The sequence below is a fragment of the Onychomys torridus genome, chromosome 15 (genome assembly GCF_903995425.1).
Source record: "Onychomys torridus chromosome 15, mOncTor1.1, whole genome shotgun sequence".
Taxonomy (NCBI): domain Eukaryota; kingdom Metazoa; phylum Chordata; class Mammalia; order Rodentia; family Cricetidae; genus Onychomys; species Onychomys torridus.
Window position 1 is genome coordinate 51,315,444 of NC_050457.1, and position 127,047 is coordinate 51,442,490.

At 45.6% G+C, this 127,047-nt stretch overlaps 1 protein-coding gene and 1 pseudogene across 3 annotated transcripts; both read left to right on the forward strand.

The window, feature by feature from the left end:
• The first annotated feature begins 23,049 nt into the window (after positions 1–23,049).
• Mtmr12 (myotubularin related protein 12) lies at positions 23,050–98,104 on the forward strand. 3 transcript variants are annotated; one of them, XM_036207077.1, is made up of 16 exons: positions 23,050–23,098; positions 52,061–52,121; positions 54,143–54,288; positions 55,190–55,262; positions 57,913–58,043; positions 59,420–59,510; positions 67,604–67,733; positions 75,774–75,849; positions 82,227–82,333; positions 83,088–83,212; positions 84,583–84,661; positions 85,857–85,927; positions 88,386–88,558; positions 91,200–91,367; positions 92,274–92,435; positions 95,364–98,104. In XM_036207077.1, the coding sequence occupies exons 3-16, from the start codon at positions 54,175–54,177 to the stop codon at positions 95,928–95,930; spliced, it is 2,067 nt and encodes a 688-aa protein (XP_036062970.1). In that variant the 5' UTR covers positions 23,050–23,098; positions 52,061–52,121; positions 54,143–54,174; the 3' UTR covers positions 95,931–98,104. The 3 variants fall into 3 exon arrangements, with proteins under 3 accessions (XP_036062970.1, XP_036062968.1, XP_036062969.1); XM_036207075.1 differs by lacking the exon at positions 23,050–23,098 and adding an exon at positions 23,118–23,378; XM_036207076.1 differs by lacking the exon at positions 23,050–23,098 and adding an exon at positions 23,594–23,610.
• Positions 98,105–102,340: 4,236 nt separating this feature from the next.
• On the forward strand, positions 102,341–113,375 carry LOC118596186 (annotated as a pseudogene).
• The last annotated feature ends 13,672 nt before the right edge of the window (positions 113,376–127,047 follow it).

The following is a 127,047-nucleotide window of genomic DNA, read 5'->3' on the forward strand; positions in this document are numbered from 1 at the left end:
TTTTGCCTTCACCACACTCTTAACATAGTTTTACTGTAATTCATAGTTCTTTGATGAACTATGTATTTACATCTTTTTTTCTGAGCAGTAACCATGCCAGAGCCCATATGTTACCCTGTCCTAAAATTTCTCCAAACATCTTTTTTTTTTTTTTGGCCGGGGCTGAGGTCCGAACCCAGGGCCTTGCGCTTGCTAGGCAAGCACTCTACCACTAGCTAAATCCCCAACCCCAACAAACAACTTTTATCAGCTACTTGTATTCAGCATTTTACTCAAGACATTAACCCAAACAGCCACAGTCCTTAGACTAATTCTTAAAGAAGTCTTTCCTCTGACACTTTGGAAGCCCAGTCTCCACTACCAATGTTTCCTATCTAGCCTGTTAATGTCTACTTCATTCTAGGGTTTAGGGTTTATCTAGCCCTCAGCTCCAAATTCTTAAACAATCCTCCCAACAACTAGTTGTAAAGGCCCATGAACTCCAAGGCTGGTTTAATCACAGCACTCACTGAATCCACTTCTTGGGCCATTTTCTGTGTTCTCATCACTAGGACAAAGTACCTTGTTGCTTAGATTCCAAGGGCTTCCTCAGCGAGGGGGTGAGAAGGTGCAGAGTCAACAGCACAGACACCTCAAGTTCGTTGAAGGCAAATAACGAACTCGTTTATTCAATAACAGGGAAGGCATTATATACCCTCCTCCCAGCGCCCAGATTGTGTGGTTGTCCCTCATTGGCTGGGCACAATCAGGAACTCTGACAGTTCCTATTGCTAGACCCTCAGGCAGACTCCAGGTTGGCTCATAAGGAGTACGTTGTGTGTGTGCCTTGGCAACTAGTCTGAGCCAATTTCCTCCACCCTATGGGCCTGTCCTACTATAGTACCTGACAGAAGCAGCTTATTTCAATGCTTAATAGGGGGTCAGGGCGTGGGCATGGGAGCTGAGGAAGCACAGCCTGGTGCAGGAGGTGTGGGAGTGGAGTTGTTTATTATGTATGTGTGCACTTGCACCAATGGACACCTTGAGGGAGTCAGTTCTCTGCTTCCAAGATAATCGCTAGTCATGTTTGGCAGCAAAAGCACCTTTACCCTCTAAGCCATTTTGCAAACCTCAAGAGGAATGTTTAGTTTTAGTTTTACTGTTGAGTTTTGGGTTTTTCAAACAAGGCCTCATGCAGTCCAGACTGACCTCTTATTATGGAGCCCCCTGAGTTCCTGAGCTGCCCTACTTTTACCTCCCAAATGCTGAATATGCCGCCACACCTTCGAGAATTCATAGTGAGAAAGTGGTTATACTTGTGTTTTGTCTTGAATCCCCAATCCAGTGGAATTGTTTTGAACCTTGTAATGTAGTAGGAATCATAGAGCAAATGGAAACAAAAGATCATGTTAGAGAGAGGAAAGATGAAGTGGGTGTTAGAGTTGGGGTGTGTACCATGGTGTACATGTAGAGATCACAGAACAACCTAAGCAGGTACCAGGGATCAAACTCACGTTGTCAGATATCACAGCAAGTATCTTTACCCACTGACCCATCTTGCCAGCCCTAGTTTTTGTTTTGGTTTGGTTTGGTTTGGTTTTTCAAGACAGAGTTTCTCCATGTAACAGTCCTGGCTGTCCTTGTAGACTAGGCTGGCCTTGAACTCACAGAGATCCGCCTGGCTCTGCCTCCCAAATGCTGAGATTAAAGGCATGCGCCACCACCACCCGGCCTAGAATTCTTAATTGTATGAATTTTAAGAGATCTCAAAGGACTTGAAGGAGGGCTTAGTATAAGATATGATAAAGAGGAAAGAGCTAAAACTGAAATCTTCAAATTCTGCTTCCTAGGAGAAGAAGTGAGCACTTCTTCTTGCCCATCATCACCACTGAATGCAGCTATAAGACCTGGGTGAAACACACTTCAGTGATGGCACACGCCTTTAATCCCCACACTAGGGAGGCAGGTGGAACTGTGAGTTCAAGTCCAGTCTGCTCTACAGAGTGAGTTCCAGGATAGTCAGGGCTACACAGAGAAACCCTGTCTCAAAGAACAAAAGCAAACAGAAATCCTGGATGAAATGCATAGGAACAAATCAAGGACTTCAAAATGGCATTAGTAGCCAGTGAATTAGAGAACCATAATTAAAGTATCACCATCCTACAGCTCACAAAAGTGTATTCACCTTCAGTCTTCCACTGCCTTAGCCTTAGACACAACCATTGGTGTAGAAATGTGTGGCAACTAAAACAGGTTTCTAGGCAGAGACCTGAAAAAGGGGGGGTGGGGGGTGGGGAGGACTGGAACAGACTGTGGAGGGGAAAAGATTCGTCCAAATGACCCCATTACGTTAAAAATCCCACGACTCGACTCGTTTTGTAGGCTAGCATTACCTTGCTACCAAAACCATTAAGAACAATTCAGGCCACGTGGTGATATTTTATCTGTGTACCCCAATAAAGTTTATCTGAGGATCAGAGGGAAAAGCCAGCCACTATAGTAAGCATAGAGGTCAGGCAATGGTAGCACACACCTTTAATCCCAGCACTTGGGAGGCAAAAGTAGATACATCTCTTAGTTCTGTGAGTTCAAAGCCACCCTGGGCTGCATAATTACACACACCCCCCCATGTCTCAAAAAATAGTAAAACAATAAATAATTCAGAGCTGGGCCTAGTGGTCCAGTCCTGTAATATTAGCTGTTCAAAAGGCTGAGACAGAGGATCACAAGATAGAGCCAGTTCTGGACAAATTAAAACCTATCTGTGATGGTTACTGCCAATTTGACAGGACTTAGAACCACCTTAGAGACAAACTTCTGGGGAATCTTTATTCGTGAGGGGATTTCCAGGTTAGGTTAATTTTGATGAGTAGACCCACTACAGATGCGGGTAGCAGCTTTCCCAGTGAAGGGGTCCTGTACTGCATGAGAAGAAAGAGAGGCTACCATTTCATCTCTCTGCAATAGGACCAGCTGCCTCAGGCTCCTTCCTGCCAGCAGATCTTCCCCACCATGCTTGACTGTACCCTTACAGTGTGAGCCAGAATAAACCCACCTTTAGTTCCTGTCGAGGATCTTATCACAGCCACAAGATCAGCAACTATTGCATTATTTCAAAATAAAAATTGGGCCAAGCGGAGGTGGTGCACATCTTTAATCCCAGCACTCGGGAGGCAGAGCCAGGCGAAGTCTGTGAGTTCGAGACCAGCCTGGTCTACAGAGCGAGATCCAGGACAGGCACCAAAACTACACAGAGAAACCATGTCTCAAAAGAGAGAGAGAGAGAGAGAGAGAGAGAGAGAGAGAGAGAGAGAGGGAGAGAGAGAGAAAGAAAAAAAATAAAGAAAGAAAAGAAAAGAAAAAATTGGAAGGAGGAGCTGGAGAGATGGCTCAGAGGTTAAGAGCACTGGCTGCTCTTCCAGAGGTCCTGAGTTCAAGTCCCAGCAGCCACATGGTGGCTCACAACCACCTATAATGAGATATGGTGCCCTCTTCTGGCTTGCATGTATACATGCAGGTAGAACACTGTAAACATAACAAATAAATCCTTTGAAAAAATAGAAAGGAGGGCTGGAGAGATGGCTCAGAGGTTAAAAGCAATGGCTGCTCTTCCAGAGGTCCTGAGTTCAATTCCCAGCAACCACATGGTAGCTCACAACCATCTGTAATGAGATCTGGCACCCTCTTCTGTATACATAATAAATAAATAAAATCTTTAAAAAAAATAGAAAGGAAATTTAAAAAAGCAAAACAAACAAACAAACAAGAAAGCCCAACAACTGGAGATAAAGATGAGTGCCAGAGTACTTGTCTAGCCTGGGTAAGACCCTGTGTTCAACCAACAGTTTAAAAAAGGAAATAACAGCAACAATAACAACATGTCTAAGCAGTCAGCTTTTATGTAGATACCTGTAAGGCCTCTTGTTTTTTCTGCTGGCACAGTGGCTGCACCTGAATCTACTGCTGTTTCAGCCAGTTATTGCAGCTCTGCAGTTACTACCCACTTCTCAGGCAGCTTCCCAATGGGACTTCTACATGCAGCTGTATCTGCTCCTGCCTTTGCCACCAAATGTAATTTTTAACTAAATCTCTATCATTATATTTATCAATAAGACTCAGGTGTCAGAGGCTGGGGTGAAAACCTGCTAGTTCAGAGAGGTTGATGAACAACTAGTTGAGCAACTTGGCTGGAGTCTCAGAAAAAGAGTGTCCTTCCACTCCGCCAACCAAAAAGGACCACCACACTCAAAGTCCCTCCCTACTACTTCCTGTGCTTTTCTCTATCCATCTTCCAGACTCCCTCTGACTCTCTATGATTATTTTCTGTCAACTAGTTGATGGCTCCACCTCCTGACCCAAGGTTGATTTTATTTAATTAATGCAAATGTAAACTTGGGGTTCATGATGTGTTCAAATACCCCACAACATTTTCCCTTCTTTGTCTAAATAAAAAGGAAAGGTTTTTTTTTGTTTGTTTGTTTGTTTTTTTTGTTGTTGTTTCTTTTGGAGCTGAGGATCAAACCCAGGGCCTTGTGCTTGCTAGGCAAGCACTCTGCCACTGCGCTAAATCCCCAACCCCAGGAAAGGTTTTAACTCTAAAACAGTAAAATTATATGCAATAAGAACTATTATCAGGTAAGAATTACATTCACAGCTGGGTGGTGGTGGTACACACCTTTAATCCCAGCACTCGGGAGGCAGAGCCAGACAGATCTCTTGTGAGTTCGAGGCCAGCCTGGTCTACAGAGTGAGATCCAGGACAGGCACCAAAACAACACGGACAAACTCAAAGTTTTTATACCTTAACCACTTTCTATCATAACTTGTATTACGAACCTAAAAATATCCTTTTAGATCTTAACACATTTTCTTAGATAAACAACAAGTTTTTATGTCTCTCAACCTGATAAGCTTTATACATCTCTTTTGTGAGTTTTTTCTGAATTTGGTAACAGGAAAACTATAAAACTGTAACTGTCTAGTCTTCAACCCCATCAGAGACCTGAGAAGGATATAGTATTACCTGAGTAAACATGAAGTGCAGAGCAAGCAACTTCCAAAACTATAGCAATGACAGAGACAGCTAGATGCCTGGACAGTCACCCAAGGTTTCTCTGCAATGTTGGGGCATCCATCTTTGGCCTACAGGCATAGAATATCTGACAGAGTTTTCTGTGAAGCAGGAATTTTAAAAGACTGTCCTACCTTTTCTTGGCCAAGTTCAGCAGTCGATTTCCTTTGTGTACTGCTTGTCCAATTTGGACAGCATATTGTCAGCACTCAAGGCAAGGGCAGTTTCTTGCCCAGTGGCTAGCTTTACCACATAAAGCAACTCCATGTGGAGATTCTTCAATGCCCATCATCTTCTCTGAAGTAGATTGGTGCTGCCAGGAGCAGATGTACCTCACTGTCATGAAAAGACTTATATTATCAAAACATTTTAAATGCCATATTCTGTAGATCTCTGAAGCGTTTAAAGACCACCTATCTATCTAAAATATATATCTCTGTTTAACCTTGAAAACATACCTAATGTGAGTATAAGTTTGATTATTATAGATGACTAACTACTAACCTGCATTTCTTAATTATCCTAAACAGTTTGTAATAATAGTTTTCAAGGACTAGAACTTTATGTTATGTTTTCAAATGAGCTGCATAGGTACAGTACCTTCAACAAGAATAGAAACATATATTCAGTATATTATGATAAAATAACCTTGAATTTGTAACAGTACACAAAAATCAATACCAATGTAAAATATTTGAGACTAGCAGTTGCTTTTTAGTTTAAAAGTAGATTCAATAATTTATCCTTTTATTCTATTATTCCTAAATCCTCCCCTTTTTTCACTAGATAGGAGAGAAAGAAGGATAGAAGAAAGAAAAGGAAAGAGGAAGAAGGAAAGGAAGAAAGAAAGAAAGAAACCTCTTAATCCAACCTCCTTTGTTTAGTTTCATCTCTGACTATGACCAATAACAACTTGAAACTAACCACCCCCCAAACAATCACAAACATCCATAATCCAGTGAATGACCAAAAATCTCTCACCCTCTTGGGAACGTGAGCATTGTGTTCCTAAAGTTACTTCCTGTTGTCTGGGGGTGATGACATCTTTAGGGGACCCTAAGAAAATTGGGACAATGGTCAAGTCCTGGGAGAGTTAGCAATATTATTTGTTGTAGTATCCTTGTGATGGAAACGTTCAGGGCTTAACTGAAGGCCTGGCTAGAGTAGTCCATGAGGTTGGACCCTCTCAGCTAGTAGCTTTGAAGTTGTCCTGAGCAGTTTGTAGTCCGAAACTAATACTTGGTTGGTGTTTGCCAGCTTAATGGCACTACTACAGTGTAGGGCCCCATCATCTTTTTGGAAACCTCAAAGGTCACTGTTAGAAATAGTCATGGTTTACTGCAGAAAACTTAAACATTTTAAATGCCATAAACTGATGATCTCTGAAAGGTTAGAGGATCACAGACTATTAAGTACATCTGGGGTACTCAAACTTAGTTCCTAATTACCTGCTTCAGATTCAAATCCTAAAACACATACAGGAAGCTAGATGGAGTTTATTTCTAAAATTAGTACTCTGTATGACTACTAATAACCCAACATAAAGTTTACATATACATAATAGTCTCATAATTATAATATATGTAATATAATGTACATATTCATTTATATGTGCTTATTATATATGATTATATAATTGTATTATATTATAATAATGTTATAATCTAATAATTTTTCATGGACCATCTCCCTTGATCTATTTTTTTTTACTCAGGTTAGTGTGTGTGTGTGTGTGTGTGTGTGTGTGTGTGTGTATGCATGTGTGCATTTGTGCATGCATTCTGGAGGATGTACATGAACCATAGCATGTATGCAGTGGTCAGAGGTAGAGACACTTTTCTCCTTCCACTTCACTTGGATTCTGGGAATTGAACTCAGGTTGATGGGCCTGTGGGGCAGGTGCCTTCTCCTACTGAGCCATCTTGATGACCCTCCTTTTAGTCTTCAAAGTTTCATTCACAGACCCTTGCCTCTTACTCTTCCTCACTCTGTTTCCATGTGAGCAGCCTCTTCACATGGGCCAGAGGCAGTGGAGCCAAGGACTATGTGCTGAAAACATTACTCAAAACAAGTAACTCCTTCCTTTAAATAGTTTTTCTCACATCTTTGTTCCAGAAATAAAACATTAATACAGATCCTGTCTCAAAAAAGTGGGGATGGTAATATGTTTATGTGTCCAGATGAATCTCAAAAGAAATATAAATGGTTTATAGGAAGATGAAGCCAGTGTTGGAGAGATGGCTCGGTAGTTAAGAGCACTGACTGTTCTCCTGGAAGACCTGGGTTCAATTCCCAGTACCCACATGGCAGCTCACAACTATCTGTAACTCCAAAACACCAAATGCACATAAAATAAAAATTAAAAAAAAAAAAAAAAAAAAAGCTGGGCAACATTGGTGCACGCCTTTAATTTTTGCACTCTGGAGGCAGAGCCAGGAGGATCTGTGTAAATTCAAGGTCAGCCTGGCCTACAGAGCGAGATCCAGGACAGGCACCAAAACTACACGGAGAAGCCAAAATTTTAACCTTACTAGTAATCAAATAAGTGCACAAAATTTTAAAGGTAACAGAATGTTTATCAATCAGACTGACAAAATACATAAAGATTGAAAATATTAAGGTTCCAATAGGCATACTCCAGGACTTGGGAGGCAGAGGCACAAGGACTCTGTGAGTTCAAGGCCACTCTGATCTACATAGTGAGTTCCAGGACAGCCAGAGCTACATGGTGAGACCCTGTCTCGAAAAACAAAAACAAAACAAAAGAAGAAAATAATAAGGTCTGAGCTATCATTACCAAGATCTTAAAGTTGCAGAATACCAGTTCAATCTGCCTTATTATTATCAGCATTATTGTGGTTCCTACTGCTAGGTCTTTGGACAGTCTTGCTCTCCAGTGCATAATGGCCTGGAACTTGTTTTGTAACCAGCTGTGGCCTCAACCCATGATTTTCATTCCTCAGCCTTCCGAGTGCTGGCATTACTGGCATGCACTGCTATATCTAGCCTCAGTTAGCATCTTAATGTTTTTTTTTTAATTTGTTTATTTATTATGTATACAGTGCACCTATCCCTGCAGGCCAGAAAAGGGCACCAGATCTCATTACAGATGGTTGTGAGCCACCATATGCTTGCAGGGAATTGAACTCAGGACCTTTGGAAGAGCAAGCAGTGCTCTTAACCTCTGAGCCATCTCTCCAGTCCCCTTAATGTTTTTCTGTTTTATTAAACACATACATATAGAGAGCATTTGACTCAGCAATTGCACATCAAAGGTGTTGTCCTAAAGAATTAAATATACTCAATAAGTATACAAAACTATCGATTCCTCGCATTTTTTTATTGTATTATTGTATGTGTGTGCCCCCACCTGGGCCTGTGGAAATCAGAAGACAGCTTTGTGGAGTTAGATGTAAGGGGGTCAGTAGAGACCAACCCTTGTCTCCAACTGGGTCCTTCCTGGTCTTGCCCTCTCCAAGAATGAGGTGAGCAGACAATGACGCATGTAACTTGGTACTAATAACTTTAAAATGGGATAAAATAGCTTAAAACAGGTCGTCACGCTGAGGATTTAAATAAAAGAGGCCCAAACTCTCAGTAGCGGTGGGATGCTCTCTAGAGTCATTACAGGTCTGTAAAATGTTGCAGCTCTAGGGAGCGTTAGAATTCACAAGCTCTCCCCAGGGCTGAGAGATTCCAGATGCCAGTCAAGAGTAGCCCCCTTATGGAGAGAGTCTACAGGTCTGAGCGCGGTTACAACTCTCCCAGGCTTCCTTATATGATCTTCGAAGGCTTGTAGATGTGTCTATAATTAGTCCTTCTATCCGTGTCCCTGGAACGCTGTGCATTCTAACACTAGTGTAACCTCCGGAGCCAAGTCCTTGTCTTCATCTGTCTGCACATTTGCTCTTTCCCTCAGCTGGGTCTCTAGGCCTTTGTCTAGGTCTCTAGGTCCTTTCTTTGAAGTGGGAAAAGCAGAATGGTACTTCCTTATTGATATGAGAGCAGGAGAAAGCAGAGCAGAGAGCCGTCCTTTTTTGTTTGTTTGGTTGGTTGTTGTTGTTTGTTTTTGTTTTTCAAGACAGGGTTTCTCTGTGTAGTTTTGCGCCTTTCCTGGAACTCTCTTTGGAGACTAGGCTGGCCTCGAACTCACAGAGATCTGCCTGGCTCTGCCTCCCGAGTGCTGGGATTAAAGGCCTGTGCCACCACTGCCCAGCCTTTTTTTTTTTTTTTTTTTTTTGCCGGAGCTGAGGAAAGTGCTCTACCACTGAGCTAAATCCCCAACCCCCAGTGCCAACTTTTTACAAGCGAATGGATTACTTCTCTCATGTGATTTCAAAGTGTTTCTCTGGATATTTCCTTTGCAGCTGATTCCTCACAGGTAGTGGAAAATCCCCCCGCCCCAGCCCTTCTGAGTCCCCGGCTCAGCTGGGCCATACTATTCCTGTTCTGATTTCCAAAGCCTGTGAGAGTTATTTGCAGAGTCTGGTATTGCCTGCTTTCCTTGGCTGCCCTGAGAACATGTTCCTGAGCCCAGGTGGATGAATGGTGAATAGAGGCCAGTGTTCTGGAGGAAGGGAAGGAGCCAGGAAATGGCTGATCGTTAACAGGCCTCCAGCAGAAAAGCTACGGTGTTAAAAACACGGAGTAGTTGCATCCCAGCTCTGTGACTCCCAGTGTTCCCTGCCCGGTAAAACAGACTTACCTCCAACTGCCCCAAACTGCATTTTAAACCTTGGGATAGATGACTGTTTCTTACATGAAATGGGGGTACAAGGGTGTTCCCAACCTCTGGATTCTTCTACAGCAGCCTGAACAAGAAGTCTACCAAGTTGTCAGAAGTGGGATGGTGAGCCAAGCTCAAAACAGGCCCGACTGCATGTTGAGCAAAGATCAAATCCCCAGGAGTCAAGGAGACATGTGACATTTTATCTGAGAAGGTTCTCTTGACCCTACAGCTGCCAATGCTTTCTACTAAGATCTTTAAACTCCAAGCCCCAGCGGCCCTCCCACTGTTCTCAGACAAATTTGGGGAGAAAGGCAGGGCAGTAGTGGTGAAGCTTACAGCCAGGCAGGAAATCCAAGCAGAGGTACAGAGAGAAGAAGGGCCAGGTCAGAAGAGATGAGAGCCACTGCTGAAGGGGCAACAAGATGCCAGCAGATTGATGACGTCATGGGCACGTGGCAACATATAGATGAATAGGAATGGGTTAATTCAAGGTGAAAGAACTAGCTAGCAAGAAGCTGGGGCCATAAGCCATATAGTTTGTAATTAATATAAGCCTTTGGGTAATTATTTTATAAGTGGCTGTGGGACCGTAGGGAGGAGAGATTTGTACCGACTGCTGGGCAAGGCAGGACCAGTCAAATTTCTGACTACAATTTATTTTTATCTTGCGCTATACAGCATTCATATAATTGGATGACATATAAAAGCATTAAATTGTGTGACATTTCATCATTTGAGACATCAATAAGCCCCCTCCTTCTTCCTGGAGATCATCTCTGGAATAGATGCAGGGTCTTGAGTTCTATTATCCTAGGAGTCAAGAGATATTTTTTTCCCCTTCAAGACAGGGTTTCTCCGTGTAGTTTTGGTGCCTGTCCTGCACCTCACTCTGTAGACCAGGCTGGTCTCAAACGCGCAGAGATCCTTCTGTTTGTGCCTCCCAAGTGCTGGCATTACAGGTGTGTGCCACCAGCCCCGGCTGGGTGTCCTTTTCTAAGGATCTCTGCCTGTTCCTTTTTGGTGGAGAAAACCCAGGGCCAAGTTTCCTCAGCTAAGTTGGAAGCCAGCCAGTCCCAGTGATCCTCCTGTCTCCACCACCCTGGCCCCGTATGTAGGTGCCAGGACACTTAGCCAGTTCTCACGATCTCTTGGCAAGTGTTCTCAACCTCTGAGCCTTTGTTTTTGAGACAAGGTCTCATGTATGGCCTCGGACCTCGAGCTGACCAAGCTTGCACCGTCATGCCTGGTTTATGTGGTGCTGGGAGTCACACTCAGGACTTTGTGCCTACTAATCGACGCCGCCAGCCTTTGTGATACCCTTCTCTGAAAGCTGGGACAGAGAGTGCTCAGTTCTGTAACTCCTGCGATGTCCTGACCTAGGCTGAGTATGTACTCCAAGTTTCAGATGTGTTTCAGAGGAGGTACCGTGGGACGGAGGGAGTAGGGGTGGGCAACCAACAGGACCTGATCCAGTCTACCAGATTTAGCAGACCACTTTTTTTTGGGGGGGGGGGTTCAAGATCACTTTTATTTGCAGAGCCTGCAACAGTTGGTTAACAGTGCCAACTAAGCTGGTACAACCCAAAAGCCATTCTCCTCCAATGCATTCAACTAACAGAATCTCTACAAACCAGACCAGAGACCAATTGGGACATATTTGAACATTGGGGAAGGGGCCGCTCATTTCCTTGTTCTCCACATATTTTTCCAATAAGATTTGTTTTATAGCCAAATGCAACTCAAACCCATAACAAAGCAATCAGCCACTTTCAATGCCACTGATTCCCTCCCCACCCCCAGATGAAAGCAGAGGCAAGAGGGAGACTTCCTAGGAGAACCTGGCTAGACCCCAGTGGAGCAAACAGGAGCAGGAGATGGGTGCCCGAGGGTATCGATGAACAGGCACTAAAACAGGCCGCACAGAATTAGAGCAGCCCAGCTCCTCAGATGGGAGTGCTCCCTGGAGAGCCTCACTCCCACGGGGTCAGACTAACTGGTGTGATTCATCACTCCCTGTCCCTCAAATTAAAGCATGAAAAACCCACAACATTTTACTTCAACATTTACCACTCCCTCCTGAGAAATCCTACAGTCATTTGTAGACCAGGACCCCCTCCTTCCACCTAATGGCCTGGACTTCTGGACCCCTCTCACCCTTGGGTACCCACCTAACACTGATTTGATATCCCTCAACTCATAAAACGACTTTTTTTTTTTCTTAAAGGACATTCAGTGGGCATGCTCCTCCCTCACCCCATGGACTCCACTCATTCCTTCCCACTCTCACCTTGGGGTACCTACACTACAGCATTCCAACCCTGGCCTGGGGGTGGCCAGATGGAAGCTGCCTGAAGTGCTTTCCTGTGACTCTTATGCCAGCCACCATCATGGGGTCCTGGGGCGAGGATGGAGACAAAACTTTCCCAAGGACATCACAAAGGACAGAGGTAGGTCTGGGAAGGTTAGCTTATGTCGTCCTATGGCCAAGCCTGGGGCAGACCACTTTTTAAACAGTCCTGTAGAGGGCGGCGTTTCCTCATCCCGAAGCATCCATAGGTCATTGTTTTAAAGGCATCCCACGGACTATTCAAAACACTGAGGAATGGATGGATCCTGAAAGCCAGCAGGGCTGCATGCAGGAAGCTGAAGCCTGAGGATGGTCTGCAAGTTTGAGGCTAGCCAGCCTAAGTGGTGCATTCCAGGCGGTCCAGGGCTACATAGCAAGACTCTGTTGAAGAAATGGAGGGTCAGGGAGAGGAAGAAGCGGGAGGAGAAAGAAAACAGGAGTACCGAGGTCCTAGAGGAGCTCCTAGGCCACCTCAGGAGGATGAAAGGACTTATTCTAAATAGTAAGACAAACGTAAGTGGATAGGACGAGGCGCTGGCTGCACAGCTGAGGTGCTTAGAACTACAGGAGGAGCCGGGCGGTGGGGCGCACGCCTTTAATCCCAGCACTCGGGAGGCAGAGCCAGGCAGATCTCTGTGAGTTCAAGGCCAGCCTGGGCTACAGAGTGAGATCCAGGAAAGGCGCAAAGCTACACAGAGAAACCCTGTCTCTAAAACAAAACAGAACAAAACAAAAAAAGAAAAAGAAAAGAAAAGAAAACGAAAAGAATTACGGGAGTCTATCTCTGCAGCATCTCTAAGGAAGCTGTCCCAAGTCCTGTTGATGCTGGGATCGGATTTGTTGGGTAGGATTTGGGGAGCTAGGTCAAGACAAGCAGAGGCAGAAAGCAGTGAGGCTTTCTTCTGTCTTTGTTGTTGATTTGGCTGGTTGGTTGGTTCTGAGGGGATGCTGTTTCAGGTAGTGGACTACCTTTGGCTGGAACTCACAATGCAGCCAAGAGACCTTCAACTCCCGATTTTCCTCCTGATCTCCTGTGTTAATGTGTACCAGTAAAAGTGTCTACACTAAGGCACTTGTTTTTTATGTAAGTCCAAATTATTTGAATTACTCACTATAAAATGGCTAATGTTATGCGACTGTCACCCTTTTATCTCTTATTGAAAATAGATACTTTTCACACAATATATTTTGGTTGTTTCCCCTCCAGCAACTCCTCCCAGATCCCCCCACCTCCTCACTCTCCCAAAATCACACTCTTTTTTCTCTACCCCACTAGAAAACAAACAGGCATCTAAAAAAAGAAGAAAGAAAAGGAAAAGGGGAAAAAGAAGATAAAATAAAAACCAACAAACTGCTGGGTGGTGGTGACACACGCCTTTAATCCCAGCGCTCGGGAGGCAGAGCCAGGTGGATCTCTGTGAGTTCGAGGCCAGCTTGGGCTACAGAGTGAGCTCCAGGACAGGCGCAAAGCCACACAGAGAAACCCTGTCTCAGGGGGGAAAAAGCAAACAAACTAGAATAGGACAGAACAGATAAAAGAACAGAAAAGAAAAGAGCCAAAAAAAAAAAAAAAAGCCAATAGACAATACATATAGATTCGAAAACACACACATTTGTGCACACAGAAATTCCATAGAAATAAAAAATTGGAAACTATAACAGATAAGCAAAGGACCTATCGAGAAAAAGCCCCCAGACAAAGCATTATGAGGCAAATGAAACATTTTTTTAAAAAAGCCCACCAAAAATGCCAGTGAATTTGTTTTGTGTTGGCCATCTATTACTGAGCATGGGGCCTGCTCTTAAGTGTGGTTTGAGGGGGTCAGGGATTTAGCTCAGTGGTAGAGTGCTTGCCTAGCAAGCACAAGGCCCTGGATTCGGTCCTCAGCTCTGGCAAAAAAAAAATTTTAAAAAAATGTGGTTTGAGCCAGGTGGTAGTGGCACATGCCTTTAATCCCAGCACTTGGGAGGCAGAGCCAGAAGGCTCTCTGTGAATTTGAGGCCAGCTCCAGGAAAGGTGCCAAAGCTACACAGAGAAACCCTATCTTGAGAAACAAAATAAACAAACAAACAAAAGTGTGGTTTGTATACCCACTGAGACTGTCACCCTTTAAAAAAGGTATGTTGAAATAGTACAACAGCTTCTTAATTTACCTATTTTTTTAATGATTTATTTATTTATTATGTATACAGCATGTATGACTGCAGGCCAGAAGAGAGCACCAGATCTCATTATAGATGGTTGTGAGCCACCATGTAGTAGTTGCTGGGAATTGAACTCAGGACCTCTGGAAGAGCAGTCAGTGCTCTTAACCTCTGAGCCATCTCTCCAGCCCTAATTTACCTATTGTTAAGGCTAGCTGATAACCCTCATGGTTCAGAATTTAAAGCGAGAAAGAGGAATGTACAGAAAACTCTTAAAAATGCTTCTCTAAATGCCCAGTTTCCCTTTATACGAACAACCAGTGCCACAGTTCCCCTTGTATCTATCCAAAAAGAGTTCCATTCATATGACTGGACTCTTCAGTGATCCCAGAGCTGAAGAGGTGAGGCATGAGGATTCCAAGTTCAAGGCCAGACTGAACTACAATAGTAAGTTCATAATCAGCCTGAACTACACAAGGAGACACGATCGTAGAGAAATGATTGCACACGTAGGCAGAATTTGAAGGCAGGTTGTCTGGCTCCTTTAACCACCAAACTGCACAGCAGCTACCTAAAATGTTTCCTCATTCTTTTTTATGGCTGTATCGTGTCCAATTACATGGATACCCTATAATTTACTTGACTCACCCCTATTAGTGAACATTGACGATATTTCTAACCCAGTGTTTTACACACACACACACACACACACACACACACACACACACGTGCAGTTAGTAGCTGGGTGTGGTGGTAATCCCAGCATTTGGTAAGTGGAAGCAGAAGACCAGCCCTCGGACTATGAAGTTGGCTTGAGTTATTTGAGACCCTGTCTCAAACCAAAACACAACATAACAAAACCTCAGACAGAAAAAAAATGTGGTTAGTAAACATGCTTATATGTCATTTCAAACATGATTGTCTGTGGGATACATTTATTAATTATCATTTAAGACAAACTTTTAGAATAGAAATTCTTGAGACAATTTTTAAAATATTTATTATTTGTGTGTGTGTGTGTGTGTGTGTGTGTGTGTGTCTGTGTGTGCAGGTATTCATGGAGGCCAGAAGAGAGTGTTGGAGTCCCCAGAGCTGGAGTTGTAGGCTACTGTAAGCCGCCCAACAAGGGCATTGGGAACCAAACACTGGTCCTCCACAAGAGCAGCAACGCTCTTTTAACTGCTGAGCCATCTCCCCCAGCTCCTCAGTGTAAGCCTATCAAGCCACACGAGGGGCCAGACCCTTTCCCCGAAGACCTCCAACTACCAGGTTCCACCCACAGAACTCTGCCATAACTGCTGGGCCCTGCCCCCACCCTACAGAGTAAAAACTCTGATCTGTGGCCTTGAAATCCCACCAATCTCCACCCTGGAAGCTTCACCCTGAAAAGTGTGTCATCCCCCCATAACCCCCACCCCAAGAAACTCTATATAAGCCTGCCTTCTGCTCAGTTCTCTGCTGTTTCTCACCCAAGCAGAAGCAGCCCCCTTCTAGGTTTTTCCCTTCCAATAAATCTCTTGTGTGAGTTTGTTGTGCCCTGTGTGTAAGTGTTGAAGCTCTGAAGGAAAAGGTATCCTGGCAGTTGGAAGCCAAGGAATACCTACAGCTCTGAAGGGAAAGTTGTCCCAACAGAAGTGTTACAGCTCTGTTCAGGTGGGGGACAGTTTCCCCTGCAAAGTGTTACAGTCCTTGATCTGGGAGGTTTCCCTAATGCAAGTGTAACTCCAGCAGGGGAGGGTTTCCCCATTAAGGTTGTTACAGATTTGCTCAGAAGTGTTACAGCTCTGCTCTGCTCCAGCAAAAGTCTTTGCAGCTCTGCCCTGCTACAGTGAAAGAAAGTCATTACAACAAAGCTCACTCAAGACATTTTTTGGGAGGGAGGGAATCCAAGAGAGTGGCTGCCTCTGCCAGGGTGGAAAAAGGGAGCCCCAAGCTGACCAGGTGCAGGGCTTTATATAGGGTTTCTTATGGGCAGGGCTTTCTAGGGTGAGCATTGGTAGGATCTCAATTCCTGAGCTTGGGACAAGTTCAGAGATTGGTTGGCTTTTGTGCTCAGGGACTGGTTGGTTTTCATGCTCAGGAACTGGTTAGATTTCAAGTCCTGAGTTGGTTAGGAGCAGGGTGTGTTTCCTTAGCTCTGGTCTCAGGGCCAGGGTGTTCTTTTCATTGGCCCTACAGTGTGACTTTGTGGTATGCCTTGACTCCTGACTGCCAGGATACTTTTCCATCTGAGCTGAGCTGTAATGCTTACACTCAAGACAATTTTTAATAAGGATTGTAGAATTGCCATCCCCCTGCCTCTTCAATTTATCCTCACATCCACAGCCAGTGAGAACCCCCGTGCCTCTGAATCTTGCTGTGGATTTGTGTAGCACTCAGTGATTAGTGTTGTTGGTCTTGTTGGGAAGGAGACGAAGAGCATACTGTTCTTAAGAATCTTCTGGACTAGACAGGCTGGAGTGAGTCACAATGGACCACTGGTCAATCTTTAATAAGTAAAACAAATAAGCCATTGACTTAAAAAAAAGGTAGTATACAATAAAGGCTCACTAAGTTTCTAACAATATGACCAGCTTAGATCGTGTGTGTGTGTGTGTGTGTGTGTGTGTGTGTGTGTGTGTGTGTGTATATACATACACATTTCTTTTTTAATTTTTATTTTATGTGCATTGGTGTTTTGTCTGTGTGAAGGTCTTGGGTCCTGTAGCAGGAATCTTAAATGGTCTTATTAATAAAATCAAACCTGAGGCCAGTTATTGTGGTGAATGCTGGAAGATCAGAGAAGCAGAGCAAGCCACAGCTTCCTCACCTCACCAGTTCCTCAGCTGGTCTTGTTTCCTCAGACTGGAAGCTTCTGTGTCCTCATCCGAATGGGTCTCAGCTGAACTGTGCTGCTCCAAAGCCTAAAAGCTTAACCAGCCAAATGCTTCTAGTTTCTGGTCTTCACGCCTTATATACCTTTCTGCTTTCTACCATCACTCCCTGGGATTAAAGGCAAAAGTCACCACGCTTGGCTGTATCCTTGAACAGATGGATTTCTACCTCTGGAATGTTAGGATTAAAGGTGTGTGCCACCACTGCCTAACCTCTATGTTTAATATTGTGGCTGTTCTGTCTCTGACCTCAGATAAGTTTATTAGGGTGCACAATAGTTCGGGGAACACAATACCACCACAGGGTCTCCTGCAACTGGAGTTGCAGACAGTTGTGAGCTGCCACATAGGTGCTGAGAATTGAACCTGGGTCCTTTGAAAGAGCAGTCAGTACTCTTAACCATTGAGCCATCTATCCAGCCCCTAGATTGCATATTTTGTGAGCGTAAAACTAAATAAATAGTAAGTGGATAAATAAACTGAATGTGATGGTCCCTTATTGTAGTCTAAGCTACTGCAGAAGTTGGTGGCTGAGGATTGCTTAAGCTGAGCCAAGGAGTTTGAGGCCAGCCTAAACAATAGGACAGAAGACATTTTAAAAAATTAAAAATTTCCATCAGGCTGTCCTGTATTGATACCTGTCATGAGCATGAAGGTAGATACAAGTAGTTAGTATAACAAGTTATATTTTATCATGCTAAGGGTCATCACACTAGGTTCACACATTAAATTCCTAACTCCTAAAAGCCTATCTCCTGAGGCTGCTCACCTGTGAGACATATCTTAGCTGAAGGTCAGGTCCAGTCTTTCCCAGAAGTCTCTCATTCTAGGGGCAGAATCCTGGGGGAGATTCTCCAGCCACAAGGCAGATGAAGATGGTGCAGATGGGCAGTGCAAAGCATTACTCTTGGTCTCTGCTTGTGTAGTATCCAGTGGGCATCATGGCATACTAGGACTGTGTCTGGTTATCTTGAGTGAGCAGTGTCACTGGGCTCTGGTTATCTGCAGCCTAGGGTGTAGTGGGGCCCCTGGCTAAGCTATTTTTACTTGACTAAAAGGCATTTTTTAAAAGATTTATTTATTGTGTATTATGTATACAGTGTTCTGCCTACATGCCAGATCTCATTACAGATGGTTGTGAGCCACCATGTGGTTGCTGGGAATTGAACTCAAGACCTCTGGAAGAGCAGCCAGTGCTCTTAACTGCTGAGCCATCTCTCCAGCCTGCATTTTTTTTTTTTTTTTTACTATGTTCATTACAATACCTCAAGATGAAAAAGCCAATTGCTGCTGCTTCTTCTTCCTCTTCTTCTCCCCAACCCTCCCCTGACATGGTTTCACTATGTAGCCCTGGCTGTCCTGGAACTCACTTTGTAGCCCAGGCTGGCCTCAAACTTACAGAGATCTGCCTGCCTCAGCATTCCAAGTGCTGGGATTAAAGGTGTGTGCCACCACTGCCCAACTGCCAAATGCTTCTTAGGCTAGGTCTGTTCCTCATCATATCAGAGGAGAGTAGAAAGACTCTTGGTTGTAGCAAGAGGCTAAGGACCTCCCCGCTCCCGCTGTGTGTGTGTGTGTGTGTGTGTGTGTGTGTGTGTGTGTGTGTATTGGTGAAATTATTAAGGCCACTCCACGTAGTTAAAAGGGAGGTTTATTTTGTGGGGTAACTTACAAATGAAGGGATAGGTTGCAAGGTCTGGGAAAGGTATGGCGCAGTCCGGCGGTGTTCTCTGGAGAATTCTACTCAGTCTACCTCCAGCGTCCAGGGTCCCGGAACCAAGAGAGGCCTCTCCTCTCGATCCTGGGTCTTCAGCATCCTCTCTCAGCCCTGCCTTGTGGGCATGACCATTACCGAAGCCTCAATGGTGGTTGGAACTTCCAGGCCAAGGCTGGGATGGCTACCTACTGTGTGTGTGTGTGTGTGTGTGTGTGTGTTTGTGTGTGTGTGTGTGTGCGCTTCTGTCTGTCTATGTAACACAGCTGGCTTCAAATTCATGATCCTCCTGCCTCCACCTCCAGGATAAAGAAAGAAGTCTGAAGACACCAGACTACTTAGTGAAGTTGAAATATGGATAGTGGCCACTAAGTAATACAGGCATAAGGCTGGTATGTTGGTTCAGTTGGAGAAATTACTGTTAGGAGCACATGTTTAAAAAAAAAAAAGCAAAACCAAAAACAATAACAACAAACAAAGCCAGGCACTTGTGATCCCAGCGCTGAAGAGGTGGGGACAGGTAGAACGCTAGGACTCGTTGGCTGGCCAGCCAGCCTAGCCTACTTGTCAAGCACCAGGCCGGTGATAGACGCCATCTTGCAAAACAAGGTGGGTGGTGCCCAACAAAAAACACCCAAGATGACTCCTGACCTCTACATACATGTATATACAGAAATCTCTCTCACACACGCTTTAGTTCTTGAAACGTTTGTATATGTTATTTCCTTGCTTACTCATCTCTGTTGTTCACACAAAGCTACTTCACCCACTCAAGTGCAAATATTTATTGAATTCCTACTGTGTGTGAAGCACCTGTTAAGTCAAGATGAGTGAGAGGTACAGACTGCATCAAGTAACCCCAGAGAGGAAGAAATGTCAATGGCTAAGCATCATAGAGCTGTGTGCTACAGTCAAGGTTGTCTCATGTGGGAGGGACATGTGTCGAGTGTCCATTGCTAGGCAAGCTATGATTTATTCCTGTGTAGAATTCACTGAGGAATTAGGACAACATGAGGAGAAAGGGTTAAGCCTCTAACTCTTATATGTAAACAGAAACATTTCAAAGTCTCCAAGCTACCATCTGTGTGTTCTTTTAAAAAATTAATTTTTATTGTCTACGAATGTTTTACCTCTGTGTGTAAAACATTTTCATGGAAAGCACACGTGTGCTTGTGCCCTATATGGCCAGAAAATGCAAATGGATCCCCTGGAACTGGAGTTACAGATGGTTGGGAGATGCCATGTAAGTGCTGGTCCTCTGGAAGAGCAGCAAGTGCTCTTAACTGCTGAGCCATCTCTTCTGGCCCAGATGTTTACCAATAGATAGAGAATAGTTCGCCCTCAGTAGGATGGGCTTTTCGGTCAGTGGGAATGACTCTTCTCATGAGATTTGACCCTCACCCTAAAGATTAAACCTAGGCCAATAGCTGGGAAACCGTAAGGGCAAGATAAAAACTGCTTTTTGTTTCTTTCCTCTCTCATTTCCTTTCTTACTGTTCCTTAATTAAAGGAAGTACGTGTGCTAGGTAAGGCTAGATGAGCAGAACCGATAGGACTAGAAAGGGGATCTAGTATACTATAAAGAGAATTTACCAGGAAGGCTTGTAGCTGGAAGTTTCTCTGGTCCCACCCAGCCCCACAGTCCCGCAGCTGTTTATAAAATAATCACTCAGGCTTTTATTAATTACAAATTGTATGGCTAATGGTTTAAGTTTCTTGCTAGCTAGCCCTATCATCTTAAAGTAACCCATTTCTATTAATCTATGGTTTGCCACATGGCTGTGGCGTTACCAGTCTGCTGGCATGTTGCTCCTTGGGCAGCAGGCTGGCGTCTCTCTCATTCTGCCTTTCTATTTCCCATCTCTCCCCTTGTTTCCCACCTGCCTTTAAGCTGCCTTGTCATAGGCCAAAGCAGCTTATTTATTAAATATGGGAACAACATATATTCACAGTGTACAGAAAGACATCCCCCAGCAAAAGTTTACAGCCAATATGGGCTGTGTGCGAAGACCTGAGAGATTCCTGGGGAGCCACAGGTCCAGGCTGGAGTCTGATGTCAGTGCATGATGACAACAGTCACAGAAGTGAAGGCAGGCACACCCTCCAGTCGGAATCAAGACAGGCAGGGAGCTGCACTGATGTTCTCAGGATGCTTCTATTGGGGCCACCTGCTAGGAGGTCAGCCTATTCTTGAGCAATGACTTCTCTCTCTCAAGCCTCCCTGGAAATACCCTCAAAGACCTGCCCATAGGTGTGTCTGTAGTTCATTCCAGATTCCACTGACTTGCCAATCAAGGTGATCCATCAGCGCTGGAGAGATGGCTAAGGCATTAGGAGCATTTGCTCTTGACCTGAATCTGGTTCCTAGCGCCAACATTGGGTATCTTAATAACTATCTGTAACTCCAGGCACCGGGAATACACACACACACACACACACACACACACACACACACACACACACACACAACTTAAAACCCAGTGTTTATTAGTGAGTGAAAACTGACTCTAGAAGCATGTATGAGTCTAAGCCTGCTGCTGTAACAGAATACCTTACAGTTGGTAATTTATAGATATAGAATATTGCTTCTATATTCTTGTTCTGGAGGCTAGGGAAGTCCAGGACAAGGCATCAGTAGATTCTGAGTTAGGAAGGGTGGCCCTGGTCAACAACGATACATTCTTGCTGAGCCCTCAAGGGGGAAGGCTAGCCAGAGCCCTTTGATCTCTCTTACAAGGGCATTCCCTCAAGATGTAATCACCCTCTCCAAGCACCATTTCTGAACAGTATCACATGGTATTACACTCTAACATATGAAGTGGTGAGGGGGAGGCAAAAGGCAGGGGCACATTCAGAAAATGGCAAACCAGCTGGCTTTTTGGTATTTAAAAACTCTGATTTGTTGGCTTTAATCCCCGGGAAGTGTGTAGATCCAGAGACAGTGTCAAGTTTCCAGAATCATATTACCACTGGGCTTGACCATCAGCAGATACTAAAGATCAGGGTAATAAAGTAATATCTAACGCATGTTGGCCTGAAGGGAGGGACATTCGCTTGGTAAATTTCCATCAAAAGTCAGCGTTTCTGTTCACGGATTGGGCCAGGTGTTGAAAATAAAAGCAACAGAACTTGTCTGGCAACTGAAGCGGAGGCCCCTAGACTTCTTCCTGGGAACCAGCCTGGAGGATCTCAGTTAATCTTTTGCTAGTTTTTGAGATGGTTTTATTTGAAGCCTGGGTTGACCTGAAACTTCCTTCAGGTCCCAATTCACGATCTTCTTGTCTGGCCTCCCGGGTGCTGCGATGAGGTGTGCACTTATATTTTGTATCAAAGAGCTTTGGGAAGGAGTAGTACTCAGTTGGGATTAAAACAAACAAACAAACAAACAAACAAACAAACAAAACAAAACAAGCTGCTAACGCACAGCAAGGTGCCTGGTGCTTGAAAACTTATCTGCAAATATTTATTGGCTTGTCCCAGTATATAGAACTTCTAGCGAGCTGCATCCAGTCTTATTCTTCTGCCTAAGGCAATACTTCAGAAGTAGAATTCACTTTGGTCTTGCTCACGGGAGGCAAGTGTCCCGAAGGTGGAATTTAAATGAATTGTGTGTGTGTGTGTGTGTGCGCGCGCTCTATATGCAGTCTTGGCGTAAAATGAGAGGTTGGTCGATAACATGAGAGACTAGGTAAGTCTTGAGGGCTTTTGTTCTTACCAGTTAGAAACAAAGCAACGAACAAAAGTTTGAAGTTGATAAAACATTTTATGGTCACTTCAGTCTACTACGTAGTTCCTGTCTGCTCTGTGTCTCTCTTTCGTCTAAAGTTAAAAGTCTGAACGTCGTCGATGTGGACTTGAAGCTCTAGGAAGGGGTTCTGTTCCGCAAGCTTTCGGCTGCTTAATTTCAAAGCTGCAGGCAAATAAATAGTGCAAAGGGGTTTGCAACAACTTAGTGACCGCAGGATCATTGGACAAACGGCGACATTCTCGCTATCCAATCGTGGGGAAGTCCGGAGAGAACGCTCTCACGATTGGCTAGAGCAAATATCTCTTCAGGTAGTGCCCCGAGCCAATCAGAGGACGCCCGGGGGCGGGCTCTGCCTCCGACAGCCGACCGGAGCCCGCCAGGAGTCCGGCTCAGACGCTGGGGCTTACAAGACAGTGGGCGTGGCCTGCCCCGGGGCTGTGGGCGGGATCTCGCAGCCTGCGAAGCGAGGGAGCGGCAGTGGGCGTGTCCCAGGTCGGTAGGCGGGGCGCGCGGCCTGGGCGGGGCGAACGGTGTCAGCGGCGGAGCCGGATGCGGGCGGTACCGCGGCCGCCGCGGCCCTAGGGATGGGCGGAGCCCCGGCCGCTGGTGCTGGTGGCCGCCGCCGCTGCCGGAGCCCGAGCCTGAGCCGCCGCCTCTGCTGCCGCACGTCGCTGCTTCGCAAGGCGGGGGAATGCTGGGGAAAGGGGGAGTCGGCGGTGGCGGCGGCACCAAGGCGCCCAAGCCTTCCTTCGTATCGTACGTGCGCCCCGAGGTGAGAGAGCGCCGGGCGAGCGTGGTGGCGGGTGGAGCGGCCGGGGTAGGGGCGCTTCCTGCCCGGGTGCCGGGCGGGGCGGAGCGGCAGGACGCCCTGGGGCCTCCGGGCGGGCCGCGGCCCGGACCCTCGCGGCTGGCCGTGCAGGTGCTGGGGCAGGGCCCTGGATCTCGTTTCCGCGCCTATGGGCGGGAGCCGGAGTCCGGGAGGTCCTGCGGCCGGGGCGCCCCAGGTATCCGGAGGGGAGGGGAGCAGACGGGCTGCGGATCGGGACCCCTGAAGGGTTCCTTCAGCAGCCCGCAGCCTGGTGGGTATGCTCTTGCCCTGGACTTTCTCGGTGAATTTTGAGAGCTCCTCTGTCGCCGACCCTGCTGCCTTCAGTGCCATTTGATGCCGCTGGCGGGACGTGGTGCATGCACTGCCTCCCGCCCGCGCTGCTGTAGGGAATGTGGGTCGGCCCTGGCCTCTTTCCGTCTCTCCCCAGAGAATCCTTCTCCCGCTTCTTCCCGTTTCATCTCACCCCTTCCAATCTGTGCAGTTTTAGTCAAGAAGTGCATTTATTCGGGAAATACTTTGCGAGCGCCTACTGTGTGCCAGGTACGATCCTGAACGCTCGTGATGAGTATCAGTGAACAGAACAAAGATCGTGTTCCCCGGGAGCTTACGTAAAAAGAGAAACAGAGTAAACGGTATACATAAGTTAATTGTATGGTATTTAGAAGATAATGGGCGCGGGGGGGGGGGGGGAGGCATCCTTTCACTCTTGCAAAGGTGATATTTCAGTCAAGACTGGGAAGATGTTAGGTACCTGGGAAGAGTGGTCTAGGTAAGGCGTCTTGGACCGCCCAGGGAAGGCTGCCCTTTGACAGTGTTTCCGGATGAGAAGACACAGGGAGGGGGGTTGGAGAGATCAGAACTCCTAGCCATGTTGAAGACTTCTGGGGCTTCTTTATCTTTGAATAGACACCTTCTCACTTTGGATTTGTGATGGTTGTGTGTTTTTTTGTTGTTGTTGTTTTGTTTTGTTTTTTTGTTTTCCTGCTTCTGCAATTTTGTTTGTTTATTGGAGACAAGGTCTCTCTATTACTTAGGCTTGGCTGCCCTGGAACTCAATTATGTAGACCAGGCTGACCTCGAAATCACATCAACCTGCCTGCCTCTGCCTCCTGAGTGCTGGGACTAAAGGCAGTACAATCGTGCCCAACTTCTGCAATTAGATCAGCAGCAGTATGCGGGTAGATGCTTTGCCAAATTCAGTGCCTCCTAGTGTCTTCCTACTTTTCACTCCTGTTAAGGTGGAAAACAGGTGGGCAGGGATGTAAAGTCAGAGACCTGAGGCCTTGCAGCCTTTGCATGTGTCTTGAAATCAAGACATCCAGTGGAGAGTATTAAAATGGGTCCTATTTTTAGTCTTAATTTTCAAATAAAAACCACTTCCTCTGTCAGAACTTGATAGCGAGGCAGGGTCATCTTACATTTTCACCAGCCTCTCCCTAGAGGCAATGTGGTCAGTTGCTCATTGTCTTCTCTTTGATAGCACCCTAGTTGAAAGGTAACCGATTTGAACCTTTCTTGTTTTGTGAGAGTTAACGGCAAGCGGGGAAGTCTTCTGAAGTGTGGCCAGAGTTCAGGGATGCTCAAATCCTTCATCTGAAAGTGCGCTCTTTGCCCACAGGCTCCACTATGTTTCTTCTGAGGGGTGGTCGGAAAGGTGGTGAGTGGTTCAGCTCACTGTGGTCACAGTTTGAGTCTTTTTAGAAGGCACTTTGTGTTTTTGCATTTAAAACAGTGCTGTGAGGATGCTGTGAGCCTTTGGTGTAGTTGGTGGTGCTGATGATGTTTTCAACTCTACTGGGCATGGTTTATTAAAAGATAATGGTAGGAGGAGGTGAGAAAGCAGTCTATTTAGAAGTAGATAGCTTAGCCATCATGCTACCAGAAACGGATGAGCAGCCCGGAGAGTGTTGCTCATGTGGCCCAGAACCCTGAGTCTGATACTCTTGGTTTACCCAGTGGGAGCCTCAAAACACTTATGAAGACTGGCACCCACTATTTTTACCCCCTTCTTCTTTACTGTCTGTGTTCCTTGTCTGTCCCGAGGGGATGTGTGTATTTTAATTTTGGTCTTTAGCTGTACCACCCTGAACCACACCACTCTGAAGAGGCCCCATCCCATCTGGTATTACTTTTTTTCCTTTGTGCAGTTCTGGAGAGAGAATCCAGGGCCTCCACTGGATAAATAAGTGTCTACCACTGAGCCACATCCCAGCCCATCACCTCTTTCTTCGTACCAGCCTTTCCTGGTAAACTTGTAGTTTCTCAGATGCTTCCTTGTTGAGGGGTGACTAAGTTGTCAGAACCTTTACACCTTGTAGTGTATGATGCCTGATCCTGGTGATAAGTCTGGATCAGATCGTGGAACTTGCTTCAGTAAGCCAGAATAATCTATCAAGGGTCAAGGGTCAGCACTTTCTTTTCTTTTCTTTCTTTCTTTCTTTCTTTCTTTTTTTTTTTTTTTTTTTTTCGAGAAGGTTTCTCTGTGTAGCTTTGGTGTCTGTCTTGGATCTCACTCTGTGGACCAGGCTGGCCTCGAACTCAAAGAGATCCCCTTTCTCTGCTTCCCGGAGTGCTGGGATTAAAGGCGTGCACCATCACCACCTGGCTGGGTTAGCACTTTCTATTCAAAAGCGTTTGTTAAAGTATTTGAAGATGAAGTTGTTAAACATGATCTTTTCTCCCCTCTCTTGGTGGTCCAAAGTGGATATTGGACCTCACATTGGATACCCTAAAGTGCAGGGTAATAGTTAACTCCAGCTTTTGGATATTTGCCAAAGTAACTGAGTGGTTTTGTCATTGATTCTCCCAGTGAGTGTGGCAGGTAAAATCCTGAACCTTAGCCTAGGACCTTTGGTCATGTTTTGTAATCTCTTCAGAGGGTTACTAGTGAGTGGGGAGCTAGTGGTTGTGAAAGTTGAGGTGTCCAGGAGACAGGAATCTGGGACCACCTTGCTACTTGATAGCTGATGCCTAGAAACATCTCAGCACCCCTACCCTAGCCCAGCCTCAGGCACAGGATGCACAGGGTGTCTGGCAGTGTGCAGCAGACACGTTGAGCTATGTTCCAGGGACGCATCTGCTGATACTTTGAGTACAAAACCACTTTTCATGTGAGAATGGACACCTGTTTGAAGTATAATGTCAGGATCCAAAAGTGTTCACTGTAGAAAAGTCAGATGAAGTTACGCAAAACATTAAGTAGACATTAGAAACTTGTGCTGCTTGTTAGGTCTTACAGAGGACCCGAGTTTGGTTCTCAGCACCAACAGTGGCACCTCACAACACTTGTGGCAAACATTCACACACACACACACACACACACACACACACACACACACACACACACGGAGAAATTAAAACAAATCTTAAAAAAAACAAGTCTGGATTTGGTGCTAGCCACCCACGTAATAAATTTGTGCTGAGGCGGTGGTGCGGTGGGTAAAGGACCTTGCTGCCAAGCCCCAGAACTTGAGTTCAATCCATGGAGCCCAAATGATGTGGAAGGAGAGACCCATTTTCTACCAGTTGCCCTTCCACTTCCACACTGTGGCATGTGTGTGTGCACCCACACATGCACACACACACACACACTCTCTCTCTCTAACTGAAACATGACAAACTTGCTAACTTGTAATGCCTCCTATTAGACACGTGTGTGGGTGTGGGTGGGGCTTACTAGAATGGAATTAATATTACCAGTCATATTCTCAGCTGCCTTTTTCACCAAAAATGCATGTTGTAAACATCTCTCCACATCAGTGGTTAAGCGACAGTTAGGCCCTTGTTCTTCGGTGGAGACACAGCGATGGGAGAGGCCGGGTAATGCAAATAGCTGAAGTAGCTGATCTCAGACGGGATGATTCTGTACTTGGAAACTGATGCTGACTGACAGACAGTTCTGATTCTTCAAATTTGCCAGCTCTTTGCTAAGCTACCTTGGCATTAAAAAAAAAAAAGATTTATTTTATGTGTGTGAGTGTTTTCCCTGAATATGTACCACATGTTTCCCTGGTGCCCACGGGAGTCTAAAGAGGTCATCTGATCCCCTGGAACTGGAGTTACAGACTGTTATGAGTCACCATGTGGGTGCTGGGAACCAAATCCAGGCCTTCTGCAGGAGCAACAGGTATTCTTTGCTGAGTCATTTCCCCTGCCCTTCTGGTCATTTTCAGTGATTAGATATGGTCAGTGACTGGGCCTGGAAGCCTGTGCGGAAAGGACAACTAGACAGTACTAGGAGGAAGATCCAGTTGGACAGAAGCGCCCCCATTGTGATAGGGCACTAACTAGACAGTTCCGTCCTGCTTATGTGTTCTTTAAAACCGACCTGGAAAAAGTTAGCGCTTACGGTACTGCCACACACACCCACTTTTACATGGCATTCCAAATATGGTTAAAATGTACTTGCTCCTGGAGTTTACTCAGTGTTTGATTTGGATACACTAGTAATAGTACCAGTAACATTTTGTGGATTTTTTAGATTGGGAAGAAAACATAATTTGTCCTCCATTTTACAGAGGTGTAAACTGAGGCTCTGCAAGGTTAAATGCTCCTTCCTGCATATGGGCACAGCAGGATGGCTGAACAAAGAACTGTCTCCTAAGGAGCCAGCAGTGACAGGGCCGAGCCAGGCCCACAGGAACTCAGGAAAGGTTTGGCCTGGCCTTGAGTGGTGTAAGAAAGTAGGCTGAGCAAGCCATTAGGAACAAGCCAAGAAGCAGCACTCCTCAGTGGAGTTCCCTGGGTGGTGGATTGTGACCTGGAAGCGTGCCTTTCTTCCTCTATCTGCTTTTGGTCAAAGTGTTTCATCACAGCAGCAGACACACTCAGACAGGGAGAAAGCTAACAAGAGAGCTGGAGATGGAAACGGACGTTTTTAAAGTTGTAAGAACTGTTCCTTTTCTCATTTCCCCCAGGGAAACAAATGCATATTTCCTAGTCCTTACTTAGGACCATTTCTTTGGTGAGAAGTGAACCTATGATCCTGTATTTTAACAGTTTGATCCTATCATACAGTATTTAAGCTGGGATGATCTGATTCTGTCTCTCATTCTCTTTCTTCTTATTTTTGTGGATTGGGGAACTAACTCCCTCCCTCCTCCCTTCCTCCCTCCCTCTCTTCCTCCTCCTCCTCCTCCTCCTCCTCCTCCTCCTCCTCTCTCCTCCTCTCTCTCTCTCTCTCTCTCTCTCTCGCTCTCGCTCTCGCTCTCTCTCTCTCTCTCTCTTCTAAGACAGTTTCTCTGTATAACAGACCTGGCTGCCCTGGAACAACTGGCTCTGTAGACCAGGCTGACCTTGAACTCATTGAGGGCAGCCTGCCTCTCTGCCTCCCAGGTGCTAGGACTAGAGGCATGCACCACCACCGCCTAGCTGAATTCAGGGAATTTTCATTAGCAGAACAAACTTGTCCACATCTGGCTGTGATGTACTACTGTGCTTTCTCACTGGTGTCTTTCCATGACAGTTGAAGCTGGTCTGAGACTTACTGAGCAGGTACAGGGACCTCTTGGCTATTCTGGTCTCTAGAGGCCTCGTTTTCCAGGTCAGTAGATGTTTGCTCAGCATCTCCTGTATGTACCAGGCATCCAGTGAGGCTTTAGTGGTCTACAAAAGAGACACCATGAAACTTAAAACATTTTGCTTTATGTATATTTTGAGACAGTGTCTACCTATGTAGTTCCAGCTAGCCTTGAACTCCATGTAGACCAGGTTAGCTTGGAAATCAAGATCGTCCTGCCTTAACCTCCTGAGTGAGTGCTAGGATTACAGATGTACACTACCATGGGCAGACGGATCACTTACTTGAATGACTTTGATGGATAAATACTATAATGAAGAAATTAGCTTATCCTAAAACAGACATTCTGCCTGGTAGTAAAAATACTTTTAAAGGCAAAGTTTAGATATATTACTTTTTTTTTTTTTTTTTTTTTTTTGCATGGTTTTTGTGGGGTTTTTTTTTGTTTGTTTGTTTTGTTTGTTGTTGCTTTTTGGGGGACAGGGTTTCTCTCTGTAACCTGGCTATCCTGAAACTCGCTCTGTAGTTCAGGGTGGCCTCAAACTCAGAGATACATCTGCCTCATCCTCCCAAGTGCTAGGATGGCGGGCACTAGGCTTAGATGCACTACTTTTTTTTTTTGTTTTTACATTTAAAATTTAGTGCATGCACACACATAGGCACTCATGTGCACACCCCAACATGTGAATAGAAGGCAACTTTGAGGAGTTGATTTTCTCCTTCCACAGTGTAGGCCCAGGAATTGAACTCATGCTATCAGGCTTGGAGGCAAGTACAGTTGCTCACAAAGCCATCTTGATGATCCTGCCCCCCCCCCCCCCTAAATCTATAACTCCATAGCTTTTTTCCATTTTCAACTTTTTTTTTTTAAACATAGAAACTTTTCCCTCTGTTTTTTGTTTTGTTTTTTTTGAGCTGAGGATCGAACCCAGGGCCTTGTACTTGCTAGGCAAGCGCTCTACCACTGAGCTAAATCTAAATCCCAACCCCCCTCTGTTTTTTGTTTGTTTGTTGATTTTGGTTTTTTTTAGACAGGGTTTCTCTGTAGCTTTGGAGCCTGTCCTGGATCTCGCTCTGTAGACCAGGCTGGCCTCGAACTCACTGAGATCCGCCTGGCTCTGCCAGGCTGGGATTAAAGCCATGTGCCACCACTGCCTGGCCCCCTCTGGCTTTTAATGCATTCAGTACTTGCCATCTATGTATGAAACACACTGCTTTTCTTCTGTTAATGGCGATATTAAAATATATAGTCCGGTCCCCCTTCCTTAGCAAATGTTTATTTATTATAATTAATTAATTGGGCTGGGGATTGAACCCAAGGCCTGCATGTGTTAGGCAATCACTCTAGCACTGAGTTGTATCCTCATTGTCCCCACCAAATTACCTTGAAGTTGGCAGTTGCTGATAGTGATTTAATAGGCCATAGAAGGACATTAAAAGTTCTTCCTAAAATAATCACTTTCTTAGCTGTGGCTTTAGTTTGATGATCTGTCCAAGCTTCTGCTTTTTTTTTTTTTCTCCTCCATGTGTTTCCTGTGGCATCTCCCTGGGTTAGATCCAACACCATACAACTTGCAGATGGTGCATCCGAAGGCTCTGCCAAGCAGTACTTCCTGCATTCTGACCAAACAGCTGCTGCATGCTGCCATCCCCTTAAAGTCAGAATGTCCTTTACACCCTCCGGCCATCTCCAGTGTAACGCCAGGGCTGCAGTGAAGCTCTGTCAATGGTAGATGAACAAGGGCCAGGGTTCGATCCCAGCACCAAAAGAACAAAGTCTAACCAGCAGGGCTCTGTCAGAACCTTAGGATGCGGGATGCTCATGGTTATAAGGTTAAAGCGGTTATTCTTTTCTGCATGTCCTCAGCAGGATGTTGGAGGCTCCTGACTGTTCTGCATGGAATCATCCCATGTGACAAGTGGTTTCAGAAAGAATCTGGTTTTCAGGCAGATTGCTTTTCCCCTTTAAATAAAACAAACAAATAATCACATATATCTTACTATGCATATATCTGACTATGATAAAAGCAGTGTAACAAAGTTACAGTTTGGAAGTTAGAAAAATAAGATAGATTACCCGTAGTCATGGTACCACAAATAAAGTAGTGATTCCACTCAGGAGTCTGTCCAGGCCTTGTCTGTGTGTACACGTGTGCATGTGTGTGTCTGTGGTTGTAATGCAGATGTGGGTGTGCATTTGTGTGTCTGTGGTTGTAATGCAGATGTGGTAAACTTTCTGGGCTGCATGTGGTTGTCAACTTTGAAGATGGTGCTGCGCCATATTCGTAGGTATGTACAAGCTGTTTTAACAGCAGGAAATTGCCCTTGTCTCCCATCGGTAGGTTTGCAGCCTTTGCAGCTGCATGCTTCACTTTATTGGGCTTATTTATGCTCAAGGCAGCTCAAGGTGGCACCTGGGGACTTCTGTGGGGTCTAGGAAATAGCAGAGGTAGGTGTTCACGGCTGGTGCATGTGGTTACTTTGTTGTTGTTTTAAGATTTATTTTAGCCAGCTGAGTTCTGAGGCAGAGGCAGGTGGATCTCTGTGGCTTGGAGGCGGATCTGGTCTGTATACATAGTTCTGGACCAGCCAGGGCTACATAGTGAGACCCTGTCTCAAAAAAAAAAAAAAAAAAAAAAAAAGATTTTATTTATTTTTATTTGAGATAGGGTGTTACTGTATAGACCAGGCTAGCCTTGAACTCACAGAGATCTTCCTGTCTATTTCCCAAGGGCTAGCTGCACACCACCATGCCCTGCAAAATGGATTTTATTTTTAAAGATCTATTTTAATTATCTATATGTGTGTAGGTATTTCCACAGAGGTCAGAGGTTATTTCCCCCTAGAGCTGGGGTTACAGGCAGTTGTAATCCACCTGATGTGGGTGCTGGGAATGGAACTCAGGTCCTTAAGAAGAGCAGTTGGTGCTCTTAACCACTGAGCCATCTCTCCAGCCCTGATATTTTATTTTTAGTTGTTCATGCATGTTATATTTTGGCCAAGATTTGAACTGGAACAAACTGGGTATCCCAGGCTGGCCTCAAACCCTTGGTGATCCTCCTGTATTAGCCTCCAAGGGGCTGGAAGGCCATGTCTGGCTTTGAACTAGATAATCTTTTAACTTCTAGTCTTCTGTTGCTTTGGGAAGAAGACAGAGAAATGAGGTGGAAGGCCACCAGAGCCCACCCCATCCCTGCACACCTTGTGACACATTACTACAGAAAGCAAAAGCTTGTCAGTGCTCTGCTGCTAGCAGGAGAGGCCAGCTCCTTTACCCTCTCTTGTTCTCCAGCTGGATCACTGGCATGATAGTAACACCCTTCTTACACCATAGGTCTGTGACAGTTCATGACCATTAACTCTTGACTGCTCTTGGGGAGGCCTGGGTGGAATTCTTGGCACATAGCCTTCAATAAGTATATGTTTTATTATATCATCATGATCATGATCATCGTCATTGTCGTCAATATTATTCAGCCACTGGGGTGTTCCATACAGTGTTTGCTCACTCATCTTAGAGGACAGAACTCTTTCTGGCCAAGGTGTTAATAAGTGGAGTGTATTGTTGTGGTGGTTGCCATGGTGCCATGACAGGAAAGTTCACTGTGGTAACTGTTGGAGTTTTTTTCACTATCTCTAAAAGTTTCTTTTCCTTTTTTTTTGTTCCTTTATATATTTGAGAGTGATTTGATTATATTAAAATTCTGACCTAATGAGAACACAGTCGTCAGCGTTTTCCCTTATTAACATTGGCCTTTGGCATTTTGCTGGTTTCATTGTGTGGTATAGACTGACTTTTCCTCTGCTCATTGCTATCAGGCCTTTCTGTCAAAGGCCAAATTTTGTCCATTTATCACATGTGTCCAGTGACTCATTTAAGGTATGAGTGAAGCAAATGAAGTTACAATTAGTTTAGCAAAATAAAATGACTTCTGTTTAGTTCAAAGGCATTTATAAGACTGTGCTGTTCGGGCTTACAGTTATTCCAGTAGCACAGATAATACCGGTCTGTCTCTTGTGTCCATCTTGGATCACCTGGGTTGGTAGGTAGCCTTTCACAGGTGGCCTTTACCTCCTCTGTTGCTTACTTTTGGTGAAGGGAGCCCAGATATCAGGGCTTAAGTGTGGGTGAAGGCAATGAGGCTCTGGCTAGAAGTGGCCTGCCTGCCTTTCTCTAAGGTCAGGTTACCAGCTTCTGTTTCAGACAGTGGGCCTGACCTGCAGGGTGTTGAGATTTGCCTTTGCTAGGAGTTTAAAAAACCCCAAGGTCGTGGTGCTGTGGCTCAAGCCTTAATAAGGAAGGCAAGAGGAGGGCAGCTCATGAAGATTATACAGCGAGTTCAAGGCCAGTCTTTGCTACATAGTAAGTTCGTGTTTTAAAAAACAAAGCAAAACAAAGCAGTACAAAGCAAAAATCTGAGAACAGCCTGAAAAAAATAAATCCACTTTTTTCTTTTTTCTTTCCTCTCCTCTCCTCCCCTCCCCTTCCCTTCCCTTTCCCTTCCCCTTTCCTTTCCTTTTTCCCTTCCTCTTTCCCTTCCCCTTTCCATTCCTTTCCCTTCCCCTTTCCTTTCCTTTCCTTTCCTTTCCTTTTTCCTCTTCTCCCCTCTCCTCCCCTCCCCTTCCCTCGCTTCCCCTCCTCTCCTCTCTTTTTTGTTTTGTTTTGTTTGTTTTGTTGTGTTTATTTTCAAGACAGGGTTTCTCTGTGCAGCCCTGAACTCACTCTATAGATCAGACTGGCCTCGAACTCAGGCCTGCCTCTGCCTCTCAAGTGTTGGGATTAAAGGTGTGTGCCACCACCGCCCAGCTGCCTTTTTGTTCTTAATCATCATAGTTTTCTACCTGCTGAGTAGATGAGAGAAACCCCGTGCCCCCTGGGTGTTGTGCCTAAGTATGTCGTGACTCAGTATGCCAGTCAGTATGTGGCAGATAGAAGGCAGTGGTACTGTGAGGTGCCCGGAAGTCTGTCAAAGTGTTATGGGTAAGGTTGCCACTGAGTAAACTAGTGATAGGAATTTGGGGATGGGAAGAAGGTGCCATGGTATCACAGAAGAGCTTCAACCTATGATCCTAGAGGTTTCTGGATCTGGACCAGTCACTCGATGGGACTTTAGACATGGACTTCACCTTTCTGCCTCTTCTTCTCCTCTCCTGTGACTTGGATAGATATCTTCCCTCAGGCTTATTTTGGGGATAAGAAGAAATAGATGTTGAGTATTCTGCTCCATACTGGCCTTGTGGTGGATGCCCAACAGCTTATAGATGCTCTTATTATTAATAACAGCTAGAACTGGAAAATTATTTGTTCACCATCTTTGTGTACTCCCCATTGCTCACACTGGTTAAAATTAGGAACCCAAAGCAACCGTGTATGTGGGAGCTCCACACTGTGTTGGCGGGACAGCAGGTCTCCAGATGGCTCTAAAGGACAGAGGTAGGAGCTGCGTGCCTAAGAGGGAGGCATGCCCAGAATGCCCACAGCAGAGGAGGTTCTTCACACAGCAACCGGCTTATGTGAAGGCTGTGTGGGACTTGGAAAGGTCAGTCATACAGTGGGATTTGGTGTGGGAAGGAGGGGCTGGTAAGACAGGCAGACAAGAGGGACAGCTTGACAGCTTACAGGTGTGCTGGGAATGTGTGCTTAGGGCATCTGTCCCCATCCTACGCCAGCATGTGCGTCTCCACATGACAGTGAAAAAGGACTAAGTCTGCAGGAACATCTCCAGTTCTGGAAGGACTCATTACCACCAGGTCAGTCTGGCTCTTAGAAAGCCAACAGGCAAACTCCATTTGCCCCTTGCTCCAAGGCTTTTAACTCCTTCCAGTTATTGAAGCATCAAAGAGCAGCTCTGGGAAGGTGATGGAGAGCGAGTCACAGAAGGCAGACCATATGTCCCTGCAGCTGCTGTTAGTCACATCCCCTAGCCAAGGTTATGAAGCAGCGCCAGCCCAGTACTGCCACCGTCACCTTCCTGCCAGCACGTGTGCACATCCAAGCAGGACCATCCCTACTGTGAACACATGAACATCGAGAGCCTCAGTTTTCTGACCTATGAGTGGGAATAATGCTAATGCTGTGTAATGCAAAAGGATGCTGTTAGTCTTGCATGAAGTGAGTCATAGAAAGCTCTTAACAGTACCTGGTAGGTACTGCTATTGATTTTGTTTAATTTTTATGTTTGTGGTGCTGGTATTGAACCTGGGCCTCACTTATGGTATGCAAGTGTGCTACCACTGAGCTACACCCCCAGGCTTATATTGTTAATTGTAGTTATTCCTCTCTACCTCAGAAACTGCAGATAGGGGTGTGTGTGTGTGTGTGTGTGTGTGTGTGTGTGTGTGTGTACCTGTTTGTGCATTTGCCTTTCCTGAGCTGAGCATCAGGAAGTGGGATGGGAAGGAGATGCCCTGATACTGTAGGTTTCCTGTTTGGATTTAGCCACTTGATGGTGACCTTAGACCTGGGACTGCCACTTCTTTGAGACTTCTCGCTGTAAAATGTGTACAGCTGTCTTCCCTGAAGGCTTGTTCTGAAGATGAGATCTGGACCTGACAGATCTAGTAGGAGTATGCCATCCCCTTGTGGCCACCCTTACTGTCCACCCAGGCCTCCCTGCCTGCGCCTTTACCTTCTCACTGGAGTTCAGCGTGTCTTTGTCTCTTTTATCGGTACCATGTGCAGGACGTTGGGGAAGGCCTGGGATTGGGACAGCATGAGAAGTCATGCACTGATCCAGTTCAGCTTGGTGTCCTTCTCGAAGGCAGCCTCTCGGCTTTCTGCCACAGCAGCCCTCTTCCCTCATCATCCCAGAGCTAACTTGGTCACAGCCCAGAGGGAGCTCGGCGACACTGTCTTCATTTGTCTTACCACCTCCCTGTCTAGAGCATCTTCCGCTTCCTGTCTACACTGCCTTGTGATCTCTGCACGACCCAGCGGGAGCGGCTCTGTCTCTCCAGCCTTTACAGCCAGCTCCGTCTACCAGGCTAAGGGAGGGCTCTCTCAGAACCTGTTTGCCGTGCTTTTGGTAAGAAGCCTGAGCGTGGCTTCGTAGGCCTGGTCTGTGGCTGTTTGTTTTCTGTGTGACCCGAGGTCTCGACTCCTGGATTTAGAGAATTAAAATCCTGATTTCAGAGGGTGTTTTGTTTTGTTTTTATGACAGGCTTCTCTGTAGCCCTGGCTGTCTGTCCTGGAACTCCTCTGTAGACAAGGCTGGCATTGAACTCAGAGATCTGCCTGCCTCTGCCTCCTGAGTGTGGGGATTAAAGACATGCACCACCAAGGGACCCTTCTGAATCTCAGATATGCAAAATAAAAGAACCAAGACAAAATCAAGAGATTCACGTGTGCCCCAGGGATGGGGAAGGTCATGGATTGGGAAGGGAGACTTTCTTTTTTAACTTCAAAATTTGAGGGACTTTCTTACTGCAGTTTCAAATGCAACTAGATGGGGACTCTGAAGAGAGACAGTGAGATGCGGTGTGTAAAGCTCCTGGGGGCGGTGCTCAGCACCTTCCCTCTGTGTTCCCTCTGCTTGGCGGTATCTCCCTTTCTTTTCCCCTGTAGTGTAGCGTGCAGGAGGCTCTGGTACTCGCCGGTGCAGTTGGCTGCTCTCCTGTCTTGCATATTCATTGCTGTGTGTCAGTTTCCCAGCAAAGCCAGAAGCCCCTTGAGGTTGAGCTCTGTGCCACCCACTCACCGGTCTTGTTGAATTTTGGTGGCTTCAGGAAGAGCATGGCGCATGAGGCTGCTCCTAGGATAGGACCTCAAGGCAGTTGCCGGGAAGCGTTATTTAAAGGGGCTTGTTAGTTGTTAAGCGAGTGACTTGTTAGATGCCTGGAGCCTCTGTGAGTGTGTGTGTGTGTGTGTGTGTGTGTGTGTGTGTGTGTGTGTGAGAGAGAGAGAGAGAGAGAGAGAGAGAGAGAGAGAGAGCATGAGAGAGTGCCCTAGCTTCATCTCTTTAGCTGTGGGAACCTTGGGGCCTTACTTAACCTTTTGAAGTTTTATTGGCCTCATCTGTAAAGTGGGGATGAAAATTCCTTACACTCACAGGTGTGTCCAACCTGGAGCACAGGGGACTGTGGCCCAGGTTAATTGTAAATGCTGTTCAACACATTTGTAGATGACAATATCAATGATCAAAGGTTGGACACATATGTGAAAATAAATGACACAGGAAAGACATTTATGAATGGACATTATAAACACCAACAGATTCCATTCAGATGTTTGTAGACAACAGATGCTTAGTCTGGAAATGCTAATCTCCAGCTAGCCTCTTAAAGGAAGACATCTTCTGACTGAAACTGCTTCATGGAATGAGTGAACAGGAGAGTTCTTAAAGACCAGGCATGTGGTTATCTGTGAGGTATTGTTACCTTGAACCAGGCAGATTGCCAGTTTCTCACTGCATGTCTGTCTGTCTGTCTTCTGATGCGCTTCTGTTGGTTTCTTATCAGGGTAATTGGTGCCTGCGGTGGCCCAAAGCAGTGTAGACAGCTAGCAGAGCGGAGCTGTGGTTAGCAAAGCCATTGTCCTGTCTGCTTTTGAGTCAGAAGGCTCGCGGAATGGGCCTGCAGGAAGGCTGCCTCTGAGGGACCAGTCCTGCCATTAGCACCTCCAGGGAGAGCCTAGCTCCCTACAATTGATGAAGTGTGGAGTCATCCAGGCTCTGGTCTGTATCATCAGTGAGAAAACTCGTGTTTAAAGTCTGACTTGAATGTGCCCCTATTCTCTCAGTGAAACTAGAAAATGTTTCAGGAAGTCAGGTCAGGGAGCAATTGGATAATGTCTGGCACAATTGTAGGGAGCTAGGCTCTCCCTGGAGGTGCTAATGGAAGGACTGGTCCCTCAGAGCCAGCCTTCCTGCAGGCCCATTCCGCGAGCCTTCTGACTCAAAAGCAGACAGGACAATGGCTTTGCTGACCACAGCTCCGCTCTGCTAGCTGTCACTTTATACTGACAGAGCTTTCTGTCACTGTAATATACCTGAGGTAATTATCTGAGTAGTAAAAAGCTCCGGTTTATTTTGGCTCATGTGTTCGGAGGGGCTAGCCCCTGATTGGTTGACCTGGTTTCTTCCTGTGATGAGGTAGCATATCCTGGTAGGAGTGTGTGGTGGGGCAAAACTGCTGACCTCATCTATGAAGGGATCAGGGTCCCATCATCTGCATTGAGGGAAGACCTAAAGACGTCCACTGTGCCACATCACTTCAGGTTTCCATTAGCGCCAGACCAGCAGTCAGACCTTTAACACAGGGACCAGACCAGCAGTCAGACCTTTAACATAGGGACCAGACCAGCAGTCAGACCTTTAACATAGGGACCAGACCAGCAGTCACACCTTAACATTAGGACCAGCAGTCAGACCTTTAACATAGGGACCAGACCAGCAGTCAGACCTTTAACATAGGGACCAGACCAGCAGTCACACCTTTAACATAGGGACCAGAGCAGCAGTCAGACCTTTAACATAGGGACCAGACCAGCAGTCAGACCTTTAACATAGGGACCAGACCAGCAGTCAGACCTTTAACATAGGGACCAGACCAGCAGTCACACCTTTAACATAGGTGCCAGACCAGCAGTCACACCTTTAACATAGGGACCAGACCAGCAGTCACACCTTTAACATAGGTGTCAGACCAGCAGTCACACCTTTAACATAGGGACCAGACCAGCAGTCACACCTTTAACATAGGTGCCAGACCAGCAGTCACACCTTTAACATAGGGACCAGACCAGCAGTCACACCTTTAACATAGGTGCCAGACCAGCAGTCACACCTTTAACATAGGGACCAGACCAGCAGTCAGACCTTTAACATAGGGACCAGACCAGCAGTCACACCTTTAACATAGGGACCAGACCAGCAGTCAGACCTTTAACATAGGGACCAGACCAGCAGTCACACCTTTAACATAGGGACCAGACCAGCAGTCAGACCTTTAACATAGGTGCCAGACCAGCAGTCACACCTTTAACATAGGGACTTGGGTGGATCGTCTAGAGCCTAACTATATCACTTAGGAATTTCTAGTAGCACTGTTGCTTCATTCTTTCAATAACTCCGCCTGGCACTGAAGACTATTTATTACCCAGAGAAGGAATTACTTGTTTTTGTATTTTTTGATTTATATGCTCTTCTAGTAGACTTTAACTGACAATTTTCTAGCTGTCAGGGGTAGGAGCTGAAGCTAAAACCCTTGAAGGTACAGTCTAGTCCCTGAGTTGCCATCATTTCTTGGCGAGACAGACTGGGTAAGAGGTAACTGGAGTAAAGTAGGGGAAGTACTGTAACAAAAGCATATAGAGTGTCTTAGGGATCCAGAAAGGGGCCCCTTGTCAGTCTGTGAGGAAGGCTGGATCAGGAAAAGCTCGGCAAAGGAGCTGGACTGTGTGGATAGTGGATTGGACAGGGTTGGAGACCTGTATGCATGGGGTGGTCTCAGGACATGCCAGGGGCAGGGGATCACACAGAGGCAATAATACTTGTTAGTCGTAGGAGCAGGCAGGTGACAGAGGATGATGGCCTGAGTAAGGGAACACTAGGGAGGGTTGATCTGCATGTGCTGTGAAAGCGGAGCGTGGCTCCGAGGAGCAGGCAGCGGTTAGAGATGGACCCCCCTGCTTCCTGGAGTGATTGTCCACTTAGCCAGCTATCATGGAGGCAGCTTCCTAAGAGTCAGGGATGGGTGTGGCGAGGAGCTGGAAGGACTGAGGGACATTGCAGTGTGAGTGTCCATGGGGCTGTTAGGCTGGCTGGATCTGGAGCTCTGACAACACATCCTGTATGAAGAAATGTTTGCAGACAGTCATCCGGAAGACCACTTAGTGGGAGTGCTTGTCTACAAGGCCTGTGGAGAGGCATTAAGGCCTTCTCATAAAAAAGACTGAATAAGAGTATTGGCATTCTACGTACAACTAGCCTCTGCTCATTGCTCGGGTCTCAGGATAATGACACTTTCTGAGGGTGACTGTCTTCTTTAATCCCTTTCTGAAGCCAGATGAGGCAGGGTACACACCTGTGATCTCTGGAGGCTGAGGCAGGAGAATCACAGTTCAAGGTCATCAGCTCCACTGTCTGATGGAGGCCAGTCTGGACTCTGAGATTCTGGTTAGGTGTTTTTGCTGGGCTCCCTTTTACCTGCTCTGCTCCAACACCCATGCTATGTTGCTGCGGTGTTGGACGTGGTGTACTCTAAAGAGGTAGAGATGGTGTGCTGTCTCGTCCCTGTGTTTGCTGTGCCTGGGCTAGAGTAGATCCCGAGGGACTGCTGCTCACTAACTGAAAGAGTATGCGTGTTGAGGGGCAAAGGCAGCCTCCAGGAGAGGAGGGTCGAGGACAGAGGCAGGTTGGATTAAAGGTAAGAGCGCAGCTTTAGCTGTTTACCTGAGGCTAAAGACCTACTGTATTTTTCCTGGCTCAGTCTTTTTTTAAAAAATCTGAATAATGAGAACAGTAAGGGTAATTAATTAATCGTCATGAAAATTAAATGAAGTGTGCCAATAGATTTTTTTTTTTGGGTGTGGCTTTTAGTAACTGTTGCTTCAATTATCTTAAGAATCGAATGAGTTTTTTGTCTGAATTTCATAATAAAAGTAAATTAATCTTTTTCTCCTTTTTTTCCCCCTTTAATATGCTGTGATGGATAGTTTTATGACAGCTTCACACAGGCTGGAGTCATCTGAGAGATGGGAACCTCAATTGAGACAGTAGACCTGGCTGTAGACAAGCCTGTAGGGCATTTAAAATAGTGATTGATGTGGGAGAGCCCAGCCCACTGTGAGTGAGTGGTGCCAGCCCTGGGCTGGAGGTCCTGGGAAATAAGAAAGCAGGCTGAGCAGCAGCAAGCTGTGGAAGCAGCCAGTAAAGCAACACTCATGCATGGCCTCTGCATTAGGTTCCTGCCCTGTCTGAGTTCCTGTTCTGACTTCCTTCAGCGATGAACAGTGATGTGGAAGTGTAAGCCAAACAATCCCCTTCCTCCCCATTGGTCATTGTGTTTCATCACAGCAACAGTAACCCCGAGTAGGACATGATTTTATGCATGTTTGCATGTGAGTAGGCACATGTGTGAGAATTTGCACGCGTGTAGGATTGAGGTCAGTGAGAATTATCTCCACGTCTCTTCCATCTTACTCCTCAAGACAGAAGGGTTCAGTCAGTCTTGCTAGCCAGCTTGCCCACGGGATCCCATTTCCACCTTCCAAAGCTACCACACCCACCTGCTATTTTAAGTGGGTTCTGGGGACCCAGACTCTGATCCTCATAGTTGTGTGGACCCTGCTTTCATCACCGAGCCATTTCCCCAGCTCTAGTTTATTCATCTTTATCCCCAGCATTTGGTAGTTTAGGACACTCAGTGTTTGTTGAAATGAGTTGCTGCATATTAGAGATGGTCATTTTGCAACTCTGTTATCAGACACATGGCATGAAGTACTGACTCATCCATACTGAAGCCCTGTGATTTGGAGGCCACTCCTCAGAAACAGATTCAGGAGAGATCAGATCGACAGACAGCCTTTGTGTGCTGGGAGTTTCTGTGGGTATGTCTTCTTTGGGTGACAGTTCTCAAGATCTCATCTTGTCTGGCATAGACATTTCTAGAAAGGGCGTGCTTCTGGCTGAGTATGGGTTTATCTTGGATGATGGGGTACTGGCAGCTGCAGGCCCTAGGAACAGTTGATTCTCACAGTGGGCCCGGAACAGATGCAGCTAACTCCTTTTGATCTGTGGAAGGAAAGCTTCGGAAATCAGCAGACTTATTCTTCATGCCCTTATCCTGTTTTTAGATTAAAACAGAAAGAATGCCCCACAGCACTGAGATAAACATTGAGAGTGGAGATGAAGAAAGCCCACTCTGATCCTGCACTTCTGCAGAAGTACTCTTCACTTGTATCTTACCCCGTTCTAATGGAGTCTGTGCTGCCGAGACCGCCTAGCTTTAAGAGCCAAGACACACCGTGACCTCGGTGACAAGTGTTTTTCTTTTCTTCTATACCAAAATAGTGAACTTTGTCCCTGTTCAAATGGGACAGTGACAGGTGCAGGTACGTAGGCCATTTGTAACATACACATGCTGACAGTTTGTCTTTCTTTGAAATGGGTTAGCTTTCGGAAAGTCTCATTGTGACCAGTAGAGCCATTTCTGATTGCTTATTAAACAAGCGTATTAGCAAGGTCAGTGAGAAATTACTTCTTCTCCGTGAGGAATTTGATGTCCCAGTTCATAGCTTTAGGAATGGATAAGAAGGTCGCCCTTTGCTGACGACACAGCTGGCGGTGACTGCCAGAGTGATAGGCGGTGGGTGCAGAGGCATAAGAAGAATCCGGGCCCGTCTTAGATTCCAAGATGGGTTAAAAGCTCCCACCGTCCGAAGAACAAGGCTCCCAGAGAGGCGCTGGCTCACTGGCTGCTGGATAAACTGGTTGTGAGATCCTGAAATGATGCCAGGTCTGTCCATGAAGGCTGGCCGCCCTACTAAAGTTCTTCTGGATGGACTTTATGAGTGACAGCCTGGATTAGTGCCACACACAGCATGGCAGTATTTAAGGGAGTATTCCTTCCTTGATATGCTATGCCATGGTTAGAGCATTTGGCGATACCAGCCATACTAATGGTCACATCTAGCTGTTGTTTCTTTTTTTAAACAACTCCCCCTGCCCACCCGCTCCACCACCCCAGAGAAATGGTTTCTCTGTGTAACAGCCCTGGCTGTCCTGGAACTTACTCTGTAGACCAGGCTGGCCTCGAATTTACAGAGATCCGCCTGCCTCTGCCTCCCAAATGCTGGGAATAAAGGCGTATGCACCACCACCGCCCAGCTGTCTGTTGTTTCTTTATCTCCCATGTGCTTCTTTGTCTCTTGGTGATCTCAGGATCTGCCTAGTAAGAAACTTGTAAAGTTATTTTTCAATTTTTAGACTTTATTTGAGACAGAATCTCACTTGTAACCTGGGCTGGCCTAAAGCTCACTGCCTTGTCCATACTAGCTTCAAACTCACATTGTGCTTTCTGCCTAAGGCTACTAAAGGCTGGGATTTCTGGTATGAGCTACCATGCTTGACTTTTTATTTAAAAAAAAATATGCGTGTATGTTAAATTTATTTTTATTTTATGTGCATGAGTGTTTTGGTTGCCTGTATGTGTACTGTGTACATGGCAGTGCCCATAGAGTCTGAATAAAGATGTTAGATCCCTTGGAACTGGAGGTACAGACAATTGTGAGCTGCCATGCTGGGAACTGAACCCAGGTCCTCTGCAAGAAAACAGCAAGTACTCCTAACCAGAGAGCCATATCTCCAGCTTTATTTCAAATTTTTGAGACAGTCTCACTCAATAGTCAAGGCTGCCCTTGAACATGTAATCCTCTTGCCTCTCCCTCCTAAGTGGTGGAATTAGTTCCACTGTGACTAAAATTACAAATAAAATATAAGTAAGAAGTATGAAGTCTACTTTTAATCATTAATAATTCAACTAAATCTTTGAGTATTTACTGTGTGTGTATCAGAACTGTATTAGATTCTGGGACAAAGACTTGCCCCAAAGGGTTTATTGACTTCATGGAGATAGATAATTATAGGAGAGGAGGAGACACAGGGCCTGGAAGGACCTGGCAACAGAGAAGGTTTCCCTGAGGAAATGCTCTTGTACTGAGCTACACAAAAAAGTTTTCAGTGCCAAAGAGGGATAGGAAACATTCAAGGCAAGAGGAAATGCCTGTGGAGACAACTCCGGACGAGAGGGTATGAGGGAGATACAGGGGGCTGAGAGAAGACTGAATGCCTAATATAGTGATGAGGACGTGGTAGGAGGCCAGACTGGTCAAGTAGCTGGGCCAAGTTAAGCAGGGCTTCATAGTCTTGAGATGATACGTCTTTATCCCATACCTAAGCCAGAGCAGGCTGTGTTCCGAAAAGATCATTCCTACTTGAGGGTGGAGAATGGGTTAGAAAGAAAGCAGAGGCAAGGGGCCTAGTTGAAACTATTGCAGTGGTGTGGGCAAGATGAGGTTACCTTCGATAGGATGGAGCTGGTGGGCAGAAAAGAGAAGCATGGGTTGTGGGTGTCCTCAGGAGGTGCTATTGATATAATTGGTGTTAGATTGGATGTTGAGGGTGTTTGGAAGAGGAGTAAAAGGACACTCTTAGGGTGGCCTTTAGGCTGTGTGCTCTTGAGGGGATGCATCATCTTGTCCAGACAGTGCACAGCAGTGTTAGTTAGGGTTGGAGCACAGTGAACCATGATATTCATGAACTCTCCAGACTGGGATGGCAACCGAGAGATTGATGCTTTACACAGTGAGTGAGTCCTAAGGAGTAACTGCATCAGCTGGTGTGGATAAAGCCCAGGATTTCTTCTCTATAGCTGGCCGGTGTCACTTAGGTCCATTACTTGTGTAGAGTAGGTGGGATGGTCAATTCTGGTTCCATTTAAGTGGATTAAGAAATGCCTAGGAGATTAGTAATGCACACTTTGGGTGAGTTAGTGAAAAATTTCTGGAGTCAGTTAATCATGGGGGCTCTGACCCAGTGAATGGATTCGCCCCTAGATAGACTGATTATATGATGGCATTCTGGGAGGTGGTGGAAGACAGGAACTTGAGACTGACTAGTTGGAGGAGGTTGGTAGCTGGGGGTGTGTCCTTGAGGTGTGCAATCTTGCTTTGGTTCCGTGGAGTATACTGTTCTATTTGCTTCTTGGTTATCATGGTGTGAAGTCCTCTGCTGTGCCGGTCTCCCACCATGATGGATTGACAGACACTAAACTGTGGGTAATGTAAGTAAGTCCTCCCTTGAATTTCTCAAATATTTGACTAATACAGGTCTTCTGTTTTCCCATCAGTACTCTTTGAGGCTTTCTCGTCCCCCCCCCCCCACTCCCTTTTTTGGAGACAGGGTCCCATGTAGCCTTAGCTGGCCTTGAACTCCTGAACATGCAGCTCCCCCGTGGGCACTCTCTTTGGTACCTGCTCTGACCAGACTTCAGGTGGAACTAAGAGCCACTTGACTGATCATCCTGTTTTCTTTTCCTCCCGCTTCTCCTGTTGCTACAAGAGACATTGGGGCCTTTTGCAAGAGCACAGAACTAGGTGAGAACAGGTACCTGGGCATGAATTCTACTGCTCCATATACCAGTTGGCGCCGTCATCTTAAAGGAGATATGTATTCTAGGGTACGATGATGATTTCAAAGTCTTGCTGTGAGGATTAAATGAGCTAGTAAATACAAAGCCAGGTGCGTGGGGCTCAAGAAAGGCTTGTTATCATTCACCTTTCTCAGTGAGGCCGGCCCTGTGCTCACTTTGAAAGAGGACTGGAGACTTTGGCGTTCAAATATGGAATGACTAACTGAGTCCACAGTGTCTACTGGGTTGGGACGCAGTAGCTCATACTGCTCTAAGGAAGAGACTGTATTTATTCATGCATTGGTAAAGGTCACGTTGCATGGCCTGTGGTCGTTTGTCCAAGCCGTTCACTTATGGGGGCAAAGCTTATGCCTCGGCAAAACACGCCATGACTGGGAGGAAGATGCACATGTGAGGATTTTCTTTGAGGTAGGACTTCATTTAGCCCAGGTGGATGCCCCATTTTCCTCTAAACTTAGTTGCTGATCCTCTTGAGGCCTCAGACTGTCTGTGAAGTGGAGGCAGTATGGGGCTGTGAGGTGATGGAGAGTGTGAATGTGGTAGGAAGAAAAGCTTATTAGGTGTTGGCTACAGTTAGTTAAAGCCTGCCGGCGAGTCTGTCAGCCTGGCTAAGGAGGACTTTGATCACTAAGTGCAGAGTTCTACTCATTCATTATTGCTGCGCAGCGCTTAGGACTTTCGGCAACATTCCAAATAGGTGAGGTGGCCGAGGGATCTAGATGTGGGCCGGACAGGGTGTTGGTGTAGCTGATTTAGTGTCATTTGAGACAAGGACTTGCATAGAGTTGGTGATAAGATTGTTTGCAGCAGCAGCGGTGGCAAACTGTGTTCTTTCCTTTCCTGGCTCCGGCTGAGGAAGTGTGATGAGTCATGGCTGTTTCGGTAGGAAGCTGAGCAGGTTAGGAATCTGTTGGCTTTTCAGCTGGTGCTCTTCTGATGTTGAAATCACCAACGGCTGAAATCCTAAAGTCTGTGGCTCCTAGGTGACTTTGTTGCTTTTTGGGTTTTCCCAAGATTGAAACAAGATTGATTTTCAGATAGCCGCTTGGAGACTCGCTTTTTTTTTTTTTTTTGAGGACCGAACCCAGGGCCTTGCGCTGGCAAGCGCTCTACCGCTGAGCTAAATCCCCAACCAGTTAGCCGCTTGGTACCGATATTAAAATGTATTTAAAATTATTCCAGGGAAGAAGTCAGTGCTTTTAAATCTAAAGGTTGTACTAAACACAGCCTCTTCCTTTCACCCCAGGAAATATTGTGCATGGTTGATAGCATTCTCTGAACACCATCTTAGCTGTGACCTGTGTCTCTGAATGGAGGAGCCAGAGGGTCTTCCTCTGGGGTCTTTCTGTTCAGTTCCCCTTTTCCTCCTCTTCCCTCCTTTGTTTCTGTGTTTTAATTGCTGGGGCTTGAACTCAGGGTCTCATGTTAGTGAGGCTTATCACTGAGCTATACCCAGCCTTTCCTTTTCAGCCAAAGCACCCCACCCCCTTTCTGGATATAGATACTCAGGCTGACCTCCGTGGCATGACTTGACCCTTGAACAGGCTCTCTTGATACTGATGTCACAAGGCAGAAGTACAGCTCTTCATCCCATCCCTTTGGACCCTTTGCTGAGAGTGGAGCACTTGTCCTTATCAGCTGCAGTGCATCCATGCTCCTGATTCGGCCTTGCGCTTTCTCTTGTCTTTTATCATTAAGAGAAATGTTTCCATTCATTTTACACACCAATCAAAGATCCCCCTCTTCCCTCCCGCCCCCTCAGTCTCCCCTTCCCAACTCACCCCCCACTCCTTCCCACAAGAAGGCAAGGCCTCCCATGAGGAGGCACATCCAGTGGAGGCAAGTCCACGTCCCTCCCCCTGCCTCGACCTGTGCTTTTTCTTGAATGACACTTATTGGAGAGAGTAAATCCTGGTGCTCAGTTTTCTCCTCTACTTCCCCTGTCTCTTGTTGTCCATGGGATAAGGCCCAAATCCCTTAGGGTGGTACCCAAATCCCCTTCAGCCGCCGAGCCGCAGCCTGTTTCTCACCTCTCGGGTGTCAGCTGCCGCCGTTTGTACCTCCTCTGCGTTGTCCATCTGCGTGTGCACCTCATTTGTCATTTCTTAGGAGGACAGTGTCTTTTCTACCTCCTTCTCTGTTGGTCTCCCTGCCGTTCGGTGCCTCTCGTGCTCCCATAGCTCTGTAGCAGGGCCTCACGTGAGCATCCTTCACAGTGTACTGTAAAGGGGTTTGGTACTGTTTTCCATGCTGGACTGCATGCGCCCGTTTTTCCTTTGCTGCCTGGTTCCAGCACTGTCAAGGATTCTTTTAAATGACCCGTCTTCCATAAATGACCTTCCTGTGTACTTCCACATTTCATCTACCTTAGGAAGTGTAGCATATTCTCCTTTAAGAAAAAATTAAAATATATGCATGTGTCTGTGTATCTATGTGTACATATAGGACTTAGTTTAGAAAGACAGGGTTAAGGACATTGTGGAATTTTTGTTAAGTATTCTGTCTGTAGACGCCGTAAGGCAATCTGTGTCATCTCTTAGGCACCATCCACTTGGTGTTTGGGACAAGTTCTCTCACTGGCCTGAGGCTAACCTGGCTGACTAATGAGGGTCTTGTTGGCTTAACCTCCCCACCATTGGGATTGCAAGCATGTACTACCACACCTGACCTTTAATGTTTCCTAGGAATTGAGCCCAGGTTTTATGCTTACAAGCAGTCTTTCTTAAGTTTTAAGATTTTTATTATCTTGTTTTTGTTTGTCCAGGCTGGCATCAAACTGATGATCCTCCTGCCTCAGCCTCCGAATGCTGGGATTACACATAGAGCACCACCACATCTATGGAGTTTTACGTTTTTTAAGTCATTTTCTGCCTGGCGTGTGTTGGGGTAGGAGAGTGGATGTACCTGTCTACATTCGGTCGGGATGGGAGTGTGGTGGCCCCGAGGAAAGCCGTTCAAGCAGCATCAATACCAGTAGAATAACGTCAAGTCCTGTGAGGGCTTCCTGGCTAGAGGCCCACTTATCCTCACCCCTCCTGAACCTCATGTATTTGAGGCTAAAGAGCTGCTTGTGACTCTTCTCTGCCAATCTCATGAGGTGGTGGCTGTGACATTAGATCCTTATCCTGTGGCTCTAAGGAGTAGTGTGACATGACGTGCTGGGTGATGTGACTCTAGTCATCTCTGATTTCCATTGTTGGGAAACTCACCAGTCAGCATCTTTGACAATAAACAACTCCACTGGGACCAATGTATGCCAACAAGGGAGTTGGTCAGAGTGATGCAGGTATGACTCAGGAGCCGTCAGCTTCTGAGAGCCATATTTGTGTCTCCCCTGTCTGCCCGTAGCCACCTTGTCGTGCGTTTCACTACCTGCAGAGCGGCTCCCTCTGCTTCGCCATGCTTGTGGCCTGGTTTTCAGGTCTGCAGCTGAAGCAGCCAGCTTGATTAGTGTCTTTGAGCCTGTCAGAGAAGTTAATAGGAGAGATTAGTGATTAGCCTGTGTTTGTAAACCCCTTCTTCGTGTTTGTTGCCAGTGCAGTGAACGGGGAAGAAGTGGGCCCTTCCAAGAGGCTGGGGACTGGGAACAGTGGTCTGGGAAAGGGAGTTTGGGATTGGACAGTATACTACAGGCTTCTCTCAGTTACTTTGTCTCTGGAATTCAGAGACAGAATTTCACACCTCGAATAGTGGTGTACACCAGTCATCTCTGCACTCAGGAGGCTGAGGCAAGAGAATCCTGAGTTCAAGGCCAACCTGGGCTGCACAGTGTATTTGGAAAAAGGCTACTTCTTCCGGTGGAAGAACAGCATAGTCCTCGCCCCAGCCGGCCGAGGTGTTTGGAGTGCACTCTAAGCAGAGTTGACAAATACCACAGTTTTTATCAGCTGATAGAATTTAGTGCTCCCCTTTGCTTTCTCTTGAGAGGATAATAGAACCTGACAGAAATGACCGTGCTTTCTTGTATTTATTCGCCTGTGATGGAGAATGAAGACTCTGAGCGAGGATTCCTAAATTACCAAACACTCACCTGTACATGTAGCTCACTCAACCTCCAGAAGATTGCATCAGACTCAGCTCCCCTGACAGTCTCCCCGGACTCCCGAGTGCACCCCAAGTTTGAGAAGCCTGTCCCCAGATTTGTGGCATCTCCTGGATGGAAGTCCTATTCACCTCCAAAATAGGCTGTCTTGAAAGGGTTCTCTAGGGATCAAAGCCACTCGGTCTCATCTTTGCGGCAGCTGGCTGCCCTCCAACTGCCTCGGCCACACCCACGTTTATTCTGATGCCACGGTTTAATCTGAATGAACACAGTCGACCCTTACTCTACCATAGCCTTTTTGTTTTGGAGCTGAGGATCGAACTCAGTTCATTTGCTGACCAAACTGTTGTGTCTTTTGGTATTTTCCAGTCAGGGATTGACTCACCACATCATCCCCATAGTGTCATTTACTGCATTTCTCTGTCCTGTTTTTTGTTGTATTAGGAATTGAACCCGGGACCTCATATGCTAGGGAAGTGCTCTACCACCGAACTATACTGGAAGCCCAGCCTCCTTTCACTGTTTAGGTGTGCTGGGGTCTAATGAGTGACTGGGGTCACAGGCTTGCACCACCAGCCTGCCCTTTTCCTTCCCTGCTTCCTTCTACCCATCTGCCCTTGGCTGGGTCTCACTCTGTATCCCAGGCTGACCTAGACTTCCTTGTGTAGCTCATGCTGTGTGAACATACAGTCTCTCTGCCTCTCGAGCCTTGGATTCCAGGTGTGTTTGAGGTTAGGTGTTTTGGTCGGAATACTTCTTAGATGGCTTGGCAGACTTCACCAGGAAGCCTAGTCTTCTGTCATGTTAACAAGTGTTTATACTAAGTCACTACTCAGCAAAGGAGCAAGCATCACTCATTCAATTTTACAAATTATCCTTGAATATCCAGTAAATGCTGAACACAAAATAGAGGGAAATGAGGATAGATATTAAGAAACCGACATTGAGCCAGGCCTTGATTCTCCAGTAGAAGTGATTGCAACTCTGGGCAACATCTTGTAGTTTTAAGTCATTTGGAGTGGACAGTGGATATTGCAGGTGTCTTCACTGAGTCCTAACCTAGTGTGCTACATAGAGTAGTTGGATCTGTACTGACTACATACTGTCCTGTGTCCTCTGTCTGTTATAGATATTTTCTCTGTACTGACTGCATACTGTCCTGTGTCCTCTGTCTGTTATAGATATTTTCTCTGTACTGACTGCATACTGTCCTGTGTCCTCTGTCTGTTATAGATATTTTCTCTGTACTGACTGCATACTGTCCTGTGTCCTCTGTCTGTTACAGATATTTTGTCTGTACTGACTACATACTGTGCTGTGTTCCTCTGTCTTTTATAGATATTTTGTCTGTACTGACTGCATACTGTGCTGTGTCTTCTGTTTGTCTGTTACAGATATTTTGTCTGTACTGACTGCATACTGTCCTGTGTCCTCTGTCTGTTACAGATATTTTGTCTGTCCCGAGTGCTGGGACTAAAGACATGTGCCACCACCGCTAGGCTTTTTTTGTTATTTTTTGAGACAGGGTTTTTTTGTAGCCCAGGTTGGCCTGGAACTCACTCAGTAGCCAGCGATGACCTTGAACTCCTGCTCCCTGCCTCAGCCTTCCAAATTCTGGGCTTACAGTTAGGGCCACCACACCCTGACATTTAAAAATTACATCTATCTATCTATCTATCTATCTATCTATCTTATCTATCTCTGTGTGTGTGTGTGTGTGTGTGTGTGTGTGTGTGTGTGTGTGTGTGTGTGTGTATTCGTTTTTTGTGTGATAGCACTAATAAGAAAGTCAAGACAGCTTGGTGGGGTTAGTTCTCTTACTACATAGGTCATCAGGATTGGTAGCAAGTGCTTTTCCACTGAACAATATTCTATTGTTTTTCCAGACAGGGTTTCTCTATGGAGCTAGCTCTCTAGGCCAGGCTGGGCTTGGGGATCGGCCTGCCTCTGCCTCCCAAGTGCTGGGGTTACGATGTGCCACTACCACCCAACTCTATTTTTAATGTTTTAAGACAGAGGCTCATTTAGCCCAATCTGGCCTCAGATTTGCTATCCAGCCAAGAATGACCTTGAACTTCTTGATCCTCCTGCCTCCACCTCCTGAGTGCTGTTTTTACAGGCATGTTCTGCCATATCCTGTTGGCATATGTATACATACATGAGGGTTACATGTGCATGTGTGTGCTTATGGAGGCCACAAGTTGATATTGGGTGTCTTCTTTAGTTGCCCTCCATGTTATTTTTGTGACAGTCTCTCACTGAGCCTGTTTGGCTTGACTAGCTAGCCAATGAGCCCCAAGGATCCCCCTGTCTCTGCTTTCCCAGTGTTGGGATTGCAGGTGCATGCTGCTGTGTCCAGCTTTTACACAAGTGTTGGCCACCGAGTTTAGGTCCCCGAATGCTCATGCAGCAAGTACTTTACTGAAGGAGTCCTCTCTCTACATCCTGCTTTTCATTTGTTTACTTGCTTTTGTTTTTCATGCTGGGGATTTATTTATGTGTGTTAGGCAACAGCTCCAGCTCCCTAAAGGTGCATTTAAGAGAAAACTGTTAAAGGCTGGTGAGGTAGTTTAGTGATAATGTACTTGCTACCAAGCCTAAAGATCTGAGTTTGATCCTTTACATGGTAGAAGGAGAAATCCAGCTCCTTCCACTTGTTCTCTGACCCACACGCACACGCACACACATACACACGCACATACACACAGTAACATGTGCCTGTGCTTGCTTGTCTATACATACACAGTAAATAAATGTAATAACAATAGCTTATTAAATCAACATAAACGTCCTGAGCATAGGTGGTAGTTTAATATGTATTCTAAAAGCATATCTTTATTGTTATTTTTAGCCCTTAATAAAAGAAAATCGTGACCTTTTGCTTTTGTATTTATTTGTTTATTTATTTACTTTTAGGAAATTCACACAAGTGAAAAGGAATTAACGCAGAAGGAAGTCACTCTTCACTTGTTGCCAGGTAACGGTCATGTTAGCATCATCATATCTCACACTCAGCTCAAGGCCAAAGACAGATTATGTCATCCCTAGTGTTGCTATTATAAACTCTTTTGTTCTCATCCTCTGGCACATAACAGTGATGATGTATCATAATAAAGATGTCAAGGTCTTCAGTAGCTACACACCTGGCTTGGGGTGTTACAACATTTGGAAGGAATTTTCCTGGTTTCCCTTTCCTCCAGCCTGATGGGAATAAATGGGAAATTCTCACTTCTTTCTCAAGTCGGTGAGCCTTCCTGAGGTGTCCTACTGGCTTTGTCCAGTATTTCTGGTCTCCAGGCAGGAAAACCCTAGTCCCTGGGACATTCCCACTGTCTGCATGTCCTTCCGCTGCTTCTGTTGGTAGTCGGTAGTCTCTCAGATCTCACAGCTGCCTGGCCCGGACTGGTGGTGGGCGCCTCACCCACCTGTCTGCTGGTGTGTTGCTTCTGAGTTCAGGAACAGAGACCTCATGGCGGCATCTCTCCCTCTTATGTGGAAAATGTTGCCAACTGTATAAAAATCCTTTCTTTTCTAAGTGTTTTGTTTATTTTGAAACTAGGTTTCACACAGCTCAGGCTGGCCTGGGGTTTGTACCCTTCTGCTGCCCCTCCTGAGTCCTGGGCTCACAGATGTGCGTGCTGTGTCCCGTTTCAAAAGGTTTTTCTTTTCCTTGTAATGTGTGTTTTCCTGTAACAAGGATGCCTGACTTTTTATTGCCCCTTCCCCATGCCCCCAAGACAGGGTTTCTCTGTGGAACCCTGACTGTCCTAGAAATCACTTTGTAGACCAGGTTGACCTCGAAGTTCTGTCTGCCTCTGCCTCTCAAGTGCTGGGATTAAAACTAGATCAAATGAATCTTTTTTTTCTTTTTCGAGACAGGGTTTCTCTGTAGTTTTGGAGCCTGTCCTAGAACTTACTCTGTGGACCAGGCTGGCCTCGAACTCGCAGAGATCCGCCTGGAGTGCTGAGATTAAAAACTAGATCAGATGAATTTTTAACTAACAGTTGAATGCAGAGGTGAAGAAAGCCGGAGAGGCCCTAGGGGAAGACGGTTATCTGTCAGATGACAAGAAAATCCCTGTCTTTGTTGTTGCAAAGTTGACTCTTATTTCCTATGTGTCTGTCTCTTCTTGTCCTCACCCAGACACCGGCAGGTTTTCTCTGCTTCTGGGGAGCAGAGGCTCACCTGGCTCCACCCTAGTGCTTTTGGGCTATGGAGTCTGTCTTCAGGAACTGTAGCTTCTAATGTGGGCTGGGTGCCTGCAGATGGAGCGGGGTGGGAGTGGGGTGGGAGTGGGGTGGGGGTGCGGGTTGGCACTCTGAGAGGAAATGCTTTGAACTCAGAGAGTGTGTCCCCTCACCTCATGACCTCCTTTTCCCTCTCATCCTCCAATGTGAACCAGCACTCTGTCATCTGAGGAAGCCACGCAAAAGCCCTGTCTTTACACAGAAAAAGGGTCCGAGTCCAAATCCGGGCCCTGCTGGCCTGCCTGCCTGCCTGCCTGCCTTTGCTCCACTTGTAGTATTATGGGACACCTACTGTCAGAGTAATAAAAACACCAAGATCTACACTAGAGAAGGTAGCTGAAAGGCAGGTGAAGGAGACACAGCTCTAATCCCAGCACTTGGGAGGCTGAGGCAGGAGGATTACTATGAGTTAAGGCAGCCGGCTCAGGCTACACAGTGAACTCAAAGCCAGACTGTGTAACCTAGTGAGACCCTGTCTCCAAGCAAAGGAGAGGGAAGAGGCTTGAGCATGCGAGAAGTCCGAGAAATCCCAGCATGCAATGTGGTGTCTGAGCCATTTGGCTCTCCCTGCTCTGCTCCCCTTCCGCTCCTCCGTTTGCAGTCCCTGCCCCTCTGGAGTGAGCTGCTGTCAGGTGCTGCTGGGCTGGACTGTGGGTTTGTCCTGCTGTAAACTGTGAGAAAACCCAGTGTTCACTCACGGTTCCGGGTGTTCCCTGAGGCCTCTGAGGAGAGCTGCTGTGTTCCCATCAGGTGAACAACTGCTCTGTGAAGCCAGCATAGTCATGAAGTACGTGCAGGAAGATTCCTGTCTGAGTGGCGTCTACGGGAGACTGGTCTGCACTGACTTCAAGATTGCCTTCTTGGGGGATGACGACTCGGCCTTGGACAACGGTGGTGTACGTATGAACTGCGTTTGCTGAGTGGTCGGGAAAGTGTAGCTGGGACTCCACGCTGCCCCTGCAGCCTCTTTCTCCTCCTCTCCCGTTAGTGGTCTGCTCTTGCCCTGCAGGGGCTCATGCTACCAGGGGGACCTCCTAGAAACCCCCACCTGAGCCTCATGCTTGCTTTTGCCCTTCCAAGCTGCCATCATCAACTTTCCCCCGATTTCTCTGAATTCAGCACAGCATGAATCACTTGTTGGAACAACCTCTCTCCCCCCATGTCCAGTTCCTCATGTTTCCCTCGGCTAAGCTCTTTCACAGATTCGGGAACTGGGGTCTGAGGTGGTTTCTGTTTGATCCGAACCTAGTGACAGTGTTGTTGTGAGACTTGTGACTGCTTAGGAGTGAGCAGTAGAGGAGGGACAGACAGCACTCCACCCGGTGGGAACCCCACGGGGCCCCACCTGGCCCCCGTGTGCCAGCTGCCCTGGACCCCTTTGCTTCGCATCCAGCAGCACTGTTGCTGCTCTCTGGCTGGCCTCCTGCACCGATGTCTGCTGCAGGGCTTGGCTTCTAGTGCTGAGCAAGGACAGCTTCGCCAAACACTCGACTCTCCCGGGTAGCTTTGTCTCCACCTGTCTGCACTTGTGTGCAGAAGGACTAACTGTAGCATCTGCACTTGAGCTGTAGTGCACAGTGAGTGGGTTTCCCAGAAGTGGCATGTTCTCCCTGGGTTGAATCAGCTGGTGCTCAGGAGATTTTCTCACATGTACTGCAGCATCCCTTTCTTGAGGGAATGGAGAAGATGTCTTTCTCAGTGTACAGTGGAGAACAGGGATTTGCTTTGCTGTGAATGTCTGAGTTTATTGAAAGGAGTCACAGTTATTTCTTTTGATTTTTTTTTTTTTCTTTTTAGGAAACTCAGTTTAAGAATAAGATTGTGGGAGCAAATGATGTTCCACTTCACTGTGTGGATCAGATTTATGGAGGTGAGTGTCTCCCTGCCTTGTTACTTTGCCTGCCTCAGAATATACAGCAATAATGATGATATTCGTACAGTCTGTTTAACTGTGTTACTTAAGTTACCATTTGTAAAGCAGCTTTGTGAATGGTTAAGTGCAGCATAGAGTAGCTTACCTAGGGTTCCTTGGGTAGAAGTAAACCAAGCTGGGCTTGGATCCTCTTCTCTAACTCATTCTTTTAAGATTTGTGTGAGTATGCATGTAGAGGTCAGAGGGCAACATGCGGGACATGTGGGTCCAGGGGATCAAACTCAGGTCATCAGGCTTAGTGGCAAACCCTTTACTCACTGACTCACCTCTTTTTTTGGTGGGCGGGGGTTGGGGGAGACAGTTTTTTTGTTTGCTTGTTTTAATGTAGCCCACTAGCCTCAAACTTAATATCTTCTTGCCTCTGGCTCTTGCTCCTGAGTGTTGAGTTTTCAGGTGCAAGGCACCATACCTAGCCGGAAGCCTGTTTTTTCTCATCCTCACACCGGCCTAGTCTGAGTTGGATGTTGATCAGTTAAGGTTCATTGTATGCAGGTAATGGGCATATGCTTGATACACATTAAATGCTTGTATGACAGTGTCCTTAGAAAACATAGTATCATGTTCAGTGAGTATACACAAGGAAAATTTAAAGAAAAAAAAAAGAGAGAGAGAAGAGAAACTTGAGCGGGATGTGATGTTGCACACCTTCAATCCCAGAAGGCAGAGGTAGGTGGATCTCTGAGTTTGAAGCTAGCCTGGTCTATAAAGTGAGTTCCAGGACAGAAACCTTGTCTTAAAAAAACTTGACTGTACATTAGGATGTCTTTTCTGCTGACTTAATAAGACTGCCCTTCTAAACCTTACTCTGTTTTCTGTTGGACGTTTTCAGAAATTGTTCAGCCACCTATGGTATTCTCAACCCCAGTAGGTGCTGAGTGAGTCTAGGCTCTGGAGCAGGGGTGGAAAGGGCAAGTGAGACTCTAGCCATGAATGTAGGAGTTGGCCAGCATGAAACTGTATCCCCAGCACACTCTCCCTTCCATCCTTTGTGAGCTCAGCGTTTGCAGTTTGGCAGCTTTTCCTTTTTAAGTATTTATTTATTTTTAAGTTTTATATGTAAGAGTGTTTGCCTATGTATGTGCACCACATGCATGCCTGTGCCTGAGGAGGCCAAAGAGGGTGTTGGATCTCCTGGAACTGGAGTTAGAAATAGTTATGAGTCTCCCTTCATGTTTGTGCTGGAAAGTAACCCTCTCTTCTGCAAGAGCTGCAAGTGCTCTTAGCCATTGGGCTATCTCCCTGGACCCAAGGTTTATTTAGTGTGTGTGTGTGTGTGTGTGTGCGCGCGCGCGCGCGCGCGTGTGCGCGCGCATGCGCGCGCGCAGAGGTCAGAAGAGGGTATCCAGTTCCCTGGAGCAGTTGTGAACTGCCTGACATGGATGCTAGGAACTGAACTCTGGTTCTCTGGAAGAACAGAAGTGTTCATAGCTGTATGGTGATATATTGTGTACCCTAATAAAATTTGCCTAGGGGTTGGGGATTTAGCTCAGTGGTAGAGCCCTGGGTTCGGTCCTCAGCTGTGGCAAAAAAACCCCCAAAAAACAAAAAACATTTACCTAAAGAGCAGAGCTGGGCGGTGGTGGCGCACACCTTTAATCCCAGCACTTGGGAGGCAGAGGCAGATGGATTTCTGTGAGTTCGAGGCCAGCCTCGGCTACAGAGTGAGTTATAGGACAGACTCCAAAGCTACACAGAGATACCCTGTCACAACAAACCAAAAAAAAAAAAAAAAAATCAGAGAGACAAAGGAACAAGCCATTGTGACGTCTCACATCTAGGATGACTCAGCCTGAAAAGCTTCAGTTCTGTCTCCTCAGCCTTTTATACTTATATACTTTCCTCCATCCAGCCATTACTTCCTGGGATTAAAGGCGTGTGTGTGTGTGTGTGTGTGTGTGTGTGTGTGTGTCTTGCGTACTTCCCAAGCAAAGGCATGAGATCTCAAGTCGTGGGATTAAAGATGTGTGTCACCATTCCTGGCTCTGATTCTCTCCTAGACTGAGTCAATCTAATGTAGTCTAGGTTGGTTTTGAACTCACAGAGATCCAGACAGATCTCTGCCTCCTGAGTACTAGGATTAAAGGTGTGTGTCACCACCCCCTGGCATCTATATTTGATCTAGTGGCTTGTTCTTTTCTCTGATCTTCAGCCAAAGTTTATAAGGGCACACAATATATCACCACATAGCTGCTGTCTCTCAGGCCCATCAGAGCTGGGCTTTCTTCAGGCTGTTGGAGTCGGCTCTGTCCATTTGAGACTTAGGTTTATTCCTGAGGAATAAAGAATCCTGCTGGAAGCCCGATGTGGTGGCACACACCTTTAATCCAGCACCTTAGAGGCAGAGGCGGGTGGATCTCAGAGTTCGAGATCTAAAAACTTAGATCCAGAACAGCCAGAATTACCCAGAGAAACCCTGTCTTGAAAAAACCAAAAGAAAGAAACAAACAAAAAACAGTCACAAAAAAACAAAAACAAAAACAAAAAAGAATACTTCTGTCCTTGGAAGCTACCAGTCTAAGTTCCTTTAGTGTGAATTTGTTGCCATGTAACATTCATTTCCACTCATGATTTCATCATTGATCTGTAGTGTTTGATGAGAAAAAGAAACCTCTGTTTGGACAACTGAAGAAATACCCTGAGAAGCTTGTTATCCACTGCAAAGATCTGCGGGTGCTACACTTTTGTCTGAGGTACACAAAGGAAGAGGAAGTCAAAAGGGTAACTAGCTGCATGTGTTTTTAGGTTTATTTCCCATCAGGTTTTCCCTCACTGACTGTAGGTTTTGCTTATATTGCCTTTCACTCTGAAGATGAAGCTGGAATCTCATTCTTGGGTAGTGTGTGGGAGATAGTTGGGACAAGCACGATAGTACTGGTTACCTAGAACTACTAAACTACCGAGTGGGAAGTGATGAGTGAGGTCAGCGTCTGCTGGGGAATGGGAGGAAAAGACAGCTAAGGCTGGCCCGTCCTCGACAGTCTGTCTCACACAGGAGTGCTGACTTCCAGCTCCTGAGAATCTGTGTGTTTACCTCTGTGGAACTGCAGTTGTTCCATGAGCAAAGTCAGGTTACGAGGTGCACCTGTAAAGATTAAGCATCATTTCCTGGTGGACACATCAAGTTGCGGTCAGGAAATGGCTGTACCAGTTTGCTGTGATTCATTACCATTTCCAAGGTTTTTCTTGCTAGACAGTGAAGGTCTCAAACTTGCCCCTTTCATGGCGCTCACATTATCGAAAGACCAACAAGAAGCCAATTTGCTTATACTGTCTTATGTGCAATGAATTACGCACGCTATGGGTAGTGCCTTAATTTTCTTTGAGATAGTATGGTAGTTCAGTTAGAATAGTAAGTGTGATTGTAGTATCTCTTCTGAGCAGGCAGAGAAAGCTGTAGATAGAGAAAATTCCCTAGAAACAAAGCGTTTCCTTTTGAATAGTTATTTTAATCATTTATCAAAACATACTTTTGATTAGCACAATAGATAGAGAACACGGTGATGGATTTCTTTTCTTTTCTTTTTTTTTTTTTTCCTTTTGAGACCAGGTCTTCTGTAGCCCAGGCTGGCCTTGAACACTCTCTGTAGCCAGGAATGACCTTGAAGGTTTGCTCCTCCTCCCTCTACCTCCTGAGTGCTGGGACTATAAGCATGTGCTATTAGGGCTTTTGCACGCTAGGCAAGCATACTACTAACTGAGCTACATGCCTGGCCCCATTCCTTCATTGTCTAGAGGAGCCACAAGTGAATCTGCTAAGTGTACTGCTTATTCTCTCTTACCAATTGTGAGTCTTGGGCATGGTAGATATTTGGACCTGACCTCATAGGGCAGTTGAGATTGTTAACTCTTGGTTTTGGGGAAATTAGACTGTGTTTTATATTTTCCCTAGAAACTCAGAGCTCTTAGAAAGCATGACAAAATAGTATTCTGTTGCTCTGGCACTCTTCCAAGAGCCTACTCATAGATCCAAGTTCAGCAAGGGTTGTGTTGTCCCCAGAGCCCATTAGTGTGATAGAGAACAGAATTGGTGCCTGCTTTTCTTAGCGTTGATCTATGAGAAGCATGACAGTATCCATTGGTCCTTTCTTCTCTAGATTGTCAGTGGCATAATCCATCACACCCAAGCTCCTAAGCTGCTGAAAAGACTGTTTCTGTTTTCCTATGCGGCTGCTGTGCACAGCACAGGTAAGTCTCTTCGGGGCCATTGTTGCTGAAAAGTCAGGACCTTCCTATTCATTTTTGGTTTTGTCTCTCAACCTCAGGAACTTCCTGCCTTGGTCTCCCGACTGCTGGGATTCCCAGCAAGTGTCCCCAGCTCCAGAAGGTTCCTTTCTCCTCTCCCCTGTAGTCAGGATGGGAAACCCCATCTTAGTGAGTTTGTATCACTGTGACCAAATACTTGTCAGAAAAGGGAAGACAGGTTATTTTTGGTTCACCGTTTGAGAGGGTTCACTCCATGGTGGCTTGGCCCATGTGCTTGTGGAAGGGAGGCTGCTCACCTCCTGGTGAGGGACAGGAAGTAGAAAAAGAAGAAGGAAACAGAAACCAGACATAACTTCGCAGACACACCCCAGGGACCCGCTTCCTCCAGGAGTGCCTGATATCTCAAAGTATCTGCATCCTCCCTGTCTTAGTTAGGTTACCATTGCTATGATGAAACACCCTGACCAAAAGCAAGCTGGGGAGGAAAGAGTTTATTTTATTACACTTCTGTAGCAGGAATCTTAAATGGTCTTATTAATAAAATCAAACCTGATGTCAGTTATTGTGGTGAATGCTGGAAGATCAGAGAAGCAGAACAAGCCACAGCTTCCTCACCTCGCCAGTTCCTCAGCTGGTCTTGTTTCCTCAGACTGGAAGCCTCTGAGTCCTCATCTGAATGGGTCTCAGCTGAACTGCTGCTAGAAGCCTAAAAGCTTAACCAGCCAAATGCTTCTAGTTTCTGGCCCTCATGCCTTATATACCTTTCTGCTTTCTATCATTACTCCCTGGGATTAAAGGCGTGAGTCACCATGCTTGGCTGTATCCTTGAACAGATGGATTTCTGCCTCTGGAATGCTAGGATTAAAGGCGAGTGCTACCACTGCCTATCCTCTATGTTTAATAATATTCTGTTTCTGACCCCAGATAAATTTATTAGAGTGCACAGTATTTCAGGGAACACAATACCAACACATACTTCCAAATTGTAGTCCATCATTGAAGGAAGTCAGGACAGGAACTCAAACAGGGCAGGAACCTGAAGACAGGAGCTGATGCAGAGGCCATGGAAGAGAGCTGTTTACTGGCTTGCTTCCTGTGTCTTGCTCAGCCTGCTCTCTTATAGAATCCAGGACCTCTAGCCCAGGGATCGCACCACCCACCATGGGCTGGACCTGCCCTCATCAATCACTAATTAAGAAAATGTCCTCCAGCCTGATCTTAGGGAGGCATTTAATCAATTGAGGTTTCCTCTTTTCAGATGAATGTAGCTTGTGTCAAATTGACATAAAACCAACCAGGACACTCCCTGAATGACAATATGCATTTGGTTGCAAGCATCTAATACATGATTCATTGAGGAGTTCTCTTCTTTTCCTGGAATCTTTGCTTAACTGATCTTTTAGGTCTGTTTGCTTTCACGTTGCCATGAATTGTTTGCGTGTTTATTTATCAAAAGTAAAATCGGGCTGGGGGGGGAACCCTAGGATGACTGTGGCTTATAATAAGTTTTGGTTTTACTCAATTACTGAGCAAGCCTCAACGAAACATTTCACTGTTAAGATAAGAATTTATACTGTATCAAGCTGATAATTGAAAAGTTAATTAATTAATTAATTTTTAAAAAAGTAAAATTGGGCTAGAGAGATGGCTTGGTGGGTAAAAATGTTGGCTGTGCAGGCATGAAGAGTTTCAGTTCCTGGCATCCATGTAAAAGACAGGTGCAGTGGTGCATGTCTGGAGCCCCAGGACTGGTGGCAGAAACAGACTGTGGGTGCTTTCTGGCCAGCCAGTCTAGCCAAAAGAGCGAGGTCGAGGTTCAGTGAGGGGCACTACCTCAACAATAAGTCGGAGAGCAGTAGAGAGAGATCCCTGGTGTCAACCTCTGGTGCCCACATGCGTATGCATAGGCAAGTGTACACACACAAGCGGACTTTTTTATGAATTAAGAAAAGGTAAAGTCAATGTTATACTGGAAAGGTGAAACTACTGGAAAAACAAAATTGAGATGACATTTAAAATAACTCTATTTGTCTCTGGGTTCTTTTTTCTACATAAATATCTTTGAGTTTATTTAAGGTTCTGGAGGATACCATATATTTAAAGTTTGAAATAAAGAGAGAATAATATATAGTAGCTGTTTGGTGGACACAGGGCATTTGTTCATAAGAAAAGCACTCTAGTAGTCTGGCTCGATAAAAGAAACCATGCCAGGCTTACCAGTGCACACAGAGTGACACCCTGTGTGCATGTGGGGGGATGGAGGAATGAATATGATTTAAAATTCTGAGTGTTTGCCAGTTTGTTGAGAAGACGGCTGAGATGCTCATCAGGTAAAGGCCCTGTGACCTGAGTTGAGTCACAGGATCCACATGGCAGGAGGAGGAAACCTTCTGAGTCCTCTGAGCTCTGCGCTGTGGCTCCACATTCGAGTGCACATACATACAGCAGCGCACATGAGTAAATGTCATTTACAACAAGCAGAACAGTGTCCAGCATGGATGTGCTTTCCGTGTTTCTTCTTCCCACACTGCTCTCCCCTTAGTGTGTGTGCTCCGCCTATTCCTCTCCACATGGAGTGGATGCTTAGTGATCCTGCTCCCGTGTCAGAGATGTCCGCTTGGCTTGTTTAAGAGTGCAGATGTAGAAAGCTTTTGGACATCGACAACCACTCATTTGATATACATCTATTGAATGCTTGCTGTGGGTCTGACTCTAATATTGGGCACACGCATGTTTACTGTTTTTATGTCTTCTTGATGCGTTGTTCCCTTTATTACCACATAGTGGCCTTCCTTATCTGTTCTTACTTTGGTTTCTAGTATACTTTTTCAGATAACAGAATGGTTACCCCAGCTTGTTTTGGACTTCTTTTTGTTGTTAGATTGACTTCCATCCTTTTATTTTCAGTCTGTGCCAGCGAATGTCTCCTGGAGATAGTAGGTGGTTGGATCTGTTATTTTTCATTATTTTTAATTATACGATTCTTTGTGGGCATTGCCCGAGGAGAGCAGGGGTGACAGGTCCCTCTGGAGCTGGAGTTAGAGGCGTTTGTGCGCCATCTGACATGGGTGATAGAACCAAATGTGGGTCCTTTTGGAGAACAGTCCTTGATCTTAATCACTAAGCCACCTCTGCAGTTCCTGGAGCTGGGTTTTCAGTATATTCAGCCAGTCTGCTCCTCTTTTTTTTTTTTTTGTTGGGTGGATGGGTTACTGTTTGGTGGGTCTTTCTTGCTGTAAGTATTAGGGGTTTGCTAGCGTAGTGTGTTGGATGTGATGACTTCCTTTCTAGTCCTTTGTTCATGTATTTACTGTTAGGAAATTTATTCTTTTATGTACTATTATGATTTTGACTTTGTGCTGGCTGTGTGGTCATGAACTGCCTTAGTTTGTTCTTGTCTTGAAATATCCTCATTTCTCTGTCATTTCTAAAAGATAGCTTTGCTGTTTGTAGCAATTTAGGTTGGTAATTATTTACTTTCAGGACTTGAAGTATATTATTGTTCCATGTTTTCCAGGATTTTAGGGTTGCTGATGTTAATTTGATTGCTGACCTTTGTAGGTGAATTGGCCTTTTCCCTTTAGAGCTTTTAATCATGTTTTATTCTGTGTCGTTCTGTATAAATTTTTGAGACCCGGTCTGGCCTGGAACTCACTATGTAGCCCAAGGCAGCCTCAAACCAATGGATGATCCTGTTTTAACCTATCAGATGTTGAGACTATCTGGTTGGGATTTTTTTGTTTGTTTTTTTATTTTTCTGTTTTTGTTTGTTATTTTTGTGTGGATTTTGTGTGTGGGTGTTCTGTATGTACAAGTTCATGTAGGTGTGTGTGTTACCTACATGTCCCTGCCAGGGGTTATTATTGGGTATCTTCCACAGTCCATCTCCACTTTATTTTTTGAGACAGGGTTTCTCACTGAACCTAGAGCTTATTGGCTGAACCAACTGGCTAATGAGCATCAAGAATCTACCTATCTTTGCTAGCCAGCTTTCTGTCAGTGCTGGGGTTACAGATGTTTGCTGCTGTGCCTAGCTTTTTGTTGTTGTTTTTGTTTTTTGAGACAGGGCTCTATATGTAGTCATTGCTGTTTGTGGAGACCAGGCTGGCCTCAAACTCACGGAGATCTCCCTACCTCTGCTGGGATTAAAGGCAGAGGCCACTACACCCAGCCCAGCTTTTAAGTAGGTTCGAGAGACTTGAGCTCATGCCCTCACACTGGTATGCCAGGCACATTACCCACTGAACCATCTTCCTATCTTCTGCTTTTTCATTTCTGACATCTCGACTATAATATGCTGTAGAGAGGGTCTTCCTTGGTGATGTCTATTTAGGGTTCTAAATGCCTTGGATGTTCGTGTTTTCTCTTTTTGAAAACAGCAGTGTTAATGCCTCCCCTGTGAAGAGTACTGAGTATTAAATTCATGACACACAGGGTGCAGGCATTAAATGAGAGCTAGTTGAGAGTGAGAGTACCTGTTGTCTGGGCATGGTGCACACACCTGTGCCCAGTGCTTGGCGGCAAAGGCAGGTGGATCTCTGTGAGTTCAGTGCCACCTGATTTAGGCACCAGGTTGCAGGCCAGCAAGGGCTATATACAGAGACCTTATTTCAAAGAGGCAAAGAAAAGGTACCTATCACTCATGGTGGGCTATGCATGAAAATTATAGCTCACTTTAGTACGTCTTTGTTACAGACAGCTCTTTATATTATAGCCATAATGTTGTAACAGTATGGTAGGTATTAAACATGGCTTCTTTGTTGATTACTACAGTTTATATAAACATCTATTGGGCTCATACTTGAAAAATAATCATCTCTATCTTTAGAAACTCTGCCTCTTTTTATTCTGTAGTGTTTTTCTGTTGGCTTAGCAGTCCCGCCTGAATCTACTGATATTTTAACTACCATCTGTGCCCTGTGGTCCCGTAGTCAGCACCCTGTCAGTCAGACCTGCACGCTCAGACTTATGGTCTCACCAGCACCAGCTAGGCCATGGCCGCCAAATGGCGGTTTTAACTAAGTCTCTATTGTTCTATTCACCAATGAAGACTCAGGCGTGAAATGTTGGGGGAAAACCCGCAGATAAGAGAAGTGGAAAAGCAAGCAGCTGACCTTCCTTTTCGGCTGGAGACTCAGCAAGAGAACATCTTTCCTGGTCCCAAACCAAAAAGATGCTCTCTGTCCCTGCCTCCTCCTTCCTGTGTGTCTCTGTCTGTCTTCCTGGCTCCTCCGTCCTCTCTATGGCTAATTCCTGTCAACTAGTCACTGGCCCCAACCCCCCAATCCAAAGTTAATTTTATTAACATAGTCTTGGAGTTTCACAGTGCAGTCAAATATGCCACAGTAATTCTGATTCTGGCCTGGGTGCTGGTGTACAGCTTTGGCAGTGTTGACTAACTACATATAAGCAATTTTTGATTCATATTTGAAAAATCACACTTCAGTTTTTATGAGTTACATTTCTTCCATAGATCCTGGTTTAAAAAAAACAATGTTAAAAACAGGTTCTCACTATGTAACCCTGGCTGGCCTGGAACTCACTATGTACAACAGGCCGGCCTCAAACTCAGAGATACAGCCTATCATCTCTGTCCCCTTGTGTGCTGAGATTAAAGATGTGCACCAGTGATCCTGACGGTTTTGGTCTGGTTCTTGCTAGGACAGTTTCTGGGCTTGCCAACATATGGTCAGTATGCTAAGCCCTTACCTTTCAGACCGTGGCAGTTTATGATCCTTAGTGTTTTGTTATTGTTGTTGTTGTTGTTGTTGTTTTTGTTTTGTACCAGGTACCCAAGATCTATAGAACCTTTATTCTATTATAATTCCACCTTTCTCTGATCTTCCTTCTACCTTCACTGAGGGGTAGTATAGGGTTGTAAAGGTTATAATTTGTTTTGTTTTTATTTTTGGAGACAGGGTTTCTCTGTGTAGCCCTGGCTGTCTTGGAACTCACTCTGTAGACCAGGCTGGCCTTGAACCTGCCTTGACCTCCCAAGTGCTGGGATTAAAGGCATACCACCACCGCCTAGTGCCCATTAGTTTTTGAGTATGGGTTTTGTTAATGTGAGTAGGATCCTTCTGTCTCTACCTCCTCAGTGCTGGGAATGTAAACACCTGCCTGGCCCAAACTTAAATCTTCATGTTTGAAAGGCAAACACATTATCTACTGACCTTTCTTCCTTAGCCTAGTATTTTCAGGCTGGCAAGATACATGTGGTATCTGTATGTGTGTGTTTGTTATTTGAGGCAGGGTTCCAATATGTAGCTCAGGCTGCCCTTAAACTCAAGATCCTGCTTTAGCCATCTTAATGTTGACATTATAGGCATGATACTGTTCCTGTCTTATGTATCTTTTTAGATTTATTTATTTTTATCTGTATGATTGCTTGCTTGCATGAATGCATGTACCACGTGTGTGCTTGTTATCTGTTGTGACCAGAGAAGGACATTGGATCTCCTGAGACTGGAGCTGCTGTGTAGGTGTTAGAAATTGAACCCCGGTAGTCTGGAGGAACAGCCAGTGCTCTTAACCATGGAGCAGATTTTCTAGCTCACTTATACTTCCTCTTTCCCCAAACAGAGTTTCTCTGTGTGGCCCTGGCTGTCTTGGAACCTGCTTTTAAACCAGGCTGGCTTCAAACTCAGAGGTCCACCTGTCTCTGTCTCCATCTCCCAAGTGCTAGGATTAAAGGCATGAACCACCACTGCTTGGTTATACAGTATTTTTCATGTGTCTGTGTTTTGACTGTGGCCTGAGGTCAGGTGTGGAATTTTCCACTTGGGAGATCACATTGGCAGTCAAGAAGTTTCAGATTTTCTTTTTTCTTTTCAGATTAGGAATAGTCAATTTATGTAAACATCTACTGGTGCCATTGTTATAACTACTGTCACTGTAACTGTGTCATTTAACAGAAGCAGGTGGGGTCGGTTTAGCAAACACTTGTTATTTTCTAGGAAGTTAGGCTTTTTCGATGTGCATGTCACTTCCAGCAATCAGTGATGGCCTGGAGAAAGGCCACGGCTGTTTCTGCTGAGCTTTGGGCAACACTCCTGGACATTTTGTTCTAACAGTGCTGATTTTGTAGCCAAAGTTCCTGTCACCATGATGCAGGCCTTGGCTATTGGCCACTTCTCCAATGTGACCCTCTGGTCTGTTGATGGCTTTCAGTAACCGAGTGCCATCCTGGACAGGCCGCCCCCAGGCAGCACATCACACACCCGAGGGAAGATTTATATTCCAGAATCAGACGTGCTATTCTAATCAGTGTGCCATGTTATCCACATGTGGTAGGGCTAAAAATACTTCATTTCTTAGCTTTGGTGCCAAGCCCATCTTTCAATGCTACACAGAATTTTTGTTTTATATGAATTATCTCATGGGCAGATGACTGAAAAATCGAGCTGGAAATTACTTTACAAGGAATGGAAGAAGAATAACCTCTTGGGGCTGGAGGGATGGCTTAGCAGCCAAGAGTACGTGCTGCTTTTCCTGAGGACCCAATTCAGTTCTTAGCACCCATATTGGGTGGCTCACAACCGCTTGTAACTCTAGCTACAGGGGATCCAGCACCATTTTCTAGACTCCACAGTTTCCTACATACTCTGGGTATACAGAAGCAGATATACGTAAAGTAATAAAAACTGAACTTTAAAGACAGAACTCCTTTCCTGCACTCTAAAGAGACAGCATGGGCTGGTGTGAGGACTCAGCCAGCAGGCAAACGTGCTTGCCTCCAGACCTGACAACTGAGTTTAATGCCCAGCACCACATGAGAGGAGAGCTGGCTCCTTCATGTTGTCCTCAGACCAACATATGTGCACTATGACTGGCATGCCGTGCTCCCTTCCCTACACAAAATACGTAAATATAATGGAAATTTCAGTAAACTTTCCATCACAGTGTTTGGATTAATGACAGAAAAATGGAGAAAAGTGGAACAATTAAACTGTGAATTTATTCTTCTTAGATGAAAACACTCAGCGTAATAAATTGGGTTCAGAGCGTATGTGTTCACATGAACAAAATAGCAGTGCCATGCAAAGACTTGACTGTGTGCTAATTTTTTTTCTTAGCCACTGATCCCAAGAACCATACTGTAATGTTTGACACACCTAAAGACTGGTGTTGGGAGCTGGAGCGGACCAAGGGTAGTGTGAAGTATAAAACAGTGAGTGTGAATGAAGGCTACAGAATCTGTGACAGGTAAGCTCTCCATGTTGGCTCTCACCATTAGTTCTGTGTATATGTGTGTGGGGATGTGCATATGTGTCTATGGGTGCCCTTGGAGGCCAGAAGATGGCCTCAGATCATATATTAGGGTTGTCTGAGGAAGCAAGTCTGATAGCATTGGGAGACACACACACACACACACACACACACACACACACACACACACACACACACACTTTATTAGACTGGCTTACAGGGTGTGGTTTGGGTAGTCCAACAATGGCTGCCTCACTCTAGAGAAGTTGAGAATCCAGTAGTTGCTCGTCAACAAGGCTGTCTGTCGCAGCAGACCCAACCCAGCACTAAAAGACTGGAGGGTTCCTGGAGAGCTGCTGATCTTCAATCTGTGCTGAATTCTTGAAGAAGTTGCTTCTGATACCAGCAAAGGAATACCACAGCAATAGATAAAGCAATCTTGTCAGCAAGCATGAGGGCAAGCAAAAAAAATAAAATTAATAAAAAAATTAAAAATAATAAAAAAAAAAAAGAAGCAACTTTCTTCTTCCTTATCCTTTGTCCAGACTTCCACTAGAAGATGTGCCCACATTTAATGTGATCAAGAAAATTCCTTACAGGAGTACCCAGAAGCTTGTGTTTTAGTTGGTTTCAGATATAGTCAAGTTAACAACCAAGATGAGCCATCACAGATCCCACAGAGCTAAAGTTATAGAAGTCTGTGAGCTGTTGGTAAGCTGGGTACTGTGACCTGGACTCTGGTCCTTTGGAAGAGTAGCTCACACGTAGTAGTGCTCACCTTTAATTCCAGTACTTGGGAGGCAGAAAGAGGTGGATTTCTGTGAGTTTGCAGCAAGCCTGGTCTACATAGCAAGTTCCATGACAACCAGGGCTATGTAAAGAGACCCTGTCTCAAGACAAAACAAACTAGCCCCTGAGCCCTCTCTAGCCCTCCACACTGTGTTTGAATGTGCTGACATTGCTGTGTGATTATCGTTGCAGTAGATTTTGGAACGTCTTCATCATCTTGTAAAGAAACCCCAAATCAACAGTTGCCCTCACTTCTCCTCCCTATGCCAATCCCTAAGCAAAGCATACATTTGCCTGTTTGGACACTTTTTATAAGCAAAACATAGGATAGGTGGTCTTTTATGACTGCCTTGTGTTTGTCTGTCTGTCTGTTTTGAGACAGGGTCTTTCTGTGGCACCTAGGTGGGTCTCAAACTCAATAGTTAACCCAAATTAGCCTCAAACCTAAGACCTTCCTGCTTCAATCTCCTGAGTATCCAGCACAGATGTGCACCAACGCCTCTGGCTTTTTCTTTTTATTGTCAAATGATGTTCCCTGGTATGGACATGTTTTATTTATCTATTCATTTGCCATAAACATTTCAAGTTTTTATGAGTACATGTTTTTATTTCTCTTCAGTATATAATCTAATACAGTGCCAAAAAAGTAGTTCACTCTGTGTTTACCTGGTTAAGAATGACCAGACTGGCTGCCCCAGATGCTGTGCCATTTGGCTCTCCCATCAAGTGTGTAAAGATTCCTTGTTTCAACCCTAGCTTTCCCTTTTATTGTTTGTTAGTGATGTGGGAGACAGCCACCTCAGCCTTGTGTGTGTGTCTGGAAGCGCGGGCCACTGAACCACACCTCCACTCTTCCCAGCAGCTTTTAACAGAAATCTTTAATGCATCTATTAGGACACTAAAAAGTGGGGTTGGGAGCCAGGCGGTGGTGGTGCACGCCTTTAATCCCTGCACTTGGGAGGCAGAGGCAGGTGGATCTCAGTGAATTCGAGGGTAGCCTGGGCTACAGAGCTAGTTCCAGGATAGACACAGAGAAACCTTGTCTCAAAAAAAAATCCAAAAAACAAAAGGTAGGGTTTGGAAGATGGCTTAGTTGGCAAAGTGCTTCCCACACAAGGATGAGGACCTCAGTTTGATCCCCAGAACCCGTGTAAAGAAATTTATGTGCCTGTAATCCCAATGGTGGGCAGGTGAAGACAGGATGGTTGGTCCCTGGGGCTTGCTGGCCACCCATCTAGCCAGCTGGTGAGCTCCAGATTCAGTGATAGACCCTATCTGAAAAAAGATGGCTTAGCAGGTAAAACTATTTGCCACATGATCCTGAGCCTGATTCTCAGAGCCTATGGTAGAAGCAGAGAACTGACTCCTGAAAATTGCCTCCTGACTACGCGTGCACCGTGGCATTTGTACACTTGCATTCATACGGGACACACAATACACGGCAAAAATTCAAGGTAGAGAGCTATTGAGAAAGGCACTGGATGAGCTAGGGCACTTGTCTGTCATGTGTGAGGAGGCCCTGGGTTCGCTAACCAGCATGGAAACAAAATTGCGGAGCAGCACCAGGTCAGGAGGTGGTGGAGAAGAGGGTGATCAGGAAGGTCCCGGGAGTAAGTGGCCTTTGGTCCAAGCCGAGAGAAGGGGAGGCAGGGAATCCTGGTGGGCAGGAGCAGCCAGGGGCCTCGGCCTGGAGAGGAGCACGCCAGGGGAGGGGAGTAGAGGTGGCGGAGAAGGACTGCTCCTTCTGGTTGGATGCTTCCAGAAGAATTTATCCTTTTGGAATCTGAGAACAATGAGGGGGAGTTTGAGCAGAGGCAGGGAGTGATCTGGCCTACATTTTTGAAGGATGACTCTGTGGATCTGTTTTTAGAAACTCGACTCTTATCATTTGGGAACATAGCTTCCTAGCACGCTGCTGACAACCGCATAAATACTGTGGGTTTATAGCGCTTTTTATATCCGGGTGTCTCCAATGACACCCCCCCTCCTCCCGTCGGCCTGGCTGCTCAGGTGCCACAGCCCATTGCTTCCCTTTTTCCATTCCCTCCTAAAATCCTTCCTTCATTCCACCTCCTTGTGGGGATACAAGAAGCTGTTTAACCCTGCGCGGGGGTGGGGGGGTAGGGGGAGGGGGGGAGGTGCTTCCCAGAGGGACCCTTGAGCTGATGCTGACACAGCAAGATGTGGCTCTGCCCCTGCATATCCTTCCCAGACTACTGCTGCGCCTGAGTGGATCGCCCAGCTTTCCAGGCTGAAGAGGCCCCGGGAAAGGCCTTTACTCTGAACTCATCCCACTGCCTATGTGTTTTTCAGAGTGGGGACTAGTTACTCCTAGTCTCAACAGACTGCCTGGGATCCACCGAGTTATGTGGGGCGGGTGAGAACACTCTCCACCTGTGCCTGGTGTGCTGTTCCTCCGCACTGCTCAGGGACAGAGGCTAAAAGTAACCAGAGGGGCTGGAGAGATGGCTCCGTGGTTAAGAGCACTGACTGCTCTTCCAGAGGTCCCGGGTTCAGTTCCCAGCAACCACATGACAGCTCATGACTGTAATTCGACACTCATGGCAAAAACCCAACGCACATAAAGATAGATAGATAGATAGATAGATAGATAGATAGATAGATAGATAGATAGGTAGGTAGGTAGGTAGGTAGATAGATAGATAGATAGATAGATAGATAGATAGATAGATAGATAGGTAGAGAGATAGGTAGGTAGAGAGATAGGTAGATAGGTAGATAGGTAGATAGGTAGATAGACAGACAAACTTACTTGGCCAGAGAGCCAACATTGTAGAATACTGGGGAAGACATGCAAGTGTTCTGGAACGGGGAGGGGTTTGGAGTGAGGGTGGAAGGGCACATCTGCTTTATAGAACTCCTCAGATGATGTTAGAGTTGTGGCCGGTGGGGAAGTTACTGTCCAATCAGTGCTTCCCACAGTTGGGAATCTCAATCACCCACAGAGCTTATTGGCCTGCAGCCGCTGACAAGCAGCTAGGGCAGGACTGATCTGCACCCCTTCTGAGCTCAGGTGCTGCTGCAGTCCACCCCGAGAGCAGGGTACTCCAGGACAGCAGCTTGCAGCCACTGCATTCCCGGAGAGCTTTAAGCTTCTGCTCGGTAAGCATGGGGTCAAGCCTGGATTTTGGTACTTTTCTAATCCTTCCCTGTGCTTTTAATGGACATCTGGAGTTTAAAAGCCATTGATCTGTTATAATGTTTGTACTTTAGTGATTATCCCTAAAGAAAGATTGGCTTACTGTCCACCCACCAGGCAGGGACATAAAATATAAGTACTTCAGAACTTCAGAAGTCAAGGTCTGAAAACTTTTACTGACTTGAGGGCCTTAGTTAGCCAGGACCAGTGGTTCACAGACCTGGGTATACATCACAGTCTCATAAGATCTTTGCCCTTTTCAAATTGTCTGTAAGGGGCTGGAGAGGTGACTTGGGAGTTAAGAGCACTTCCTGCTCTTCTAGAGGGCCCCAATTCACTGACCTATGCCTGTGTGTCTGACTGCTAACAACTGCCTGCCACTCTAGCCCCAGGGATTGAACCCCCTCCTCTTCTGGCCACCAGCACCCAGATGAGATGCGCGTGCGCGCGCGCGCGCGCACACACACACACACACACACACACACACACACACACACACACACACCCCTTTCAAATGATCCATAAGGTTGAGTATACAAATTCTGAAGCAGTATAGGAAGACAGTGTATGTCAAACTTCCTTTTATCCATTACCCAGGTGTAACAATAATTAACTCATAGCTAATCCTGTCTTCTCTATACCCCCACCTACTGGTCTCTCTTTTGGATTGCTTGGAAATGAATTTCAAAGCTCATCTCATTTATGTTTAGTATATATTGCAAAGAACAAAGGACTGAGATTGTTTTTAATAAACACAGCATGAAACCATTATCATGCTTTTCAAATTCACCCTACTTTTTTGTTGGTTTTTGTTTTTTGAGACAGGGTCTTCCTTTGAAGCACTTGCCTGGAACTTGCTATAAGGATAAGGCTGACCTCAAACTCAGAGATCCACCCACCTCTGCCTCCCAAATTCTGGAATTAAGGGAATGTGTCATGCCTAGCCTCACACTATTTTCTTGGCATCTAGTTAGTATTTAAAATTTCCTCATGATATGGTGGAGAGAAGTTGTTTGGTTTTGTGTGTGTATCTGTTTTGAGACAGGGTTTCACCATATATCCCAGGCTGGGATCCCAGGCCACCAATTCTTGACTCATTTTTGAAAAATTTCTCTTTCATCCTTTTTTTTTTTGTTTTTTTGTTTTTTGTTTTTTGAGACAGGGTTTCTCTGTATAGCCCTGGCTGTTCTGGAATTCACTCTGTAGACTAGGCTGGCCTGGAACTCAATGTCAACCTCTGCCTCTCCCTCCTGAATGCTGGGATTAAAGGCATGTGCCATCACTGCCCGGCTCTCCTTCATCTTTTTAATCTTACTGTTAATAAAGTTTAAGAGTAGCATTTTGCCATTTCTTAATGGGTTTCTTAAGTTACTTTATGTGTGGATTCTCAAACCCTCATATTTTTCTTGAAGAAATCAAGCTGTTTGTTAATTGTTTCCCATAGTGTGGAGTTTGATGACCACACCACCTGGTGATGTTTAGTATGTTAGTCCACATCCTGTGGATTGATTAATGGAGCAATCATTTGTGTTTGATCTCCTTGCTTTAAAGATCCACCTTTCCGTGGGGCTAGGGAGAGGGCCAGTAGATAAGACTACTTTCTGCTCTTGCAGAGGACTGGAGTTTGGTTCCCAGCACCCACATGATGGCTCACAACTGTCTGTAACTCCAGTTCCAAAGAGTCCAACACTCACTTCTGGCTTTTGAGGTCACTTGCATGGACATGGTGCACAGACATACACTCAGGCACACACATATACATATACAAATTTTCTTTTTCTGCAATTTATCTTTTCCATGACTTGATGGTTGTCAGATTGAGGTCAAGCATGCAGTGTGTCTGCAGTCACCATCTGGTTACTTCCTTTGCACGGGCGCCTTCTGTCTCAGGAGGCTCTATTTCCAACTCTTTGAGGGAGAAGTGTTTACCGCTTCGTCAGGAGGGGTCTGTTGATGGAGAAGCCAGTGTACCCATGTATTTCTGATCCCTCTGAAAAATCTAGCTTCCCCATGTCCTGTGGTTCAGCAGGCTTATTCTTGTAGAGATGAAGTTTCTCCTGTAGATAATGAATAATCACTATGGCTCTAGGTCTTTGGCATATCCCAGAAAGAGCCTCAGTCAGTGTGGTGTCTAAGTTTCTCAGCTTCTTTATCTATAAAATGGCAATAATCAATCAGACTACATATCTGATCATGGTGTTGGATTCAATGAATCACCCACATGAGGGGTTAGAGCAGTGTCTGACACGGAACACTCCTCAAATGTTTGTTGTTGTTGTTTTGAGAGAGTATTTCTATGTAGTCCTGTCTGTCTTGGAACCCACTACATAGGCCAGGCTGGCCTTAAACTCACTGAGATCTGGTCTCCCAAGTACTGGGATTAAAGTCGTGTGTCACCATACCCATCTCAGAGTATGTGATAAAGTAGTCTGCAGTCATCATGGTTACTGAGTTTCATATTAATTTAATTATAAGCAGCACAGGTGTTTATGTTACTGTTCGATGAGATTTTGGACTTCATATACTTTTAGATACCACATTTTCCAATCTCTGCCTCTTTCAGTGCTGAAGATCAAACCAAGGGCCTTGTGCATGCTAGGCAAGGGCTCTGTTGCAGAGCTGGACCCACATCTCTGATGGCCTTCATTTTGTAGAAGAAGACTTAAGACCCAGGAAGGCAGAACAATTTACCTTCCTTGTCAGCAGAGATAGGGCTCTGCAGAGCCACAGGCAGAGCAGAGCCATAGGCAGAGCTAGGGTTCAAATCCAGATTCCTAATCTATTTGGTCAGAGTACTCATCACCAGCCCAGGGGTGGCAGTTCATCTCTGGGTTCTTAACGAGGAAGTGTGGTTCCTTTTGTAGCTCTTTGTTACCTCCTTGAATTCACTGATGTCAGCTTTCGTATTTTGTGAATTAAGTGTCGAACTGAAAGCTGATTGTAATGAGTCCCATCAACAGCTCCCAAATAATGACACTGAGACTCTTCATTAATTATGAAAGCTTGGCCTTAGCTTAAGCTTGTTTTTAACTAGCTCTTCTGACTTAATAACCCATTTCTATTAATCTGTGTTCTGTCACATGCTGCCCATCTTCCTTCTTCCTTGTCCCCTGGCATCTCTCATGCACCTAGATAATCTCCTATCTTCTCTGTCTACCCAGAAGTCCCGCCTGTACCTCCTGCCTAGCTATTGGCCGTCAGCTTTTTATTACACCAGTCACAGCAAATACATCTTCACACAATATACAAATATCCCATAACATTGCCCTTTTTGTCTAAATAAAAAGGATAAGTTTTTGTTGTTGTTTGTTTGTTTGTTTTTTCGAGACAGGGTTTCTCTGTGTAGTCCTAGTTGTCCTGGACTGGCTCTATAGACCAAGCTGGCCTCAAACTCACAGAGATCACCTGCCTCTGCCTCCCGAGTGCTGGGATTAAAGACGTTGTGCCACCATCACGCAGCTTAAGAAGGAAAGGTCTTGACTCTAACATAGTAAAACTATATACAGTAAGAATTACAGTAGGAATTACATTCACAATGTCCAGTCTATTTGATTTGGCAAATTCAGAGAAACTACTCTATTATCTAACCTATCTTAGTGAGTCCAAAGTTTTATACCTAAATCGCCTTTTATCATAACTTGTATTACCATTGTAAAAGTATCTTTTTAGATCTAAAACATCTTTTTAGATAAACAACTTAAGCTTTTATGTTTCTCAACCATATAAACTTTACATCTCTTATGTGAAGATATATTACTGTGATTGATGTAATAAAAAGCTGAATAGCCAATAACTAGGCAGGAAGTATAGGCGGGATTTCTGGGGAGAAAAAGAAAGAGCATACAGGAGAAGCCAGGAGATATGGAGAGGAAACAGGAGGTGCAAGATGGAAGAGTGGTAACCCCATGTGATAGAACATAGATTAATTAATATCAGTGGATTGATTTAAGTTACAACAGCTAGTTGAGACAAGCCTAAGCTAAAGGCCCAGCTTTTATCATTAACAAAGTCTCTGTGTCATTATTTGGGAACTGGCTGGTGGGACAGAAAAAGACTTGGTTACAGTTGATGCCACCTCTTTCTTCTAGGTTGCCAGCATACTTTGTTGTCCCCACTCCCCTTCTTGAAGAGGATGTGAAGCGTTTTCAGGGCCATGGCATACCAGTAAGTGCATTGGGGACCCTGGGTGAGGGGACATTAGTGGACCTTGGCCATCCTAGCAGCGGTCCTCGTAAAGCCCTCGGCTCTGGTGCTCCAGAGTCTGTCTGTGGTCTTAGAGCAATTTGGAAATGCCACAGGGACTCCCTAGAGCAGTCTCCTGAACATGAGGCTCACTGGGACAAGTCTAAAGTTGTCACAAATGCTCTTACGATTTTAGCAGAGACGTTGAAAAGCTCATCAGGATAATAGGCCCGGCCGCTTTAACACTTAACTGATTTGAACCTGAGCTGACCTACACATAGTGGGATTTCTTTCTTGTAAGTAACCTATGTTTTACACATCTTTACATTTCTCAGTGTTCAGACCAGTGCACAAGTCCCTAACATCCCCGAATAAACTCATAGTCATCTTAGTTTGTGTAATTACACCCTAGTCACACATGCTGTTTTTAGCATGTATTTAGAATGTGTTGAGTGACATGCAGCTGTACTTATATTTAAAAGTTCCCCAAAGAACAAGCCAGATGTGATATATGCCTGAAATCCAGGCTCATATGCCATTCTCAGGCTAAGGTTCAAGGGGAGCTAGAGTTCAAGGCTAACCTGTACTACACAGCTATACCCTGTCTCAAAACAACAAAATTCTCCAAGTGAATTTTATATTGAATACTTGCAGAGTCATTTATGACACTTTAGAGTTTTATATATATATATTTCTAAACACTACTTTTTCCTTTTGTTGAAAATAGATTATTTTCTCATACATTATATCCACATTATAGTTCCCCCTCCCTCCAATCCTCCCAGGTCCACCCCACCATCCCTCTTCTCTGGATCCACCCCTTTTCTGTCTCACATTAGAAAAGAACGGATGCCAGGTGGTGGTGCATGCCTTTCAAGCAGATATTTGTAAGTTTGAGGCTAGCCTGGTCTGCAGAGTGAGGTCTACAACTGCCAGGGCGACACAGAAAAACCCTGTCTTGAAAAACAAAAACAATAAAAGGGTTGGGGATTTAGCTCAGTGGTAGAGCGCTTGCCTAGCAATCGCAAGGCCCTGGGTTCGATCCTCAGCTCAGGAAAAAAAAAAGAAGAAGAAGAAGAAGAAGAAGAAGAAGAAGAAGAAGAAGAAGAAGAAGAAGAAGAAGAAGAGAAGAGAAGGAGAAGGAGAAGGAGAAGGAGAAGGAGAAGGAGAAGAAATGAGAATTACAAGGCAGTATTGTGCGGTCCACAGGCTGGTTTGCCAGAAGAATCCTGACTGTGAGCCGACATGGTGAAGCCACACACACACCCAGAGCCCATGGGTAGGTCATAAGTATGACTTAGCAGAGGGGCAGAGTCCCTCTGCCTGGCCTAGGAGGGCAGCTCTTCAGCACCAGCTAAAACGCTGTTGGCTGAATGTTTTCAGAGGAAGCCAGAAATACAGATTTCTGTGTGAGTTTTTCTGATCCCTGACTAGACATAGCTAAGTCAGAGAATTTCAAAACGTGTCTTTGGGGTATAGCTGCATCACACTTCACCAGTTTTCAGCCTTCAGTCGACAGCTGCAGTTCACATACTTACCTTTACACTCTTAAAATTAGTGAGTCTGTAAAAGTTATTGTTTATGTGGGTTGTGTAGTATTAGAAGTTCCAATTGAGGCTGGGCAGTGATGGCTCACGCCTTTAACCCCAGCACTCAGGAGGATCTCTGTGAGTTCAAGGCCAACCTGGTCTACAAAGTAAGTTTCTGGACAGCCAGGACTACACAGAAAAACACCGTCTCAAAAAACCAAAAAAGAAAAAAGAAAGAAAGAAGTTCCAGTTGAAACTGTGAATGATAGCTCATCACTGTAATCTCTACACTCAGGAGGCTGAGGCAGGAGGCTTGCTGTGAGTTTGAGGACAGCATAGGCTCTAGAGTGAGACCCTGTTAAATTTTTTTTTCCAAACTGAATTTTAATGAAAAATTTAAGTAGCATATGTTAGCATAAGTAACATACTTTTCTGGAAAATAACCATCCCAAACAGTAAAATGGAACACCACTATTTAGCATTTTGGAAATAGAAGCCAGCTGGATTCTTTTATTTAGTCTGTTGCGGTATGCTGGGGATCGGTTAAAGAACACAGAGAAACTCCAGCTTCAGGCATGTGTATTTGGAAAGGAAGGCATAGTTAGTAGCAAGACTGAGAATATTGTTGTTTGACAATATCCTCAAGCGCCCCAGAACATGGTCTGTGACAGTTTCCCAAAGGTTAGCCAGAGTAAGGGATTTGAAAACTGTTTAATATTGAAGTCCCCAGTCTCTCTTAGCCTTTGAGTAGGATTTGGAGAATGTTTTTGTCCTGTCACACATTTGGAATCACGCATCTAAATACTGACCTACCAATACCTTCCTCTTACAGGAAGAGTAAAAATAGGAAGCTGTTCAAGTATGTCAGGTACTAATTTTCCACAGCTCTAATTTTTTGCTCTCAAGCTTAATTTTTTTGTCATTGGCAACATTTATAAATTGCTTTCTGTGAAATGATAAACTCACTTTATTCACTTTTTAAAGTATTTTAGAATTGTAATCTTTTTGAGATTTCACAAAGAACACTGTATTTACATCATTTCCCTCTTCCCGCTCTCCTCTCAGCTCTTCCCATCTCCCTTCTACTCTTCAAATCCATGAGCTCTTTAGTTACTGGTGTTACATATGTGTATGCATATATGTGTGTATGTACATATGCACACATGTCTGTGTATGCATGTACACACACCTTTTTCTCTTTTGTTTTTTTTTGTTTTTTTGAGACAGGGTTTCTCTGTGTAGCTTTGAGCCTTTCCTGGAACTCACTCTGTAGACCAGGCTGGCCTCGAACTCACAGAGATCCGCCTGGCTCTGCCTTCCGAGTGCTGGGATTAAAGGCGTGTGCCACTACTGCCCAGCTCACACACCTACTTTTTAGTGTTGCTTGAGTCCATGTAGTTTTGCTTGTATGTACATGTGCTGATGGCTGACCCCTTGGAATTAGATAACCAATGAGGGGTCACCTTTGGAGAAGACTAATTCCCCTTTTTCAGGAGCCATTGATTGTACACAGCTCTTCATCCAGGCCCATCTACATTGGCATGTCAGCTGGTATTCTCCTTATGCAGGTCTTTTTTACTCAACTAACCGACTATTGAGGTTTCATGGGTGCAGCCATTTCCCAGCAGGTGTCCTGACCCTCTAGTTAAAATCTCCCCCTTTGTAAATGTATCATCAGTTAGGTTTGGACATCCTTGTTTTCTGCATTTGACCAGCTGTGGATCTGCTGCAGTCACCATCTGCTGTGAAAAGAGGCTTCTCCGATGAGGGTGAGAGGTACACTTATCTGTGGACATAAGGCTGGGTATTGAGACTACAAGTCCAGTTAGATAGCTGCTGGCTGCCCTCTGTTCAAAGTGCCACAATTACATCAGTGTCTTCTGGGCCACTCATTTTTGAGACTGGTGGCTGTTTCTCTCCCATAGCAGATTGCCCAGCTCCTTCCAGTATTGTAAGAGCTAGTCCTCCAAAATCTAAGTATGCACAATTTTTGTAAAGGCACTCAACTTAGTAGGACAGACACTTTATGATCTATCACAGTTAAGATTATAAAACTGACCATTTAGAAGATTGTATTATTAGTGGGGATCGAGGACGTGGATGCCGAAGTCCATGTGTGGAGCTCAGAGGACAGCTTTGTGGAGTTGATTTTCTCTTTCCACCTGCTCGAGATCTGAGGATTAAACTCTGGTGATCAGGCTTGTGCAACAAGCCCTTTACCCTCCGAGCCATCACTTGGCCCTAAAATTACTCATTTTCCACCTTCTGTTCAAAGACATTCTCGAAGGAACTGGACTGTTTTCCTACTAGTGGTAACTTATTAACAAGCTGTGTTAACAAGTGCTTGTGTCTGGACTGGTGCTGAACCCCCACAGGTTCACTGACCAGGGCTACTGTGCCGCCAGTGCGTATGGCACACAGTGGAAACGGTTATGGTATTGCAGGCCACCCACGAGGGCCTTGGGTCTCAGGGCAGTGCATAGTACACTGGGAAAAGCACACTTGCTTGAGAGGAGTGACAGCGAGGGTCCCTAGCTTCAGCCTTCCATGGAGAAACATAAAAAAGAGGGTGTGGTCTGTGGGAAGACAAAAAGGAGGGTTAGCTACGCATGTGGAGCTAGGCTCCTTCTCCAACCCTACCATGTGGGAAATTAAGATACAGCATGTTCTCGCCAGGCCTTGGGCCTGAGACATGGAGAACGTTCTCCTAAGAAATGGGGTGAAGAGCCAGCAGCATTTGTTAGGAGCTTTAGAAAGGCATGTTCCCGAATCTCCCACAGTTCTCTGTTCCAAACTCTTCAGTGGGGTGTGCACGGACAGCAGTGAGAGAGAGCACAGGACACAGAGCAGACAGCCTCCTCTCCTCCCTCTCTGCCCTAGCCGCTCTTCCTTTGCAGGGCCTGGCCATGCTGCCATGCTCGGCAGGTGCTCTGTCCCTGGATTACTAGCCCCTCCTCTGCTTATCCCTTGTCTAGTTCCTCGTTGGTCACCTGTATGACTTGTGAGGTCATTCTGATCCTTGCCACTTGGCTAAGTTGCTTGTATTGATTTATTCTGAAGTAAAGGGTAGTTTTCCTGTATGCCTCAGATGAGATGAGACAGTCTGATTAAAGGTTATTATTACATATGTCCCAAGAGTTGTATATTCCCCCAGGCCTGCCATTTTTGCCTTATCTAAGCAGTTAAAATAATTAGGAACATTTCATCTCTTGAATACTGTCATCCAGTCATGACTAAGAATGTCCTCCATCTGCATCCAAGTGAGCTGACCTGCTAGTGGGCGTGGCTGCTTAAGTATTGAAAATATTACTCTGTATCTTTGGCAGCAGGCATCGGAGTCTGTGGTAGTTTGGAGGATGGAGTAAGAAACAAAGGGCACCTCAGTTTCCCCAGTGTCTGAATACTGCTGCCTCATAGGAATTACAAGTGTAGCCTGCCCCACAAAGGGAGGTGCTCTTTAGGGGCAGATGCTAGAGTAGTCCTCGACCCTCACTCTAGCCGGCATCACTTTCCATGTCCAGGGTGACAGTCCTCTCTCCTGAACTCATAGTCCGTCCTTCACAAGTCTCCTGGATGCTGTATGGTGATGCATTGGAGGCTCTAGGCACCCAGTGCACCCAGTGTCAACTCCACTGTATTCCCTGAACCCAAGACATTCTTTCTGTTCTGTTGAGTGCAGAGCAGCTCCTGGATTGATCTACAGGCCTTTAGCTCCTGCCCAGGCAGCTGCTTGCTTATCCAAGGCATGCTTTGTTCATGGCAGTTAAGGCTGAAGTGGTGTTCAGTAAGGAAAGATGGCATTTCATTCATTCATCCATCCATTCATTATTTACTGTGTGTGCATAGGTCGGAAGATGACTTGTATATCTCTGGGTTCTTCCTTCCATCCATCATGTGAGTTCTGGGAATTGAACTCAGGTTGTCAGGCTTGGCTGCAAGCATCTTTATCTGCTCTACCAGCTTGCTGACAATACCCCTCAAATTTCTTTCCAGCCAAGGTTGATAGTGTGGTCATCAAAGCAAGGGCTAGACACGTAGCCGCTACAGAACCCATAGCAGTGCACATTGCTTTGCCCTCAGATCATTCCCAGTTAACCAAAGCAGTATCCAGGAAAAAAACGTCCAGGCACCCACCTAAGCCTGTCCTTCACTGTCACTCATCGCCCCCCTTGTTCCTCCAAGTCCATTCTTCCTCACCATCGAAGAGCTGTGAGGTAGAACAAGATCTTGGTCATCTTTATGCCATCTCACAACCCTGTCAGAGCCTTCCCTCTGTGAGTTTCAGATTCACTGTCAAATAGTCAGCTCTTCCTGGGGCACTCTCTCTGCTGGGGGGAACTGAGCTGCCCATCTGCAGAGTGTGGCCTGTAGAGTCAGACAGTAGCCACTGTTCTACGTGGGAAGAAAGTCCTCTGGGCTCTCTGAGCTTCCGTTCCTTGCTGGGAATGGGGCTAATAATCATTCTTATCACACGAAGTGACCATGAGAATTTAGTGAGTTTAATTCATGCAAAATGCCTGGACTGTAAAGCTCCACTGCCATGGTAGTTGCTCTCCAGCTGGAAGTTACAATAGGGGTGCTGCTGTCACCATGGAAGTCACCAGCTCGAAAGCCAAGTGATGGCTGTTAGACTGAACAAACCCGAGTCTGACTGCCTGGTCCCGTTTTCTCTCTCTCTTTTGTTTTTAAGGCTAAGTCTTGGTCATTGACTATCCCAGCCAGTTTGTTTTGAAGTTACACACTTTTCTGTCTGGACAGAAATGCTAAATTCCTCTGCTCCCTGTTGGATTTTGAGTATTCTGACAAACACTTTTCCTTTCCTCTTTGAAGATCTGGTGTTGGTCCTGCCACAATGGAAGTGCCCTTTTGAAGATGTCAGCACTGCCCAAAGAACAGGATGATGGTGCTCTGCAAATCCAGAAGAGCTTCTTGGATGGGTCAGTACTCATTCTATGCTTTGTTCTGGGTCCATTTAGCTCCTGGTCTGTGAGGAGCAGGTAGTAAGTATAGGTCTTCCTAGGGTGTCCATTCTGCTTACCTGCTGGTAGCTTGCTTTCTGTTGGAGGAATATGAGTAACAACACTCATTTTAATGACCTCACAGGAAGCCAGTATAGCGTAATCCTTAGGAAGGTCAACTGCGCTGTTTTCAGAGATTCACAGAAGTAAGGGGCAGGGGTTGGGGAGGGCATGGAGGCTATAGTGTTAATAGCTGTGCAGTCTAGGTCATAGGGTACATCACTGTACTGTTCCACTGTTGAATGGAGTAGAAGTTTCTCGGTAAGTTTAAATCTATTATTTATTTACTTTGATGAGTGTGGGTGTTTGGCCTGATGTCTGTCTGTGCACCACTTATGTCTATTATCTGGGACTGGAATTATAGCTAACTGTGAGCCTCTGGGGCTGAACCCAGCTGCTCCAGAAGAGCAGCCAGTTCTCTTCACTAGTGAGCCATCTCTCCAGCCCCTCAAAGATAAACTTGATAAAGTCGATAGCTTGAACAGCAGAAGGAGTAGGTTATGTAATTCAGTTGCTTTGACCCAACCACGACCTCCATTTCCACATCCATGCACTGGCTCTGAGTGAGGATTCAATGAGATGAGGACTCTGAAACAGACTGTGTGGCAAGTGCTCTGGACAGACAAGCTCTCCTGTTGGCTCTTCTAACCTCACATTGCTTTTCGACGCCTAGAATTTACAAGACCATCCACAGGCCACCTTACGAAATTGTTAAAACTGAAGACTTATCAAGCAACTTCCTGTCGCTGCAGGAAATCCAGAATGCATACTGTAAATTTAAGCAGCTGTTTCTGATAGGTAAGAACAGCAGACTCTTTCTGTCAAATGGGGAAAGCCACACCTTGTGGATCAGGTGAAAGCTAATGGTGGTGTGCAGGGGCTCTCAGCCCAGGGTCATTGACAAGCAGTGTCAGGCTGTAGGCAGAAGTCCAGGGCGCCAGCTATCTCTATCATACCTACTGCTCCTGCCCAGCTCTCCAGGTTTTCCCATGGCTTCTGTTGCAATGGTCACATAGACACATAGCCATCTCCTTCCTTTCTCACTCCCCAGCATGCCAGGTTCCATGGTGAACATCTTAGCTCCTCTCTAAAGTTTTGAACCATGAAGTACCTGGAGCCACTGACCTTCATAATCATTTATAATGTGACTGTTGGTTGGTTTTCTCTGCTCGACTTTTCTCCCAAACTGGGAATACTTTAATTTGTTTTAGCCCTCATTGGGCATGTAGTTTCTTACAATCAAAATAATTTTGTTAGTAAATGTAGAAGCGTTCCAGCCACTCCAGCCCCCACCCCCCCCCCCCCCCCACCCCTGTAATGATAAGGTGAGCAGGCAGCAGATGTGGTGGCAGGCTGCGGTACATGATTACTCATACCATGCAGACACAGCATCCTCGGGGAGAAGGGGAAAGGAAGAAGGGAGGGGTTTCCCTCAAAGGAGGATTTATGTCAGGACGCAGGGTGGGTCGCAAAGGGTTGGGCCAGAATGCCAACAACCCCGACACATTTGTCCTCCCAGCCTGTTAGTGACAGCTGGAAAGTTGACAGACTCAGTCACACTTGGTAGCCTGCTGAAGTTGTTGTTTTTTTCTTCCCCAGTTTTGGTTTTTTGAGACACAGGGTTTCTCTGTGTAGCCCTGGCTGTCCTGGAGCTCACTCTGTAGACCAGGCTGGGCCTCAAACTCAGAGATGAGTCTGCCTCTGGAGTGCTGGGGTTAAGGGCGTATGCCACCATGCCCAGCTGAATTCTTCCCATTCTTAAACCAGCCTTTCCTTCTGGGTCTGTCATGTTGAGAGACAGCTTTTCCCAGCTTTGACTCCTTAGCCTAGCACATTCTTTACTATTTTAGGATTTGTTCAGCTGACACTGAATTTTCATTGCATATACTAATTGTGCTGGTGTCATGATAAAGATGACTGATCCAGAAAGCTGTTTTCACTTAAAGGAAACGGAAACACCATTGTATACTGCTAACCAAAACGGGATACATGTTGTAAGGTAGATTTGAAGTAGATGAGTTTACTCTCTGACCCAGGACTGGGATTCTCAGTTGTGGTTTTGTTCATTCACTTGGAACCCCTGAGCTGTACAGCCTGGGGCCAGCGTGGGTGTGCTGTGGCAGGTGTGGCTGTGGACAATAAGTCTCCCATTTTTTTCCTGTTTTCAGATAACAGTACGGAATTTTGGGACACGGATGTAAAGTGGTTTTCTCTCTTAGAAAGCAGCAGCTGGCTTGATATAATCAGGTATTTTAACCCATTGTTTTACATATGAATTGTACAGTTTTCTAATTTTGAGTTGTGGAGGAATTGACAGATACCTAGTCTGTCAGTTAATTATTCTGAGATCATATGTTTGGTTCAGGATTGGGCTGCACCCTCTCCCCCAGGGTGTCTCTTTGTAGACCTGGCTGTCCTGGAACTCAAGATCCGAGATCCTCCTGCCTCTTTCTCTCTAGTGCTGGGATTAAAAGTGTGTGTCACCACTGCCCACTGGGTTGGGCTGCATTTTATGTTTCCTGTTTATCATTTCTTTCTACATTTGATAAGAATTGTCCAACATTCTCTCTGCTTACAAAGAAGTGCAATCTATAATAAGCAAGACGTGCTGAGACTACAGGAAAAGCTGTGGCCATCAGAAGGAACGGAGGTAGCAGTGCTGGCCTCCCAGTGGAAAGGACTGCATTTCTCACAGATGTTGTCCTGAACTTTATGTGTTTCTTGCTTGTACCTATTTAAATTATTTTTTTAGAAAAATCGCTGTTAATGTCAGCGCATCATTTTGGTTTAGAATTGAGTCTCAGAAGTTATATTGCCTTTGATAACCCATAGCTCCTCTCTGTTGCTGTTAACTAAAGGACACAGTAAAGGCAGATACAAAACAGATGTGGGCCAGAGACTAGCTTACCCTGTGCCACGCCTGAGGAAACACCTGTTCCCATCCAACCTTAGCTGTACTCGTTTACCTTTTTTTTTTTTTTTTCTTTTTTTTTTCTTTTTAGTCCAGGCTAGTCTCAGTTCCCAAGTGCTAGGATTTTCCATATTGCTGCAATGGTAGAGTGTCCTTTGTTTGTACTGCTGAGTAATATTCCAACACGCACATGCGTGCACGCATAAATTTGTACTCTATTTGTCAGTGAACTGCTAGGTTGCCTCCGTGTTTTGAGTAGCATGAACAGTACCACAGTGCATGCGGAGGTATGGACAGCTAAGATACTTCCATCCCTGTAGTGTGTAAGTGTGTACGTGTATACTCTTGTGTATCCATAATTAGTTTTTCATAGGCAGATGAGTATCAGTAAATAGTGATTATTTCCCCTTTCTAGCCTTTTAGCATGAAGAAACACAAAGACAGCTGAAGAGCAATTCCAGCTGCCCCTCAGCTCGTCGACAGCAGCAAACTCGAGAGCTAACACTCCTGTTCTCATTCCCCCATGTTTAGACGCTGCCTGAAGAAAGCGATAGAGATTACAGAATGCCTGGAAGCGCAGAACGTGAACGTCCTCCTCTTGGGTAAGAAAGCACACGGGGTTTCATCCGCTGAGAGTCAGCTCCCCCCACACCCTTGGTTTTTTGAGACAGGATTTTTCTGTGTAACAGCTCGATCCATAGACCAGACTGACCTCGAACTCACTGAGGTCTGCCGGCCTCTTCTGGATTAAAGGTGTGGGCCACCACTGCTGGTCTAAGAGTCAGCTTTGGTATGGAGCCAATTTGTTTCTTCTCCTCTCTTTTCCTTTTCCTTAGCTCGTAATCCTTTGCCTCAAGTTTCACTGTTATGGTTTAAAACAAAATCCTTTCACTTGGAACCTGGCAGACCCAAGAAGGGATTGTTTGGTGTCCTTACCTGGCAGTCTTTGGGACACTCTTTTACACAGGAGACCTGCAGATGCTTAGGTCGCTGCCTCTGCCTGAGTGCAGGCAGCTCTGTGCGGTTGCCCTGGAAGTGAGTGCTGGGCTGTGCCTTTCCTCCCTTTAGTGAGGCGTTGCTGTGCTCTGGGACAGTGCCACACCGTCTAGAAAAGCCCCGGAAACCACCTGCAGCAGAGCGTGCTGTTGGGCGTGCTTAGATAGGAGCTGAAGCCTTACCTGTTCCTTAGATCTTATTTCCGTTTGTGTTGCCCAGGCTGGCTTCAAAGTCCTGGCTTAAGTGAGCCTCCTGCTTCAGCCTCACAAGTATCTGGAACTACAGATGTGTCTCCATCCTGACTTGCTTTGTAGAGAATGCTACACATTGAGTGGACTGTCTCCTAGAGTCTACCCCTGGTGTTTATCACTTCTCTGATGCTTCTCTTACTGTAGCTCCTAAGAGCACATTGGAAAATGTTCCTTCTTATGGTTTCTGGACCACCTAATGCTAGCTCACCAGCTTAGCATTGGGTATTCTCATTAAGCACCTTCTGTACACTGAACTCCATGCTTTTCCTTCCAGACACTTACAGACTAATGGGAGCATTACCTTAAGACTATTTTGTAAAGACATAAGAAGAGTATTATCTGAATTCTGAATAACTAATAAAGATGATGAGATCTGAGAGGTGGGAGAGCCCAGAACCAGATTCACCAATTACAGAGCTGTGCCATGCGAAATCTGGTTCTGGTGGAAGCAAGATGTCCCTCACCCCTCTGGGCTTTCAAGTTCTCTGTCTTCTGCAGTTTCACTTTCAAGCCCTTACTGCTGTCCCAGAGGTGTGCCATCAGCACCTTCAGATGAAGAGGAAGATTATCTTCCAGATGGAACTGCTAGAGACTGATAGATAGCACTAGACGGCAGATAGCCTTGGACGCACCAAGTTAGATCTCCAGAACCTTCATTAAAAATAGAAGAAGGGCATGGGAGCATATGCTTGTAACCCCAGGGAGAAGACAGGACCACTGACGCTCACTGGCAGGAAGGTTAGCCTACTACTGAACTGCAGGCCATCTAGAGACCCTGTCTTCCAGGTAGGAAAAAGGTAGATGGCACCCAAGGTACAACACACAAGATTGTCCTCTGGGCTGGCCTCTGCATGCACCTGCACACACATACACACACACACATGCACACACACACACACACACACACACACACACACACACACACAGATCTGTCTCTGTTAACCCCACGTAGTTCCTGCATGTTTACTATAGATGAGTGTAACCTGAGCTTTAGTGCATTGTAATTCTAGGACACAGGAAGAAAGTGTGCTCATAGTGTGAGTATAGGTCTAGTTCTCTAACCCTGAGGATATGGGCACCACCTTCCTTGAGGACATTTTTAAAAAACATGAATTGTGCCTTTTTGGAAGCGGGGAATAAAGAGAAAGCCATAGGACATGTAGGCCTGACTTTAGTGTCTTCAGACTCTAAGAAGAATGCATGGCTGTGGCTGTGTGTTTGCCTTTGCTCTAAGTCAGCAGTGTGGGTTTTATGAAGTGCACTCCAGGTGGGCACATGGAGCAGTACCAAGGAGAATTCCTCCTGTAGGCTTGGCAAGGAGAAGCAGGCGCCTTTGTGCTCCTCAGACAGAACAGGAAAGAGCCTTGTGACTGAAACGGTCAGTTGGCACAAAGCAGCCCGTGAAGGATAGGGAATGCAAAAAAAAAAAAAGGGTTGACATGAAGGGGCTGAGTGTGGAGCAGTGAGCGGCGACTTGGGCTTTCTCTCCAGGAGGGAAGGGAAGTAGAGTTCATCTCCTTCCATTGGTGCATCAGTGTGGCTACTCTTCTGTGGTGCCGGTGGATGCCAGGGGCAGAAAGTGGAGTTTTCAGTGCCATGTTTGTTCAGTAAGCAGGTCCCTGCTTAGCACCACTGTGTGCCGGAACCGCCCTAACAAGCCACAAGCAGTTTCTCTCTCCCAAGGTGGCCCTTGTCTGTAGGCAGTCGCAGCAGACCTTGGGGTTGGGACCCTGCTTTTAGCTGTGTGGAGGAGAGCACTGTCTCTTTGTAACACCCTGTCCTCTTCCTTGGTGCCGCTGCTGGACCATTCTAGAAGAGAACGCGTCTGATCTCTGCTGCCTCCTCTCCTCTCTGGTGCAAGTGATGATGGACCCCCACTGTCGAACCAGGACTGGGTTCCAGAGCCTCATTCAAAAGGAGTGGGTCATGGGTTGCCATTCTTTCGTGGATCGCTGTAATCATCTCCGACAGAGCGACAAAGAGGAGGTGAGCACCCTGACTGCAGACTGTCACTGGGGAGAGAGACTCCCTCATCTGGTCACTGTCCTCAGATGTAGGCTTGTCCAAGTGCATACTGCACAGACATCAGCAAACCGGTCAGCTCGTCTCGGATGACTTGAATGCTTTAAACAATGTGGAAATCCTTCCCAGGGCTGCAAGGATATCTATCAATAAGTGTGTTCAAAGTCTTCTAACTCGTGTAGAGTAAGGCTGTATGTACATTTCATACTAGGAGAAATACTGGTTTGTAACAGTTATTTACAGAATAACTCAGGAAGAAAGAATCCTCAAATCTTGTAAATTAAACTTCGTAGTTAGTGATGTGTAGTGTATACATTTGCTACAGACAGTATTCTTAACAGTAAAGTTTCCTTGTCTGGTACCACCACCGATTGCTAGAGCCTTTGCAGTGCTGGGAGAGGTACGGCCTGGGTCACAGCCTCTTCTGTTGGTTTGGGTGTCATTGCGGTGCTGTTTGGACATGGGAGCGTGGTTATATTGCCCAGGTTGGCTTTGCACTCCGCCTTCCATCTCATCATCCCAAGTAGCTGGGATTATGCACATGCACTACCACACCCAGCTTGTTTCTCTGTAGATGGAAGGCTCAGCCTCTCAGAGTGTTGTTTTATGTGTTGTTTTGAGTTGATTTTAGACAAGGTCTTACGTATCCCAGGCTGGTCTCGTTATGCAGCCAAGGATGAACTTGAAGTTTAATCCTCTGTTCCTGCCTTCCAGGCACTGGGGTTGTAGGCATAACCCACCACAACCAGTTTTATGCAGTGCTGGAGATGGACCCTAGGCCTTTGAGTATGCTAGGCAAGCGCTCTATCAACAGAGCCACATCCCCAGCCTGAGTTAACATTTAGTTCATCTCCAGGTTGTAGTGTGCTTTTTTAGGCGACACCAATGCAGACTCCTTGGTTCTCTTTGATAACTAGTGAAAGGAAAAATGGGCCCGGCTTTATTTAGTTAAATCATCTACAGAATGAACGTGCTAGTAGTGTGAATTGTGGCTTTTCTTATTCTAGATCTCTAATCAGCATGTCTGGGATGCAGAACGGCTTGGCACCCAGCATGCTCCTCAGGACTTGACAGGTTCCTGGAGAGACTCAGGCCTCTGTCACCATGCCAGCTGGTTCTTTCAGACCACCCCTGTACTCTTCTTTATGTTATCAAACTTAAGAGAAACCACCATCTCTCAGTCTTGGAAGGGACTCAGAGGAAGTAGGTTGAAAGGCTAGTGCGATTCCCATGCTTTGACGGGCAGAGAGAGGTGATACTGTATGGAAAGACGTGATTTTGCATGTCTTAAGAAAGGGAGACTGACAGACTCGGTATCTAGTTGGGAAAGAAGCTCAAAGAAGGCGTGTTCATCTAGCACATAGAGTCACTCAGACGCAAGAGCCCTCTCCTTACTGTACAGTGAGGCTCTTCTAGTCTGCGTCTTACTTAGTGATACTGCCCATAATCTGTGATGTGAAGGCTCTCAGAACCAATATGTTGGAGTTCTGGGGACTAGCGGGTATGATTCGCGATATTACTGATGTAGAGCTGGTCTTCTTTCCAAGAATTCTTACCGCCTCCCTCTCGCCAGCTCCGTGTGAGGCCTGTATCTCTACGAAGGTGGACAGCGCCCCGTAGTGGCCTTACCCTGTTGCAGGATCACTGGTGGGTCAAGAAGAAAACTCTACGGAGTGGTAGCACAGCAGACAGACTGCCAACAAAGACTGACTTGCCTCTGCATTGACCAAGCATTTGAGTGCAGGCCAGGGGCCCATTCTGCAGCTTTTGCCTTCTCTCCCGCCCTTTTGCCTTCAGGGCCCTCACTGGGTGATAAAGAAGGGAACCTTCTCCAGCTGAGTCTCCAGAACCCACCCCACCTGTTATCACTGGGCTGGCAGGAATGCCCCCATTTATTGACAAAACATAAAGTGGCAGTCATCACTAAGTCCTGTTTTTGCAGCTGAACTCTATGAACAAGAATGGGATTCACTTAGTTGGAGTTCAGAATTAGTGTTCTAACCACCAAAGCTGAGTGCAGACACTTGTATGTTAGTGCACATCTATTATGTGGTTTTTAGATACTCGTATTTGACACAGTAGGTACTGTTTTTATTAAGCGGCACAATGTTATTCATTAAGCAGCGCTGTTTACCGTTCGGAAAAAAGCCACGAGGTACAACAGAACCCACTATAAGACTTTATTAAGGGAAGGGAACAGAAGGGGTGCTTTGGCCTATGGAGAGATAATGCAGGAAGAGAGGGGAAGGATAGGTGGAACCCACCTTTTATAAGTCCCCGCCCCCCCCCCCCAGCACATGCGCATGTGGACTTAAGTTACTACGCTACACATGTGCATAGGTTATTGCACACAAGTTACATGATCATGCAGCGCATGGATTACTAGGATGTAAGGCCCTGGGATGACTAAGCATCTTGCCAGCACATGAGCGGTCATGGGGGAGTGGCTAGAATTCTAACAGGTACTGCCAACTTACAGAGCGGTGGTCTCCCTGAGAATGCTCATTACATGGAAAGAATTGTCTATTTGTTCAGTGAGGTGAGCTCAGGACAGCTCGTGCTGGGCCTAGGCTTCCTAAATAATGTGTGTTTTGTTTCCACATAGGTCCCTGTGTTCCTGCTTTTCTTAGATTGTGTCTGGCAGCTTGTACACCAGCACCCCCCAGCATTTGAGTTCACAGAGACTTTCCTGACTGTTTTATCAGATAGCTTATATATACCTATTTTCAGCACCTTCTTCTTCAATTCGCCTCATCAGAAAGATACAAACATGGTAAGAGTCCCTTTTAGAGACCCCTGTGTCATAAGAGCCTCATCTTCAAACTCGATTCACGACAGTGGTTCTACAGATGGCATGTATTCAATGCCGGCTCTGCACCAGACATTGCTTCAAGTGATCCCCAGCTAGTCCTTCCTGGGGAGGGATTTGATCTTTGCAGCACACTGTAACTGTCTAGTGCCATCCCCGAGGAAGCGGAAACACAGCAATCATCAAACCCAAGGTTATGTAGTAAATATTTAAGATGGAAGCGAATGTTGGAGTTTGGGAATAAAGACAAATTAAAAGTTATCCTTTTCAGAGGTAGACCAGATGCCCTCTCCTCATTACCTTAATGCCTAGAGTTGTTCTGGGACAAGAGTGGACCCCAGGGGAACAAGGTAGCCAGGCTTTGGTTTTACACCTGAAAGCCCTTTCGTTCCTGCTCAGCCTGTGCTCTAGATGTAAGGGGTCTCTGTTAATCTCTGTGCCTTCATCTAGCTCCCTCCTGCCTTGGGACTGGCTTTTAGTTGGTAAGTTGCCAAGTGCCAGGTTCCACAAGGAAGCAGGAACAGTGGGATTGGCATCTTCGTTCCACAGCCCTGCAGCTGCCAACTTTATACACTCAGGCAGTTCACTCCTGTTTTCGGAGCCTCAGTTTCCTCAGATGTCCAGTTGAGAAAGTAGGGGTTAACTCGCAAGGTTGTTGTGAAAGCACCCAGCCGGTAGCTGCATAGACCACTGAAGAAAACGGCCCTTCTCACCCTCCCCGCCAAGAGCTGCTTTCTGCCTGGAGAAACGCAGCCTATGTGCATTCATTCCCAGCCCAGCAGAGAACTCTTACTGCAGCCCGTTTCTGAGAATGTGTGTTTGCTTTCCACCATCCCTGGAAGCCGTGGTGACCTGTGCTTGTTTTGGCAGGGTAGGGAAAGCCTGGATACACAAAGCAAGCCTTTGACTCTGCTCACCGTGTGGGATTGGTCAGTACAGTTTGAACCCAAAGCACAGACCTTGCTCAGAAACCCTCTCTATGTGGAAAAGCCAAAATTGGACAAAGGCCAGCGGAAAGGATCACGTTTCAAAGTAAGATGTGCATGTCTTAACACCTCCCCCAACACTGTGCATGTGAGGACAAAGGCTACTTTATGGATCTCTCTGTTGGTGTGCTACCTCTAATACAGTGCACTTGGGACTTGTGGCACTCAGGTTATTGGGGCATTAGTGGTGCTTTAGCAAATCTGCTTTTGCTCTGATGAGACATATCACTGAGGCTGCTCTTGTCAGAGTTGTGTTGCATGGGATTGTACCTCTTACTCTGTGTCGGGGAGAGGAAAGGGAACATTGATTTGAAGGCTTTACTCCGCACGTGCTGGTTCATGTATTTCATAGCAAGACTTGTCTTTTTCAAACAACTTTACTATTTTATTTTATGAGTCTGTGTTTTATCTGATGTATGTCTGTATACTACATGTGTACCTGGTATCCACAGAGCCCAGAAAGAAAGAGCATCGGATCCCCTGAAATTGGGTTTTTAGTCAGTTGTGAACCTCCATGTGGGCGCTGGGAGTCAAACCTGGATCCACTGGAAGTCGGTGCTCTTAAACACTGAGCCATCTCTGCAGCCCCAGGACTTTCCCTAATAAACCTGTGAACAGAGTGGCAAGCTTTGTGCCAAGACGTGTACTGTCTCCCAGCTCTACCTACTCTATGTTGTGGCAAGAACAGTGGCCCTGAATGGTAGGCACTGGGCACAGCTGAGTTTCAGTGTTTACACAAGTGTCATCCCAGCTTTGGCCTGTAGACTAGAGTTTGCCAGCCTGTGTCCTAAAGCACAAACAGCAAGTCTTCATTTCCCTTTTAGATATTTCTTCTTGAGTTGACTAATTATGACACCCCAAAGTTCACTGACTGACACACAGTTTAAACAGCACCCCAGCTCTGTCACCTGGTCAGTGATGGCAAATCCAAGTCCGTGCATTCCATTGTCTTTCCCACCACTGCCCTTCCTATCCTGCCTGATCCTCAGGGGCCCTAGGATCCTTGCCAGTTCAGTCGGAACAGGGTTCTAGTCCAAGGAAGATGGCATCAGGTGAGCCAAGGCCAGCGCTTGGAGGCAGTGTCCGCTGCTGAGCACTGAGACCTGCCTTGTTGTCCTCTTAGCTGTCCTCAGGCCCAGAGCGGATACTTCCTTTTCTGTAGCTGGAGCAAGATGGCTGCTGCCAGTCAGCCAGAGACGAGCTTTTCTTTGGTGTGCCCTGCCCCCTGGTGGCAGCCTGCGCTAGACACAGAGCTGCCGGGTACCCCTTGTCTGATGTCCTTGCCGTCTCTTCTTACAGACAGTGGATTGCATTTTGTGTAAATGAGGCAGCCTTGGAGGTGAGCAACAAGGGACTTGGAAGCCTTCCTGTGAGCACCGGGTGCTGGGCTTGGGCACCATGCTGAGAGGCCACATGGAGGAGGTGTGAGCAGAGGCCTCCAACACCAGGCAACACTTGGTGACAGTTAGGCTCCCTTGTGGGGTTTTTTTATCCCACATTCCTGCCTGACTCACCTTGGTCCTTATGGAGAAGAGAGGCCACTTATCTTCATCCTTTCCATCTCCAGATGGAGAGGCAAAGGGTCTGAGCATCTCTGAGTTGTGCTGTTGTGGGTAACTTTGCCTGTGTGTATATTTTTTATTGTTATTACTTATTCCATAATCAGGAACTATTTTCTTTGTAAAATTTTTTTATGAGGATACACAGTAGAAATACGCTTGAAAACTGGAGTGCTAGCCTGAAGGTCATATTTTTATTCTATTCTCACTTGGTTTGTGGGAAGGTCTTACCCTGTTGCTTAGGCTACATGAAACATATAATCCAAGCTACTAGCCCTAACCTCCTGGTGATCTCTTGTCTCAGCCTCCTGAGCATGAGATTACAGGCATCAGCCACTCTGTTCCTACTCTGCATGAGCACCTAGGGGCAGAAGAGTTGGCAGGAAATGGCTTCTCCTCCTCCTCACATTTGTACCTTTTCCTTTGGGCATCGATGAAACCCACAACCTCTGTCCTATCTTCATAACCCTCTCACGGTGTACTCCAGAACATAATGCCTTGCCTTGCTTGAGGAAGCTAGCAAGCAGGAACAAACCTTAAATGCTCTCATGTTTCCTGTTCTGTGCAGTCTTGACAAACAAGACTGTCTGGGCAAGTTAGTCCTTTCCTCTTAACCATTGCCTCTGTGTGTTCCCACTGCCTGTCGTCCGAGAGAGAGAGAGAGAGAGAGAGAGAGAGAGAGAGAGAGAGACTGACAGACAGACAGACAGACAGACAGACAGACATGGCTTCAGCTGGAATTGCCCCTGAGTACCTGATAGGCTAAAAGGTTGTTTGGTCTGTGGGATAAGCTCTCCAGGTGGTCGGTACTGATACCTGAAGATGTTCAGAATGTTACTGCAGTTAAGAGCTCTTAAGCTTTGAAAAGAGAAACTTCTTCCCTTTAAATGATGTCCTGGGAGTGGCAGCACACACTGTATACCAGCGATCGGAAGGCAGAAGCAGGAGGATCCTGAGTTTCAGGCCAGCCTGCTCTACACAGTGGGTTCCAGGCTGTCCAGGGCTATGGAGTGAGAGACTCTGTCTCGAAGAGGCCCCAAGACTGACAGAAATCATTAACTGTTAAGCCAGTAGTTCTCCAAAGCACTTTGTGTCCATTGGAACCCCTCTTACCAGAAGGCCTAGTCTGTCCCAGTGTGCCTGTCTGCAGCCCATGTGTGCCTGGTTTCTTTCATTTGTTGATGGTACATCATGCGTAGATCACTCACAGTGTCACCAGGAACAGGACGTCCTTTCTATGTGCTACAGCATCTTAATGAGTGGGCCTGAGATGGCAGTTCTGATGTCTCTGGACACTGCTCACATCAGGATGATGACGCTCTTTATTATTATTATTATTATTATTATTATTATTATTAAAATTACTGTAACCTTGCCTCTTACCCAGATATTCTCTTTTCTGTTTTCTTTCAAAGCATCAACGGCAACTTTCTTTGCCACTTACCCAGTCTAAGTCATCTCCCAAAAGAGGGTTTTTCAGGGAAGAAACAGATCATTTAATCAAGAACCTGGGGAAGAGAATTAGCAAGCTTATGAACTCTTCGGATGAGCTCCAGGACAGTTCTCGAGAGTTCTATGAGAACTGGCATAGTAAGCCCGCAGACTACCACGGGCTGTTACTGCCTCACATCGAGGGGCCAGAAATCAAGGTGTGGGCCCAGCGCTACTTACGTTGGATTCCAGAAGCCCAAATCCTGGGTGGTGGCAGAGTGGCCGCCATGAGCAAACTCTTGGAAATGATGGAGGAAGTGCAGAGCCTGCAGGAGAAGATCGACGCCAAGCACCACAGACCGGAGGCTGTCCACACACAGGCCCCGGGCCTGCTGCGGAACTCTGCCCGCCTCTCCTCCCTGTTCCCTTTTGCGCTGCTCCAGCGACGTTCATCCAAGCCCGTGCTACCCACCAGTGGCTGGAAAGCTTTGGGAGGGGAAGATGACCTGGCCAAACGAGAAGACGAGTTTGTGGACCTCGGGGATGTGTGACCTGTGTCCTCAGGGACTGTGAAGGAGGCAGAGCAGAAGGGTAGGACAGTCGTTCCTTGGCCTGGTGTCATGGTATTGGTCCAGTGCTGTGTAGGAGACAGTGGAGGCTTTCGGGAAGAGAGCTGGCTCTCCGGAAGAGAGCTGGCTCTCCTTTTCTTTCCCAGTCCTGAACAATGATGCAATTAAAGCCGCACCTCTAGTACTCATAGGAAGGAGCTCCTGCTAGACCTGTCATAGGATTGGGGTCGCCTCCTGATGCCTGTATGATGTGTACACCAAACACCTCATGGCCAGCTTGCTGTGAGAGCTTCCCCCTTCTGTCTTTTCTGTGCCAAGAGAATTACGTAGCCACTGGGAACAAGAGCAAGGTCAGCTTTACATGGTGTCCGTAAATGGAGAGACGGGGGTATTAAGCTATATACTTTGACTTACACCACAGCGCATTCCAGCAACTCCCCCACATAGAAAAGCTGGGAAATTCCACTGGTGTCATTCATCCTGACATTCAGTTCCTTCTTCCTGGACTGGACCAAGGTGAGGTGGTGGCAGCCACCTCCCCTCTTCCTTTGCGGCCATTCCCATCTTCCTTCTTCCTGCTCCATGCCATCTGCACTGCCCACCGTGGTGCAGACTGTCCCAGTGTCTTGCTGCTGACCGATTGAGTGAACTGGGGAACCCCTCTGTCTTCCAAGGGGAGCTCCCATTCCTTGGAGCCCCCCATTTTGAGCATGCATTTGGCCTTCTGCTTTTGTATGGAGGCTCACGGCACCTGGACTGTGCCTCCCTGCAACCCCTCAGCTGCTCCCCTTGCCTTCCCCTTTACTGTCATAGATGCTGGGGCAGGCAGCTCACTCTCGAATGTGGCTTTCACAGGAAAGCCATCCCAAGTGTCAGACGCAATTATCACGGGATGCCTCAGTGATTTAAAAAGCCATAAAAGAAACTCAGCTCTGCCTGGTCACCTTGGATCTGCTGTCTTAAAGATATATATTTTTTTAGGGGTTGAAAGTATACTTTATAAGGATCACATCATTCTCAACGGAACCCTGTCCAATCTCACAAAAGGCATGGCTCATGGAGAGTGGGAGGGGGCAAGGGACCTCATTGGAGAACATGTCAAGTGTTTGCCGTTTATCTACATTTGCTGTTGAGGAGAGATCCTGTTGAGGAAATCTTTCTGTTGCTCGCGGGCAATAAGGCATTTTGAAACTTCACAAGAGTTCTTTCTGATTTGCACTGAATCTTCTTTTGTACACAATGATCGTTTTCCTCTTCTCCCTCCACACTGAGGCACAAGCCGGGTTGGTGTGTTGGGATGGCATGTTGAGGAGAGGTCAGGATTTTTGTTTCCAGGGCCAAATGCACTCAGTCTTGGTTGCCTTAAGAGCCTTCAGGCCAGGTCTGTGCTAGGCTTGTGTAGGGAATTGGAAAACATACAAGTTCCTTAGTTACCTTCACTTGCATTCTTGGAGCTTTCTAAACTATCAGTAACTGCCACTTCCTGTCTGTCTACTTCTCAAATACTCAGCAGAGATAACTATTTTTGTTACCATATTATAACATGAATATTTATATGGTGGCTTCTACAGTCTTAGTGATTTCCTTTCCAAAAATGCCTCCCATGATGTTGTATACTTCACAAGGTATGGTTTAAAGGCACAAGGTCATGACCCTTGTTATAGCAGTTGAATGTGCATTGAAATAGTTTTCTATTTTTTTTTAAATCACAATAGAAAAAGCAAACAAGCTGTTGTAACCTGTATGGTCATGACAGTTTATGTATTTATATTTGAAAACCAGATTTCTATAACTTGTATTTGTGTATAGAACTTTCCATGGGTTTATATATTGTGAATTTTTATCCCAGATTGAGATGTGGATTATGCTTAACATTAAAAGATAAAATAAGACCATTTGTTTAAAATGCACTGTGCAAGTTTGGAAGTGTATATTAATAACTTACTGTATATAATACCTGGCGTTTGTTTATACCTCCAAGTTTTTACACTGAAGATAAACTAGCTTTAATTGAATTCAAAAATGCTAAGGGGATTAATAAGCTGTTAGGCCGAGTCAGTCCAACTGTGCCGTTGATCTCTGGTGTTAGGGAAAGTTATCCTCATGTCTTACTGCACTGTAGCCGACTGCAGAGATTAAAGCAAGACTTGGAAGCAGCACTGTGACCCGTGTGCGTGCGCCGCCTCCCGCTTTGTCCTGAAGGGCCTCGTTCAGGACGTGAGAAGCCTGTCCTGGCTCCTGGCAGGTGCTCCGGCAGACAGAGAGCCCTGGGAAACTCAAGGCTGCGTTTTTTCGGACCTTTCTCTCTTCTCTTGTGTGTGTGTGTGGCAGGTAATGGGGTACCAGCACCCAAACAAATACTTAAAATTCCAGATGTCTGATGACCCTTGTTTAATCCCTGGGACCCAAAAGGTGAGAGGGAAAAACTGACACCACCACCCTCCCCACACACACACACAAGCACCCTCTTGTCTGTGCTCCCCACACAAAATAAACAAACGTCATTTCTAGTGCTGTGAAGAAAAGTAAGTATGGTCTGCTCAACACCAGGGTGAGTAGAAAAGGGGCTTTTTGTGTGTGTGTCTTTGAAATGAGCTAGTGTTGCACCTTTGCTCTGTGGGGATCTATGACGTCACCATTTTATTTCGTGCTGGAAGGATCTCCGTTCATTTAAAGCTGAGAGAAAGGCTTTAGTTTTTCTTCCAGATGTGAAGAGTGAGCTTGCCCAGAGCAAATGACTTCAGAGAATAAGGTTTTACATCACTTGTTTAGTGCTTACCAGGTTGAAGGTGTTGTTTGTTTTGTTCTGTCTCTGGCCTGTCCCACCTGCACATCAGGCTTCTCAGGCCTTTGTTTGTCCACACCCTGAAACACCCTTCCCCGTCTGGCCAGCCTTGAGATGCCCCGTGCCTAATAGGCTGCCACATCCATCTTAGACTTAATATTGTAGTGATTGATTTATTTTTATATCATGCATGAGTGTGCCTGCATGTATGTTATGTGTGTGTACCTGCAGAGGTCAAAAGGGGTCATTGGATTCCCTGAAACTGGAGTCACAGATGGTTGTGAGACCACCATGTGGGCGCTGAGAACTAAACCTGAATCCTCTACAAGAGCAGCCAGTGTCCTTAACCACTAAGCCATCTCTCCAGCATCTCTCGCCCAGCTGCCTCCTAGACTTCCTGCTTAGATATTTGTATTATATTCTTAACTGGTTAAGACCCTAGAGAGTCACAGCTTCCTTATTTCTCCATCTCTTGGTTGGTCTTGTGCAATCTGTGGTCTTGCGCTCACTTTTGCTTCTTTCTTGGTTTTGGCCAAGCGTGTGTGTGTGGGGAGTAGGGGACACTTAATGAGGAAATAAAATGGAGCATTTCCTATCCAGTAAGAAGCAGAATGGAAAATGGTTCCTGTTGAGAACTAGCCCTGTGCTTCATGTTACTCCCTGCCTCATTGTGGGACAGACTATAGAAATAACCTGACTAAAGCTCATTTTCCGAGCTCCTCCTCTGGTTGTAGTGGCTGTCCAGGGCTATAGTTATGCCCCCACCATGGCTCCTATTTAGAACACTGTCCTTGGGGTAGGACGAATTGGAGCTAAGCATCTGGAATCATGCACGCATGCATACACACCTGTCGCACAGGCACCTGCCGTAGGGATAGGATCTGCAGTGCTGTGTGGTCTTACACTGACATTTACTGTCAGCTTGATTCTCCTAGGAGACAAACTTCAGGGCTCATTGAGGTCGTTTCTAGAGAGGTTTAGCTGAGATGGGAAGAGCCAAACAGAAAGAAAACTCTTCACAGCAGTTTGGGCTGGGCGAATATGCCATGCTCACTGAAGCCCAGCAAAACAGGCCCAGTGCATGCCCTTCCTGGGTAGGGAAGAATACAGGTATGCCGCATTTTACCCCTGAGGGCCTTGTTAGAATCTACTACAGTTGTTTCAACAAGAGCCGATAACAAGAGCCTGTGCCCAAACTCCAGACTGAGGTACAGTCTGGATAAGAAAGGACGCAGTAGTGTTCTGAAGAAGCAGTCTGTATCCTCATGGCAGTTGCACTTGGGCAGAGTGTGTGTGTGTGTGTGTGTGTGTGTGTGTGTGTGTGTGTGTGTGTAAGTGTGTGTGTGTGTGTGTGTGTGTGTGTGTGTGTGTAAGCCCAGAAAGTGTCCACTTAAGACTTGGGTGTTTCATTGTATTTAAACTTTACATCAAAACAATAGAACAAAAAGGCTTGTGATGTAACTCAGGGTAGAGGACCCCACCTAGCATGCGTAGGGCTCTGGATTCAGTCTTCAGTGAGTGAGAAAGAAAGTGACAGGGAGAAAGGAACAGCAACTGCTTGGCTATTTGATGAGTCTGAGTGTGATGTTCGTAGTTACTTTGTGATGGAACTAAAATTAAGCTGGGCTAATGGATCTGTAGGAGACGACCAGCTAGAAGCATGTTAAAAATGAATAGTGGCAGTGGACTGATCTAGAAGTAGTAATTAGGCAGTTTATATGTTTGCCAAACTTTCTTTATACTCCTGGGCTGATAGGTATTTCATTTGTTCCCTGTGAGACGGTCTTACTGTGTAGCCCCCATGGTCCTGGAGCTCATTATGTATAGACTGGACTCACAGAGATCTGCCTACCTCTGCCTCTCAAGTGCCAGGATTAAAGGCATGTACCACCATGCCTGGCTATAGTTTATACTAATTTGGGAAGAAGTTTAAATCCTCCAAGAAATAATTGGAGACACAGGAGGGGTTAGATATGTGGGAGTGTATTGGTCATTTAAGCGGGGAGAGATGCCCCAGCCTTATGAAGCTACCTACCCCCAGGAAGATATAATGAGATTTGGAAAAGAGAAAAGTGGTTCATATAGTTATTTTGGAATTGTAGAAAGAACTAGAATGTGTGTGCCCTCCCCAGCCTTACCCCCTGGTCTCTTGGTCTCTGCACCATCATCTGCTGTCTAGGTCACTGTTCTCAATGTGTTCTACCTCTTGCTTCTCTTCTGTCATGTCTCCGTACATCAGTGAATCTTCTGAAAGTAGACACATTTTTCTTGGCTTGAATTGTTTTTGTGGATATATCCATTAAAACTCGGAATTGCAAGCTGGAAGGATGGCTCAGCAGTTAAGAGCACCAGCTGCTCTTCCAGAGGTCCTGAGTTCAATTCCCAGCAACCACATGATAACTCACAACCATCTATAATGAGATCTGATGTCCTCTTCTGGCCTGCAAGCATACATGCAGGTAGAGTACTGATTAAATAAATAAATGTTTTAAAAAACATACTTTAAAAAAGGTAGGAATTGCTGTTATTGAAGGTAGGTAGAAAGATTTCTGTGTGTGTGTGTGTGTGTGTGTGTGTGTGTGTGTGTGTGTGTGTGTGTGAGAGAGAGAGAGAGAGAGAGAGAGAGAGAGAGAGAGAGGGTTGACATTAGAGATGCTGTTTAGTCTCGATGCTCGTGGACAGAGGCTTTTTTCTTAAAATGTTCTTGCTCTCTCTTGAATGGCAGACCAAGTCTGCCCTCCCCAGTCCCCAACAGAGATGATTTTAGGCATCGCAATCATATTCCTGGTGAAGAGTCTGGGCTAGCTGTCATTTGGGGCACAGCTCCCATGGAGGATGCTCTTTCCAGTGAAGGTGTCTGTATGGTTTTCATTCATAAACAGACTTGGAGGGCTAGCCTTTTACTCCCACCAAGTCACACCCCCCCCCCCCTCACATTTTGAAACAGTTCATATTTCTCCAAGTTGATCCTGGCGTTGGCTTCAGGGGAGGCCACCAAGTTTAGTTGAGAATGACCAGGGCTCCCTGAAGCCTAACGTCTGAGTCCTCCCCACTGCTGCGTAACATTTGAAGCTTCACGTAACATCGCTCCATCGCCATTTCCACCAGGTAAAAGGTCATCATTTATGGAACCCACCTCTGGGAAGTTGTAGGGGATTAAAAATAAGTTCATATAAAATGTCTATTATGATGTAAATACTCAGTATATTTAGCTGTTATTATAGAATATGTTCGTAAAAATTTCCATTCCAGGAACGGTTAGCATTAACGTATCCTGGGCAGGAACACCAATTCCAAAGGTAGCTATAAAATATAAGCACTTCAGGTGTTGTCAAAATCTACCCCAGAGCAGGTGGGTGAAGGGCTGGAGAGATGCCTCAGTAGTGAAGAGTACTTGCTGCTCTTCCCTCTGGACCAGGGTTCAATTCCCAGCACCTGTATGATAGCTCACAGCCCTCTGTAACTTCAGCTCCAGGGGATTCAATGCCTCTGGCCTCTGAGGACACCTACATTTCTGTGCCCACACCCACATGCAGACATACATAACTAAAAATAATAAAAATTTGAAAATCTATCCCAGAGTTGTTAAAACTGTCTCAAAGGCGGGATGAGCAAGTACTTGTGGAATGTGGTTGACTGGAAAAAGTGCAGCGACCCCGTCCTCATTCCTTCAAGTCACAAACCTATATGGGACCGGCAGGCTAAGGCGCAGGGCAAGGTCTAAACCCTTCCTGTCATGGTTTGTAGTGCCTACTGGCCATTGCGTTGCCTCAGGAGTGAAGCTTTCCCAAGTGCACAGAGGCCTGAGGACAGGGTGGGCCTTCACCCAAGTGGGAACACGTTTGCTTTGTGTTGTTAAAAATGTTTGTCTACCTGGGATCCTTGATCTGGGGCTGACTTCCACTGCAGAGCACCAGCTGCTCAGGAGCTGCCATCCCTGCCCACCTGTACCCTCCTCAAGCTGCTGGTAGTTGCCCGAAGAATGGCATAATTGCTGAATGACCAGCTGGACTTGGTCACCATGACGCAGAACCTCACAGGAACAGCTGGAAGGAAGAAAGATGATGGATGTGGCTCATGTTTCAGACCATGATCACTTACGTCCATGGTTATGGGTCTCTAGGAGGCAGTGAGTGCATCATGGCGGCAGGGACGTGTGGCTGCCATGTGACACTTCTCCTGGGGGGACTAATGGCAGAGTAACACTTAGAGTAATTCTAGCAAGAATTCTTTCTGTGTATTTGGAGATCGCCAAGGAGAAACTCTTCATTGAATTAGGCGGGCAACCTGGCTGACCTAATGCTCTGGGAAAGACTGGGCCCCGAGTTACAAACCCACGTAACATGTATAGGTTTGAGCAGGGTTACTTTAATGTTGTTACAACATGGTTAGATTTAACTGTGATTTTTGTGGGATCTCATGGCCACTGAGGTGAAGTTCCTCTGCTGTTGAGCTTGTAGAAGTGGGATTGATTTGATAAGGGCAGTTTCTGCAAAGCAGTTGTCTTTTAAGATGGTTCTGTAAGTAATTGTTTCCCCCAGGACAGAAGCAAGCAGGAAATTAACATCCCTTGTTCTTGACTATGTTAGAAATAACGCTATCAATTAGGCTTTCATTAAGTAAAACAGCATTTTGACTGTGTTATGAACATATATTTATCATAGATCATAAATCATATATGTTATGGACATACATATCAAAGGTAATACATGTGCAGCATATAATTTTACCCATACCAAGACCAGTGAAGGACTAAAGTAGCGATACCACCAAAGCTCACCTTCGTGAACCAGTGAGCGTATTGGGGTTAGTATGGACTATGGGTGAAAGAGAAGCAGGTGACTCCAAGCAGCTGCATAAAAACAAAAGCCCTTGGGCTAGGGATTTAGCTCAGTGGTAGAGCACTTGCCTAGCAAGCGCAAGGCCCTGGGTTCGATCCTCAGGCAAAAAAAAAAAACAAAAAAAAAAAAACATCCCAGCATGAGTGAGGACTCTGGGGATCACTGCATTACATGCAGGGAGTTTAAGAGATGAAGTATTGCTGGGTGGTGGCGGCACATGCCTTATTCCTAGTACTTCGGAGGCAGAGGCAGGCAGATCTCTGAGTTCGAGGCCGAGGCCCACCTGGGCTACAGAGTGAGTTCTAGGAAAGGTGCAAAACTACACACACACGCGCACACGCACCCACACACACGCACACGCACACACACACACACACACACACACAAAGATGAAGTCTTCCAGGCACTCCCCAGTCCTTACTGCTTGTCTAACCTTGGGGATGGAGAGGCTTATATGTATTTAGTCAATTTCAGGAACTTCCTGGGTTTTTCCTGAGTCTTAAAAAACTGTCCTCTAGAACTGCCTGAGTCTAAGGAGCTTCCTTCTAGGATGGAATGTTTCAACTCAGAGGAGACTGCTACACAAAAATGAGAAGGCGTTCGTTCACCTCCTGGTCAGGAAGGGTAGGGGGAGAGAGAGGGAGCAGAAAGGAGGATATGAATAAATGCCTGCACTCATGGGCTTTCTCCTTTTCCCCCTTGAAGTCCGTCTGGCCCCGTCTATGAGATGGCACTAATTTTAAGATTTTCTTCTCTTACTTTTATGTCCGGAAACACCTCCCAGACATTTCCAGAAGTGTACATTATGCATAGGCACTTTTCAGTCTAGCCAAGTTGATAATAAAGGTTAACCATCACCTTAACTTAGGTCAGTTCGTGACATGCTATCAAATTTACAAGCAACAGACTCACGGTTACGGTTACTAGACAGTCTGTCACAGATCCTTCTGCAGGCCTCCTCGTTCCTTAGAATCTGCCCTGGCTAGTTTATGTCAGCTTGACTCAAGTTAGAGTTATCTGAGTGAGGGGGAACCTCAGTGGAGAAAATGTCTCTATAAGAATGGGCAGACAAAGTCTGTAGAATATTTTCTTTATTAGTGATTGGTGGGGAAGGCCCAGCCTCTTGTGGGTAGGAACATCCTCGGGTTCTATAAGAAAGCAGGCTGAGCAAGCCATGAGGAGCAAGCCGGTCAGCAGCACTCCTCCATGGCCTCTGCATCAGCTCCTGTCTCCGAGTCCCACCCTGTTTGAGTTCCTGGCCTAGCTGCCTTGGATGAGGAACTGTGATGTGGAAGTGTAAGCATAAGAAACCCTTCCCTTCCCAAGTTGCTTTTGGTCATGGTGTGTCATGCCAGCAATAGAAACTGTAACTAAGTCAGGATTGCAGGAGGGGCCTAGTCTCTGGTCTGCTGCTGCCGTGGCTGTTTGCCGAAGGGCTTTGTTTACTATCTGGATGTCTTAGTTTGGTCCCTTCAGAAGTTGATTCTGAGATAGCAGTTTGGGTGCAAGGAATACTTAGGTAGTAGTCCTGAGCAGCGCTGAAGAAGCAGCAGACTGAGATAGGAAAGAAAAAACAGACAATAAAACGTGCACAGATGAGGGGCTGCAAAGGTGGTTTGGCGGTTAAGAGCACTTGCTGCTTTTGCAGAAGACCTGGGTTTAGGATCCCAGCTGCCATATGATGGCTTACAATAGTCTGCAACTCCAGTTCCAGGGATCTGGTACCTTCTGGCCTCTGTGGGCACCATATGTGGGCAAACACTCACTTGTGTAAAATAAAAAGATTGAAGTGTGTGAATGAAAGCCAGGAGTGGTGGTGCATGCTCTTAATGCAGCACTTGGAAGACAGAGGCTGGAGGATCAGAAGTTTAAGGCCATCTTCAGGTACATAGTAAATTTGAGGCCAGCCTGAGATGCATGAGACCTGTGTGTGTGTGTGTGTGTGTGTGTGTGTGTGTGTGTGTGTGTGTGTACACATGAGCACTTGCTCTGGGCATCTGGGCTAAAAAAACCCTGGCACAGTCTCTGAGCAACTGTGTGGCGTGTGCTCAGAGCTACTCACCAGAGGACGATGACACATCAATTCTTTTCCTCTCTGAGGGCTGCTTGTTCTTGGAAATCACACACCACCACCAGAGATGTGGGCAGGGCACCATTCGCTGCAGTTAGAAGGACCCCTTAGAAGATGGGCATAATTCCCTCCATGATCAGCTAGGGACAGCAAGTTTGCCAAAGCTACTAAGCATGGCACCTAACTAGCACAGTCTCACCTAGATTAACATGCTAGTAACCCCCAACCCAGGCATCCAGGCCTCTGCAGCATGAAGCAATCCTCACATATTTAGCTGCTCTTCCTAGTCTCAAGGAGGCCTGCGGATTGGGTGTCTCATCTGCTTCTCCCAGTGTTACAAAACCAGTGTGTATATTCCTTTTTGTAAATGCCATGGCTGGTGTCAGAAGATTTATCAAGTGTCCAGTGGAATTTAGGGGAGGCCACTGTTCCAGATTGAGTTTCTGCACCAGGCCCCAGAAGCCCAAAATGAAGTCATTCATGCCACGTAATTAAACTGCAACCCCCAGGAAGGAAGAAAATCCCCCAACAGACCAGCCATTATTCCTAAGCCCAGAGACAGTACCTAAGCTACAGGGGCCCAGGCAACTTGAACTGGAGTAGGGAAGGTCCCTGTGCTTCAAAACCTCACAAGAAAAACAGTCCAGTGTTAACCTGCCTGCGGCTTCCTCGCTCCTGCTCAGAACTGCCTTGTCAAAGCAATTCAGCCCTGCACAGAGGAGAGCCTTTCCACTTTAAAACAATGAATAATTATGTTTATCCATGTGCAATTTCATGTATGTAATGCATTCTGATTATTCTGTCCACACCCTCTTTTGGCTTTCTCCCAAACCTATCAACTCCTCCCAACATCCCAACAAGTTCCCTTTTTATGTTCATGTATTTTTATTTTGTTCTGTGATCCAGTGACTTTAACCAAGACTGTCTATGTGACCAACTATCCATAATGGTTTCAACAGTGGATATATATATATATCTGACCCCCCTCCCCCAGAATCCTTCAGTAGCTCAGTAGGGAGAGGTAAGGCTCCATGAACCCCTCTTCCATCCATAACTGGCTATGGGCAACCACAACTGCTGTGTTCATGATTTCAATTGCTGTGTCATACCCAGAAGATAGCATTTTATAGTCTTTTTCCTGTCTGCTGGCTCTAACATTATTTCCAGCTCTTTTGCCACAATGTTCCCTGAGCCTTGGAAAGAGGGTGGTGTAAATGCCCTGTTTAGAAACGAACATTCAGCCGGGCTGTAGTGGTGCACGCCTTTCGGGAGGCAGAGGCAGGTGCATCTCTGTGAGTTCGAGGCCAGCCTGGTCTACAGAGCAAGATCCAGGACAGGCACCAAAACAACACAGAGAAACCCTGTCTTGAAAAAGAAAAGAAAAGAAAAAGAAGAAAAGAAATTAGCATTCAACTGTTCCTTTTTCTTAGCACCTTGTTATAGTCAAGAGTTTCTGCAATCACTCCCATTCACTGTAAAGAGAATCTTCTCTTATTACGGCTAAGGAAAGCATTTGTCCATGGTTATAAACATACAAGTTTAGGAGACAGTTTGACACCAAGTCAATTTGGCTAAGGAATAATAGTGAGGTCGTCCCCCCCCCCCGCCCTACAGCCTCTTCAACCATGAGGTTTTGTTGTTTGTTTGTTTGTTTGTTTGTTTGTTTTGAGACAGGGTTTCTCTGTGTAACAGCCCCAACTGTCCTGGAACTCTCTTTGTAGACCAGGCTGGCCTCGAACTTACAGAGATCCACCTGCTGTGCTTCCCAAGTGCTGGGATTAAGGGTGTGGGCCACCACCACCTGGCTTACCATGATGTTTTGATTGGGTTCACAGTAACAAACTTCAAGTCCCTCCTGCACACTGGCCAAATCCAATCGTAAAGCAGCCGGTTGCTCCTGTAACAGTCATGCCACTAGCACCAGTGGGCACATCTTGCCAGATAGATTGGTATTATAGTTTGTAAGGTTCACATCTTAGTCAGATCATCAATGCCTTTCCTCCCCAGCAGCCTGCATAGCACCTTCCAGCATGGTGAAAGCTACTGGGCCAGTCTGAAGCTTCCAGCTCTGTTCCAGCTCCATTTCTCTATATCTTGCAATCAAAGTGTGTGATGTCTTCAGCGACAGGGTCTTATCATCTAGTTCTGGTGGGCAGCCAAGAGGGATGGCTGGAGTCAGTGGTGTTTTGGAGGCCTTTGGGGCCTCTCTGACCAATCGTCATAAGAGCGTATCTCACATACCCTCTAGAAGCATTGTTATCTATCCAAGCAGGATATAACCTCCGCTCTAACTCATATTTTTTTTAACATTATAGGCATGCTTCACCATAGTGGTTTCTATTAATGCAATAAATGAGGTTTAAAAGACTCATTGTTTCTCAATGTGACCCCCTCCTACACAACGTGAGGGTAAGATGAATGGTGTGAGTATTGTCATGTTTCACCATACTATTTTCTATTAATACAACAAATGAGGTTCAACAAAGTCATGGCTTCTCAGATTGCCACCTTCCTTCCTGCAGGGGATATTTGTCACAACTTGGGGTAAAGTGACAGCTATTAGTCTCTAGTGGCTTATGGTGGTGCCAAATATCCACAGTGCACAGAGCAGGCCCCACCCCAGCAAAGATGCGTCTGACCCTGCATGACAACCGCTCAAGGTTGAAAAATTGGTCTGAATCCATTCCCCTGCCCTTAGCATCTCCATTGCAGTTGAAACTACCCTAAGACAGCCAGACTTTTGAATATTATTGGAAAGCACTTTCCCTTCATAATATGAGACTTAGAACAACTGATATATGATAACATAATCCAAAGTAGGTACAGACAGAACCTGGATTTTATAATGCATGCAAATACTAACATTTGCCATAACCTCAGTGGCATCCTCCACCTAAAGCCGTTTTAAAATGTGGGACAGATGACTTTTTGATCCCAGCAAGTTCCAAATTGGCTGGTCCCTCTATGATGTTCCTGTGAGCAGGAAAATACTTGAAAGGAGTCTGGGCTTTCTTCTGTGGAGTACTGTAGAAGCAAGGCATGATGTGTGCACGGGGAGCCTACTGTGGCGCAGGCCTGCTTGGGGGAGGAGAGTTGGTGCTGTAACCAAAGTTAGACATTCAAATGTGTCCCCTTTTATACACAGGCAAGAGCATATGGTATATGCTGGTACTGTCTCTCTTGCGAGCTCTCTCTAAAGTTGTTTTTCTGTTTATTATTCTCCCTTCTCTCTCTCTTAGTTACTTTTCTAATGTTGTGAAGAGACACCATGACCAAGTCAACTTGTAGAAGAAAGCAGTTAATGGGGCCTTACCGTTTCAGAGACAGTCCATGACCATCATGGTAGAGAGCCTGGCAATGGGCAGGTAGACATGATGCTGGATCAGTAACTGAGAGCTTATATCTGATCTATAAGCACGGGACAGAGAGGTCACTGGGAATGGCATGAGCTTTTGAAATCTCAAAGCCCGCTCTCAGTGACACACCTCCTCCCACAAAGCCACACCTCCTAATCCTTTCCAAATAGTTCCACCAATTGGAGACCAACCAATCCTTCAAATATATGAGCCTGTGGGAGCTGTTCTCATTCAGACAACCGTAATATTCTTTCAGAACTCTCGGTACAATAGGAGATCGTCAATGTTTAACTACTACAAAAACAATGCTTTCAGGTTGTTCCTATTAAAATGTGTGAGTGGTCAGACGCTGTTTAGGTCCACCTCTCTTCCTCTTGCTTTTCTCACCCCACTGAGTAAGGAGTAGAGTGCCAATGTATTACACAGGTCACTGTGGCAGCCTCCTCCCACGCCCAAGCCTCACAGGCACTGCCAGCTTCCTCCTGCTTCAATCAGAGTTACTTGGTTTCTGCTCAGTCTGGAATGTGGGGCAGCCCATCCTTCATAAAGGAGCAGTGTTCTGCATCCTCAAAGCCCAGTGGGCGTTTGGCAGTGGTTCCTGTTTCTACCAGAGAGGTAACTTGTGCCCAGTCTCAGGATTCTGGTTACAAGGCTGACCTTCCAGAATTGAAGAGTTGACCCACACTGTCCTTTCCTTTATTAAACACACTGCATTAGCTGGATGATTAAGGGATTTAGTCCTTAACTTAATGCTGAACTTTTGTTCAATAAAATAGCTACATAATGCCTTCAAGACACAGAGGACTTCCATAGCTGTCATCTGCTTTTAAGAACCTCTAACAACCTTGGGAGCATGGTAAGCAGCCCTGCCCCACCCGCCAAGTCCTTCAAGCTGTGGAGCACAGGCAAAGAGCAACCAGACTCCAAGAAAGAAATGTTTTGTGACTTTTGCAAGATTAGTTAAAAGCCAAGAAATTAAACAGCGTCTGTTTACAGTAGGTGGTGAGGAAAACATAACATAACACAAGCCATTTCCTGCCTTATGCAGAGCCAGTTTGATACATACATCTCCTGTGTGAGCAGATCCACAAATTGTCGGTTTTCTTCATAATAACATAGCAGACGCCAGGGAATAAGGGCTCAGTGTGCTCCAGGCACAAGGCGAACTTATCCAGGTCTGACTCAGGCAGAAAACAGCCAAGCTGTCAAGACAAAGAGTGACTGAGATGCAGGAATTCCAATGGATGCCCATGGCTGAAGAGTGACTGAGACACAGGAATCCCAATGGCTGTCCACTCAGTCTATGACGCATCCCAGAATTTGGATCACAGTGTGCCACATTTTTGTTAGATTCTCTCTCTCCACTTAGACCAGGTTTTCTTTTCTGGGTCCTTCTTTCCATTATGGCTCCTGGATATCAAGCTTCACCCCAATATGAGGCCTCCTATAGGATACGGAAGCAATGGACCAGTACTATAAGCAGGGGGTCTGATTTCAACTTAAATACACATGGAAGAAGCAATGTCTGTTTTGTTTTGTTTTTGCAAGGGGTTTGCTGTCAGAATGCAGGTGTTGATAACTTGAAGCCAAAACTGGGAAGGAAAAGACACACACCAACATTGTCATTCATTGCTCATCCAGTCTACAGCGTTGTGGTGGGTTGACAAGCGAACCATTGTACAATTTGAAAAGGAGCCTTCTGGGATGGGACAAGGCTCCTTCAAGTGTGCCTGAGCCTTGAACACACTGAAAGTTGAGCTTGGTATCACTTATTGATATCTCCCTACAGAAATCTGAAACCAGCAAACATGATGCTCCAGGACACAGAGATTTTTTATCAAAAACATTATTACAGTCACATCTCAGGTTGATTGTGCTACCCTGATTATGCTGCTGGTGTTAGTGAGTTTGAAGGTGGTATATCCAAGAAGGAGCAAGACCCATGAGCATGCTCTTCTGGCTTATACAGCTAATTGTTGGTTCTAGCAAAATGGATTCCTGCCAGAGTCCAGCTCCAGTGGGTTCAGGTCCCAAAGAGGAGGTGTAGAGTCAGTCAGCAAGGTAAGGAGACTGATGCAATCTGAGGGTGCGTCAGGATGGCTGCCCATTTATTGAAAACAGGCTGCACCTTTTTGTTGTTGTTGTTGTTGTTTTGTTTTTCGAGACAGGGTTTCTCTGTGTAGCTTTGCACCTTTCCTGGATCTTGCTTGGTAGCCTAGGCTGGCCTCGAACTCACAGAGATCCACCTGCCTCTGCCTCCCGAGTGCTGGGATTAAAGGCATACGCCACCACCGCCCGGGTCAGGCTGCACCTTATATACTCTATAATTGCATTATAGTTTAACCATAAGCAATATTGAAAGCATACTTAGTGATTTCAGGGTGAAAGTGGTCATCAGTGTCATTACAGCATTTTTTCTTGAAGCAAAAACTAAAACAAAAACAAAACAAAACAAAAACCCATCCGGGCAGTGGTGGCTCATGCCTGTAATCCCAGCACTCGGGAGGCAGAGGCAGGTGGATCTCTGTGAGTTCGAGGCCAGCCTGGTCTACAGAGCTAGTCCAGGACAGGCTACAGAGAAACCCTGTCTTGAAAAACAAAACAAAAAAACAAAACAAAACAAAACAAAAACAAAGAAACAAAAAACCCAGTAAATTTAGCAAGAATCTAAATGCCCATTGTCCTCTGAGGTTCAATAACCTTGCCAGGTGTCTCCTTACACTTCCTCCTGCATGGTCTCAGTCCTTGTGGTCAGGAGGTATTGAACATTGAGTCCTGAGAAACAAATCCATAAGAGCAATTTTTATTCTTCAAGGGACATGATGTAGTGTTTGTACCATGAGCACAAGCACTGAGCTGTTTCCTGATTGCATTTCTTTGCGCCTTAGTCTTATAATATGGGCCCGTTCCCCTCATAAGCTCCCAAAGGGAAGGTCCTGACATCTTACGCTTTTTTCCTATTATACCATACCATTTTGATTCCTTCAAAGTATGCTCCTGTATAGAGCAGAGGGGGATCAAGTCAGTCTAACTTCCTAACAGAATCTGTTCCCCGTGGGGTATCCCAGGTCTTGCCATTCATCTAGTAAGCCACTAATCATGGGCACTATTCTCTAGTTATAACTGAATTCTTGCCCTTGTATTGTGTGTTTTTCATCCCTGGGACCAGGTATGCCCAGTTAGTAAATTTTTAACTTTTCTATTCTTGGTGTAATCAGAGGGGAGGCAGAGTTATTGTGCTATAATATAGTTCCACGGTGGCAGGACTTTTTCCAAAGAATTATTTTGTTCAGAGACGGCCATTGTATATAGCCTCATCCCTAACCAAAGCTCACACAAAATTTCCCAAAGGAAAAGGCAAAAGGAAACTCCCCTAATATATAGAATCATTAAAAAGGAAAGTAAAAAGGTGGTAGAGAGCTGTAATTGGCAATGTCGAAATGCTGGAACTTTGCAGCAGTGGTCACCATATGATCCACCACAGATTCCACTGAGCCACCCTACAGCCAGAAGAGATGAGGGGATGCAGTTGAGGCAATCAGGACCTACATTAAAAAAGTTAGTTACAGGAGCATTTGTACCAGTTCGGTTGGAATGGTGACAGCATGCTAGAGTCAAATGATAACATGCCTTGGCTCAAGGCATAGAAAGTCACCTGTAAAGAGTGGGCTGCCTGTAGAACCACATTGCTGGGAGCTTTGGATTTCATCTTGCCACCAACTCATCCAACCAAAAAACCTCCATGGCTTCCCTCCAAGATATCTGTAAAATTGGTAGTATTAGGGTAGAGTGGAGACTGGTGTTCTTACACCTCGCCATGGTGGTTATCTTTGTTCCAGTCAGTGTTGGCAACTGAGGTTAAGTCTGCTGAAATGAGCCATAGGGCTGTCAGTAAAGCTCTTTGTGGGGGGGCAGTCTGAGTTTCGATGTAAATAATGTGCTGGTCAAAGATGTTAGATGTGGTAGTGTTATTGGTGACACCAAAATGACCCTCTAGTGGAAGCCACTGGCTTCACTGCTCAGGTGACTATCCGTCCAGGGCAAATTAGTGCTGGTTATGGATTGTCATACGGCTCCCACAGCATGCAAGTGTGCTGAGCTTAAAGAAAAGATTGGCTGTTATTCTGGTAAGACTCTGGAGGACAGCCTTAAATGCTTTCGATCTGGAGATGGAGCCATTGTTGAAATAACCTGGGTAAGCCTGTATATGTTGAGAGTTTCTCTGACTATCCTTCACTGGGTTTTGCTGTTTGTGATATGAGGAAGACAGTTGCCGTGAGTATCGTCAAAGCCATGGACAAGAAGGCCACTGGAGCTGGCAAGGTCACCAAGTTGCCCAGAAAGCTCAGGAGGCTAAATGAATATCATTCCTAACAACCTGCCGCTGGTGTCTTAATCATTGGCAGAGGAACAGTCCCAGACCTGTTTGTCTCAATTGGACATGTATGTTAGTAGTCAAAGACAGGATCATGATAACAATGAGCTGTAAAACTGTCAGAAGGGAAGGAGAATGGTTTTGTTTGTTTGTTTGGTTTTTCTCCCTTCCCTTTCTTCCCTCCAAACCCTCCCATATACCACTCCTGCCCACCTTGAAATTCATGGCCTTTTTTCACTAATTAATATTACATGCAAATATATACATGTATATACATATATATTCCTAACTATAACCTGCTCAATATGTATAATGTTATTTGTATGTATACTTTCAGGGCTGACTGGCACTTGTACAACCAATTGGCGTGCTCTTCCCTGGAGAAAACCACCTCTCCCACTCTCAGCTTGCCTCAGTTGCCTACAGCTCTTTGGGTTGAGTTGAGGCCTCTTGAGCGTTTCCTTATCTATTTTGGCACGTCCATTGGTGTTGTCCTTGTTCAGCTCATATTTGGGCAGTCATATTGGTGAGTCATTGTGGATTTAACTTCTGACATTACTAGGAGACATAATCTCACAGCAAACTCCCTGATCCTCTGGCTCTTACAATCTTTCCGCCCCCCTCTTCCTCAATGTTCCCTGAGCTGTTGCCAGACTTTCTTGTCAGGGCTGCCAGCTCCCAAACAGTGACATGGAGACTTTTTATTAATTATGAAAGTTCGGCCTTATCTTACTCACTCTTATAACTTAAACTAACCCATTTATATTAATCTATGTTCTGCTATGGGGCTTGTTGCCTCTCCTTCATAATGTACATCTGACTCCCTCTGTGTCTCACTGGCATCTCTGCATACCTCTTCCCCTGCATTCTCTCTCTTCCAGAAGTCCTGCCTATCCTCTCCCACCTAGCCATTGGCCATTCAGCTCTTTATTAAACCAATCAGAATAAAATAACAACACATTTTTACACAGTGTGATCAGATATCCTGCAACATTTCCCTCTTTTTATCTACATAAAAAGGAAAGATTTTAATTCTAATGTAGTAAAATTATATATAATAAGTACAATTACATTCACAATGTCCACTCTGTTTGTATTTGGCAAATTTGGAGCAATTACTCTATTATTTATCCCATTTTGATGAGTCCAAAGTTTTGGACCTAAACCACTTTCTATTATAACTTACATTACCATCCTAAAAATATCTTTTTAGATCTTTGCTGTGGGATGTTCTGTATGTTAAATGTGTTGCTCTGATTGGTTAATAAATAAAACACTAATTGGCCAGTAGCCAGGCAGGAAGTATAGGTGGGACAAGGAGAGAGGATTCTGGGAAGTGGAAGGCTAAGTCAGGAGATTCTGCCAGCTGTCTCCATGAGTACCAGCATGTAAGATACTGGTAAGCCATGAGCCACGTGCCAAGGTATAGATTTATAGAAATGGGTTAATTTAAGATAGAAAAACTAGATAACAAGAAGCCTTCCATGGCCATACAGTTTGTAAGCAATATAAGTCTCTGTGTGTTTACTTGGTTGGGTCTGAGCATCTGTGGGATTGGCCGGTGAGAGAGATTTGTCCTGACTGTGGGCCAGGCAGGACCGGGAAAACTCTAGTTACAGACCTTAAAACAACTTAGATAAACTTAAGCTTTTATGTCTCTCAACCTTATAAACTTTACATCTCTTTTGTAAGTTTCTTTTCTGAATTTGGTAACAAGGAAAACTGTAACTATAACTACCTCATCTTCAACTCTATCAGAGACCCCAGAAGGATAAAATATTACCTGAGTAAACAGGAAGTACAGAGTAAGCAACTTCCAAAACTATAGAAATGACAGAAACAGCTGGCTGCTTGAACAGTCACCCAAGGTTCCTCTGCAATGTTGGGGCATCCATCTTCAGTCTACAGGCATAGAACATCTGACAGACTTTTTTTTTTTTTTTTTTGGTTTTTCAAGACAGGGTTTCTCTGTAGCTTTGGAGCCTGTCCTGGACTAGCTCTGTAGCCCAGGCTGGCCTCGAACTCACAGAGATCCACCTGGCTCTGCCTCCCGAGTGTTGGGATTACAGGCGTGGGCCACCACCGCCTGGCCAGACTTTTCTGTGAAGCAGAAACTTTGAAAGACTGGCCTACTTTGTCCTGGGGAAGTTCAGTAGTTGACTTCTGTGTTGTGCGGTCAATGCAAGGGCAGTTTCTTGCCCAGTGGCTAACTTTGTCACAAATGAAAGCAACTCCATATGGAGGTTCTTCAATGCCCATCATCCTTTTTTTAAAAAACTAGATTGGTACTGCCAGGAGCAAATGTATCTCTCACTGTCATGGAAAGTGTTATGCTGTATGTCTCTAAAGTATTTGAAGACCACCTATCTACCTAAAATATATCTCTGTTTAACCTTGAAAACATACCTAACATGACTACAAGTTTGATTGTTATAGATGACTAACTACTAACCTATATTTCTTAATTATCCTAAATAGTTTATAATAATAGCTTTCAAGGACTGGAGCTTTACATTACTTTTTTTTTTTTTTTTGGAGCTGAGGATCGAACCCAGGGCCTTACACTTGCTAGGCAAGTGCTCTGCCACTGAGCTAAATCCCCAACTCCTACATTACATTTTTAAATGAGCTGCATAGGTATAGTATATTGTAACAAAAATAACCTTAAATTTGTATCAATATACAAAAATACCTTAAACCGGATTAGAAACATATGTACAATATGTATAAGAAAAATAACCTTAAATTTGTATCACTATAAAATATCTTGAACAAGAGTAGAAACATATACAGTATGTTCTAACAAAAATAACCTGAAATTTGTATCAATTTGCAAAAATCCATACCAGTATAAAATATTTGAGATTAATAGTTGTTTTTTAGTTTAAAATAATCTATCCTTTTATCTTATCATTCCTATATTCTCCCCTTTCTCTTTTCAGAAAGAGATTCCCTGAATCTAACCTCCTTTGCTTAGTTTCCTCTCTGACCATGACCAATTGTTGCAACCAACTCCACCTAAACAATGACAACCATCCATAACCCACCGAATGGCCAAAACCCACCCACTCCACCTCTTGGAAATGTGGGCATCTCGATCTTAAAATTACTTCCTGCTGTATGAGAGTGACAGCCTCTTTAGGGGACCCTGAGGAAATTGGGGTGATGGTCAATCCTGGGAGAGCCAGCTGTATCATTTGTTACCCAGTCTCTGTTGTGATGGGATGTGCAGCGTTTGTCTGAAGTCCTGGCTGCAGTAGTCTGTGAGGCTGGACCATCTCAGCTAGCAGCTTTGAAGTTGTTCTGGATGCAGATTTTTGAGCAAACTGCAACAGAGGCACTCTGAGAGGCTGTATCACCTGCACTGCGTGTCTTTTTTATTGGTGTCTGGTCCTTTTGTTCTCAAAACACAAACTTTTAAAGGTAACTTGCATGTCTGCATTAACACAAGTATGGGATTGCATTGTGCACAAATCAATTAAAGATGATTTTCTGTGTTTGAGCTAGTAAAAGGCATCTGTTAATTTGGTAAGTCCATTTGGACTACATAACAAAACTATAATATAAATCTCTATTCATGCCATATGAAAGGACGGCATATAGTAATAAGTCATGAGGACTCTGTAGCCGACAAGATTTATCATGTTTCATCCAGAGCTGTTCACATGTAGAGGGATTAGCTTTTATATCACTTGTCTTGTAGGTTTTCTTGGTTTCTTTCTTCATGTCTGCAGCCAAGAGTTTCAGGAGGTCTCCCCTTGTCAAATCTGGTCTTTATTAATTTTAGAGGAACCCATAGCTTTTGGTTTCCTGTAGAAACAAAGGCATAACCTCTCACCCAACACAACACATTTCCTGACTTCCATTCTGAAGTTAAGACATCCTTAAAATATATAGGCTAGTTTAATTTATTAGTTTTTTTTTTTTTGATAATCCTATATTTCTCAGCAGTGTTTGACCTTCACTCATCAGCATTCAAAAAATTCAAAGTCAGGGTTGGGGATTTAGCTCAGTGGTAGAGCACTTGCCTAGCAAGTGCAAGGCCCTGGGTTTCATCCTCAGCTCTGAAAAAAAATCAAAATCAACAAATCAACACACAGGATCCAGATGTCCTGTATATTTCCCATCCTTATGTGGCTTATTCTTTTTACATTACTCTCTTTAAAGACTATCATTTTAAAACTATTTTTTCTATGACTATCTTTACCCATTTTCTTTTCTTTCTTCAGCTCCTAAGCACGTTTCCAAGCATACATTCATGTTTAGAGGTTCTCAGTCTGGACCTGGCTTTACTCCGTGCCTGCAGCCTTCTCTGATTGCGTGAGCCAAACCTTAAATGGCTAGGTTACCACATGCTTAGCACATGGCACCGGCAGCTGGTTCTGCCTTCCCCTGTCTCCAAGCTTCATGCCCGAGGGCCCCTGCTGCCTGGAGCCTCATTTACCTGCCCCAGCACTGTGAGAAGTTGCTGGGTACATGCTGTGACAGGTGTTTCTGGGTAGTCTCTCATTCTGTCTAGGAGCATACCATTCAGATGCTTAGCTGCATAGCAGGACCTCTTAAAGGAGCCACACCTCTGTACCCCAACAAGCAGTGGGCTCTGTGTTCTGCACTTTTCTCAGCTCTCTCAAACCCTAGGTTTGGGTATATGGGCTGGGCTTCCATGTGTACCAGCCTTGTTCACTGGACTCTCTTTGGACCACCAGCCCCCAAATAATTACACCGAGACTTATTATTTATTATGAAAGCTTGGCCTTTAGCTTAGGCTCATTCCCAACTAGCTCTTAAAACTTAAATTAGCAGGGTGGTGGTGGCACATGCCTTTAATCCCAACACTTGGGAGGTAGAGCCAGGCAGATCTCTGTGAGTTCGAGGCCAGCCTGGTCTATAGAGCGAGATCTAGAACAGGCACCAAAACTACACAAAGAAATCCAGTCTTGAAAAACAAAACAAAACAAACCCAACTTAAATTAACCTGTTTCTATCATTATACATTCTGCCGCATAGCTTTTGACCTCTTCTCCATTCTGTATGTCCAACTCCCTCCGTGTCTCACTGGGCTCTCCTGCTGCACCAAATTCTAACCCCTGAGTTCCTCTCTCTGCCCAGAAATCCTGCCTATTCTCTCCTGCCTAGCGATTGGCAACTCTTTATTAAACCAATCAGGTGTCTTAGGCAGATGAGGCAAAAACATAGACACAGCTTCACGTAGTGTAAACAAATGTCCCGCAACACGGAACCTTAGGTGCAGGCGTGTTTTCTAGATGTAGCCACTGAGACTAGGCTCTACAACTTTACATTTTGATTGGCTGTTTTCTTCGATGGTCTCCATCTGTTACAAAGAGAAGTTTCCTTGATGAGGTGAGGACTGCACTTATCTGTGGGTATAAGAACAAATGATGATAGATTATCATTAGGGTTTATGAAAAGATACATTTTACAAGGAAGTAACCAGAGCAGAGAGAGAGTTTAGCAGCTTAAAAGCTCACCAAACATTTTACAGGGCTTTCTGATTACCCTTAGGATAAAGATGTGAATTCTCTTTTGGGACCTTCATCACTAGCCCTTTCTGCCTTCACAAAATGAAAACAATGCCCAGAGTCTAGAGAAAGGCTCCCAGGACAGAAGCTATCTGTGTGCTGCTCAACAGCCAACCATGAGGTGTACAGAGTGGGGCCTCCAGGGAAGGCTATTCAGGCAGCCTGGGGCCTTTCTGGGTACTTTACCTTAACTTTCGTATTAACATAATACTAGTTTCATAAATACTCATCTTCTGTGAAACTCTACCCAGGCTTATCCTGTTGCCTTTTCTCCTGCAGTATCGACAAGGGACTTAGAAATACCCACTTGTTAACTCAATATTACAGATAAATATTTGAGTACTTCTAAAGGAGTCTTCTGTATAAGGCACACAGCTCAGTGCCTGTTACAGGGGAGTGCTTAGCAAATGTTGACATTTTCTTCTAAAACCACTTCGCTCTGTTTGGGTAAATGGTGAAGAAGAAAGAAAACACCGGCGTTTCCCGGTGATACATTTCCCAAGGAAACTGCATTATACCAGATCTTTTCTTCTCTCCCATTTGACAGAGATCAGTGCCACCTCTCCATGTTGACCAGCTGTCTTCTTTTCTATAGTTCCATCACAGATCTCATTCTTAGAAATAGAAGGAGTAAAGTGGAATCATCCCTTGCACTCATATCCACTTAGTTAGATCCATATCAAAGACATTAATTATCATGAGTTACATTTTTGAAGGATATTGACAGAGAAACGCCTACAGTATAATCTGTAAGTGATAAAGGCATGGGTTTTAAAAAAATCACACCAAAAAAAAAATCATGATTTAATTTATGTATATCTGTAAGAAAGTGGAAGAAAAAATATTCCAAAATGTCAAGATATTATCAGAAAGCAAAGGTAGGCCTGGCTGGCTTTCAACGACTTCTTTGTTTGTTTGTTTGTTTTATTACTTTCTGCGCGTAGGTGTTTTGCCTGCATGTATGGTTTGTGCACCATTTGTCAAAGATCAGAAGAGGACATTGGGTCCCTTGGAACTAGAGTTACAGGTAGTTGTAAACCATCATAGAAATGCTGAGGCTCGAATCTGGGTCCTCTGGGAGAGCAGCCAGTGCTCTTAACCACTGAGCCATCTCTCCAGTCCCCTAGCAACCTCTTCACACAGTTTTGAATGTTGCCTACGCGCCTTCTGCATCTCAGGGTCTTCATCTGCAGGCTTTCTCAGTTCATCTCTGTTGTTTCCTTGGTCTCTGCTGGTTCAGGGGAAGGGAAATGTGACACTGAAAAACACTCGCCCTGTAGTTTTCAGATCTGGGACTAACACAGACTCACTTTCACCCGTTTCCAGATCCAAGGTACCTGAGTAAGGCTTGGGAGTGGCCCAGCCTGGGCCTGTTGCCAGCCAGCAGCATTGGCTAGTCAGATATCAGCAGGTCATTGGGGATGTCCCCTTCTTCATCAGCAGCAGCTTGTAAAACCAGTTCTGACCCCACAGGACTTTGACTAGTGGTCAAAAGCATGGATCCGAGTCATCTCTCCAGTCCTGTATGGAGACCTGACACCCTGGCCAAAAGAGCACAAAATTATCATCTAGCTGGAGGCTTTCTGGTAAGGAGCAAAGGCATACAATTGCCAGATCCCTTAAGAATTAATCTGAATGAACTGGGGTACCGTGCAGCACACCCGTAATCCCAACACTTAAGAGGTAGAACCAGGGGCATTGCTAGTTAAAGGCCAGTTTGGGGTACAGAGAGGCTGCAGCCAGCCAGGGATACAGAGCAAAGAATTCTGTCTGGGGCTGGGGAGATAGATAGCCCAGTTGGTAAAAGTGCCTCTGAACAAGCAGAAGGACCTGAGTTCTGGAACCTCATTTAACAACAACAACAACAACAACAACAAAACAAAAAAAAGAAAAGAAAAAAAGAAAGAAAGAAAAAAAGAAAGAAAGAAAGAAAAGAAAAAGAAAGAAGCCAACCAGCAAGATGGCTGCCAGGATAAACAAATGTGCTTAGCACAAGCCTGACATCTGAGTCTGGTCCCTAAGATCCATACAGCATAAGGACAGAAGTGACTTCTGAACACTGACATTCACACTAACACTGTGACATAAAAGCACACAACACACACATCCACTAAATAAATAGATGCACAAATGAATGCAATTAAGACAAACATTCAAAGCCACAGAGCTGGAGAGATGGCGTGGCGATGGAGCACTGGTTTCTCTTCCAGTCCCAGAACCCACAGGTTGACTCACATTCCTGAGGATCTGATACTCTCTTCCATCCATCTCAAGCACCAGGTATGCACATGACGCACAGACATACATGCTGTGAAAATATCCATACACATAAATTAATTCTTTTTAAAGCCAGGCATGGTGGGCATCTACAATTGCATCACTGGGCTGCTCAGCTCCAGCCTATGGTCTCAGGCCAGTGAGAGACCCAAAAGAGCCGAGGTGAATGGTGTTAAGGAATATGGTCACCATATGCATGTGAACACACACACTACGTCTGTCCTCAAGTCTTTAGAAAAATAATATAAAGCTACCATATATCATTTTCTTCCAAAGTTAAAATTTCCATCTTGGAGCAAAGCTCAGTAAAACACAACAGGATGTTTACTGGGAAGTGGAACAGTTCATCCTGCAGGGAAGCTCATTAAGCTTAGGAAGTAAACAACTCAGTAGTTTCAGGAAGTCCCTGAAACTGGCTAGATACAACTAGGCTCCTCCCTCTCCAAGCATATATATATATGCTGTAAGGTCTGCCAAGAGAGCTGAGAGCTGAGCTGTCTGGAAGAGGCCCAGACCAACTGAATTACCTGGAAAGGACGCTCTTCAGTCTGTTGAGCTGCCTGAGGCCATGCAGTGTGCTCCAGGTTTTCAGCTTTAGTGAGCTGTCACCCACACTGGGGTGGGATTTTGGTGATATGGCTGTCTTTGAGTCCTGTAAGTAACCCTTCACCCATATCCCTGTAAGAAAACCCAGTAACACTTAGTGGTTCACCCAAACTGGATGTTAGTGGCATCCATGTTTTCATCTGCTATTGATTCCCTATCTGGGATGAGTGGGTGTTTGTTCATGTTGCCTCAGGAATAATGTCACACAATAAAAGCCAACCTGAGAACCAACAAGGGGAAACACCGACTTCCACCTTCTACTAAGAGGGCACTCTTGGGGTTGGGGATTTAGCTCAGTGGTAGAGCTCTTGCCTAGCAAGCGCAAGGCCTTGGGTTCAGACTTCAGTGCCCACAAAAGAAAAAGAGAGAGCGAGAGAGAGCACTCACTTCCTAATAAAGCCTTAAGGACTGAGAGTGGTGGGAGCAGGTAGATTTCCTCCATGACTTTACAAAGCCAGGGGCCAGCCCAGAATGGGCTGAGTGCAGAGTGCAGAGGACTGTTCTAACTTGGGTCCCTTCCTCACTTTCCTCATTGGCTGAGTAGCCAGGAGGGTGCGATCTCACATGTCTACTTCTTGACAAAGACTGTGCCTGGGTCTCATAGTTAGGATTTCTATTGCTGAGATAAAACACCATGAGCAGGAGCAGCTTGGGAGGAAAGGGTTTATTTCCGTTATTAACTCAGGGGTCACACTCCATCACTGAGAGAAGTCAAGAAGAGCGCTCAAGGGAGTAACTTGGAGGCAGGCACTTAAGCAGTTGCTGAGAAAGAATGCTCCTCTTGCCTCCCTCCTCATGGCTCACTCATCCTGCTTTCTTATACCAGAATCACCAGCTTGGGGATTCTGCCCACAATGGGCTGGGCCCTCCCACAATAAGTCACAAATCAAGAAAATGCCCCACAGGCTTGCTCACAGGCCAGTCTGGTGGGAGCTTTTTCTCAGTTGAGGTTTCCTCTTCCCTGATGACTCAACTTATATCACGTTTGACAAAACGCCAGCCAGTATAATGGGTTCATCTGTTTTACATCCTGTTTGTTTTAAAGCTTATCAGGCACATGATCATGTCATATCTTCAGGTTGTTAGGCAAGCTTGGCTATAATAACTTTTACCCTAAACCCTTAGGATTTTTGGAGGTTGGGTGGGAGTGGTTAGCTAGACTAGTAGAGTTTGGTGGGGGTTGTTTTCGTGTATCTGTAATTACACCAAAGCCGACTCAAGGCGCTTTATTTTGAAAATGAGCATCAGATTTTATTTCTGACAAAGCCAACTATGAGCAATAGGGGTCTATCCTCAATGGCCTCCAAGGCCATTGATCCCTGTAACCGATGCTGAAAATACAGACCCAGCCTCTTACAAGGATATAGATCATGTACATGGGATAGACCATGCTGCATCTGTTGGAGAAAATGTGGTTGTCAGTACTTTAAACACTGAACAGGTATGTTTCTTCACTCCTGCAGTAAGCCTTTCCTCTCTGATATCAGGAAGGCCATTGTAAACATCTAGACAAGGCTCTGAAGCCATCAGGACCACTCCCCTATCACAAGTCTTGATTAAAAATCCTCAGTCTGGGGGTTGGGGATTTAGCTCAGTGGTAGAGCACTTGCCTAGCAAGCACAAGGCCCTGGGTTCGGTCCTCAGCTCCGGAAAGGAAAAAAAAGATCCTCAGTGTGGGGTTGTAGTGTATTTGACAGAATGCTTGTCTAACCCGCATGGGGGTCCTGGCACCACATAAACCAGGTAGAGTGGCACGTGACTGTAAACCCAGGACTCAAGTGGTGGAGGAAGAAGGACCAGAGATTCAAACTCATCATTGGCTAGATATCTAGTGCAAGGTCAGCTGGGATACATGAGATCCTGTCTCAAAAACTAGAAAAGGCAAGAGAAGAGAAAGAAGAGATCTGTCCACTGAGAGGAGAGTCTAGGGGGGAGCAAAGGCAGGGTCTGGCCTCTACTCCCTCTGCTCCCAGAGTTCCAAGAATGAACAGAGGAATGTTAGGCCCTCAGGCTTTACAATTTAAAGAACTGATTTGGGAAATCTGAGACTAGAGGGTCATTGTTGTAACAGGCCCCCGGACCTTAGCACAACTGACTCCATGATGGAAGTACCATTGAGGCCATAAAACTCAGCACATAGACATTACCACCTGCCAAGAATGAAAACAAAGACCCAATCCATCAAAAGCCATAGTTCTGGGAAAGTCCCTAAATGTACTAACCTTGCTTTTGGACTGCTATAGTTCTGCTTCTGGGTGACTGTTCTTGTTAACTGAAGTATGTCAAACCAGAATGTTTTTTTGTTTTGTGCTGAAAAGCTCAACTTGAGACAGGCTCAGTGCTACACTGGGATCCTGACCCAGTGTGGTTGCCAGGTGGCTAATAAAGAGTCTGTTCAGTCTTCTCTGGTGAGTACCCCACAATTGTCTCACTTTCCTTTTGTGGTCAAGGACAGGTGGTGATAGAACAGGTGAGGTGGGCTATGAAGGGAAGAAGAAGAAAGAAACCACGTCTTCTCCACACATTCACAGTTTTCTGGAGGAGTCGAGAAAGAAGGCCAAGGCATCAGAGGAGTCTTATGAAGAAGACACACAGCTTCAAAGGCCAAGACAGAGCCTTCTTGTCAAAATTTTCTCAGTTTGGTCTTGAGGTCTCTCTGGAGTAGCTGAACACTTAGCCCTGCCCTGGCAGATTCCTGGGGGAATCCAGTATGTGAGTTTGTGATGTGTCTTTTAGGGAATAATTTTGATTGGTTGGTTGAAATACTGGGATCAAGCCAGTAAGCATAATTCTACTGAGACCAGCCCCAACCTTTAAAACCTTTTGAAGTAGGATCTTGGTAAGTTTATGCCTAGGCTAGCCTCAACCTATCCCTTATGCTGCAGCTTGCCAAATAAGCTGGGGTCACACACATCTGTTGTGGGGTATTTGTACACTGTGTGAAGATATATTGCTGTGATTAGTTTAATAAAGAGCTGAATGGCCAATAGCTAGGCAGGAGGTATAAGTGGGACTTCTGGGAAGAGAGAGAAAGAGGAGGGGGAATCCAGGCATTCAGGAGAAGTGAGATGCACTGAGAAAGCAGGATAGACAATACAGAGATAAGGTAAAAAAAGCCACAAAGCAACATTTAGATTAATGTAAATGGGTTAATGTAAGTTATAAGAGCTAGTGGGACAAGCCTAAGCTATGGGCAAGCTTTCATAGTTAATAATAAGTCCCTGTATCACTATTTGGGAGCTGGCTGGTGGGACAGAAAAAGACTATTTACATACATCTACCACCATGGGAGCAATCCATTTTTTCTTTTTCTTTTAAAGATTTATTTATTTATTATGTATACAGTTCTGTTTCTCTCCTAGACCGAATCTGTCTCATGTAGTCCAGGGTGGCTTTGAACTCACAGAGATCCATCTGGATCTCTGCCTCCCAAGTGCTAGGACTAAAGATGTGTGCCACCACTGTCTAGCCTCTATGTTTAATCTAGTAGCTTATTCTGTTCTCTGATCTTCAGGCAAATTTTATTAAGGTATGAAATATATCACCACAGGGACAACTCAGGTTGTTCAGGTCAATTGAGTAAGTCAACTAAGGTCAAGCTTGGCAGCGGGTGTCTTTACCCTCAGAACCATCTCAGTACCTCTGGGATCAGCAGTCCTAATCAAGTAGGTGGTATGTTATTGGTGAAATTATTAAGGCCACTCCCCATAGTTAAAAGGGAGGTTTATTTTGTGGTGTAACTTACAAGTGAAGGGATAGGTAGCAGGGTCTGGGAAAGGTGTAGCACAGTCTGGCAGTGTTCTCTGGAGAACTCTGCTCCGTCCACCTCCAGTGTCAAGGGTCCAGGAACCAAGAGAGCTGGAGCATCCGGATCTCGGGTCTTCAGGGTCCTCTCTCAGCCCCGCCTTGTAGGCGTGACAGTTACCGAAGCCTCAATGGGGGTTGGAACTTCCAGATCAAAGCTGGAATGGCTACCCACTACAGTATGTAGCTGTCCCATAGGGCCACCAAGAGATTTATCTAAGGCAGATATCTGAGCTGACCACAGTGAAGAATCCGGAAGAGAGTGGACACGGAAACCTGCTGCCAGGTCAAGGAAAGTCCAGTTTATATTTAATTGTTTCCTTGTTTGTCTGTTTAGTTTTTGAAGTGTTGAGGATTCAACCCAGAGCTCTGCACAAGCTAAGCAAGTGCTCTTCCACTGAAGCAATACCCCCAGCCTTCCCAACTTGAAAATGCATATGGAGGTGTAAAATTACAGGGACCCCTCACAGCCTTCCTGCCTCACGCTCTTCCTTAGAGGACTTGAGCCTACAGCAACTTTGAGAAGGGAAAAAAAAATCAACAAAATCAAGTAAATTGGCAGTTCTGCCCCAAAATAGGGATTATGGTTTCAGACAAAGGCAGAAGGAAGGCTTTAGATAGCCATTAAGTTCAATTATATATGGCAAGCATATGTTTTTGCACAGCTAACTTTGTATTTTATGTAATAAACCGGCAAGCCTTACTTAGTCATACAAGCTAAAATGTGGTTGAAAAGCCATAAATTATTCCATAAAAATTTCATGGCGTCAGAGGCTAAAATTCAGATGAGGAGCTGGTGAGGTGAAGTGCTTGGCATGTAAAGCAGGAGGACCCGAGGTCACTCCCAAGTGCCTACTTGGGAGTTGGGTGTGGTGGCAGTTACAATCCCAATGCTGAGGAGGCACAGACAGATGGATCCCTGCTTCCCATTGGCCAGCCAGCCTACCTGTAGAGATCCAAGCCAATGAGAGACCCTGTTTCAAAATACAAGGAGGATGGCTCTTGAGAGACAACACCTGAGGTTGGCCTCTGTTCTCCACATGCACATACACACACGTGTGATCACACCTGCATACATGTGCACCTACACACACATACCTCTGAGAGACTGTCTTCTTTTTTTTTTAAAGCCTTCCGCTGCCTTTATTTTTTACTGTGTGTGTGCGCGTGCTTGGGTGCATCTGTCTTGTGTGCACACATTCCTCAGCTATCCGATTTTTTTTTTTCATAGCTGAGGACCGAACCCACGGCCTTGCGCTTGACAGGCAAGCACTCTACCACTGAGCTAAATCCCCAACCTGAGACTGTCTTCTTCTTTTTTTTTTTTTTTCTGAGACAGGGTTTCTCTGTGTAGCTTTGTGCCTTTCCTTGAACTCACTTGGTAGCCCAGGCTGGCCTCGAACTCACAGAGATCCGCCTGGCTCTGCCTCCCAAGTGCTGGGAT

Bases quoted from the DNA above. Each gene is read 5' to 3' on its own strand.
- Mtmr12 (XM_036207075.1), top strand. From the start codon at position 23,298: ATGCTGGGGAAAGGGGGAGTCGGCGGTGGCGGCGGCACCAAGGCGCCC. The intron at 75,850-82,226 runs GTAAGTGCATTG...TCCTCTTTGAAG, and splicing joins TTCAGGGCCATGGCATACCA to ATCTGGTGTTGGTCCTGCCA. The intron at 83,213-84,582 runs GTAAGAACAGCA...TCCTGTTTTCAG, and splicing joins TAAGCAGCTGTTTCTGATAG to ATAACAGTACGGAATTTTGG.